This window comes from Loxodonta africana, chromosome 9 (assembly GCF_030014295.1).
Source record: "Loxodonta africana isolate mLoxAfr1 chromosome 9, mLoxAfr1.hap2, whole genome shotgun sequence".
NCBI lineage: Eukaryota > Metazoa > Chordata > Mammalia > Proboscidea > Elephantidae > Loxodonta > Loxodonta africana.
This window is the reverse complement of record NC_087350.1, coordinates 44,924,183-45,058,567: the sequence shown is the minus strand read 5'-3', so window position 1 is coordinate 45,058,567 and position 134,385 is coordinate 44,924,183. Positions and strand designations below refer to the sequence as shown.

Here is a 134,385-nt window from a genome sequence, read left to right as displayed (position 1 = left end):
AATTTGATATGATTCTTTCAATTTAAGTTCGGTCTGTTGTAATATCGCCCATCTCATTTCTTATTCGGGTTATTTGCTTCCTCTCCTGTTTTTCTTTTGTCAGTTTGGCCAATGGTTTATCAATTTTGTTAATTTTTTCAGAGAACAAGCTTTTGGCTTTGTTAACTCTTTCAATTGTTTTTCTGTTTTCTATTTCATTTAGCTCTGCTCTAATTTTTATTATTTGTTTTCTCTGGTGCCTGAGGGTTTCTTTTGTTGCTCTCTTTCTATTTGTTAAAGTTGTAGGGATAATTCTTTGATTTTGGCCCTTTCTTCTTTTTGTATGTGTGCATTTATTGAAATAAATTGACCTCTGAGCGCTGCTTTCACCGTGTCCCAAAGGTTCTGATAGGAAGAGTTTTCATTTTCATTGGATTCTATAGATTTCTGTATTCCATCCTTGATGTCTTCTATAACCCAGTCTTTTCTGAGCAGGGTATTGCTCAGTTTCCAAGCGTTCAATTTCTCTTCCCTGCTTTTTCTGTTATTGATTTCTACTTTTATGGCCTTATGGTCAGAGAAGATGCTTTGTAATATTTCGATGTTTTAGATTCTGCTAAGGCTTGTTTTATAACCTAATATGTGGTCTATTCTAGAGAATGTTCCATGTGCACTAGAAAAGAAAGTATATTTGGCTGCTGTCGGGTGGGGTGCTCTTTATATGTCTATAAGGTCAAGTCGGTTGACTGTGGCATTTAGATCTTCCGTGTCGTCATTGAGCTTCTTTCTGAATGTCCTGTCCTTCACTGAAAGTGGTGTGTTGAAGTCTCCTACTATAATTGTAGAGCTGTCTATCTCACTTTTCAATGCTGTTACAGTTTGTCTTATGTATCTTGCAGCCCTGTTATTGGGTGCATAAATATTTAATATGGTTCTATCCTCCTGGTATGTTGTCTCTTTAATAATTATATAGTGTCCTTCCTTATCCTTTGTGGTGGATTTAACTTTAAAGTCTATTTTGTCAAAAATTAATATTGCCACTCCTGCTCTTTTTTGGTTTTTGTTTGCTTGATATATTTTTTTCCATCCTTTGAGTTTTCATTTGTTTGTGTCTCTAAATCTAAGGTGTGTCTCTTGTAGGCAGCATATAGACGGATCATGTTTTTTTATTCATTCTGCCACTCTGTCTCTTTATCGGTGCATTTAGTCCATTTACCTTCAGTGCAATTATGGATATGTATGAGTTTGGTCCTGTCATTTTGATGCCTTTTTTTCTGTGTCATTGACAGTTTCTTTTTCCCACTTAATTTTTTGTGTGGTGTAGTTTATCTTTTTATATTTTCTTTTCCTCTTATTTGTTGTTGTTGATTTTGTTTCTACTGAGTCTCTATTTTTTTCTTGTATTTTATTTTGATGAGTAGGATAGTCTCCTTTGTGGCTACCTTAATATTTACCCCTATTTTTCTGAGTTTAAACCTAACTTTTACTTCTTTATATCGCCTTGTCTTCCTCTCCATATGAAAGATCTATGGCTACATTTCTTAGTCTCTCTTTATTATTTTAATGTCTTCTTTTACATAATATCATGAGTGTTTCCATGTTTTGAGTGTTTTTTAATCTTTTAATCTTGATTTATTTTTGTGATTTCCCTGTTTGGGTTAATATCTGATTGCTCTGTCCAGTGTTCTAGTCTTGGGTTGATACCTGATATTATTGATTTTCTAACCAAAGAACACCCTCTAGTATTTATTGTAGTTTGGGTTTGGTTTTTACAAATTCCCTAAACTTCTGTTTATCTGGAAATGTCCTAATTTTACCTTCATATTTGAGAGACAGTTTTGCTGAATATGTGATACTTGGCTGGCAATTTTTTTCCTTCAGTGCTTTATATAAGTCATCCTATTGCCTTCTTGCCTGCATGTTTTCTGCCGAGTAGCACAAGCTTATTCTTATTGACTGTCCTTTCTAGGTGACTTTTCGTTCATCCCTAGCTGCTCTTAAAATTCTCTCTTTATCTTTGGTTTTGGCAAGTTTGATTATAATATGTCTTGGTGACTTTCTTTTAACATCTACTTTATGTGGAGTTCGATGAGCATCTTGGATAGATATCTTCTCATCTTTCACAATACCAGGGAAGTTTTCTGCCAACAAATCTTCAATAATTCTCTGTGTATTTTCTGTTATGCCTCCCTGCTCTGGTACTGTAATCACTCATAGGTTATTCCTCTTGATAGAATCTCACATGATTCTTAAGGATTCTTTTTTTTTTTTTTTTAACTCTTTTATCTGATTTTTCTTCAAATATATTGGTCCCAAGTACTTTACCTTCAAGGTCACTAATTCTGCCTTCCACTTGCTGGATTCTGCTTCTCTGACTTTCTACTGAGTTTTCTACTTCTGTAATTTTTTGTTAATCTTCTGAATTTCTGATTGCTGTCTCTCTACGGATTCTTGCAGCTTATTAAATTTTTCCTTATGTTCTTGAATAACCTTTTTAATTTCTTCAACTGTTTTATCTGTGTGTGCCTTGGCTTGTTCTGTGTATTGCCTGATCTCCTTTCTGATGTCTTGAAGAGTTCTGTATATTAATCTTTTGTGTCTTGCATCCAGTAATTCCAGGGAGTTACCTTCATCCAGATCCTTTGATTCTCTGTGATGAGAGCTTGTTGAAGCGATCACGGTCTGTTTCTTTATGCGGTTTGGTATTGACTGTTGTCTCCAAGCCATCTATAAGTTATTATATTAGTTTATTTTATGTTTGCTTACAGTATCTTAGTTTCTTGCTTTGTTTTGTTTTGATTTGCCCAAATGGGTTGCTTGAGTGAGCTAGCTTAATCATTTTCACCTTTGGAGCTCTGACGTCCTGTCACCAGATGGTAGAGATGTTATCAGGTATAGGAGCTTATGAGTTCATTCATTTTTCTTATGTGGATTCAGCTCAGGTGTCCAGGTAGCTGGTCATCAAGTGTGTGATACAGTGTCTGTCAAACAGTCTTAGAGGGGCAGGGGTGTTTGGTGTAGGTACTGGTATCTGATTGCAGCAGGGGGTCACACTCTGAACAAGGCAGGGGTCTGAGAAAATCATGTCCCTGTTCCCTAAAGCATACAGGTAGGTGGGTTCTGCAGAGGTACCATGGGTACCCAATGCTTCTGGTTGTAAGGGCTGGGAGGTACCGGTTATCCCTGGACCCCTGTAGCGGGTGGCTGGGTGACCTGAATGGAGCCAGTAGTCCTTAGGCCCCTGATGTGGGTAGGTGAGGACCCTGTTTAATAGGCAAAGTGGTGTCCAATATCAAACACTCAACTCTCCACCTCACAGCTTAAACAGTTTCATTCTGCCAGCAAAGGTCTTTTCCCCTGAAATAGGCCCACACAGGTCCGTGCAGGGGGGAAAGGCATTCAAAGTCCATAGACCGTTTATGCCTGGACAGGAGCCACTTGGGTCCTGAGCTCCCCCAGTTAGTGGAGCTGGCAAATTGTCTTTTCCCCCTGATATGAGTTTATTCCTTCTCCAAGGCCGGGAGCATGGCTCAGGGTGCTCAAATGGGCCTATCTCAGGCCCAGGGAAATCAACAGCCACTGAAGCTGGCTTGGGGGCAGGGGAGCATGGGAAAATATATGCAAGTACTTAGCTTTTGCTGAGAGCCCCATTCTTCTCTGGTTCCAGAGGTGTGAGTAGGCTGTGCAGCTGGTTACGTCTCCCTGAGGAAACTGTGGCTGAAAGCTACTACCAGCCCATTGCAGCCACTCCCGGGAGTGGTGCCTGAGGGATCTCAGCAATTCAGGTCCGGCAACTCCTCTCTGCTATTGAACTGCCTCTCTCTCCCCCTGCCACTCAGTCCATTTTCTAACTTTGCCTTTGATGTTCAGGACTCCTAGCTTGTCATAAATATAATCGTTTCACTTGATTTTTCCGGTCTTTGTTGTAAGAGGGATCGCCGGAAGCAACTGGCTAGTCCGCCATCTTGGCTCCGCCTCCTAGATGGGTCATTTTTGTATGTCCTGTTTCACTCCTTATAGTGCTTTTGTTTTTCTTTACATCCTTGAGCAAGTGGAGTATATTTATAATGGTTGCTTTAATGTCCATTCCTGTTAATTCCATCACCTCTGCCACTTCAGGGTCTGTTTCTATTGATGGATTTTTCTCCTGGCTATAGGTTACATTTCCTGCTTCTTTGTATGTATATCATTTTTTAAATTGAATACCAGACATTGTAAATTTTACATTGTTGATTGCTGGATTTTCTTGTATTCCTTTAAAGAGTATTGAACTCTTTTTGAAAGGCAGTTCCATTATCTGTGAATTAGTTTGATCCATTCAAGTTTTGTTTTTAATCTCATTTAGGGCATGTCTAAAGAAGTGTTTATTCTAGGACTAATTTGGCTCTACTTCTAAGGTTTGGACCTTCTGGGGTTCCTACTTAATGCCTCTTATATTCAGTGAGGTCTCGCCAAGTCTAACTGGGGAAAACTTAAATAATTCCCAGTCCTGTGGAGCTTCACAGTAATTTTTTTTTTCTTGTCTCGTCTCACAGGATTTCATTCTACACTTGCGGAGATTGGCAACCAGCCAAAGACTCAAGTGTACACCTATGTAGATTGCTGGTGTTCTTTCTGTTAATAGCTGAATCCTTTCTGGTAGTTAGTCTCATAAATTCCAGCTGCCTTGGCCTCCCCAAATTTCATCTCTGTCTCCTCCGTTCAGGAAAATCACTAGATTCTTTAAGTTTCCCCTCCACGTTCTGCAGTTTGGGAATTACTTCCAGGCAAAAAGCCAGGTGATGGTAGGGCTCACCTTGTTTGTTTCCCTTTCTCAGGAATCACTGTCTTGTGTTGCTTGTTATTGAATATCTGAAAAGTGTTGTTCCCTGTGTTTCATTCAGTTTTCTATTATTTACAGGGAGAGGGTAAATCTGAACCTCCTTCATAGATAGAAGTACATCTATACAAGGGTTGCTTGGGCCCCAAGATGTTAGAATTCTTAGTTTTTCACATACACAGCATCTCTCCACATGGGCATGCAGGTACTGCCAAATTGGCTGGGTTGGCTATGGCTTCAACTAACAGGCCCCAGCTTTCCTAGAACCACCTCACCCTCCAGCTCTCAGTCCCTACTGCAGTGGTCAGCTCATTGGGACTGACTGCCTTCTCTCAAGGAAGATTCCATTGGTCCTCCATGCCCTGACTATGAGACTTCCATGTGGTTGCTCTCAGACAACCAGATGAGACTGGGTATGTCTGAAATCCAGGTCACTGGTAATATTGCAGATCTCTTTCTAGGAATGTTTTTAGCCTTCAAGTCCATCTTGAAATGCAAATTGATATTGGGGCATGGATGGGGCCACCATTTACTGGGGTGCAGAGTATCTTCGTACAGGAATATTGAGATTACAGAAACTTTGGAAAATAAAGGAAAAACATCATTTCTGAATCCAGTATCATAATCAAATATTATTAATATTGTGATGTATTTCCTGATAGTCACTTTTTCAGATGGACATTTATCTTCATGCGTGTAACATAATTTGTTTACATTGTGTACCTGCACGTTTGTTTAATTTTTACACTTACCATACCAGCATAATTAATTTTCCACATTATTGATAGATTTCACAACCAACTTTACTTTTTAATGACTTGTACAATATTCAGCTGGAGGATACAAAAGCGATCAAAGACACAGTTCTGGCTTTCAAGAACTTACACCCAAATTCAGTAGATAAGACTTATATACAGGAGGGGAAAAGTATACAATTCATGATAACAATTAGTAGCTCACACTGAATGACTTGTACAGTTTTGGAGGAGGGATGACACTGGGGTGGGTGAGGCGTGAGAAAAAGCTTTAGGGAGGAAATCAATCACTTTGAGCCTTAATCAAAGTGCTCCAAGGGAAGTGGAAAGGAGAGAGAACTGATATGTTTTGAGGGCCCACTATGTATGTGTCAGACACTGATGACTTGATTATCTGCATTTTACTGGTCAAGAAACAAAGGCTCAGAGAGATAAATTCACTTGCCCAAGGTCACACAGCAAGAGAGCTATTATTTGAATCCAGATCTGCTTGATTCATAAGTTCCAGTGGTAGGTGCGAGAGTCGACCAGGGAATATCCCTGAAGGGGAAAGGCTGGGGCCAGACCTTTGATACAGGTGAGGTGATGGGCAAAATGTACCAGGTGGCCTCCAGGTACTGTTAAAGTTTCATTTCTTAAGCTGGGTAGTGTGTATAGTAACATACAGGGGCTTGATTTACTATCATTGTTAGAGATTTTATACATTTTAAGCAATCTCGTACAATACTTCACAATGAAACAGTGTGAGAGAAGGATAAACAAAATGTGGCATGTCCATACGTTGGAACACTATTCATCAATAAAAAAGGACAAACTTCTGACCCACACTACAACATGGATGAACCCCAAAGACATTATGCTCAGTGAAAGAAGCCAGACAAAAAAAAACAAAAAACCCATATTGTATGAGTCCGTGTCTATGAAATGTCCAGAAAAGGCAAATCCTTAGAGACAAGAAGTAGATTAGTGGTTGTCTTGGATTGGGGATGGGAATGAGAAGCGACAGCAGAGAGAAGTGAGGTTTCTTTTTAGGGCGATGGAAATGTTCTACAATTAAATTGTGGTGATGGTTCCACCACCAAAAACCATTGAAGTATACGCTTAAAACTTGTACATTTTGCATGGTATGCAAATTATATCTCAATCAAATGGTTAAAAATATATATATATGATTTTTTTAGTTTTAACCCATAAAACTCATTGCCGTCAAATCAATTCCAACTCATAGTGACCCTATAGGACAAAGTAGAACTGCCCTGTAGGGTTTCCAAAGAGTGCCTGGTGGATTCAAACTGCTGACCTTTTGGCTAGCAGCTGTAGCTCTTAACTACTACACCACCAGGGTTTCCTTTTTAAATTTAATGTAGGAAAATAAAAAAAAGAATGGCCAGCGTTAAAGAAGAACAAGAGCTAGGAAAGTGACAGGCTGGAGCAAGTTTCTTCATCTGTGAAACAGCCTAGAACTTGGACCTACCATGCAGGATTGAGACAGGGATGTAAGGAAGTAATGCATATATCAAGTTCCTGGAATAGAGTTGGCACTCCATCCGTGCTGTTTCTGAAAACTGAACTAGCTGGACATGTGAAACTCCACCACAGGGATATAGTCACCAAAACCCAGACTGTGGGAGACTCTCCAGAAGTAACAACCTAGATTCTTAACAAATAAAGAACAAGGGGAAAAGAAATGGATGGGAATCTAAAGATTAAAGAGATTTAAGAGACTTCAGCCAGTCACCATGTGGGCTTCTCCTTTGGATCCCAATTCAAATAAACTGTAAAAAAAGAAGTGACATCTATAAGATACTAAAACTGTGAACACCGACCCCTGGAGAGTTGATGCTATTAAGGAACTAGAGTGAATTTTTTTTTACATGTGTTAATGATATTGGGGTTGTTTTGTTGTTGTTGTTTTTCCTTTTTTTAAAAGAAAAATCTTACCTTTAAGAGATTCATACTAAAATATTTGGAGATGACATCATATGGTATCTGTGTTTGTTGTGAAGCGATGTGGGAGGGGGAAAGAGGTGGAGGTGGGGTGGGTTGACTTTGCCCTGGGTGGATGTGTAAGTAGGTATTTATTATAATATTCTAATTATTTTGTGTATTTTCAAAATTCTCCATAATAAATAGGTTATTTTATAAGGAGGAATTGAAGTTCAGAGAGGTAAAGCAACTGGTCCAAGGTCACACAGGAATGCAGGTAGCTGAGCCTCAAACCCAGATTCTCTGTATCCATATCCCAGGTTCTGTCTGTGAATCCACACCGACACTTCTTTAGATGCGAGGCTAGTTGTATGCCCTTCCAGGGGCAAGACTCCACCCTCTATACCCTGTCTTTGTCCCTCTCCATATCTGGCTCCGTCCCCTGAGCCCTGACCTTGCTCTCACAAAGCCTGCCAGCCCCCAGGGCCCAAGTATGAGGTATTTCACCTTTCCATCCCCAGTGCTCTGAGTACCAAAATGGAGGGAGAACGAGCACACCCAGCAGGCCAGGGTGACTGAGGAGGAGGTTAAGACTCAAGAGGGCAAAGATGAAATTGAGATCATGTCACTTCCTGGCCCCAAATCTCCCACCACCTGCCCAAATACTGGCATCAAGCCAGCCTCCCATCCCACTTCTCCCGACTCCACACAGCCTGGCCAGACCTCACCTCTTGATGTTCCACACACACCACCTTCACACATTTGCCCACTCCCTTTGAAACGCCCCTCTCCATGCCTTCCATCTTGAAATCAAAACATATGGAACAGCAGTTCAGAGTCCAGGCCATGGGCAGGTTTCAAACCCTAGGAAGTTCGGCCCAAGCTGGTCCACCTGGGGGGCTGCTGTCAGCTTCATCTGGATCCCAGGCTTTGGCCTGTGGCATCTGTGAGGCCAGCTGCCAGCCGTGGGCTGCAGGCCAGGCACAGGCTGATCTGCACACCTCTCAGGCTGGGGAAAGGGCTCGCCTGGGGTCAGTGCAATCGATATCTCATCTGCAGCTCTCCTAGCGGAAGTGATGGCTATTGGGACATGGTAATGGGTGTTGTCTAGTGGAAGAGACTAATCTTCCCAGCTGTGGAGGGCTCTGCAGGTGGCCTGCACAGCAGGCTCAGCTCCGCTGGCTCACTCATCCTGCGGCTGTGGAGCTGCTGCCACCACTGGGGCTACCGAGGCACTTTTAAAGCCACAGCAGCCTCACTGCACACTGGTATCAGACTCAGTCTTCCCAGCAGCTCCCTGAAGCCCCAGAGATGACTTCAACCCAGTCCTTCTGAAAAGATAGGGAAACTGAGGCCCCTGATTTGCCCAAGGCTACACCATCAGTTTTTTTTTTTTTTTTTTACACCATCAGTTGGAGGAGGGCCAGAACTAAATTCTGGTCTCTATACTCTCTGTCCAATACTGTACAGAATGAGAATGCTGGCCAGGGCAAGCCCATGGCCACGGGCCAAACTTGGCCCTTAGATATGCCAGGGTTTCCTATTGGCTGACTCGATGCTTCTTGATCCTAGAATTTGAATGGCACCAATGGTGGCCACAGTCCCTATCCCTCCCTTATGTCTCACACTCCTCCAGCTTCACTCATTCTACCACCTCTCTGACCCTGGAGGCTTCTGGGTTGGTCACTCCTGATGGAAGTTTATCTCTGGTTCCCACCTCCAACAAGGGCTCCCCACAGATTGGTAAAACTGAGGTATCGGTATGGTGGAGTGAGGAAAAATACAATCAGCCTCCTCTTCTGGACAGTGGGCCCCTGCTCTACCTTCCTTATCCTGGCTTCCAGGCCATGGGGGCAGGACAGTCTGTGAGCCTCCTGAGAGCATGGGCTGTGTCTGTCTTGCCCATTGCTGTGGAGGACACTCAGTGCATATTTCAACGAATCTTAACTGACCAGCTGCTATATGTCAGCCTCCGTGCCAGGCCCAGGGGGCATATCATCCCAACTGACATAAAGCCCTTGATTGCAGTGGCTTCATATGCTGCTCCTCCACAGACCCCTTCGGGAACTTGGCGGTAAGTCGTGATGCTCTAGTGGCAGAATCCCAGTCATCTGTTACTCCAAGGGGCTTGATGTCATAGCAAGGGGCTGAACTGACCCTGCACTAACATGTGTGACCTTAGGCAAGCCCCTTAACTTTTGGGGGCCTCCATTTCCCCAAATGTATAATGAACGGCCGAAGCTCCATGATCCCCAGACTCCCTTCCTTTTCTAGCATCCTTTTTACAACTTGTGTGGCTATAAAAGCCCCTCAGCTTTCTCCTCCGTGAGACTGCAGAGGTCCCTACTGGTGAGACCTGGGGGGCTCTCATGGGGGCAGGCCATAGACTGTCAGACATGGTTCCAGCCCACTTGTCTGAGTTCTGGATGAGCTCAGGTGGACCAGTACGAAAGAACTCTGGGTTCATTTCCTACTTCTGAAATGGTGGAGCAGAGCTTGCCAGAATGGTCCAAGTACCTGGCATCAGCACTGCTGGGGGTGGGGTGTTTCTTGTTAAATAGGAAGATTTGTGGGGCTCCAGCCCCATTCTCTGAGGCTGGACCCAGAAATTCAAACAAGCTACCTAGGCGATTCTGATACTCACTGTGGGTTGCAAACCACAGTCCTGGAGAGAAAGTCAATTGCATTCTTTGAAGGGAAAGCCTGATAGATGGGCCCCATCCTTCTTCACTCCTCTCCCTGCCCCTACCTCCCCAGGATCTGGGCAGAGCCTGAATATCTCCGTGCTTAACCGGAAACATTGATGCTGGTGCAGACTCAGGCCTACAATGGCCTCCCCCATCTGTACACCCACATTCACCAGCCTCCCTGGCAACCGGAGCTGCTGGGGCCTTTCGACTCCCCCTTTGGAGCCATAGGTAACACCTGGGGAGCACAGTGGTTAGAGCCTCCAGTTAGAACTCAGTTGAACCTGGATTTGGAGCTGTAGTTTCGTGACCTCGGGCCAGTCACCTCACCTCTCTGAGTCTCAGTTTCCTCATCTGTAAAATGGGCCCATTAATAGTGCTTATCATATGGGCTTGTCCTGAGGAATAAATTATGCACCTCAAGAACTTAAAACATGGGTGGCACCTAGAAAGCATTCAACGAGTGAGATGTGTTATTACAAAATTATCACTCTTCCACCAGCTCCCAGATCACACCCATCCTCCCTCAGCCCTTCCCCCACACCCTGACCCTGGGGTGGGGTCAGGCACCAATTGTGACTAATCATGACATTAGCCCCCTCAACGGGGCTCACAGGGACCCAGCCGGCCACTCAGTTAAGACAGTAATGAAGCGGCTGTGAAACAGGAGGCCTTCCCATCTGGGGACCTGGGCTGACCCGACTTCTGCCTAGGGTTTATGAGATCGTTGTGTGGACTCCCCCTCCCCCACTGACTGGTTATCCCTGCCGCTGATCATTTATTTATGTCTGAGTTCCACATGCACAGGCCACGCTCACCCCTGCTCTTCCCCTGGGCCTCACCCTGCCCTGCCAGGCCCAGCTCATGAAGACAGATGTCCTGAGTGGTAGCTCCAATGAAAGCAGCCCCTGGCTCTTGGGTACCGCTGCTTGGAGCAGGGCTGCTTCTCCAGATTGTGTGGGGAGGGTGAGGAAAATAGGAGTAGACAGAAGACAGGAGCTTGGCCCCCTTTCTCTGGATGTGAGCTGGCCTGAGGATGACACTCTGGGCTGTGGGTAAGAGATTATGAAGCCCTAGAAAAGCTTTGAAGCAAAACAGGTGCAGCAGGTTCAAGCCCCAGTGGTGCCTTCTACTTGCTCTGTGACTTGGGGAAGGCTTGACTCCTCCTCCGGAAACTGGGATCACTTCATTCATTCCCCCATTATCTATTGCACATGCCCTATGCATTCAGCACTGCTCTAGGTGGTGAAAACAAAGAGGTGAATGAAACAGAGTCTCCCCACACACTAGACGGGGTAGAGTAGGCAGTTAAACAGGAGGTGAAATAGGGCTTTGGCTGGGGACATTGGATAGGCAGGTCTGCAAGAATGGGCAGGGGCTGCTATGTGAATAGCACAGGGAAGGGCATTCCAGGCAGAGGGAACAGTACATTCAAAGGCCTGAGGTTCAAGGTCCAAAAGAAGTTGAGAGTGGGCTCAGCAGAGAGAGAGCACAGACAGCAGAGAAAAAGAGGCTGGGGAGTTGGGCACTGGGTTTATTCTAAGAACATCATAAGCAATGGGGGACTCTTGTGGTTGAGAAGAGCTGGGTCAAGAGGAAGCCAGAGCACCCCCAGGACACAGGAGCCCTGCTCCCATGTGCCTGGGGACCCAGCTCCACACTCCATACGCTCAGGGAGGCTGACCACCCAGTCCTGGGCGCAGCTGGCCCCCTGCACCCTGGAGAGCCCTGCGGGAAAGTGTCTCACTGGGGAGTGGGCTCCCTGCTCGCTGGGAGCCCTTACAACAAGGCGGCTTTGTCTGGCAGTTTCCAGAGGACCCCAGCGCTCCTCTCCAGGCCTCCTGCGGTGGCCTGCACAGAGCTCTGAAAGGAGGCATTATCTGTGTCCCAGGCCAGTTTGCTGGGAAGCAGCAGCCAGAGCTGGCACACAGACCAGACAGCAACACGGCCCTGATTCCTCGGGCTGCAGGCACAGAGAGGGGCTAGGGACAAAAGGGTGCCCTGAGGGAGCACGGTGAACCCTCTGCCTCAGAGGAAGACAAGTGGACTACACAGGCATCCCCGACCCCTCCCTGCCCCCACAATCTGGTCACTCAGTTGCAGTGGTCAGTGACATGGTCCTTTGTGCAGCCCCTTCGCTGTGGGAAAAAGGAGGCAGGTAAGGTGGGGCTGGCTGTAACCAGATCTCTTGGGCCCTGCTCCTCTTCTCTGACCCAGGGAAGCAGTGGGAGGGTGGGAGTGGCTTGTCAAGGAGGACACTTTTCCAAATGGAAAGAGATTCTAGAAAAATCTATAACCTAAGCCACCATTGGACAGACACTGGGGAGAATAAGAACCAGAAAGAAGAAATGTCTCCTTGCTTAGTTATGTTGATAAGGGCAATAATGGCATTTGTGAAGTGCCGTGTGGGGATTACCTTCTTTAATGCTGACCCTTTCTGGCAGGTACAGTTAGCCCCATTTTACAAGTGTGTTTGCAGAGGCCCTAACAGGTTAAATTGCCTGCCCAAAACCATACAGCTGGTGAGAGGCAGAATCAGAATTTAAGCCCAAAACACCTGGGGCTCAAACCCAGGCCCTGAACACTGTGCCTTTCAGCTCAGCCAGGCCCGCCTGCCCGTCTGCCATCAATGGATATGTCCAGAGGTCCATGGCTTCGGGCACCCGGAGTGTAAGGGCAGGCCCTCTGAAACCCTCTATGTAGAATTTCCCAAGCACCAGTCAGCCAACTGCTACCTTTAAAAAAAACTAGTGCCCTTTAGGGACCAGCTAATATTTACTTACTGCTTTTTTTTTCTTTAAGGGACTCTGCCCTTATTTTGTTAAAAAGTGAGTTTAACAAGTATTAAAAAGGCATTAAAGACAAATCAAGGGCAGTGGTGTTTCAGGGGTAGAGTTCTCACTTTTCATGCTGGACATCTGGGTTCCATTTCCAGCCAGTACGCCTCATGCACACCCACCTGTCTGTCGGTGGAGGCTCATGTGTTGCTATGATGCCGAACAGGCTTCGGTGGAGCTTCCACACTAAGCCTGACTGGATAAAGAGGCCTGGCAATCTAGTTCTGAAAATCAGCCAATGAAAACCCAATGGATCACACAGTCTGATCATGTTGTGTATGGGCTCACCATAAGTCAGCGGCTGACTGGACCGCAGCTAAAAACACGACAAAAACAAATCTATCCTAACTCAAGTCTCACTGACACTATGAGAAGGGATGACGGAGAATTAAAAGGGCGACACGTTTATCACAACGGGGTTCAATGTTATTACAGGCAAAATCCTAAATCACCTTGTAGGCCACCAGGTGTATTCATACGCATTTGGGAAACACTGATCACTGTACAAATGGGGAGACCGAGACCCAGAGAGAAGAAGGTGCGAGCCCCAGATGCCAGCACCAGTCCTAGCAAAACTCTGGCTGGAACCTGGGACAGTCAACCTCTGGATGTCAACCTCTGGCCTCTTCCCAGACACCGTGCAAAGGACAGTGAATGCCGCCAGGAGGGCAGAGCCCCTCCCCCCTGACCTTGCCTCCACTTCCGAGAAAGAAGGCAAAGGCCAAGGAGAAAATGGCTGGATGACCCCCTATCCCCCACCCCTTGCACTGTGTCTGCACACTTGGCCCACCTGTGTTGGGTACTAGGGACCCCACAGGCCAGTGACATTACCTCCCACAGCCCCCTTTAGAGGGCAGCTGAGAGAAGCTCCTGAGGGCAGGAAAGCTGAGGCATGGGGCAGGCGGCGGGGTGGTGGTGGGGGAGTAAGGCCAGTTGGTGGAAGGGGAATTGAGATAGTAATGGCAGCTATTTTTATACTGACTGCTGGGCCCCAGGTGCTGTGCCATCACCTAGGTCATCTCAGCTAAGCATTTAACAGCTGTAAGAGGTACAGGCAGTGTATCCTCCAAAAATATACGTTGAAGTTTTAAACCCCAGAACTTGTGAATGTGACCTTGTTTGGAAATAGGGTCTTTGAAGGTATTAATCAGTTAACCTGAGGTCACACCTGAGTGGAACGGGGTCTAATTCACATCCTTGTAAAAGAGGAGAGACGAGACAGAGACTGGGAGACAAAGCAAAGGCAGTCACGTGAGGCTGCATCTACACACCAAGGACTGCCTGGGGCTACCAGAAGCAGAGAGAAACAAGAGAGGCTTCCCCTAGAGCTGACAAAGAGAGGCTGTCCCTGCTGACACCCTGAATTCAAACTTCTAGCCTCTAGAACTGTGGGACAATACATTTTTGTCATTTGTGGTACTTTGTTACAGCAGCACTGGGCAGCTAATACAGATGAGGAAACTGAAGCTCAGAGAGAAGTTCCTTACTTACACCTGTTGTTAGTTGTTGTTAGGCGCCGTCGAGTCGGTTCCAACTCATAGCGACCCTATGCACAACAGAACGAAACACTGCCCGCTCCTGCGCCATCCTTACAATTGTTGTTATGCTTGAGCTCAGTGTTACAGCCGCTGTCAATCCACCTCATTGAGGGTCTTCCTCTTTTCCGCTGAATCTGTACTCTGCCAAGCATGACGTCCTTCTCCAGGGACTGATCCCTCCTGACAACATGTCCAAAGTATGTAAGACGCAGTCTTGCCATCCTTGCTTCTAAGGAGCATTCTGGTTGTACTTCTTCTAGGACGGATTTGTTTGTTCTTTTGGCAGTCCATGGTATATTCAATATTCTTCGCCAACACCACAATTCAAAGGCGTCAATTCTTCGGTCTTCCTTATTCATTGTCCAGCTTTCACATGCATATGATGCGATTGAAAATACCATGGCTTGGGTCAGGCACACCTTAGTCTTCAGGGTGACATCTTTGCTCTTCAACACTTTGAAGAGGTCCTTTGCAGCAAATTTGCCCAATGCAACGCGTCTTTTGATTTCTTGACTGCTGCTTCCATAGCTGTTGATTGTGGATCCAAGTAAAATGAAATTCTTGACAACTTCAATCTTTTCTCCGTTTATCATGGTGTTGCTCATTGGTCCAGTTGTGAGGATTTTTGTTTTCTTTATGTTGACGTGTAATCCATACTGAAGGCTGTGGTCTTTGATCTTCATTGGTAAGTGCTTCAGGTCCTCTTCACTCCACATCTACACAGCAGCAAGTCAGGGGAAGAGGTGGGGTTTGAACCCTGGTCTATAAACTCCAGAGCCTGGGCAGTAAACACCTGGGAGGCCGAGGAGAGGCACTGGTGGGGGAGCCCCGTCATCTCTATCACACCAGCCTCCTCACTGCCCTACACAAGCCATTACTCACACTGAAACTGGTATGAGCTTTCTGGAACACAAATTGCATCATGTCACTCCCCCACCTCCACACCCCCAAGCTGATGTTTTCCTGTGGCTCCTCTTGAAAGTTCCACACCCTTCAGGAATGAAGTTGGCCCTTGTTTACCTCTGTAGCCTTGCCCCCACCTGTCTGGACCCCCTCATTCTTTGTCCCCCAGCCAGACCGACTCATTTACTGTTCCTCAAATGCTCTGCCACCAGCAAGCTGTCAGATGGGACAATGAACCCTGCCTACTCCATAGTCAGCTCCAGCTGGGCAATTCCCTTAGCTTTGCAGAATCTCCGTTTTCTCACCTGTAAGGACGGGGACTGTAGGGTGTTTTGCAAACTGTAAAGTGCTGTATCCCCATTGCATGAAGAGAACAAGGAGCAGACCAGACCTAGGCTGGCTAGGGCACGCTGGGCATCTAGCCACGTGGGCCATGGCCTCTCACTTCCCTGGCATACTTGCCTCCCCCACCCTGCCCCCACTGTCCCCAGGGGAGGCAGATCCAAACCCAGATTCACTAGGACATGTTAAGAACATGGTTTGAAGCCATCTCTGAGGTCACTGGGTCATGGCAGTTTCCCATCGATCTATTTGTCCCTCCCTTGGCTGAAGCCCTTTGCCCCCTGCAGCCCCCAGAGCCGTATCAAACTTCAACAGCTTCCCTCCAGCCTCCCTGCTCCCTGACCAGGCCCTGAGGAACCAAAACACAGAGCAGGGCTTTCAAACAGCCACCGGGCATTTTACCAGCTGGGCTGCCGAACCCCTGACCTCGGGAGGACGTGTAATGCATCTCCCTGGTTTAGCTGGATCAATGATGCTATGAAAAACAGCCTCACGTGGGCCAGTGAGGGCAGCAGAAATCCCACCCGGACAGCCACTAAGCTGGGTCTGTGTGTACACATAGGCTCGGGGCATGGCCAGCTTGTCCACCGTTCCACCGAAAGTTCTCAGGTGCAAGCCTGCTGGAGCCGGGATTACTGAGTCCAGCCATGTAGGTTTCAAGGTGGGAACTGAGGCTGGGGGAGCTCCTCAAGGTCACAGAGCACGTTCATGGAGATCCCTGGGTTCCCCATAGGGTGCTCTTCCAGCTCAGCACTTCTGCCTCCTCTTATGGGTAAAGATGACAGAGGCCAGTCCTTGTAGGCAGTGGTGGCATTTGGGTTGTCATTGGCACCTCAGAAGCCCAAGCTTGTCCCTCCCATAGCCTTAAGGAGGACCACAGAGAATCCAGTGTGCTTCCAAGGTGGGGCTCCCTGCCTTGACTCCACGTGTGGCAGAAAACGGACCTTTAGGTTGGTATTCTGGCTCAGACCTAATGTCCCACCGATGGCAGAGGCCAGAGGGTAGTGAGCTGCCCTGTGCTCAGACCCCCTTGCTCCCCACAAAGAACAGTGGCCTTTTTTTCAGGGGGAAGGTTAATAAGAGCTGGACAGTCCTGGCTCCAAATTTTCTTCAGTCCTCATGTGGCCACACACACACAACCTGAGCTAGCAGGAACAGCAGGTAGTACCTCAGGCTCCTGCTCCTATCTGGTCCCTGGACAGCAGTGTCACCTGGGAATTTGTTAGAAAGGCGAAGCCCCGCCCATTCCTCCCAGACCTACAGAATCAGAATCTGCATGCTAACAAGATCCCCAGCTGATTCACGTGCTAGTTAAGGTTTGAGAGTGCTGGTTTATAGGACCTCCTAGAGCTAAACGCCACTCCGTCTGTCAGTTTGTTGTACTGCTGTAGCTTGCGTGTTATGCCACTAGAAGCTATGTCACTATTATTTCAAATACCAGCAATGCCACAGGTTTCAGGGGAGCTTCCAGATTAAGATAGACTAGGAACATAGACCTGGCAATCTACTTCTGAAAATTAGCCAGTGAAAACTCTGTGGATCACAACAGATATTGTCCAGTATTGTGCTGGAAAATCATCTCCCTGGGTTGGAAGGCACTGAAATACACAGTGGCCACAACGATGACTTCAAGCACATGAATGATTGTGAAGATGGCACAGGACCAAACGAGGTTTCGTTCTGTTGTACACAGGGTTGCCATGAGTCGAAGCCAACTAGGCAATAACTACTGAAAACAGAATTAAATGAAGAGATGTGTGTGTGAATGTGTGCACAGGTACATCAAGATCTTTATCCTAAAGAAAGAACCTAGAAATGAACAAAGAAGAAAAGAAAGTAAGAGATGGAGAGAGAGAAGGAAAAACTGTATAGCCTGCCTATGTCCAAAAATTATTTGAGGTAACTTCAAAACAGGACATGGCAACTCATTTAAAGAAAAACAAAATAGAATCAGAAGAAAAAAGCAGAAGGTGTAGGGGTTTCAGGCACAAGAATGGAGCAGTTTTCCTACAGAGGCCATGTCCCTGGCTCTAAGCAGCCCAACAGTGAATTTGCTGGCAGCTGGAAGCTCGCAGCTTGCCTGGGACCACACTGCCCCGCCAGAGGTGTAACTAAGTATGGCAGGTAGGGTGTGTGCCCTGGGTGCCACTTGAGGAGGGGCGCTAATGTTCTACTGGCCGTTGCAATTTCCTTCACCAGCTGTGAGAGATCATTCAGCAATTTCAAACTAATTGCCATAAGCGCTGTTTTCTGTAACTAGGCCCCTGCCTGGAACTCGCCTCACATGGGGCTCTGAGCATTTGTAACCTGGGGTAACAACAGCCCTAGCCTGCAGTCTCTGCCTCGGAGTAACTGCTTCCTCATCTGTGGTCCTAGGCTTACTTACAAGCTCCCATGAGCCACTTAAGCCTGAGTTCAAATTCTGGTTCTGAATCTTTCTTGCAACATAATTTTGGACAAATCCCTTAGCTTTGCAGAATCTCTGTTTTCTCATCTGTAAATTAGGAACAGCAGTGGTTAAGAGCTTGGTTGCTAACCAAAAGGTCAGCAGTTCAAACCCACCAGCCACTCCTCGGAAACCCTATAGGGCAGTTCTATCCTGTCCTATAGGGTCGCTATGAGTTGGAATTGACAGCAATACACAGTTTTGGGTTTGGCCCTCCTGCCTGCCCAGCCCTGCTCTGGACTCCACAAATGGGAAAATGGCATGAATACTTGCTGTGATTTCCACGAAAGGCCACCCCCTTCACTAGTGTGTGCAAGAAACCAAAGAAAGCTTGGAAAGGAAGAGAGTTTCCTGTCACATAACATGAGGAACTTCAGATTGAGTTAGGACGCCCCAGGGCCTCCAGTTCTTTGAGTACCATGCCAGGCTGCTGGGTGAGCCCTGCCTCTCTCCTCTTTTGGCTCCTCTGCTCTCTCCACCCCTCCATTCCTGGTCATTTCCTAGAAGCCTTCTTGGTTGTGTGGCCTCTGCCAACTCAAGCCTCAAAGTCTCACATTCCTCTCTGAGCCACGGCCATTCCTTCCCTGGGAGAAATTCTGGGGTAGGCCTAATTTTTGCCAAACCTTCTACACTTGCACGAAGATTAAATGATCTTTATAACATCTAGCACAGTGCCTGGCACATAACATCACCCATCCATTGTTTCATTGCGTAAACATTTAATGAGCAACAAGAATATGCTGGACCCTGAGCTGAGCACTGAGGATGGAGCAATGAGCAAAATAAATGGGATCCCAGTCCCTCAGAGCATATGTTCCGGAGCTGCGCTGTCCAAATGGTAGCCACCAGCCACATGTGGCTGTTGAAATATGGAGAGTCCAAATTGAGATGAGCTGTAAGTGTGAAATACACATCAATATTAAAGACTTCATTAAAAAAAGAATAAAATATCTGATTTTAAAATACTAATTATATGTTGAAATGATAATACCATGCATATATTGAGCTAGGTAAGACATAGACAAAAAAAAGTTTCACCTGTTTCTTTTTACTTTTTAAATGTAGAGACTACAAAATTTTAAATTACATAAATTACATTAAATTTTCTAGTCTCCACATTTAAAAAAGTAAAAAGAAAGAGGTGAAATTTTTTATTTATATATTTTACTTAGCTTAATATGTCCAAGTTGTTGTCATTGGGTGCTGTCTAGTCAATTCTGACTCATAGTGACCCCATGTGGCAGAGTAGAACTGCCCTATAGGGCTTCCTAGGCTGTAACCTTTACAGAAGCAGGTCGCCGGGTCTTTCTCCTGCAAAGCTGCCAGGTAGGTTTGAACCCCCAGCATTTTGGTTAGCAGCTGAGCGCTTAAGTGTTTGCACCATCAGGGCTCCTTTAATATATCCATAGTATTACCATTTCAACATGTAACCAATATATATAACCTAAAATTTTCCATTTTAAACATCTTTAAGTGCACAATTCAGTGACATTAATTACGTTCACAATATTGAGCAACCATCACCACTATTTCCAACACTTTTTTTCACCCCAAACAGAAACTCAGTAACCATTAAGCTATAACTCCACATTCCCTCACCCCCTAGTCCCTGGTAACCACTAATCTACTTTTGTCTCTGTGCATTTCCTTATTCTAGATATTCCATATAAGTGGGATCCTACAATATTCATCCTTTTGTGTTTGACTTCTTTCAGCGACATGTTTTCAAGACTCATCCATGTCATAGCATGTATCAGAACTTCAGTTCTCTTTATAGCTGAGGTGTGAAGCTTCTTTTACTCGACATGTGTTTGCGAGATTTATCCATGATGTTGCTTGTGTCAATAATTTGTTTCTTTTCACTGCTGTGTAGTATTTCATTATGTGAATCCCCTACGATCTTTTTACTGATCCTCTGTTGATGGATATTTGGGTGGTTCCCAGTTTCTGGCTGTTAAAATAAAGCTAAGTTTTGCTAGTTTCTGCTGGCAAACATTGCTACTGGCCATGGTGGATACATGGCCAGTTGTGTGATGGGGACACAACCAGCCCTCTTAGTTTCCTAGTGCTGCTATAACACAAATACCATAGATAGGCAGCTTAAAAGAACAGGAATTTATTGTCTCACAGTTCTGGAGACTAAACAGTCCAAATCAAAGTCTTAGCCATGTTGTTTCCTTCTGTGAGCCTCCCTCCTGGTTTCTAGTGTGTGCCAGCAATCTTTGCCATTCCTGTGCTTAAAGATGATCTTCATATGTCATCTGTCTTCACCTGTGCGTGCCTGTCTCTGTGACTATACTGGTCTTTTTATAACTCAGAAGTGATTAAGTTTAGAATTCACCTTACAGTGGTATGACCTCATTGATTGGTCACATTACACTAGATTGCATTATGGAAAGTGATTACATTACCTTATATGTGAAGTAATTACATTACATTACATAACATTACGTTACATAACATTACATTACATTACAGTACATTACATTACAGTACATAACAAAAGGTAAGGGAGCCCTGGTGGTACAACGGTTATGCACTCGGCTGGTAACCAAAAGGTCAGTGGTTTGAACCCACTATTGTCTCCATGGGAGAAAAGACCCAGTGATCTGTTCCCATTAAAGATAATAGCCTAGAAAACCCTATGGGGAAGATCTACTCTGTTCTATAGGGTCACTGTGATTTGGATTTGACTCAATAGCACATAACAACAACAAAAAGAAGGAAGGTAATCTGCTCTGCCCAAGGCCAGCTGATTTAATCACATGTAACTACCCTGTTATAGCAACAAGATTGTGTTTGGCCAAACCACTTGGAACCACAGCTTAGCTCAGTTCGCACATAAAATTAACCATTATACCCTCCCCCTAGAAATAACCATAAAATGAAGAAAATATATGAAGCAACTGTTTTCAAGCAGAATACAATAGGTAGCAAGACTGAGGCCCCTGAAAGACAGGAAACTTGTGAGGTGAGACCCATGATCACCCAGCTCTCTTCCTGAGGCCGATTTCACGATCACAACTCAGAGGGCTGAAGTCCAAGCAGAGCACAGTGGTCCTGATGAGCTGAGGCGGCAGAGATCAGAATTAGGGGATGCCGAAGCAATTGGAATCTGTGGAGTGGGAAAATAAGAAGCTGGTGGGTTTCTAAGCAAATCCTAGGCCAAGTTCTAGGCTGCACATGCACAGGACAAGACTACTTGGGGCTTTCCAGAGAGCTGCTATGAGGTAAGGAATGGAAGAGAGATACTACAAGTCAAACGGTGCTGGGGAATGTTGGAATTCTGGCCCAGCCAGAGAGGACAGACCTCATTAACACCCTGGGCATTCAGCTGACACTCCAGAAGAGCCACCCCTTAGGAATAAGGACCATGGCCTAGAGTAAGGCCTAGATGCCCTAACAATGCCTAGAACTAAGCCCTGACAAGACACACGGTGAAGAAAAAAATTGGAATTTAAGTCTTGCCAAGTTAGAGGGGCTTGAGAAACACCTTGGGTTTTCCACAGATCTGCCCTAACAGAACATAAAACCAAGCATGCACAAGTTCAAGGTGATCGGCCAGTAATTAAACTGCTTGCTAAAACAAGAACCAATATTCTTCCTAGGAAGATAACAAAATACAGAGTCTCTACAATGTATCATTACAATGTCCAGTATACAACCAAAAACGACTAGAAATACAGAAGGAAAGCTGCTATGAACATTCTTGTACATGACTGTCAGTGGACATAAATACTTCTATGTGGAATTTCTTGGTCTCACATTTGTTTTACTAAAACATTCATTCATCTACCAGGAAGGTTAAGAGAAAGGAACCCCAATCCAGTCTGTTTCCCTGCACTTTAGACCATTTTAGTGCTATCTATGTGGGGAAATCAATGCTCGACACTTTGGACAACTTTGGGCTCTCTACCTTGTGGGTTTTCAACCAGGAGATGTTGAAGTAGGACTCAGAGGGGCTCTATCTCTCTAACATCTCTCATAGCTACTTCAATATGAGCTGAAGATGGTGACCTCAAATCAGGTTCAATCTTTTTGTTGTTATTGTTGCTCCAAATCTTTCTTGTGTCACCAGAGTCTGGCTACGGAAAGGGAAAAGAAAACCACATTTCATTCATTTGAACAAGGGCCAGCATAGGGCCTGGGTGGTGGAGACAATGGGGCCATGGGACAGTGAGAAGGCTTTGAGGAGCTGAAGGAAATTCTTGCTTTGAGTGAAAGAGCATCTTTCTCCCCAGTTAGCTGGTTTCTTAGCCCAGACCATGTCTCCCCTACACAGCCAGTTCCACCCAGGCAAGGACTATCCTTGGGGTATCCCCTCACCTGAGCCTCTGGTGCTGACAGTGTTTATGATCATGACTTCAAAAACAGTGACCCATCCTGATCTCACCCCTGTGCTCAGCTTCATGTGGCCTCCCTGGCTCTCGCTCTTCTCCCTACAGCTCCCCAGTAACTCCCTCCCAGCTCAGTGCCTTCTCACTACTCTTCTCAAGGCCCTTTTCCTTCCCTCTCTGCCCACCTGAGGCTGCCCATCCTGCAGGGCTCCATCTCCCCAGTACTCCTCGTTCCCCACTTCACCCTCCCTCCCTAGCAACCCCATCAGGGTCTCCTCCTCCAGGAAGCCTTCCCCATCCCTCCAATTATTCCAAGTGACCCTGTCACAGGCTCAAGTGGCACCCTCAGCTCCCTCCAGAGCATGTGTCACAATTTGCATTAACGCTATTTTGGGATTTTTCATTTGTTGCCTGTATCCCAGCTAGATTATGAACTTCTTGTTCACCTCAGTATTACCAGCCCCTAGCAGAACGCCTGGCCCATAATTGGTGCTCAAAAAAAATAAATAAAAATTTATCAAATAAATGGCTGTCTGGGTAGATAGGTGAATGGATGGACAAATAGATTAAATCAAATCTCCTCCTTTTAAAGAAGCAGACACTGAGGCCAGAGAAGAGAAGGCTGACGATGGCTGCACTGAACAGAGGCACAAGGAAAGCTGGTTTTATCTCCAGACCATCTTTTCCTGTCTACCCTTGTGTCACCATTGCCCTCTGTGACCCTCCTCCCTGCTCCCACGGACCCTGCCCCCCATCCCTCCCCAGCCCTTACCCCACAGGTAGCTACTTCCTTGCTGGCTACTTTTTACCAAACCCAGAGCAAAACCCTGGGTGTGAGGGTGGATAGGAGAGGAGCCCTTTGTCCAAGCCTCAGCCCAGGTGGTGGTGGGGGGAGTCTCCCTCCTCTCTGTATCTCTCTCTCTCTGACTTTTGTCCTTGGATAGACTGCGTGATCAGAAGAGGTTTCATTCTCTGGCAACTGGGAGGCCATTAGGAAGAAGCTGGCACATTACCCTCTCACAGCACAATAATGGCTTATTCAGTTATTCTGTTTCACCTGAAGACTACTCCCCAGCCAGAGCTTCGCCCTCAGAGAAGGGAGGGCCCCATCTGTCCGACAGTTTGCTCCAATGTCTGCGGCCATTATGCTCCGCGCCGAGCACTGTATGGTGTGTGTGTGTGTGTATGTGCAAGTGGGCCTGCCTACACTCTCTCCGTCTTGTCTCTTTATCATTCTCCCAGGGCTGAACAGAACTTAAAAGAGTGATGTCAGATGTGTGCAAAACAGACCGATAAAACCTAATGCACTCGTTCCCCTTTGTCTGTCTGACTCTTGCACCGAACATTTCCCACTCAGAAAGCCACTTAAAACACATCAGCAGTAACTCCACAAAACAGCCACTTGTTGACTAATTGTGCTAAGCAGCTGCTGGCAGGGCTGGGGGAGGGGACCTCTGGCTTAGCCCTTAGGGAGAAGCCTCTCTGTTCCCCTAGCCTGCAGCCTCATGTCCCTCCCTGGCCTTGGCAGCAAGAGGCTCAGCAAGAAGGCAGACAGCTCTGCCTGCTCACTTGCAGAGGGCGGGGAAGATCCAGGCCTGGGGTCAGGAGGCAGGATTCTATCCCAGCTCTGCATGATTCTATCCCAGCAACTCAGCTGCAGGCCCTGAGGAGTCACTGCCCATGTCTAGGCCCATTTCCCTGTCCACCCAATGAGCGGATGGGACCTCAGCCTCTAAGGGCTCTTCCAACTCCCAAAGACTGCATGATATAGTGTGCCAGGAGCTTCAGACAGACCTGGGTTCAAACCCTGGCTCTGCTACAGACTGGCCATGTGACCTGTAGCCAGGGACTCACCCTAAGCATCAGTTTTCTCAGCAGGAAGATAGGATAATAGAAGTGCCTGTGCTCATCAGGTACTGTGAGAACTCACTGAGGTGGTACCCATAAGGATCTTGGAACTGGCTGGACACTAAGCTGCTGCAGGAGCCCCACAGTCCCTCTCGCCCTCAGGAGTTCACAATGTGAAGGCAGAGGCAGACACTGAGCAATCAGACAAACCAACTCTATATTCACCACCACATCCAGAGCTGTCAGGGGTGAGGACGGGGCTGCTGGGCTCCTAACAGGCATCCCGACCCAGGGATCCAGGGCAGGTTCAGCTGAAACCTGAAGGATGAGAAGAACCTAGCCAGCACAGGGTATGCAGGAGGGGAAACAGGGTGCAGGGAAGGGGATAAAAGGTGGCAGGAAGAGCATATGCAAAGGCCTTGGGGTAGGGCTGAATTGGAGAAGCAGAAAGGAGTTCAGTATGGCTGGAGCCCACAGGGAACGGCTAGAGAAGTGGAAGGGTGCTGCCAGCCACACTAAGGAACTTAGCTTTATCCTTAGAGCAACGCAGGCCATGGAAGGGATGTGAGGAGTGAGGTGCCTTTGCCAGGTTCTCTTTTGAAAGATACCCTGGCTTCCAGGTGGAGGAGCTGGGTGGGGAGGAAGATGTCCAGAGCAGAAACAGGGAGCTCTCCTTCCACTTCTCCGACAGCCCATGCAGACGGCTGGCTTGGTGGCAGGCATGACCCATCCTTCCACACTGAGCCCATGTCCCCTGCTCTGGTTCCCCAAGACCCCTTGCTTGCTGGGCCCAGTGGGGAAGTTGCTGCCCAGTCTGGAGAAGCAGGGGTTAAGCACCGCAGCCCCGTGGAAATCAGAGGATTACAGGTTTGCCAGCAGCCTGTCCGTTCCGTCACACAGGTGCAATGCACCCTGCTATCTCTGGACTCAACTGTCACTGCCGCACACTGTATCAGGACTCCATTAGGGAGGCCTGGGCGGTGGCTCACAGCTGTGAGCAAGACCCCGGGCACGTCCTCACCCCCTCCAACTGACTGCACTAAGGACAGCTCTGCCCACTGGCCCAGGTGCAGCCTTCTCCTGCCCCTTCTTCAGAGGCGGAAGGGCCACAGGCACAGTCAGGCACACGTGGGTGCAGGGGTGGGAGCAGCCTGGGTGTGAGGCCTGTCTCTGTCACTTGCCTGCTTCCAGGCCTCGGATGCAAGGCTTAAGCCCTGTGAGCCTTGATCTCTCATCTGCACCCACCCCAGAAGGGCATGGAGAGGTTTCATCGAGACACTAAGCACACAGTAAGCACTCAACAAACTGGAGCTGCTGTTGTTATTCTCCTCTTCCCTAGTTCCTCTCATTCTGCCTGCAGCTGCCTCTGCCAGATTCCTGTTTGGTCTTGTCTTTGGAAGCTCAGAGTCAAAGTGAACCGATTGTCAAAATAGCTCACTCTTCCCCGGTTCCTGGTATAATTACTGCCCCCTCCATCGTGGCTTCTGATGCCTCTTCGATATTTTTTCTTCTGAAACTTTATTTTAACTGTTCTTTGTATGTGTGATTAAAAACCCCAAAAATCTTCCAAAGGAAAATAGCTTAATTGCTTTTCCTGATTTTCAAATTAACACATGTTCATTATACAGGAAAAAAAAAAAAAAAAAATCCCAGACAATACTGAAAGGTTGAAAGAAAAGAGAGAAAACAAGGTGCTTTTTCAGCAGCCTCAAGTACTCTGTGGCAAAGCAGGAGGAAGGAGGCCTACTCTTTCTAAAGCTGGGGCCCTCCCCCATCTGCCCCTCATCCCTGCCTCCTCCCTGGCTCCGACCTCCCCCAACCCCTGCCGTGTGTCTTTGCCTCCTCACCTAAATCCTACCGTTAAGGTTAAGCTCTAGCTGAAGTTCTTGCTCCCCACAAAGGCCCCCTAGGCCCTACAGCCCAGGGCACACTTCCCTTCCACTGAGCTCAGTTCTTTTCATCTCTACAAATAGTCATCATGCGTGTGCTTCAGACCCAGTTACACAATCTGGCCATTTGGACTCATCCTCTTCTGCCTGTGCCTAACTGATGTTGCATGATTTCACTGCCTGCATCCAGACTTCTCCTCCAGCTGGACTGTCAGCTCCTCAAGGGCAGATCCACAGCTTTTGTCTCTTTGTATCCCTACCCCCAGTAGCTATTGTTTCAGAGCAGGACTTCCTGGACACCTGCAGGAATGGTAGCTGGTGTGCTGGACACTGTGCCAAGAACTTTGCCTTCACGATCTCCTCTGATCCTCACATCAGCCGTAGGAGGTGGGCATTGTTGTTACTCCCCCCTCGCAGATGAGAAAACTGAAGTCAGGTGGGTTAGAAAGCTTGCCCAAGGAACCACAGTGATTGAGCTGAGAACTAGAGTGTTACTTTCCTAGGGCTGCCATAACAAAGTACCGCAAAGTAGGTGACGTTGAGCAACAGAAATGTATTGTCTCATAGTCCTGGAGGCTAAAAGCCCTGATTCAGGCAGGGCCATATTCTCTCCGAAGGCGCTAGGGAGCTAGGGAGAGATCGTTCCTTGTCTCCAGCTTTTGGTAGCCTCAATCATTCCTTGGCTTGCAATTGCAGCATAACTCCGTCTTTACACGCCCGTCTTCCTTCTGTCTCCCCCTCTCTCTGTGTCTCTCCTCTTTTATAAGGACATAATTTATACAGGATTAGGATCGACCCTACTCCAGTATGCCCTCATGCTAGCTTAACTGATGACATCTTCAAAGACCCTACTTTCAAACAAGGTCATATTCACAGATACCAGGGGTTAGGACTTTGGTATTTCTTTTGGGGGGACAAAATTCAAGTCATAACAAGCAAGATTCAAATCCCAGTCTCAGACCAAGGCCTCATTTCCTCACTCCTACACTGGACTGCCTTCTTGCACAACTCAATTATTGATCATACAAGGCAGGGTAATAAATGCTCTCAGCAAGGTATGTGCAGAAAAGAAAGGATGCTATCATCCTTGCTGGACCTGAGAAGGAAGGTGTCTTAGTCATCTAGTGCTTCCATAACAGAAATACCACAAGTGGATGGCTTTAACAAAGAGAAATTTATTTTCTCACAGTCTAGTATGTTGTAAGTCCAAATTCAGGGCATTGGCTCTAGGGGAAGGCTTTCTCTCTCTGTCGGCTCTGGAGGAAGGTCCTTGTCCTCAATCTTCCCCTGGTCAAGGAGCTTCTCAGGTGCAGGGACCCCATGTCCAAAGGACTCACTCTGCTCCTGGTGCTGCTTTCTTGGTGATATGAGGTCCCCAACTCTCTGCTTGCTTCCCTTTCCTTTTATCTCTTGAGAGATAAAAGGTGGTGCAGGCCCCACCCCAGGGAAACTCCCTTTACATTGGATCAGGGAGGTGACCCGAGTAAGGGTGGTGTTACAATCCCACCCTAATCCTCTTTAGCAGAAAATTACAATCACAAAATGGAGGACAACCACACAATACTGGGAATCATGGCCTAACCAAGTTGACACATATTTTTGGGGAGACACAATTCAATCCATGACAGAACGCTCCTTGGAGCAGGTGATGCTTGACTGAGTTTCAAAGGATGCACCGGAGTTAGCCAAGTAGAAAGCATTCGAAGAGGAAGCAACCACGTGTGGGACAGGACAGAGGTGTGAGCCAGTGAGGAGGACCATGGGCTATTCTTAGAGACAGGAATACAGAGTGCATGTGAAGGAAGCCTGGAGAGGAGGTGAGCTGGGATGTCGACAGGCTACATAGTGATACATCTTATATATTCTGTTCAGGCAACTGGGCTTGAGTTTTAGGCTGAAGGTTCAGACTGAGCTCCCTGGAACCCCAGAGATTCCTCAGATGCACCTCCACAACCTACAGGAAGATAAAGTGAGGCAGCCCCTGGTTCTGTCCCCACCCCTTGTTCTAGACAGGAGCTGTGCTTTCCTTGTTATGTTTTGATTTTCAGTGTAAGGTTTCATTCGAAGAGTTCCAAAGCAAGCATGTTTGAAACCTCTCCTGCAGGCCTTGGGGAGTTCTAAGCCAGGCACGACATGACCAGGCTTTTGCAATTCATTTGTTTTTAAGAAACCTTGGTGGAACCCCATCCTCCACCCTCACTGCCCCAGGCCTGGTTCCTGCCTCAGGCAGGAATTCTGTGTCCCGAGCTTGCGGTCATTATCCTTGGGCCCTAGTCCTGGCTCTACCTGTAACTCGCTGAGTGACACCACACAAGTCTTTGCATCTCTGGGTCCCAGGATTCTGGCCCCTGGGTCTTGATCTGATCTGTGTCTATGGCCACAGATTGGACATAACCTTACCCCAGCCAGATCTCTTAAGAGCAGACACCAGCTCCTGATGGGGCTGAGGCTGGCTTGGGCAAAGCCCCCCAAACACCAGATTGGAAAAACAGCCACGATAACCACAGCAGCCGCCGCAAGTACCCGTACCGGTAACAGGCACTTCCTCTGCCCCCACACTGTGCTGAGTGCTTCAAACACAGCGTCACTGAACCCTCACAACCACCCTGGGTGGGCATTGTCTCATCCTATTTTAGAGATGGGAGAACAAAGGCTCAGCAGTGAAGTCATCTGCCAAAGACATACAGCAACTAAACAGGGGATGCAGGATTCGAACACATGGTCTCTGGCTCCAGAGCTTGCATTCCCAGGGGTGCTTTCCAGCAGAAGGCAGGGGTGTTGAGCCTGTGGCAGCTGTGAACACCCTGCCAGAGACCCTCCAGGCTGTGGTGCTTTGAGGTAGGCTGAATTGTAGGCACCCACGTTGTCAGGTAGACCAGGAAGCTTTTCTAAGGGAGGGGAAAGGTCAAGTTATACTGGAAAGAAGGGGAAAGAGGTATGGGCTGGAATGTTGACTACACTGAGGCTAGGGTCTGGTCCTGTCTGGTTCCCACCTTCAGACACTCTCCTGACTCCACCGTGGGGGCCCTGAAATCACCAGACTGAGACCCCAGACTGGCCAAGCCCACCTACCCCACAGGAGGGCCTTGGCAACCCGGCATCTGGGCTCCAGATCGAGGCACCTCTGCTGTCCCAGCTCTGAAGTGATGGTATGTCTGCTGGGGTTTCCCAGCCCTTGACTATGGGCAGCCCTCCTACTTTCAGGATGGTGGGCACCGAACTGCCTTGGAAATCTGTGCTGGGACATGAGAAGTCTTCCCTTCTGGCCTCCTGCTCTGCCTCTGGGGGTCCACCTTCCTTCCCACCAGCAACACCAACAGGTGCCTCAGCCCCCTCCTCAGCTCTCACCACAAAGTGTGCCTCACACCCACATCTAGGGATTTGTGGCCTTTCCTGGAGAGGGTTGGGCTGGGGGAGTCCCAGGGAGGTCACCGTGCCTACCGTCCAGCCCCTCACGGGGTCCCACCACACCTTGAGAGGACTTCCCATTCTGCTCCCGCTGCTCTGAAGAACACTCCCTGCCTGCCTTCCGTCTTCCTCCCCAACTCCATCTCAGGCCTCTGGACTCCTGGTCCTGCTCTCCACCTGCCAGAACAGGCTGGGCCATGGCCAGCCACTGCTGACACTCATCACGTCTTGTCCAGCCCCATGGCCATTTTAAAAGGGAAATCAGGAAACAGAAGGGGCTGCTGGGCTATCTGCCAAGGTGGTCCCGGTAGATCTGACCCTGCGCGCAGTTAACCGAGGCTGCACTACTTTGCAGCACCGACGCTGGAATAGCCTGCGTGGGAACCAACACTGGCGCTAAGGAGCCAGAAGGGTGGTCCTCCGCTGAGGAGCAGCGCTGCTTCCGGGGGCTTATGTGGAAGGGAGAGGCTGCTGGCACACTTGGAGAATATTCTTTCAACACAGAGAGTTCATTGATCTTTTCTGGGTCCTTCTCATCTTCCTTTTTAAGGGGAAGAAATTCTTCAAATACCTTTTATGATGGAATGCTCATTTTGAGTAGTGTTCCCCAGATACGGCAAGTTTATATAACGGCATTACTGCTGTTAAAAACTACCCGTTTTCATTTATCTTGAAAAATATCTCCTGTGTTTTAGGTGACTACAGCTTGCTTTTTCAGCTCTGGCGGGAAGAAGGTGCCAGGAGAGTGGCTTCTACAATTTTCGTTAATTTGTTTATTTGGTGAATATTCGTCGAGTTCCTGCTGTGTCCCAGACCCTGAGCTATGTGCTCAGAGAATAATTTTGAAAGAGGCTGATGAAGGCCCTGTTGTTTTTAGGTGCCGACAAGTCAATTTCAACTCATAGTGACCCCATGTGACCAAGTAGAACTGCCCCATAGGGTTTTCTAGGCTGTACTCTTTATAGGAGCAGATCATCAAGTCTTTCTCCCACAGAGCCACTAAGTGGGTTCGAACTGCCAACCTTTCAGTTAGCAACCGAGCTTCTTTTTTTTTTTTCTAATTTTTATTGTGCTTTAAGTGAAAGCTTACAAATCAAGTCCGTCTGTCATATAAAAATTTATATACACCTTGCTATATACTCCTAGTAGCTCTCCCCCAAATGAGACAGCACACTCCTTTCCACTTCCTATTTTTGTGTCCATTTGGCCAGCTTCTGACCCCCTCTGCCCTCTCATCTCCCCTCCAAACAGGAGCTGCCCACATAATCTCATGAGTCTACTTGATCCAAGAAGTTCACTCCTCACCAGTATAATTTTCTATCCAATCCCTGTCTGAAGAGTTGGCTTTGGGAATGGTTCCTATCTTGGGCTAACAGAAGGTCTGGGGACCATGACCTCCGGGGTCCTTATAGTCTCAGTCAGACCATTAAGTCTGGTTTCTTCATGAGAATTTGAGGTCTGCATCCCACTGATCTCCGGCCCCTCTGGGGTTCTCTGTTGAGTTCCCTGTCAGGGCAGTCATCAGTTGTAGCCGGGCACCATCTAATTTTTCTGGTCTCAGGCTGATGTAGTCTCTGGTTTATGTGGCCCTTTCTGTCTCTTGGGCTCATAATTACCCTGTGTCTTTGGTGTTCTCCAATCTCCTTTGCTCCAGGTAGGTTGAGACCAGTTGATGCATCTCAGATGGCTGCTTGCTAGCGTTTAAGACCCTAGACGCCACTCTCCAAAGTGAGATGCAGAATATTTTCTTAATAGATTTTATTGTTCCAATTCACCTAGATGTCCCCTGAAACTGTGGTCCCCAAACCTCCGCCCCTGCTATGCTGACCTTCGAAGCATTCCGTTTATTCAGGAAACTTCTTTGCTTTTGGTTTAGTCCAGTTGTGCTGACCTCTCCTGTACTGTGTGTTGTCTTTCCCTTCACCTAAAATAGTTCTTATCTACTATTTAATTAGTGAAAACCCCTCTCCCTCCCTCCCCACTCTTGTGACCATCAAAGAATATTTTCTTCTCTGTTTAAACTATTTTTTGAGTTCTTATAATAGTGGTCTCATACAATATTTGTCGTTTTGCAACTGACTAGCTTCACTCAGCATAATGCCTTCCAGGTTCCTCCACGTTATGAAATGTTTCACGGATTCATCATTGTTCTTTATCAATGCGTAGTATTCCACTGTGTGAACATACCGTAATTTATTTATCCATTCATCTGTTGATGGGCACCTTGGTTGCTTCCAGCTTTTTGCTGTTGTAAACAGTGAGCAGCCGAGCTTTTAATGGTTGGACCACCAGGGCTCCTTGACAAAGGCTCTGGCCTCAGGGAACTCACAGGCCAGTGGGGAAACAGGTAATTAGTCAGTTAAGGATAGCATAACAGCCTCATCATGGCAAGTTCAGCATGGGTGTGGGGAGTGTGTAGGAAAAGTGGGGGGAGAGGAGATAGGAAGATGGGGGATGAGGGGAGTCAGGGGAGCACAGAGGTGGGGCTGCCTCACAGCCCCAGGGAGACAAGGAGAGGGTCCCTGAGGAGGTAAGGTCAGGCTTAGGCCTGGAGGAGGAGTATTTGCCATGCAAAGAGGAGTGCTTGCCACATTAGAGGAGGTGTGGGGTGAAAGTCCAGGGGCCTTGACCCAAAAACTAGTAACTCTGGAGGCTAGGGTCGAAAGGTGTACATTCCCATTCAACAGAATTGTCCAAGTACGGACTGTGTCCAAAGACAAAGATGCCTTAGTCCCTGCCTCCAAGGGCTCGAGACCTGGTCGGGGAGATAGATTTCAACACAACAGTTCCGAGAGACAGGCAGAGAGAGCAGCACAAAATGGTGCTTCCTGACAGAGAAGCCCAGGAAGGCTTCCTGAAGAAGGGAGCATCTGAACCAGGCCAAAAAGGAGTTTGGGGTTGGGGGGTGGGGGGTGGATTTAGACCCGTGAAGAGCAGGGAAAAGGCTTCTTGGGGACAGAAATGGCTTGAAGGAAGGAAGAGAAGCTGCAGGTCAGTGCTGAGGCTCTTGGAGGGGGGTGCTAGGGAGTGGGTGCAGACACCTTTTTCTCCTCAGTCTCAATGAGGAGCACCAGAATCAATGTCCCACAGGGCAGTAGCCCTGACCTCGGTCTCTCCCCCCTCTGTCTCCCTTTCTCTCTCCTGCTTTCTCTTTCCCTGTCCCTCTCGCTCCTTTCCCTTCTCTCTTCCTCTCTTGGCACTATGGAAGGCAAGGGAATAATAAAAATAGCTGATACGATAATAAGAATTCTACACCCAGACACAAGAGTTAAATACTTTACAGGCATTATTCCCCAGTTTACAGGTGAGTGCACTGAGACTCAGGGAGGGCTGATAGTTTACCTGGCAAGCTGAGGCTAGAATTGGCACCCAGGCCCTGTGACTCTGAAGTCTTTGAAGTCGCACCACAATGCCACGTGCCCTACCATGCCATGTTCCACAGTGATTTTGCTACCCTGCTTGGCTGCCTGCATACACTAAAGTACATGCAGGGGCAGGTCCAGAAGGGGACTGGCGGCATAGAAATTCAGTGGCCCCCGGAGACTTTCAGACTATCCACAACTGTTTATTAAGCACCTACTATGTATGAAGCCCTGCAATGCAACAATGAGCAAGGCACACACAGTCTGCCCACATAGACCTTACAGTAGTGGAGGTGGCAGGCCTCATAGGCAAGCTGATGGTCACTGGCAGCAACTGTGGTTAAAATACTAGAATACTTCTGTGTACATTTCCCTCACCTGGAACCTGCCACACACATTTGTCCACAATCCAGCAACCAAGGGGTTAAAGCCCTGCCCAGCCTGGAGGCCTCTGAGACCTTGCTGCAGGGCTGCAGCCAGCGTTCATTCTGATGGGGAGGTATCCATGCCAGGCTGCTGTCATAGTTTGTATGTTACCCTGTGTGCAGGGGACCTCACCTAATTCAGTAAGCTAGGAAATATCTTTGAGGAGGTGGCATTTTAGTGATATCGAGGCTGAGGAAGAGCTGGGTGGGTGAAGAGAGAATGAGAGAGCAAACCAGCAAAGATCCCGAGCTACACAGTCTCCAGGTGGGCAGAAAACTGGAGAGGAGACCGAGCAGGCCTGCAGGGCCTTGTAGCCAAGGGGAGAGATTTGGCTTATATCCCAAGACCGATGGGGAGCCATAAGGGAGTCCCTAGGTGGTACCATCAGTTAACATATTTGGCTGCTAACTAAAAGGTTGGAGGTACAAGTCCACCTAGAGGTACCTCGAAAGAAAGGCCTGGAGATCTACTTCCCAAAAATTAACCACAGAAAACCCTATGGAGCACATTTCTGCTCTGACACACATGGGTGGCTGAGAGTCAGAGTCAACTCAATGGCAACTTTTTTTTTTTTTTTTTTAAGCAATGGAGGGGGACGGTCTTGTAGGAGTGATGAAAGCTCAGATTGGAGCTAGGGCAGGGAGATGGATGAGAAGAGAGGCTGTGGCATCATCCAGAGCAGAGGTGGGTGAGGACGGCCCAGATCAGGGTAGTGGGGATGGAGAGACAGGTCAACCCCACAGACAAGTAAGAGGTAAAATGGATTGACAGGAACCTCTCTACCCCCATTCATCCCCACCCATTAGGGCCCTGGGGCCTGATGCTCAGCTGTCATTCCTTGGCGTCCTGGAGCCCCCACCCACCCAGGAGAACTTTCTGGATCCTGCTGCAGTTTCCGAGGTAGGGGTCCTTTGCCTGGCAGAGTGGGCACAAGCGAGAGCAGCAGCCTCCAGGCCTGACTCCCCGGAGCACCAATTCCAAAAATGACAAACCGATCCAATGAGCAGGTTGGAAAATGGGCACCTCCCTGCGACTATTGCAGGGTTTGGAAATCGCTAAGATGAGAGGAGAGCTGCAAGAAGAGGATGCCCGCTGGGCAGAGAAGAGCCCCAGAGAAGCTGCCACCGCTGGTGCAGAAAGGCTGAGGAGGGGAAGGAGAGGGACAGAAGGGCCAAGGAGGGAGAGAAGGTCCCAGGAGAGGAAATGAGTGAAGTCAAAGAACAACAAGGACAGGTTCAGTAGCCGGAAAGGACAAACATCGAAATGGACGTGCACAAAAAGACCAGTTGCGGGAGTGTAGCCTAGGAGTGTATGTGTACGTTTCGGGCTTTGAGGAGTAATTCAAAAGCCTCTGGCCCCCTCTGCCCAACTAAGCACCCCCTTTCTCTCTTACTCCCACCAACCTATACACATACACACACAAAAAAAAAAAAAAATGGAGAGAGAGAGTGAGAGAGAAAGAAGGAAAACAAAATATCTACAGTTGTCGAGACAAGAGGGGAAAAATAGAGGCAAACATCCGTAATTTTCTCTGTGGGGCTTTGCGGTAATTGAGCCATTTGGATAAAAATAAAGGCAGCAGGCCCCTTAGGTAAGAAGAGCTCTTGCAATCTAAGAAGCTTGAATTATGAGTCTTGTGTCACTTGAAATCCCCCGTTCTCCCCCTCCCACAGGCGACCCAAACCACTTTCCCTTTTCTTATTTTTTTTTTTAAGTACCCTGTCAGATGTCGTCTGTAGAGCAGAGAATTTCAGCTGTCACAACTAATTTCAATTTTTTCATGTGGTTTTCCCCCCTTGGTGTACCAAGGAGGGGCCTGGCTGGGCCCCACTCCCCTCCCTCTTCCATCCGCTCCCTCGTTTTATTTATCGTTATTGTTATTATTTTGAAACCAGATTTACATCGTAAATCTGTCTGGGGGGTGTTTAAGGACTGTGGTTTGCTCCTGGGGAAGGCTGGGCCTGGCCCTGCTGGTTCGCTTTCCTCCCGCATCACATCCCTGCCTGCATGCCCCCACCCCCACCTTGAGCCTCCAGGACTTGCATCACCCTCTTCTTGGGTCTGAGCAGCCAGCCCCCCTGACCACCCACCAGGGGAAATTCAGGTGTCAAATGCGAGATCAATTCTGGAGGTTCTATGAGCACCATGGAAACCACATGCATCTCCCCACCAGGAGGGGGTTCCAGGTGCGGGGCAGGGGGAGCGAGCAGCATTTATTTGCCCCACTCCCTACTCTCTCCATCTTCTTCTTTTCTTTCCCACATTTCTCCTCGTCTTTCATTCTTCCCTTCTCAGTTCATGCACTCATTGCATTGATAGAAGGCCGCTTCCTACATGCGGGCTTGCCAAGATGCTGGGCGCACCAAGATGAATAAGGTATGCTAAGAAGATGACTATCTAGTAGAGTCGGAGAAACAGAGTCAGTCCGATCGGTGCAAAATGGTATTTGTTGTGCTGGCCCAAGGCTGTGCAAGGACAGTGGGGCACAAAGGAAGGAGGCTGACTTCCGGCTGTGCTACTGAGAAGCCTTGGCCAAGGAGTGGTGCTTGAGCTGACTTTTGAAGGCAAATGGATACATGACTGCTGGACGACTTGGGGAAGGGGCTTCTGGGCAGAGGGAACAGCCTGTGTAAAGCCTGGACACGTGAACCAGCGTGTTCTGAGAAGCGTATGTACTTCAACAAGGTGGGTGCTCCGAGTCTGAAAGAGGTGAGGGGTGAGGCTGGTGTGCAGGGGAGTAGATTCTGAGAATTGGGAATCTTATCTGGAAGCGGGGCAGGGGGTGGGTGGCAGGGGGTGGGGCAGAGCATGGGACCATTTTAAGCAAGAAGGTGATATAGGATAAGCTTCCTTAAAGGCACACCGTAGTGATAGGTGAAAAACACTTAAGAGGGGCTAAGACATTTGACTCTTCCCATTCCTGTTCTTCCCCTTCCTCGTGCTTGAGCTGAGCTCTGGCGGGAAGGGACAAATTTACTTCTCCGTGGGTTCGGGGGCCCAGGATAGAAGCTACCCCTCGTGGACCTTAACCAGAGTTTGGTGAGTGAATAAACAGGCCAGCCAGCTCCTGGTTTCTCGCTCTTTTCCCTTTTTGGTCCCCTTGGTTAATGGCCCTCATGGAACACCCCAGGATACAGAACACAGGATCAGGAACCCTAGGAGAGCTAAGGGTGAGTCAAAGCAGTAAGAGATATCACACCCTTGCCCTTGAGAAGGCACTGTTTTAGCAAGGGAGGTAAGTGACAATATGTCAGTGTTAAGGACTGAACTACGCCCTCCCCCCCCCGAAATATGTATTGTGAATCCTAACTCCCATACCTATAGATGTAATCCCATTCAGTGATAGGGTTTTCTTTGTTACATTAATGAGGCCATATCAATGTTGGGTGTGTCTTAAACCTATTGAGATATACAAGGAGCAGATTAGGCATACAAGCAAGAAACCACAGATGGGGTAAGATAGATGCCACACCACGTGAAGATTGCCAAGGAACAAAGGAACAGAAGCTGAAAAGAGACAAGGATCTTCCCCTAGAACTGGTGGGGAGAAAAAGCCCTCCCATAAAGCCAGTGACCTGAATTCAGACTTCTAGCCTCCTAACTGTGAGAAAATAAATTCCTGCTCATTAAAGCCACCCACTTGTGGTATTTCTGTTAGAGTGAAAAAAAAAAAATTTTTTTTTTTTTGTTACAGTAGCACTAGATAAATAAGACAGTCGACAACTGGGACACCACTGCTGTGCCTCCCGTGTGTGAGAACAGAGGCTGCAGAAGAAGTCCCTGCCTTGGGGTTGGGGGTCACCAAAGGAGGACTTGTGGATAAGGTTGAGGACTGGGCCCCTACTTCTTCATCCTCTCTCCTTGCTCCTTGGTTCAATCCAAGTTCCCAGTGTGGACCATTTCATTTTCTCCTGCATTATCCTGCCTTCCTCCCCCTGCTGTCCCTGAGGGAGAGTAGCAAAAAGTCTGGAAAAGACCACAACTCTTTCCCAGGAGTGTGGGCTCCTAAGCAGTGACATTACCTGGGGTGGGAAGTTGCATGTGCACTGGAATTTCTGGTCATCTGGTTTCCTTCCATACATCCCCAAGGGCAGGGCCTGAGTCATGATGGGTCACTGTTGTGTTCCCAGTTCCTGGCATAAAGTCACACTGTTGAGAACGACCCACTCTTACTGAGCGCTCACCATCTGCCAGGCCCTGTCCCAAGTGTTCTACTTGGATTAACTCACTGTGTTCTCATAATGACCCTACGCAGTAGGTACTATTATTATCCCCCATTTTATGGAAGGAGAAGCTGTGGCAGAGAGCAGTTATATGACCCACCCAAAGCCATACTGCTGAAAGAAGCGAAACTGGAGCTTGAACCCAGGCACTCTGGACTACAGCCTTCACTCTCAGCACACAGTCTACCCCCACAAAGGCCCTGGTGGGTACTCAATACCGATTTGTTTAATTCAGTGTTCACTTCCAGAGAAGCAGCATAGCCCTGTGGTTAAGGGCATGCTCTCTAAAGTCAGACTGCAGCTGAATCCCAGCTCTACCCTATCCCAGTTACAAGTGGACCACTGAACCTCAGTTTCCTCTTCTGCAAAATTGAAATACTAATCGTTCTTACCACTGGCAAATACTGGCTGCTGGTCACCAAACTGTTTCCATTTTCCTCCCAGGTACACAAGTAGACTATATTTCCCAGCTTCCCCTGCAGGCAGGGAAGCCATATGACTGAATTCTAGCCAATGGAATGTAGGAGGAAGTGAGATTGCCACTTCCAGGCCTGCCCTTCAGATTTCCCAGCCTTCCCTGAAGGAAGATAAGGCCATGTGACTGAGTTCCAGCCAAAGGAATGTGGGAGGAAGTGGTGCTCCTACTTCTGGGACTTGATCCTAAAACTTCTTGCCCCATCCTTCACACTCTCTACCCTGGGTCCTTGAATGATTGCATGGAGCAGAGCCCCCACACCACTCTACACCCCACTTCACATTGGACAGTAATATAAGCAGGAAATGAGCTTTTACTGTGGGGTTCTCGCTAAGGCAGTGTGATGGTTAAGGTTGTGTGTCAACTTGGCTGAGCCATGATTCTTAGTGGTTTGGCAGTTATGATGTAGTTTGGCAGTTGCATGATGTTGTGATCACTTCCATGATGAAATTTCATATAATGTAATCAACTCCATGATGAGATCTGCTATGCATGGCCAATTAGTTGAAAGGGAGTTTCCTTGGCTGTTGGGCCTGCATCGAATACAAGTGGACATTCTGGCAAGGCTTGTGGGCTTTTGCTCACTCTGGATCCTGCAACTGGCTTCTGTTCATCTGACCTGGGACTTGAGCTAGCAGCTTACCTTCGGTCTTGCCTGCCGATCTTGGGATTTGTCGATCTTCTCAGCCTCTGATCAACAGCCCTGCTCTCTCTGACCTGCTGATCTTGGGTTCACCAGCCTGTGTAGCTACGTGAATCAGGAGAAGCCTCTATCCTGACCCACGGACATGGGACATTCCAGCCTCTACAACCACATAAGCCATTGCCCTTATATAAATCTCTCTCTCTCTCTCTCTATATATATGTTTTACTAGTTTTGCTTCTCTAGAGAACCCAGCCTAAGACATTTGGTACTGACAGTGGTTCTAGAGAAGCAAAACTGTAAGAATGAGTTTTCTAAATTGATTTTCAAGTCTGGTTAGTCTTAAAGAGTTTGATGACACCACTTCCAGTAGTAATGAGGACACTGATAATTCATGTTGTGAGGTGGCAATACAAATATGCAAAATACTACCACCAATGGATCAGGTATTAGTGAAAGGCAAGGCTCTGGGTGACTGCAGATGTAATACCTTTCAACAATTTTGTCATAATGAAAAGTATGAGGAAGTCAGTTGGTTGGTCCTACTTTCACTAGACACACTGGTGAAAGAAAGAAATGAGCTCAGGGCTTCAGAGTCAAAGCTCAAGTGCTGCATAAGTGACCTCAAAGTTTCCACTTACGCCTTGAAAGAAAGGCTTATTTCTGGTAGTAATAGAGCTGATATTGCTAAAAACCAAACCCAGAGTCTTATCATAAGAGTGGCTGAATTACAAACACCAACTCAGTTGTTAACCTTGAGAGGTATCTGAAGTAAAAGTGAGGGCATTGATTGGGAAGAAATGGGCCCCTGAAACTTGGGATGGGGACATATGAGCAGATAATCAGGAAGTTGGAGACACTGAGCCCCTATATTCAGTTGAATCACTCCTGCCAATAGAATCAGCCCTCTCATTCCCATCTGAAGAGATTACTCCATGTTTGTCTGCTAAACTGCCCTCTTCAGTAAAACCACTGGCCCCTCCACCCCTATCTAATGAGATTAACCCAGCTGTGTCTGAAGAGCCTTTGTCTGAGTCATTGCCTGGGACATCATCTGAGGCAAATGCTTTACAAGACAATGCTGAATGTTCTCAAAACACTTCCCCACCACCAATTTTGGCTTCTAGGCCTATAACTAGACTTAAGTCCCAGGGTGCCCCACAAGGTGAATTACAAAGTGTGACCCAGGAAGAGGTACGCTACACTTCAAAAGAACTGCTTGACTTTTCTAATTTGTGTAAACAGAAAGCTGGGGAATATGTGTGGAAATGGCTATTAAAGGTGTGGGATAATGGTGCAAGGAACACAAAGATAAATCAGTTTGAGTTTATTGATATGGGCCCGCTAAACACAGATTCTTTATTCAATGTTTCAGCTTGAGAAGTTAGGAAAAAATCTAATAGTTTATTTGGTTGAGCTGCTGAAGTATGGATTATGCAGTGGCCTACACTAAATCAAGTTGAAGTACCAGACCTGCCTTGATATACTGTAGAAAGAGGTATCCAAAGGCTTAGGGAAATTGGCATGCTAGGGTGGATTCATCAGGTTAGACCAACAGACTCACACACGGTGTGACCAGAGGACACACATTTTACCACAACTGTGAGGAATAAATTTATGAAGGGAGCCCTAGCATCCTTGAAGACTTCTGTGATTGCTGTTTTATGTAAGTCAGATGTGACAGTGGGAACTGCCCTAACTGAATTAAGACATTTAACTGTAATGGGGCTGATTGGACCCTGTAACAGTAGAGGCCAAGTGGTGGCACACAATTGACAAAGATAAGATAGGTGTGGTTACTGTAACAGACGATGGATTCAAAGCAATAATCAGAATAGTCTGACTCATATGGACTTCTGGCATTGGCTACTTAGTCATGGTGTCCCTAGGAGTGAAATAGATAGGAAAGTTACTAAATACTTAATTGATCTTTTCAAGCAGATGAATTCTAGGTCAAGTACAGCAATCTACCTTGAATCACCAGACTATAGAACCACGACCCCTCAATCAATTCCCGGACTTGAGGGAGTTTAAAGACCCGCAACCCCTTGAATGAAGGGGAGGCTGAGTCCCCTGAAGAAGGGTTCCAATACACTGCCAAAAACTTATACTGTTAATCTTTCTCCCAGTCATCCCCAAAGGGATCAACGACCTTTTACGAGAGTGATTGTTCATTGGGGAAAAGGAAATAACCAGAATTTTCAGGGATTACTGGACACCGGCTCTGAACTGACACTAATTCCAGGAGACCCAAAACATCACTGTGACACCAGTCAAAGTGCGGACATATGGAAGTCAGGTTTCTAATGGAGTCCATCTCACAGTTGGTTCAGTGGGTCCCAGAATTCGCCCCATAGTGATCTCCCCAGTTCCAAAATGCATAATTGGAATAGATATGCTCAGTAACTGGCAGAACCCTCACATTGGATCCCTGATAAATGGAGTAAGGGCTATTATGGTAGGAAAAGCCAAGTGGAAGCCATTAGAACTGCCTCTACCTAGAAAAATAGTAAACCAAAAGCAATACTGCATTCCTGAAGGGATTGCAGAGGTTACTGCCACCATCAAGGACTTGAAGGAAGCAGGGGTGGTGATCCCCACTACATTTGCCTTCAACTTGACTATTTGACCTGTGCAAAAAATGGATGGACCTTGGAGAATAACAGTGGATTATTGAAAACTTAACCAGCTGGTGGCTCTAATTGCAGCTGCTGTTCCAGATATGGTTTCATTGCTTGTGCAAATTAATACATCTCCTGGTACCTGGTATGCAGTTATTGATCTGGCTAATGCCTTTTTCTCCATACCTGTTTCAAAGGATCACCAGCTGGCAAGGCCAGCAATACACTTTCAGTTACCTACCTCAGAGCAACATAAGCTCTCCAGCCATATGTCATAATTTAGTCCACAGAGAACTTGATTGCCTTTCCCTTCCACAAGTCATCACCCTGGCCCATTACATTGATGACATTATGCTGATTGGACCTAGTAAGGAAGAAGTGTCAATGACTCTGGACTTACTGGTAAAACATTTTTGCGCTAGAAGGTGGGAAATTAATCCCACAAAAATTCAGGCACCTCCATCTCAGTGAAATTTCTAGGGGTCCAGTGGTGTGGTGCATGTCAAGATATTCCTTCTAAGGTGAAGGGTGAGTTATTGCATCTGGCCCCTCCCACAATTAAAAAGGAGGTGCAATGCCTAGCTGGCCTCTTTGGATTTTGTAGACAACGTATTCCTCATTTGGGTGTGCTACTCCAGCCTATTTATCAAGTGACTTGAAAATCTCCTACTTTTGAGTGGGATCCAGAAAAGAGAAGGCTGTACAACAGGTTCAGGTTACTGTGCAAGCCACTCTACCACTTGGGCCATATGATCCAGCTGATCCAATGGTGCTCGAAGTGTCAGCGACAGATAGAGATACTGTTTGGAGTCTTTGGCAGGCCCCTATTGGTGAATCACAGCAAAGACCCTTAGGGTTTTGGAGCAAAGCCCTGCCATCCTCTGCATATAACTACTCTCCTTTTAAGAAACAGCTTTTGGCTTGTTAGTGGGCCTTAGGAGAGACCGAACGCTTAACCATGGGAAATCAAGTCACCATGTGACCTGAGCTGCCCATCACATACTGGGTGTTATCTGACCCACAGAGTCATAAAGTTGGATGTGTACAGTAGCACTCCATCATTAAATGGAAGTGGTATATATGAGATTGGGCCCAAGGAGGGCCAGAAGGCACAAGTAAGTTGCATAAGGAAGCGGCCCAAATACCCATGGCCTCCCCTCCTGTCACATTCCTTCCATCTCCCAATCTGCACTTATGGCTTCATGGGGAGTTCCTTATGATCAGTAGGCTGAGAAAGGGAAAACTCATGCCAGGTTTACAGATGGTTCTGTGCGATATGCAGGCACCACTCGAAAGTGGACAGCAGCAGCATCACAGCCCCTTCTGGGACCTCCCTGAAGAACACTGGTGAGGGGAAATCCTTCCAATGGACAGAACTTTGAGTGGTGCACCTGGTTGTTCACTTTGCTTGGAAAGAGAAATGGCCAGATGTGCAACTGTGTACTGATTCATGGGCTGTAGCCAATGGTTTGGCTGGATGGTCATGGACTTGAAAGGAACATGATTGGAAAATTGAAGATAAGGAGGTATGGGGAAAAGGTATGTGGATAGACCTCTTTGAATGGGCCAAACAAGTGAAGATATTTGTGTCCCATGTGAATGCTCACCAAAGGGTGACCCCAGCAAAGGAGGATTTTAATAATCAAGTGGGTAGGGTGACATGTTCTGTGGAAACCAGTCATCCTCTTTCCCCAGCCACTCCCATAATTACTCAATGGGCTCATGAACCAAGTAGCCGTGGTGGCAGGGATGGAGGTTATGCATGGGCTCAGCAACATGGACTTCCACTCACCAAGGATGACTTGGCTACAGCCACTGCTGAGTGCCCAAATTGCCAGCAGCAGAGACCAACACTGAGTCCCCAATATGGCACCCTCCCTCGCTGTGATCAGCCAGCAGCCTGGTGGCAAGTTGATTACATTGGGCCACTTCCATCACAGAAAGGTGGCATTTTGTTCTTACTAGAATAGATATTTACTCTGGATATGAATTTGCCTTCCCCGCATGCAATGCTCCTGCCAAAACTACCACCCATAGACTTGCAGAATGCCTTATCCACTGTCATGGTATCCCACAGAGCATCACCTCAGATCTAAGGACTCACTTCACAGCAAATGAAGTGTGACAATGAGCCCATGCTCATGGAATTCATTGGTCTTGCCATTTTCCCAAACATCCTGAAACAGCTGGCTTGGTAGAACAATGGAATGGCCTTCTAAAGTCACAATTATGGCACCAGCTAGATGGCAATATCTCACAGGATTGGGGCAATCTTCTGCAGGAGGCTGTGTATGCTCTAAACCAGCAGCCAGTATATGGTGCTGTTACTCTCATAGCCAGGATTCATGGGTTCAGGAAGCAAGGGTGGAAATGGGAGTGGTACCACTCTCTATTACCCCTAGTGACCCACTCTGCAGGTCTAGAGGTCTTAGTTCCAAAGGGAGGAATGCTCCCATCTGGAGACACATCCTTGATTCCATTGAATTGGAAGTTAAGAATGCCACCTGGCCACTTTGGGCTTCTTATGCCTCTGGATCAACAGGCAAAAAAGGGAGTTACTGTATTGGCTGGTGTGATTGATCCTGATTACCAAGAGGAAATTAGATTGATGTTACATAATAAAGGCAAAGAATATGTCTGGAATGCAGGAGATCCCCTAGGGTATCTCTTAGTACTACCAGGCCCTGTGATTAAAGTCAATGAAAACAACAGCAACTCAATTCCGACATTACTACTAATGGCCCAGACCCTTCAGAAATGAAAGTTTGGGTCATCATACCAAGCAAAGAACCGTGACCAGCTGACGTGCTTGCTGATGGCAAAGGGGATACGGAATGGGTGCTGGAAGAAGGTAGGTCTATATACCAGTAACAACAATGTGATCGGTTGCAGAAATGAAAAATGTAATTTTTGTGAGTATTTCTGCTTTGCATGTGTCCTTCAAATATTTTTGATTTCTTCACTTATAAGATATAAAATATAAACAGGATTAATGTGTTTTTGGTTGTATGTGTGTTTGTTGTATCATATTAAGTGCAAGTATGACCTTATAATTGTCTTTATTCAGAGATTATGTGTGGTTTAAGGAGATGTGTACAGGTGCCAAGTTGACAAGGGATGGACTGTGATGGTTAAAGTTGTGTGTCAGCTTGGTTGGGGCATGACTCTCAGTGGTCTGGCAGTTATGATGTAGTTTAGCAGTCATATGATGTTGTGATCATGGCCATGACGAGATTTGATATTATGTGATCACCTCCGTGATGGGATCTGCTGTGAGTAGCCAGTCAGTTGAAAGGGAGCTTACTGGGGCTTGTGGCCTGCATCAAATATAAGTGGACATTCTGGCAAAACTCATGGTCTTTTGTTCACTCTGGATCCTGCAGCTGGCTCCTGTTCATCTAACCTCCAATTCTTGGGACTTGAGCCAACAGCTTACCTGCTGTCTCGCCTGCTGATCTAGGGATTTGTCAATTTTCTCAGCCCGTGACCAAGAGCCCTGCTCTCTGACCTGCCGATCTTGGGTTTACCAGCCTCTGCAGCTATGTGAATCAGAAGAAGCCTCTATCCTGACCCTCAGACTTGGGACATTCCAGGCTCTACAACTACGTGATCCATTTCCTTGATATAAATCTCTCTATATATATTTGTACATTTTACTGGATTCTCTGAGAACCCAGCTTAACACAGCCAGCTTCCTTACACTCATGAGGATTAAACAGCCAGTTTCCCTACACTCATAAGGATTAAAGAGTGAATATCTCCAAAATGCTCAGCAGAGTGCTTGTGCTTAGTAAGCCTGGTTAATGGTTTATTCTATAGCTCTCTCTTCTGCTAGAGTATAAGCTCCAAGGGCCTGACTCATACTGGATGGTCAGTAAATATATGTGAGGTGACTTTCTTGTGTGCCTGGGTCTGGCATTTGGGTCAGTGTTTCCATTCCAGATCACCAGCCTCTAAGAGCTGGACTTCCTGTTATTCCCCTATCAGGGGATGCCTCAGGCTGGTAGCTCCTGGCCTTTGTTGCCTTCCTCCCCACTATGGCTACAGACACGCCCGTGGTGTGAGAAAGATGTCCTGGCACCCACTGCAGGGACTCCCCCAGCCTGTGGCTATGACTCAGACCCCTGGTTCAGAGTGTTTACACCATGGTCTAAGGAACCCTCCTAGGGTTTGGCTTCAGAAGACCGGAGAACCCCTTAAGTAGCATGCCATACTCAATCCCTCCCCTTTCCATCCTACTCTACCTTGGCACCATTGGCAAATTGGAAGGTGGACCCAGGGTTTTTAGTGACGAGGATAATGGGAAGGACTTAGTTACCCAAGAGGTGGCCATAGTGTATGTATAGGGTAGGGAGGCGGGCAGTAAAGCAGCAAATGTAAAACTATGGGTAAGAACTGAAAGATAAAGATTTGAGTGGCAGAATTGGCTAAGGTCATGGTGAGACCTAAGCCTGGGGATTTTCCCAGAAGGCCTCTTGGTACAGAGTGAAGGGAGAAGGGGACCAGAGAGGAGAAGAGAAAGGAAAGAAGGAAAACTGTGTATAGGTGAATTCACTGGAATAATTAAACTGGTCTAATCTGAACAGTCATGATGATCTAACTTTTAGACCCTGAAAGGCCTCTTCTACAGTACATCCCATGCCCCACAGGCCAGGGGTGGTAGCAGCTTCCTGCTGTGGCTGGTCCTAGGGTGCATCACCATCCATTGTTGCCTCACTTAAACTCTAGGGCTCGGCAAACTACAGCCCGTGGGCCAAATCCTGCCTACTGCCTGTTTTTGTAAATAAACTTTTCTAGGAATATGGCCATGCCCATTTGTTGACATATTATCTATGGCTGCTTTGAGGCTACAACAGCAGAGCTGAGTAGCAAAGCCGGACTCTATGGACTGCAAACCAAAAATCAGGATTGGCTTCCTGTATGTACGGCCTGTGCAGCCACACAGGGTCTCATGCTCACAAGGGCTCCGCACTTGGTTTAATCCATTACTCTTGCCATCTTGAAATGCTCAATAGTTCTTTAACAAGGGTTCCCATGTTTTCATTTTGCACTGGGCCCCACAAATTATGTAGCCCAGCCTGGCTAAGATACTTCCCATCTGGAACTTCACAGAAAAGATTTGCTGATTCCTGGCTTAATCGATGTTGGTTATATAAGTATTATATAAATATTCCTAAGGTAAATACTTGTTTATAGTGAAAAGTTTCACTCTCCCCTACCTCGCCACACACACGCATGCACACACGTGTAATTTATTTTTGTTTCCCTCAAACTTGAGTACCAAAAGGGCAAGGCCACATTTTGTGTTCCCCTTCAAATCCCACAGCCTCCAGCATCCCGACTTTTAGGAAAGATGTTAAACTGAATGCTTCTCACCTTTTGGGGAAATCTGGAAATGCCAGGGTTTGAATCTACTTGGTGGATGAGATTCCCAAAAGCCAGGAGAATACAGTGGTCAAGAGAACACCAGGAGCTTGGGAGTTAACAGACCTGGGTTTGAATTCTGGCTGCACTAGTGATGTGACCTCAGGGAAATTACTTCACCTCAGTTCCTCATCTGTAAATTGAGGATCGTGACAGAACCTACCTCCTATGGTTGCAATGAAGACTGAGGAGATAATGGGTGTATAAAGTGCTTAATGCTAACAATAATAGCTATCATTTGCTGAGTGCTCACCATCTGTTTCATGTATCTATGACACTGAATTCTGGGAGTTAGCTACTACAATTATCCCCATTTTAAATTTGGGGGAACTGAGGCCCAGAGATGTTAGGTGGTTTGGCCAGGATCACACAGCTAGTAAGTGGCAAAGGCAGGATTTAAACCCATGCCAGCTGCTGAGTGGCAAATGCCACTATTACCAGACCTGCCAGTACTACCAGGCCCAGCCCTTGGACACTCAGTGGTGAGGGGTCTCTCTCCCCGAGGCTGGCCCTAGCTCAGTTGGTTGGTCATGTGTAGGCCCTGCCTAGGGTTGGCCCCAGAATGCCCTCATGGCAGAGATCAACAGCCCTGACCCATCTTCCCCATGCCCCCCCCAAAAAAAGGCTGGGCCCACAGCCACCTGGAGCTGCATGTCCCCAGAGCAGACTGTGTGACTTCAGGTAAGTCCCTTCTCTCAGGGACAAAACGAGGACTCCTGTCTCAATGATCCAGCTCTTAACTCTCTAAGATTCCTGAAGTTCCATCATCATCATTGCTACTACAGCATCCCATTTGACATGATTCTTCCATCCCATCTGCACTATAACTTCCCAGGTCCACTGGGAAGAAAATCTTCCCTGGCTCCCGTTGGGGAGCCCTCCTCTACAACCGCCTCTCTGGGTACTGGTAACAGCTTACATCCTGTCCCCTGCAGACCAGGAATGGTAGCAGCTTCCTGCTGTGGCTGGTCCCAGGGTGCGTTAACATCCCCTGTTGCCTCATTTAACCCTGCTGCACCTCTGTAAATAGTCCCTCCATTACCTTCTTCCCAGTGATCCCAGAGGAGTGTGCTATCTCCTTTGCTCTTGAAGGACACGTGCCCTTTCTACGGTGCTACGCTGCCACCTCTCTCAAAATTACTGTGGCCAATGGCACCAGCACCTCACAGAACTGTACCTGTCCTAACACCTGGGAGCTCCTTGGAGGAAGAACTTTGTGACTTGGGGCAGGCACCTTAAATGCTCTGTTAAAGATTGAATTGTGTTTCCCAAAAAGATATGCTGAGGTCCTCACCTCTGGTCCCTGTGAATGAGATCTTGTTTGGAAATAGGGTCTTTCAAGACGTTAACAGTTAACATGAGGTTATACTGGAGCTCTGGTAGCGCAATGGTTGAATACTCTGTGACTAACCGAAAGGTCAACAGTTCGAACCCATCAGCCACTCCACTGAAGAAAAGACTTGGCGATCTGCTCCCATAAAGATTTAAGCCTAGGAAACACTGTGGGGCAGTTCTACTCTGTCCTATAGGGTTGCTACGAGTCAGAACCAACTGGATGACACACAACTACAATACTGGAGTAGGGTGGCACCTAGTCCCATCTGAGTGGTATCTTATAAAAGAGGACAGACGTAGAGACAGGGTTAGACAGAGGAAGGAACGCCATGTGACGACGGAGGCAGATGCAAGCCAAGGAATGCCAAAGATTGCCAGGAGCCACTAGAAGCTAGAAGAGAGGCATGGAGTAGTTCCTGTCTCAGAATGCTCGTTAGGAATCACATAGCCAATACCCTGATTTAGACTTGTAGCTTTCAGGATTGTGCAACTATATAAATTTCTATTCTTATAATCCATCTACTTTGTGGGCTTTGTTACAGCAGTCCTGGAAAACATTCTCTGAGCCTCAGTGTCCTGCTTTGTAGCTCCTAAGGTCTGCCTGCTGGTTATGGTGCACAAAGTGGGGTCAGGGCTCTGCCCACCCTTCTCATCACAACAGAACTGGAAGGATGAGACCCAAGTGCCAAGGAGCTGTTTCTGGAAGATAGGCTAATGCCTCCATGGGCAGCGTCAGGCAGATCCAGGGGAGCCAAGCCCCACCAAGCCCTGTCCTCTGCGCTGGGGCTGGAAGTCAGTCAGTTGGGAAATTGCTTGTCCACAAACCAGCATCCACTCATGGAGTTGCGCTACCATAAGGGACATTGCCCTAAATGTGCATCCACATATGAGCCCAGGGAAAGCGATTTTGACGCTCACAAGCGGATGGCAGTAGCCTTTCGGTGCACAATGTTTTCAGCTTGTCTGCCTTCAAATCACTCCTAAATAATATGTTTTATTTGGTGTGACTGCTCACAGGGGCCCTGCTCTGCCAGGCACTGGCAGCCAAAGCATGGCATTTAAAATCACATCTGCTTTTCGTTTGTAATGAACAAAATGGGTTTCAGGCTCCCACAGCCAGCTTCCCAGAGCTGAGGAGCAGCTGTCTCCAGGAGAGCTTTGGCCACTAACACGCCCTCACTGAACAATCACCAGCATACTTGGAGGCTTCTGCCATCCAACCTGGCAGGAAGGGATGAGCAGAGCGTTCAGGTGGTTAGGAAGCAGCATCTCACAGGGCAGTCCTGGGTTCAAATCCAGGCTCCTCCACTTCCTGGCTATGTATCTCCCCAAAAGATATGTCAAAGCCCTAACCCCTGGTGCCTAGGAACCTGGCCTTGGTAGGAAATAGGGTCTTTGAGGATGTTATCAGTTAACACAAGGTCATACTGGAGTAGGGTCGGTCCTAATGTAATCTGAGTGGTGCCTATAAAAGAGGAGAAGAGACAGAGAGGGAAGACAACCACGTGAAGACGAATCTGCAAGCCAAGGAACTCCAAGAAATGCCTGAGGCTTACAGAAGCTGGAAGAGGCAAGGAAGGGTCTTCTCTGAGAGTAGACAGAGAGAACACGGCCCTGTTGACTCCTGCATTTGGATTCCTGGTCTCCAGAACTGTGAGACAATAAATTTCTGTTCTTATAAGCCACCCAGCTGTGGCTTAAAGCATGGCTTCATGGCCTTGAAAGGGTTAAAGTGTGCTAGATCATTTGACATCCTGTGATCTCGTGTAAGAGTCAGACTTGGGGTTCAGCAACCTGGACCACCTCCACCCAGGCCTTCTAAAAGAAATCCCCTCTGGCCCTTGGTGCTTCTTTGTGAATTAAAAAAAAAAAAAAAATTGTTGTTGTTAAGAATGTATACAGCAGGACATACACCAACATCCACCAATTCAACAATTTCTACCTGTACAATTCTGTGACATTGATTACATTCTTCAAGATGTGCAACCATCCTCACCCTTCTTTTCCAAATTGCTCCTCCTGCATTAACATAAACTCACTGCCCCCTAAATTTCCTATCTGATCTCTTGAATTGCTGTTGTCAATTTGAGATTCCATGTGATTGGTAGGAAAGCTACTGCAGAACTAGGCAGTCACGAAATCTGCCTTGTCTCTTTTGAAGGATGATGTTACCTCTCTGAGATTTAGCCAGGACCCATGTGACCACAGGGCACCTCCATCCGTTCTCAGAACCCTCAGTTGGCAGAGGTGGGCCTGGTTGGGATAGGAGTGCCCTCCTGTAGCATGCTACTTGCCACTTGACCAGCCAGTGGGAAGAGAGGGAACACAAGCTGCCTGTCCTCGCCTTGGTCTCTGTCACAAAGTGGAAATATTCACAGCTTGGCGGCTCAGTTCTTGGGACTCTACCTGGTTGAATCTGACCCCAGTTGGTTAGGACAATCCTAATTACAGGCACTTCTGAGCATCCTTTTAGCACTTTCCAGAGCGCTTTGCACACATTGTGCATAGATTCCTTAGAGCATCCCTGTGACATGCCCATTTACAGAGGAGGACACTGGCGTCAGGCAGAGATTTAAGGAACTTGCCCAAGGTGGCTCAGTTACTAAGTAGCAGAGCTGGGGTTGGGGCCAGATCCGACTCCAGAGCCTATGCCTCTAGCCACTGGGCAATACTACCTCTGCCTAGGCAGCGCATTGGCTAGAGGTTCCAAATGCTGGCTTAGGACTTTCGGGGTTCTTGACACCTCACGTTACAGAACTACCAGCTACCTGTTTTCTCTGCCCTGTCTCCTTTTCTCCTCCCTACACCATCCCTCCTCTTTCCTTCCTTCCCTTGCTCCCCCCACTTTCCTGACATTTTTAGATGGGTCATTTCTCCCTTGTGGTAGAAAAATTAGCATCATAATTCAAAGATGAGTCTGGGGAGTCTGACAAACATGGCCTCGAAATCTGCAACTTCCTGGCCTTGGGCAAGTCCCTTTAGCTCTCTGAGCCTCAAGCTCCTTATCTGCAAAATGGGAATAATTAATAATACCTAACTCATAAGGCCATACAGCTTAAATTAGATCATACAGACAAAGAATTTAGTCCAAGACTGCTCCTGGCTCAATAAATACTAGCTAACATCCTTTTCACCACCACAGATATTATTATTATTTGTACTAATGGGGGGGCAAATTATAGGTACTCAGCAAATATTAATTCCTAGCCTTCTTTTATCTGACCTGTCATATTTTTCACCCAGTTTTAGTATCTTCACTGTGGACTAAAGAACAAGGTCTTTTTTTAAATGAATAATGCACAAATACATCTCACTTGTTTTCAAAAAGGTTAATGTTATAGGTAAGTCTCCTTTGGCTTCCTGTCCTGCACCCTCCTCCATCTCCCCAACCCTTCCCCGCTTTCCAGGGGCTATCACTCATCTTTTTGCTGCATCTGCCTCCAAGCATTTTTCTATGCATTTGTTTGCATACATACTTACATTTTGAAATATACAATATGGCTCATGTGTGTGCATGTGTGTCTGTATATGTGCATCTGATTTGTTTTTACATAAAAGAATCAGATTGAACATATTCTACAGGTTTTTTTTTTTTTTTTAACTCAATAAAGTCTTTAAAATTTACCAATGTCAGTAAGAACGGAAGGAGGAGGAGGATCTCGGGTCTAGAAGCTTGGCAGACAACTTCAGGACTGAATGCCTGCAACTACTGAACTACTTGTTAATCCACTGGGACACCTGACTTGTCTGATCACCTTTACTCTCCCTCTGGCTTATCTATTTTATCTTTACAAACAAGCCACAATTGCAGCTCTGTCTGAATCACTGGCAAGCCTCAGGTTCTAGAATATGAAAACATCCTTCTCTGCCAGTCACCTGGACCAGGCTATTCATCAGCCCTGGTGAGTGGGAGGGTTGACTATCCATCACCTCTGAGGCATGTTTTTTCTTCTTCTTTTTCTTCTTTTAGAGATTATAAAAAGACAGTTTAGGAGCTGTGAGCCCAGGACCTGTCCCCAGTACTGGCCTGATGTCAAGGACTCTATTCCTGAGCCCCGAGTCCTTTGGAAGCTGCTATAATCAACAAGAAAAACCAGAAAAGCACATGTCACCATGACGCGTGGAGTGCCCACCTAAGCATTACAAAGGTAGCCTGTGATTCAGCTCCAGAATCAGATGCTGTCCTGTGCACTGGGTTGACAGCGGATAAGCTGCAGACCTGACCCATATGGGATTTATGACCCTTGGGACCCGCCCAGACACTGACTTTGTCCTAGAAATGAAATGCTCTTAACCAGGAGTAGCATTTTGTTGACAATGCAGCCAGGTTACTTCCTGCTGCCACATGAGGTGGAATTTTCTTTGGAAGCTTCATGTTTTTCCTGCTTTGTGACAGCTTTGTTCTAGTGAACTAGTCATTGTTTCTCTCCCTGGCCTCCAGGTCCAGAGCTGAGCCAAGGACAACAGCCAAACCGCTGAGCAAAAAACTGATGTTCCTAAGATGAACCTGGAACATAGGACCCTTATACGACTGGAAGAAGGGAGTCTGCCTGCCTTTCTCCCATTCCAGATACTTCTAGCCTCAACCCGATTCACTGCCACACAGATACACATGTGTGCACGCACACACAGAAAGACACAGGTGCACATGCACACGAAGACATAAACATACATGTGCATGCACTCACAGCCGGGCAGATCACGGCAGGGGCCCCAAGTACCACCCAGGGTGGAAGCCGAGGCTGTGGTTACAAGCATGAGCACTGTTTACAAATCCTAGCTTGGTCATATGCTGGCTACATGGTTCTGGGCAAGTTACCTAACCTCTTGAAACTTCAGCGTCATCATCTGTGAAATGGAGATAACAGTAAGCTAGTTCCTTGGGTCACTGTGAGAATTAAACGCCTCCTTGCCATGAGCAATCCTGTCTTGGGAACTAGACAGGGATTAGCCTGCAGGGTCTCCGGTGGATCAGAGCACGTGAATATTATATGATCAAGGTCCTTCTTACATCCAATTTTAACTCCGTGGTCTCATGTCTTCTCTAAATTTGGGGACCAAAAGGCATGAGATTTTAGAATCTCTGGAAATCCCATACTCTCTGGATAACAAGTAGAACATACGTTTCCACAATCAGTGTTCTAGAATCATTGGCATGTCCTTCTCCTTCATAACTAGCAACACGCACACCCCCAAAGACAGTTCAGTGGAATATTCGTTGCCACCCCCACCTCCACCCAGCCTATTTGTATCTTCTGACTCATTTCTTTCCAGTCATAGTCATCAACTGTAGATTTTCTTTATGGTTTTGTTATATTGTGTTCTTTGCAGCTCTGCGCTGGAGCTTCAAAGAACACATACTAGCTGTACTTTTCTTGATATAATGTCCTCCTTTTGAGAATGGATTATTGATGGCAAGGGTCTTTCAAGGATCCTGACCTCAATAATCTATCCACAGGAAGAACTTTGTTGGGTAGATGGATGAATGGATGGAAGTTTAGTACAGCAATCTCTAGTAGACATTTTTTACTCTCTATGCAGAAGAAAAGGAAGCAGTTTCAAAGCTGACCAAAGGATTTTGTGTTGGTCTGGCCAAGGAAGAAGATAGCTCTGTTCAATGCTTGGGCAGGGACAAGGAAGGATGGATACATCCAACAGGGGAACACATCTTCTTGAATGCTGTGCCAGTATGATCTAATTTGAATTCATCTTCTTTCCCCAAATCTCCTTTTTCATCCACATCCTCATACTGTTTTGTTGTCACCATTATAGTGGAAACAAGTTATTTATTCCATTCCATCCATTTTTCTTCTGGTAAGAGCTGTATTTTCCTTGGGCAATTTATCCCTTTACCCATTCTCAACCTCATATTTATGGCTCAATCCCCCACTCCAAGGAGGTATCATGCAATCTTTTTTTTTCCAATATATTATTATGAAAATTTTCAAACATAGAGCAAAGTGGAAAGAATTATTTAGTGAACAACCATTAACCCTCCATGTAGATACTACTATTAATATTTTACTGTACTTTCTTTACCAGATGTCTATTCATCTATCCACCCCTTTATCAAGTCATTAATCTATCTTATTTTTGGTGCATTTCAAAGCAAATTACAGACATCAGTATACTTTCTACTAAACATGTATCATTGCCTAGAGTTCAGTATTTGCTTTCATGTTTTTTCTTTTATTATAAAATTAACATACAATAAAACACACAATTCTTGGCATTTGCTGAGTTTTGTATCTGCGTAACTCAAATCCCTATTAAGAGAGACAGCATTATCATCACCCCCCAGAAAGTCCCTTCATGACCCTTTCTAGTCAGCCTTCACCGTCACCTCTCTAGAGGCAATAATTGTTCTGAATTTTTTTACGAGGGCTTTTTCCAGTTTTAGGCCACATATTATAAATAAAGCTGCTATGAAAATGATTGTATAATTTTTGGGGGCACATCTTTTCATTTCTCTTGGGTAAATATTTAGGAGTGGAATTGATGGGTTATAGGGTGGGTATATGTGGTACAATGAATTGCTAATATGGCCCTTCTAGCCATAGCCTTTGTAAGTCACACACAATGATTGAGTAGGACTATGCAAATAAGGTGTATGGAACCCTAACGAAGGAATTGGTCAGTTTTGTCATCCAATTAGGCTTAAAATGAGCTATCCCAGAGGTGGGAGGAGAGGATCTTACTACCACCAAGAGGAGCCAAGAGCAGAGCATGTCCTTTGGACCTACGATCCCTGGGCTGAGAAGCTACTGGAAGTAGGATACTGAGAGAGAGAGCTGTAACACTGAAGACAGTGAGAAGCGGTGGCAGAGAAACAGCAGCAGCACAGGCAGGACATGGTGCAGTGGGCTTCCCAGCCCATGGAGCAAGGAAGCTGAGTGCCTTCGGGCAGGAGGCTTGTTGGTGAAATAGCGTACCTCCAGCCATTCAGTGGAGCTAGGTTTGCCAACTCACAAAGCTAGAACTGAGCGCCTTAGGGCCTACACTTACTAGTGGAGTCGGATGCCTTTCAGCACTTACTGGCAAAGCTAAAAGAGCTTTGTAACACTTGCACAACAGGGCAGAGGCCAAGAGGCAGAAAGGCATGCCTGCGGGCACAGCTGAGAAGTCTGTCTTGGTGGAAGAACTGTATTCTGAGCATTCCTGAACCTGCGTTGTAACCTCCTACTTCCCTAATAAACCCTATAATTGTGAGTATCATCTGTGAGTTCTGTGCGGCCATTGCAATGAATTATCAAACTCAGCAGAGAAGCAGAGCACAGTGGGAGGGACAGTTGGCGTCATAATAGGAAAAAAGGGCTGGCCAGAGGAGGTATGTCTGAACTCTTCCTCATTGCAATCAGCCTTGAGCTGTTGATCTTGATTCTCCTTCCCCCTGGTGAAGTTAGAGGACGTTAGACATCTCTGCCATGCCATTCTTACAATATACTTTTAGTTTATGAAGAAACTACCGATTCTTTTTTCTAAATTGCTGTGCCATTTTACAATCCAATGAGCAATGTGTGAGAGTTCCATTTGCTCCATAACCTTGAAAACATTTTAGTGTTGTCATCTTTTCATATTGATGTCTCTGTTTCCCTATTTTCAGGGTTTTAGTTTTGACTTATTTTTGCAACTTCCCTATCTGGGTTGATATCTGGTTGTTCTGTCCTTACTTCTAGTCTTGGGTTGTTATTTGATGTTATTGATTTTCTAACTGTAGGACTTCCTTTAGTATTTCTCATAATTTTGGTTTGATTTTTACAAATCCCCTAAACTTCTGTTTATCTAGAAATGACCCAATTTCGCCATCGTATTTGAGAGACAATTTTGCTGGATATATAATTCCTGGCTGGCAATTTTTTCCTTCAGGGCTTTATATATGGCATCCCATTGCCTTCTTGCCTGCATGGTTTCTGCTGAGTAGTCAGAATTTAGTCTTATTGATTCTCCTTTGTAGATGACTTTTCGTCTATCCCTAGCTTCTCTTAAAATTCTCTCTTCATCTTTGGTTTTGGCAAGTTTGATTATAATATATCTTGGTGACTTTCTTTTGGGATCTACCTTGTGTGGGGTTCAATGAGCTTCATAAATAGATATCTTCTCGTCTTTCATGATATCAGGGGAGTTTTCTGCCAACAAATCTTCAACAATTCTCTTTGTATTCTCTGTTATCCCCCCGTCCTGGTGCTCCAGTCTCACTTGTAGGTTATTCCTCTTGATAGAGTCCCACATAATTCTTAGAGTTCCTTCATTTTTTCAAATTCTTTTACCTGATTTTTCCTCAAATAAGTTGTTGTCAAGTGCTTTATCTTCAATTTCACTAATTCTGGATTCTATTGCCTCAGTTCTCCTCCTATGACTTCCTATTGAGTTGTCTAATTCTGAAATTTTATTGTTAATCTTCTGGATTTCTGTGTACTGTCTCTCTAAAAATTCTTGCAGCCTGTTAAGTTTGTCATTAGGCTCTTGTATAACCTTCTTAAGATTCTCTATTGCTTTGTCTGTGTGTTCCTGATCTCTTTCGTGATCCCTTGAAGAGTTCTGCATATTAGTCTTCTGAATTCTACCTCTGGTAATTATAAGAAGTTCTCTTCCTCTGGAAGCCTTTTTTGTTGTTGTTGTTGTTTGTACTTTAGATGAAGGTTTACAGAACAAACTAGTTTTTCATCAAACAGTTAGTACACACATTGTTCTATAATAATATTGGTTAACAACCCTAAGACATGTCAACACTCTCCCTTCTCAACCCTGGGTTCCCTATTACCAGCTTCCCTGTTCTCTCCTGCCTTCCAGTCCCTGCCCTAGGGCTGGTGTGTCCTTTTAGTCTTGTTTTGTTCCATGGGCCTGTTCAATCTTTGGCTAAAGGGTGAATCTCAGAAGTGACCTCGTTACCAAGCTGAAAGGGTGTCCAGGGACCATACTCTCAGGGTTTCTCCCGTCTCTGTCAGGCCAGCAAGTCTGGTCGTTCTTTTTGAGTTAGAATTTTCTTCTACATTTTTCTCCTGCTCTGTCCGGGACCCTCTATTGTGAACCCTGTCAGAGCAGTCAGTGGTGCTGGGTGGGCACCATCTAGTTGTACTGGATTCAGTCTGGTGGAGGCCATGGTAGATGTGGCCGTTAGTCATTTGGACTAATCTTTCCCTTGTATCTTTAGTTTTCTTCATTCTTCCTTGCTACTGAAAGGGTAAGACCAGTGGAGTATCCTAGGTGGCTGCTCACAGGCTTTTAAGATCCCAGATGCTACTCACCAAGGTAGAATGTGGAACATACTCTTTATAAACTATGTTATGCCAATTGAGCTAGATATTCCCCAAGATCACGGTCCCCACAGCCCTCAGCCCAGCAATTCGGTCCCTTAGGGAGTTTGGATGTGTCTATTTTTTTTTTTTTATGGAGCTATGCAGAAGGTTTCTTGATTCTTTGTTTTGGTGGCTTGCTGAAGCCATCATGGTCTGCCCCTTTATGTGATTTGATATTGATTGTTGTCCTAAGCCATCAGTAAGTCATTATATTTATTTTGTTTGCTTACTGTGTCCTGCCTTCTTGTTTTGGTTTGTTTTGTTATGCCTAAATAGTTTGGTCATGAGAGCTAGTTTGATTATTGGCATCTTTGAAGCTCTCACGTCCTGTCTCCAGGTGGCTAGAGCTGTTAACTGGGTATGGGAGCCCAGGAGTCCATCTACTTTTCTTGTGTGATTCAGCTCAGGTGTCCAGGTTGTCGGTCACCGAGTGTGTGGTGCAGGCTGTCACCTACAGTCCTAGATGGGCAGGGGTCATTGGTATAGGCACAGGTATCTGGTTGCAGTAGGGGGTCACGCACTGGTCAAGGCAGAGAGTGGACTGTTGCCCCTGAGTGTCTGGGTGAAAGATGTGTCCCTGTTCCCTAGAGCACATAGGTATATGGGTTTTGCAGCTGGACCATGAGCACCCCATGCTGTTGGCTGTAAGGACTGGGAGTCACCACTTATTCTTGGACCCCTGTTGCAGGTGGCCCAGTGGAATGGGTGGAGCCACCAGTCCTCAGGCCCCTTATGCGGTTAGGTGAGGACCCTGCTTGACAGGTAGGGCGGTGTCGAACGTCACGAATCTGCCACTCTCCCTTATAGCAGATACAAATAATAATAGTCTTCAGGTATACCCCTGTTATACTGTGCTCATGAGGGCCTATGCTGTTGAAATGGGCCCACACGGGTCTATGCTGGGATGAAAGGCTTCCAAAGTTTGTGGACCCCTTATGCCTATGCCTAGGCAAAGGGGCTGTGCCAACTCTGAGTTTCCAGCTTAGGGGAGCTGGCAGATTATTTTTTCGTGTTTGTTAATTTGACCCCTCTCCAAAGCCAGGAGAATGGCTCAGGACGTGCAACGGGTCCTAATTCTGGCCCAGGGAACACCGCTGAAGCAGACTGGGACCTGAAGCAGAGCTGGGAGGGGGCAGGTAAATGGGAGAGAGTTACTTCGCAAAGGGGTTTTTGTTTTTTGATTTTCATGGTAGGTTAGACACTTGTACTTATCTTTTGCCAATTGAGCACTGTTTCTTGCTGGTTCTGTAGGTTTGAGCCAACTCTCCATGGCTCGGTCTCTCTTGATGCGGAAAACTCATTCTGAACACCACTGTTTGCCTCACCACTCACACCAGCCTATCCAGCCTGCAGGGTGCCGGTACCAGCCAGGTCAGGTCTGGCAACTCCTTGCTGCTACTGAACTGTCTCTCCCTCCCCTTGCCACTCACTCCAATTCCTCAACTTTGTCTTTGATGTTCAGGACTCCTAGATTGTCCTATATAATTGGTTCACTTTTTTTTTTTTTTTGTCTTTGTTTAAGAGGGACCACAGGAAGCATCTGACTACTCTGCCATCTTGGCCCCACCTCTACCTTGCCAATATTTGGCGTTGTCAGTCTTTTTAATTTTAGCTATTCTAATGGGTGGCTTTAATTTTGGTCATTCAGGTGGGTGTGTAGTGGTATCTCCTTGAAGTTTTAATTTGTATTTGCCTGATGACTAACAATATTGAGCTTTTTTAAAAATTCTAGTGATCACTTATCTATTTTGCTTTGTGAAACGTCCATACAAAAGTTCTTGCCCATTTTATTGGGTTGTTTGTCTTTTCATTATAGAGTTGTAGGATTTTTTACATATATATTGGATATCAGTCCTTTGTCAGATACATGTTTTGCAAATCTTTTCTCCTCATCCATAGCTTGCCTTTTCATTTTTTAAATGATGTCTTTTTGTAAGCACATAATTTGGGTCTCAGCTAATTATCAAATCTTATTGCTATGGCTATAGCGATTGTTTTAAGGAATGTGCACATGACCCAATTGAACTAATAAGTCTTTTTCTGGGAACATTGGAATGGAAATCGGCACTGTTTGTGGCTGGATATGAACTTGAGGAGATGTGATATCTGGAGCTGATGGCATTCATCTTGCCACACTGTAGAAAGACCAAATCTGAAAATGAATTCAAACCAGGGAAGCAGAGTTTACAGGCAGAGAGAGAAACCAGGTCTTAGAGACACTGTCTAAGCCCTGCATCAGGCTCCAGGCCAGTTGAACTGTCATCCACGTACAGCCCACATTTTCTTGTCTCTATACCTTTGCTCCTGGAATGCCTTCCTCCTCATCCAAATGGCTACACAGTCCATTTCAGATGCTATTTTCTCTAGTCTTTCCTGGTTTTCTATGTCCATTCCAAAATGACCTCCTCTTCTGGGTGTAGAATATTATTGGTATCTCCTAGCATATATTGTTTATAACCATGTATTATTATTATTCCAGTCATGCTGTACCATGGTAGCTTGCTATGATGCTGGAAGCTACGTCACCAGTATTTCAGGTATTTCAAATACCAGCAGGGTAACCCATAGTGGACAGGTTTCAACAGAGTTTCCAGACTAAGACAGACTAGGAAAAAAAGGGCTGATGATATACTTCCAAAAATTAGCCAATGAAAACATTGTGGATCACAACAGAACACTGTCCTATTCATTTGCTTTGGACATGTCATCAGGAGGGATCAATTGTTGGAGGAGGACATCATGTTTGGTGAAGCAGAGAGCCAATGAGGGTATGGGAGTCCCTCAGTGAAATGGATTGGCATGATAGCTGCCATGATAGACTCAAACATGCTGGCAATCATGAGGATGATGCAGGATTGGGCAACATTTTGTTCTTTGTACATAAGGTCGACATGAGTCAGAGTCAACTCCATGGCAGCTAAAAACAACATTTTCCAGAATATAGTTTTCCCCTTCAATAACACGAGGTAATACCAGAGTAGAGCAGATGCTATCCAGTCTGAGTGGTGTCCTATAAGAGACACAGACAGACAGGAAAGAATACCATGTGACATTGCAGCTGCAAGCCAAGGAATGCCTGGAGCTATCACACGCAAGTAAAATTTTCCTGAAGATCATTCAAAAGTGGCTGCAGCAGTACATCAACAGGGAACTGCCAGAAATTCAAGCCGGATTCAGAAGAGAATACAGAACCAGGATGTCATTACTGATGTCAGATGGATCCTGGCTGAAAGCAAAGAATACCAGAAAGATGTTTACCTGTGTTTCAATGACTATGCAAAGGCATTCCACTGTTTGGATCATAACAAACTATGGTTAATATCATGAAGAATGGGAATTACAGAACACTTAAGGAAACTGTATATAGATCAAGAGGCAGTCATTCAAACAGAACAAGGGAATACTGTGTGATTTAAAGTCAGGAAAAGTGTATGTCAGGGTTGCATCCTTTTACCATACTTATTCCATCTGTATACTGAGCAAATAATCCGAGAAGCTGGGCTATTTTAAAGAATGGGGCATCAGAACTGGAGGAAAGCTCATTAACGGTCTGTGACATGCAGATGACACAACGTTGCTTGCTGAAAGTGAAGAGGACTTGAAGCACTTACTGATGAAGATCAAAGACCAAAACCTTCAGTATGGATTACACCTCAACATGAAGAAAACAAAAATCCTCACAGCTGGACCAATATGCAACATCATGATAAACAGAGAAAAGATTGAAGTTGTGAAGGATTTCATTTTACTTGGATCCACAATCAACACCCATGGAAGCAGCAGTCAGGAAATCAAACGATGCATTGCACTGGGCAAATCGGTTGCAAAAGACCTCTTTAAAGCATTAAAAAGCAAAGATGTCACCTTGAAGACGAAGGTGCGCCTGACCCAAGCCATGGTATCTTCTGTCACCTCATATGCATGTGAAAGCTGGACAATGTATAAGGAAGACTAAGAAGAATTGACACCATTGAATTATGGTGTTGGTGAAGAATATTGAATGTACCACAGACTGCCAGAAGAACAAACAAATCTGTCTTGGAAGAAGTACAAACCAGAACTCTCCTTAGAAGCAAGGATGGCGAGACTATGTCTTACATACTTGGGACATGTTATGAGGAAGGACCAGTCCCTGGAGAAGGACATCATGCTTGGTAAAGTAAAAGGTCAGGAAAAAAGAGGAAGACCCACAGTAAGATGGATTGACACAGTGGCTGCAACAATGGGCTTAAGCATAAGAATGATTGTGAGGATTGCACGGGACCAGGCAATGTTTCATTCTGTTGTACATAAGGTTGCTTTGAGTCAGAACTGACTTGACAGCACTTAACAACAACAACCAGAAGCTAGGAGAGAGGCATGGAACAGAGTCTCCCTCAAAGCCTCAGAAGAAATCGACACAGCCAATGCCCTGACTGCAGCCTCTCAGCCTGCAGAACTGTAAGACAATAATTTTTTTTTTTTATATAAGCCACTCGATTTGTGGTACTTTGTTACGACAACCCTAAGGGACTGATACACTGGTCATTGGGTACAAAGCTGCTCATTTATTATTCTATATGTATTTTTGTATACCTGAAATATTTCATAATAAAAAATAATATAGCAGGAATTAAAATATGATGCGACATCACCAAAAGAGGTTATTCATTCATTAATTTATAGAAATCACTGTTCATTGAGCACATACTTTGTGCTTCATGTTGGAAACACAGTGGCAAACAAGATGGACACACAGTCCCGCTCCTCTCAGAAGCTTATGGCCTTGTGGAGGAGATTAATCAAATAATTACCAAATTATCTTGTGAGGTATTAATCAAGTAATCAGGTGAATGAAAGTATAATTTAAACTAAACTAAGTGCTCTAATCTCCAGTAGGAGACTGGAAGAGCTTTCTCTAGGGAATCTAACTTGCACAAGAAGAACAACTTAAAGATGCTGACTTCGCAGGAATGCCCAACAAACAGCTCACTGGGCCATTCTACAATGAAGCTCATGATCAACATTCCCACCCACAGTCCACTTTTAATCACCCACCCAAAAGCATGAGAAGACCACCAAGAAATCCCAGACATCTGAGGAAAGTAGCTGTAAGATAGAGACCATAAAAGCCTACATACATATATCATACATACATACAGACAATAAAATAAGTGAGAAAAGTGGCCTAAAGGCAACACAAACTATGAGAGGAGAATAAACTTTTAGGAAAAAAAAACCTATTTTTAATATCCTCAGAGAGATAAGGGAAGGTATTGTATCCATAACGCAAAAACAGAATGCTATTTTAAAAGAAGAAGAAAGAAATGAATGTTGGGAGAACAAGGAACCCTAGAAAATTAAAAACATGACAGAATGAATATAAAAACTCTACAGAAATATTTGAATATAAAATTGAGGGAATACCTCAGAAAGAAGAGCAAAAAGGCAAAAAGTTGGAAAATAGAAGGAAGGACAATTAGAGGACAAGTAGAGAATGCCTAATATCCAAATAATAGAAGTACTACTAGAAAGATGCATCAGGAAAATGATGGAGGAATCCTCAAATAATTCAAGTAACTCAAAAAACAGTTTCTCAGAATTGAAGTACATGAATTTTCAGATTTAAAGTTTCACTGAGTAGCCAGCAGAATGAATGGAAAAAAGATCTACTTCAGGACACATCACCATGTAATTTCCAAACACTGGAGACAAAGGGAAGATTCTAACAGTTGCCAGAGAAAAGGATGAAAAAGTAACATATATATCAGAATAACATCAGGCTATTCAACAGCAACAATGGTTAATAGAAGACAATGAAGGAATATCTTATAAATTATTATCCTAACTCAAAATTCTATACTCAGCCAAACTATTAATCAAATATAAAAAAAAAAAAATCAAATATAGGAGTAGAATAATGTGCTAAAGGAATTTTCCTCTTGTCAGCAAGGAGTGGAATGGCTCTAGATGCCAATGTTTTAATCTAGCAGAGCACCTGGAGAAAGCATTACCCAAGTAATAATGCTTCTAGGATTTGATAGGTTGGTATTCACCCATTGAATATACTTTGGTGTCAATTATGGGTCAGACACTTGGTGTTGGGGATACAGACATGCAACACAGTCTAATCACTACTACCCATTGCCATTGAGTAAAACTGCCCTGTAGGGTTTCTAAGGCTGTAATCTTTACGGAAGCAGACTACTACATCTTCTTTCCAAAGAGTGGCTGGTGAATTCAAACCACCAACCTTTCAGTTGGCAGCCAAGCGATTAACCACTGCTCCACCATGGTTCCTTTAATTTCTATTAGGAATCTGAATGTCACTTGACTTCACTGTGCCTTACTTTCTCCTCTTATAAAATGTATCTGATTTTCACCTACTTTGCCTCACAAAGTTGATAGAAAGGGTAAAAGGATATGAGATAGAGCAATTTTAGGTACTAAAAAAGAAGATAATGAGAGATGATGTCATAAAAACGGAGGAGTAAGAAGCCGCCGTCCCCAAAGAAGCATCAAAAAACAAGTAGAAACCATCAGGACTAACCTTGTCAGAACTCTGGTAAGCAGTCAGAGGCTTACAGCAACCAAGCAAACACCAAATTAAGAAAATGTTAGGAAAGTTTTGTGGTTTGTTGCTACTAGACTGTACCCCTTGCTTGCCCTGGCTCAGCAGCTGGCTTGAAAGGATAGCCCGCATTTCCAAGTTGGGACCCTAGTCCTGGGTTCCTAAGAGATCAGGCCACATCTTATGCACAAATTATCGTATTTGTACATTTGAACCTGTTGGGTAGCTATCTAAAGGACTGAAGCAAAGAGTGTGTCTCTGTTTCATGCATCGTGGAGGTAGTACAGGGTGGAAGAGTGGTGGGCATAGCCCAGATCACTTTAGAACAGACTGAAAAGCCAATAGCTGCCTGGGGCAAGAGAGGGAAATTGAGGCACACAATAGAAAGGATAAGGATAAAGTCAATAAGCAGGGAAGAGGATTTCTTTGGGAAGTTCGTGCATTCTGAAGTGCCCATGCATACTGAGGAATTTTAAAGTCACACGCATACTCAGAGCAAGATGTGTGCCCAGAAAATAGCTGAGAAAATCCTAAATTTTCACCTTGGGCTGATCACTAGGCTCAGTGTAAACCTGGCTAAGGGTTGAAGGAGTGCCCCAGCACACAGCCAATCTGCAAAGACTGCACGAGGTGTTTTTTATCCTATTTATTTTCTTTGGTTTGCTTGTTTTTCTTTCTTTCTTTTCTTTATAACTCCTGGCATTCAAGGCAACGTCTATCCAAACAATATCTGAACATAAGCTAAAGGAACAGAAGCTTCAGTGAACACACATATCAAATAATCCAGTCTATGCAAAAATAGCTTGGAAAGTCACTAAACCAATGGACTACACAGTTGCAATAAAAAGGATGAAAGAAGGAAAGAAACCAGAAAACTATTAAAAAGGGAGAAAATCTGATTTCCAGAGTTACTACATCAGTCAAATGAACTGTTTTCAACAAAAAATCACAGGGCTTACAAAGAAACAGCTAAGGCTGGCCCACTCATAAATCTGTTACCATTGAGTCAATTCTGATTCATAGCAATCTACTAGGATAAGGTAGAACTTCCCCATAGGTTTTTAAGCCTGTAAATCTTTACAGAAGCAGACTGCCACAGCTTTCTCCCATATAGTGGCTGGTGGGTTCAAACTGCCAACCTATGAACATATGAGAATATCAATAAAGAGTCAGAAATTATTAAAGAACCAAACAGAAATTCTGGAGCTGAAAAGTATAACGACTGAAATGGAAAGGACACTACAGGTATGCATTGGCAAATCTGAGCTGGCAGAATAAGGAATCAGTGAAATTGAAGACATGACAATTTAAGTGATCCAGCCTGGGGAACAGGAAAAAATAATAAATAAATAAAAATGAACAGAGCCTCAAAGACATGTGAACCACTGTCAAACGGAGCAATATATATGTTATAGGAGTCCCAGAAGAAGAGAGAGAAAGGCAGAAAGACTATTTGACAAAGTAATGGCTGAAAACTTCCCCAATTTGACAAAACATATTAATCTATACAATAAGCTCAATGAACTGCAAAGAGATATACATCAAGACACATTAAGATCAAACTGTCAAAGCCAAAGATAAGGAGAGAATCTTGGAAGCAGCAAGGCAGAAGAAAATTGTCACATACAAAGATGCTTAATAAGATTAAATGCTGATTTCTCCTCAGAGACCACAGAGTCCAGAAGGCAGTGGGATGACATATTCAAAGTGCTGAGAGAAAAAAAAAGGTCAACCAAAAATTCTGAATCCAGCAAAACTGAAAATTAAGACACTCCCAGATATCCAGAAGCTGGGGGAGTTCATTAGCACTAGACATGCCCTACATGAAATGCTAAAGGGAGTCCTTCAGGTTGAAATGAAAGACTACTAGAGAGTAACTCAAAGCTGTATGAAGAAATAAAGACCTCCAGTAAAGGTAATATCAAGGGTAAATATGAAGGCCAGTGTCTAGTTTCTAGTGCTTCTGTAACACAGATACCACAAGTGTGTGGCTTTAAAGAACAGAAATTTTATTTTCTCACATTTCTGGAGGCTGAAACTCCAAATCAGAGTATCAGCTGTATTGATTCCTTCCTTGTTGGTAGCCCAGGCATTCCTTAGTTCTTGGTGATCCTTACATGGCATCTGTCTTCCCCAATATGTGCTGTCTTGTGTTTGTGTCTATGCTGCTCTTTATTTAACTCAGAAGTGATTATGTTTAGGATCCATCCTACGCTGGGATGACCTCAATCAATTGATTGATTGCATTTACATTAATTTCACTATGGAAGTTGATTACATTACAAGAAAAGAAAACTACAGACCAATATCCCACATGAACATAAATGCAAAAAAGTCCAACAAAATATTAGCAAATTAAATCCAGCTATATATATATATATATATATATATATATATATATATATAAAGGATAACCATCATGACTAAATAGTGTTTTTTCCTGGGAAAGAATACTTGGTTCAACATTTGAAGACCAATCAATGTAATTTACCATATATACAGACTAAAGAATAAAAAACATATCATCATCTCAATAGATGCAGAAAAAGCAACTGGTAAACTTCCACATTTACTCATGATTAAAAAAAAAAAACTCTTAGCTAACTTGGAATAACTTGATAAACGATATCTACAAAAAACCTACAGCTACCATCATACATAATGGCAAAAGACAAAATGCCTTCCCCCTAAGAACAGGAACATTTCAAGGATAGCTGCTCTTATGACTTCTATCTAACATTGTACTGCAGGTCCTAGCTGGTGCAATAAGGTGAGAATAAGAAATAAAAGACATACATATTGGAAAGGAAGAAACAAAACTCTATTTCCAGTTGAAACGACTGTCTACATAGAAAATCCCAAGGTAGATATAAAAAGCTACTAGACCTAATAAGTGAGTTTAGCAAAGTTTAGGGATAAAGTTCAATACAAAAAAAAATCAGTCATATTTCTATATACTAGTAACGAAAAACTGATGATAAAAAAATTTTTTAAGTACCATTTATAATAGTGCCAAAAAAACATAAACTATTTAGGTATAAAGCTAACAAAATTTATATATGTCGAAAGCTACAAAACACTGGTGAAAGAAATCAAGAAAGGCCAACGTAAGTACAGAGATATAGCCTGTATGAATTGAAAAACCCACTATTGTTAATATGTTAATTTTCTTCAAACTAATCTATAGATTCAAAATAATTCCAATCAAAATCTCAATAGGTTTTTTTTTGGTAGCGATAGGCTAACTCTAAGATTTACATGGAAAGGCCCAAACCCCAAAACCCACTGCCATCGGGTTGATTCTGACTGGTAGTAACCCCATAGGGTTTCCTAGGCTGTAAATTTCTACCGATGCAGACTGCCACATTTTTCTCCCACAGAGCTCCTGGTGGTTTCCGACCACCTACCTTTCAGTTAGCAGTCTAGCACTTTAAGCACTGAACCATCAGGGCTCCTTTATGGGAAGACAAAGGAACTGAAATAGCCACAACAATTCTAAAAAATAAAAACAAAGTTAGAGGACTCACACTGTGTGACATTAAGATTTACTATAAAGTTAGAGTAATCAAGACAGTATGGTGTTGGTGAAAGGATAGGCACATATGTAAATGAAAGAGTATAGAGAATCCAGAAATAGACCTACAGCTACATGGTTAATTCATTTTTTGACAAAGGTGCAAAAGCAATTCAATTGAGGAGGAATGGTCTCTTCTATAAATGGTGCTTAGATAATTGGACATATGCATTAAAAAAATAATCTCAATCCATAGCTCACATCTTATGCAAAAATTAACTCAAAATGGACCACAGACCTAAATACAAAACCTAAATTTATAAAAATTCTGGAGGAAAACATAGGAGAAAATCTTTGTGACCATCAGCTTGGCAAAGTTTTCTTAGATACAACACAAAAAGTATGACCTATAAAAGAAAAAATTTATGATTGCACTTCATCAGAATTAAGAACTGCCACTCTTCAAAAGACAACGGAACCAAAAGACAAGCCACGGACTGAAAGAATATATTTGCAAATCACATATTTTATAAAAGACTTGTATCTAGAATATATAAAGAATCCTCAAATCTCAGTAAGAAAAAAACGCAATTGTAAAAACAGACAAAAGTTTTGAATAGACATCTCACCAAAGAAGATACATGAATGGCAAATAAAGCAGATGAAAATATACTCAACATCATTAATTATTACCAACCAAACCAAACTTTCTGCCACTGAGTCAATTCTAACTCATAGTGCCTCTATGGGACAGAGTAGAACTGCCCTACAGGGTTTCCAAAGCTGTAAATCTTTAAGAACCCAACTGCCACATCTCTCTCCCATGGAGCAGCTGGTGGGTTCGAACCACCAACCTTTGGGATAGCAGTCTAGTGCTTTAACCACCGCGCCACCAGGACTCCCAATAGTTATTACAGCAATGCAAATTAATACTACAATGAGATAGAAACCTATTAAAGCCCATTGTGTAAAAACAGCATGGCAGAGCTGTCTAACCTCCTCTAACTTCTCAAGGGAGGAGAATCAAGAACAACAGCTCAAGGCTGATTGCTATGAGGCAGAGGTAAGACATAACTTCTCTCCAAATGCTTTACCAATTCTGACACCACCCATCCCCCCCACAGCACTCTCTACTTCTCTGCTGGGTTTCATTGCAATGGCCACACAGAACTCACGGACCATACTCACAGTTATGGTTTATTAGGGAAGTAACAGGTTACAATTCAGGTTCAGGAACACTCAAGATACAGTTCTTTGATCAGGACAGTCTCTTCTCAGCTGTGCCACAGGCTCATCTCTCTCTGGTCCCTCAGCCTCTTGGCCCTCGGCCTGGCCTCTGCCCTGCTCTGGCATGTGTTACAAACCTCTTTTAGTTCTGCCGATAAGTGCCCACAGGCACCCCACTCTGCCAGTAAGCCTCATGCTCAACTTTCTCACTCAGTGCGCCAGGAAGCCCACTTTGCCATCTCCCGCCAGTCTCCTGCTGGTCTCCTGGTTCTGCTGCTTCTGCTGTCACTGTTTCTCTGCAGTTGCTTCTTTTTGTCACCAGTGTTACAGCTCTCCCTCTCTCTCCTGGTTCTGCTGCCTCTGTCTGTCTTCCGTGTTACTGCTCCTCCCTCTTTTCTCCATGTCTCCCTTTAAGCCTAGCGGGATGGCAAAACTGACTGATTCCCTCATTAGGGTTTCATACACCTTATTTGCATGGTCCCACCCCACAAGGGTGCCATGCACGTTATTTACATTATTAGCAAGCTATCCAATCCCCTTGGCGGGCCACAGGCACCTCGTATGCCTAGTTCCACCAAGTCATTTAGTGGGAGTTACAAAGACTATGGCTAGACAGTCCATATTAAGTAATTCACTGCACCTCACAGTGCCATCAAGTCATTCTGACTCATAGTGACCCTGTGGGACAGAGTACAATTGCCCTATAGGGTTTCCAAGGCTGAAATCTTTTTTTTTTTTAAGTGAAAGTTTACAAATCAAGTCAGCCTCTCATAGCACCTTGCTATATACTCCTAGTTGCTCTCCACCTGAGACAGCACATTCCTTCTCTCCACTCTCTATTTCTGTGTCCATTCAGCCAGCTTCTGTCCCCCTCTGCCTTCTCATCTTCCCTCCAGATAGGAGCTGCCCACATAGTCTCATGTGGTCTACTTGATCCAAGAAGCTCACTCCTCACCAGTATCATTTTCTATCCTATAGTCCAGTCAATCCCTGTCTGAGGAGTTGGCTTTGGGAATGGTTCCTGTCTTGGGCTAACAGAAGGTCTGGGGACTATGACCTCTGGAGTCCTTCTAGTCTCAGACCATTAAGTCTGGTCTTTTTACAAGAATTTGAGGTCCGCTTCCCATTGCTCTCCTGCTCCCTCAGGGGTTCTCTGTTGTGTTCCCTGTCAGGGCAGTCATCGGTTGTAGCCGGGCATCATCTAGTTCTTCTGGTCTCAGGCTGATGTAGTCTCTGGTTTATGTGGCCCTTTCTGTCTCTTGGGCTCATAATTACCTTGTGTCTTTGGTGTTCTTCATTCTCCTTTGCTCCAGGTAGGTTGAGACCAACTGATGCATCTTAGATGGCCACTTGCTAGCATTTAAGATCCCAGATGCCACTCTTCAAAGTGGGATGCAGAATGTTTTCTTAATAGATTTTATTATGAAAGGCTGAAATCTTTACAGAAGCAGACTGCCACATCTTTCTCCCACAGAACAGCTAGTGTTTTGCTGAACTGCCAACCTTTTGGTTAGCAGCCGAACACTTAACCACTGCACTGCCAGGGCTCCTACTTTTTGTTTTACAAATGTATTAGAATGGCTAAAATTAAAAAGACTGAACGACTCAAATACTGGCAAGTATACAGACCAACTAGAACTTTCATATGCTGCTGGTAGGAATGCAAAATGGTACAACCATGTAGGAAAATGGATTTGTAATTTCTTAAAAAGTTAAGTGTACACCTACTATATGATCCTGACATTCCACTCCTAGGTATTTAAAAAATTTTTTTTTACCCAAGATAAATAATAACATAATCCACAGAAAGACTTATACACAAATGTTCATAACCAGTAACCCACCACACTTACTGGGTATGAACATTTGTGTATAAGTCTTTGTTGTTCACAGCAACTTTATATTCAATGGCCAATAGCTGGAAAATATCCAAACGCCCATCAACAGGTAAATGGATAAACAAATTGTGGTATACCCCTGCAGTGGAATACTACTCAGCAGTAAAGAGGAATGAACTATTAATAACACCACAACAGATGAATCTCAAAATAATTATGCTGTGTGTAAGAATTCAGACAAAAAGAGTGCATACTATATGCTTCCATTTACATAAAATTCTAGAAAATGCATACTAATCTATAGTGGCAGATTGGTGATTGTCTGTGAATAGGGGAAAGGTAGGAAGCTGGGGATGGATAGATAGATAGATAGATAGACAGGTAAACAACATCAAGTTATAGACCTTAAATACATGCAGTTTTTCAAAAATGTCGCAATAAAGCTGTTTAAAAAAAACACTGGATGTTAGAGAACAATGAGTGGTGCCTTCAAAATCCTAAAGGAGAATTCTTTACAATCTAGAGTTCTACAACTAGCTAAACTGGTAATCAATTGTGAAGGCAGAATAAAGATCTTTTTGGACAAGCACAGTCCCAGAAAGTTTACTTGCCACATATTCTTTTATTTTTATATTGATAGATTTCATGCTGACATGCCCTTTAGTCTACACTTGAAATTCCAGTCAATCTTTGACAATGGAAAAGGACTTGCCTGGGGACCTGTGAAAATCTGCAAATGGAGAATAACCCACTCACAGTGTTACTGCTATGCCTCAGAGACAAAGAAAAACAGTACAGATTCTAGGATGGGAGGACAAGACTTCCCCAAATTACAAATGCAATGATCTTTAGGATCATTAATGAATACTGGATATCACTCATGTTATATTCTTAAGGGTCAGGATCTACTGTACAGGATTCCTCATATTTTTTTTTTTCCCCTTGATTTCCTCGCAAAGTTGTAGTATTATTCAAAAACACTTGCTGTTTCTCCCTGGAGGTGGGTTATATTTCTCTGCCACTTGGTCAGTGCTTGAATGGAAGTACCCATGTTTAGGCATAAGCTTTAAAGACTAGTTCACGCCCTCTTTTCCCTCTTCATTCCTGGCCTTTAGTGCTCCAGATAGAGGCTGCTCTATCAGCCTTGGTTGAAGAATGAAGACGATATACATACATGGGTAACTGGATCAATCCATTTTGTTGAAGGTCTTCCTCTTTTTCACTGACCCTTTACTTTGCCGAGTATGATGTCCTTCTCCAGGGCCTGATTCCTCCTGATAACATGCCCAAACTATGTGAGATGTAATCTCTCCATCCCTGCTTCTAAGGAACATTCTGGTTGTACTTCTTTCAAGACAGATATGTTCGTTCTTTTGACAGTCCATGGTATATTCAGTATTCTTCACCAACACCACAATTCATGTGTCAATTCTTTGGTCTTCCTTATTCATCATCTAGCTTTTGCATGCATATGAGGCAACTGAAAACACCATGGCCTGGGTCAGGAGCACCTTAGTCTACAAGATGACATCTTTGCTTTTTAACATTTTAAAGAGGTCTTTTGCAACCGATTTGCCCAGTGCAATGCATCGTTTGATTTCCTGACTGCTGCTACTGTGGGTGTTGATTGTGGATCCAAGTAAAATGAAATCCTTCACAACTTCAATCTTTTCTCTGTTTATCATGATGTTGCTTATTGGTCCGGTTGTGAGGATTTTTGTCTTCTTCACGTTGAGTTGTAATCCGCACTGAAGGCTGTGGTCTTTGATCTCCATCAGTAAGTGCTTCAAGTTCTCTTCACTTTCAGCAAGCAAGGTTGTGTCATCTGCATATTGAAGGCTATTAATGAGTCTTGCTCCAATCCTAATGCTGCATTCTTCTTCATATAACCCAGTTTCTCGGATTATTGGTCAGCATACAGATTGAGTAAGTACGGTGAAAGGATACAACACTGACGTACACGTTTCCTGACTTTAAACCATGCAGTATCCCCTTGTTCTTTTCAGACAGCTGCCTTTTGATCCATGTCCAGGTACCTCGTGAGCATAGTTAAGTGTTCTGGAACTCCCATTCTTCACAATGTTATCTATAATTTGTTATGATTTATAGACATAATTATAATTATGATCTACAAATATAACTTACAAACATAGCAAAGCTAAAATTCTCAGCCCACCCAGACTGGGCAACAAATAGATGTGTTGACATGGTTCTGCCCCACAGCAGTACTTCAACAATAACACACCCCACTATGTGCTTTCCTACATGGGGTAAAATATTTTGTCCAAAAGTGATAATCTTCAATTTTGCCACATTCTTTGATTTTGGCATAATCTTGGGATTATTCCAATTTGGCATTATACAATTCAAAAGAAGTGCTCTAAGCAACTACTACAGGTCAAACTCTAGGGATACAGAAAAAAATAAGAATCTGTGCTCTAAAGGAACCCATAGTCTAGTAGTGAAGTCATCAGCAAGAGTTTATTGATTACTGGCCAGTTATTTCTCATATTTCTTTCTAAAATCTGAAGGTCTCCTAGGTGCTGAGACAGAGGCTCATCAAGAGAAGGCACACTGGATTGTATTTATTTCCCTTTCTTATCACTCATCTTTCTTCACAACTTCAAAATGGCATAAAATACCTGAAAACGTGGCTGTCTTTAAAATCCAACCTCTTGGTATCAAAGGGCTTGAAAAATATTGAATTAATGGTAATCTGTTAATCCAAAAGTACCAAAACCAAAACCAAACCCTTTGCCTCCGAGTGGATTCTGACTCATGGCAACCCTGTGTGTTACAGAGTAGAACTGCTTCATAAGGTTTTCTCAGTTGTGATCTTTATGGAAACAGATCTCCAGGCCTTTCTTCCACAGTGCCACTGGGTGGATTTGAACCACCAACTTTTTGTTAGTAGCTGAGGACAAACCGTTTGCACCACCCAGGGACCCAATCCAAAGGTTAGGACTCTGATTTGAACCTGCAAGATGTGTGTAGAAGCCCATAATCTTGTTACTTTGGGGGGGCTTTTGTTTCTTAATTACAGAATAAGATCTACCTCAAAGGTTCAAATGTATTCCGGCACTAAGGCTCCTTCCCTTTCTTTGAAAACTCTATACCTAGTTAGTCACTACCATGGGGACAAATCATTACCTAAGCATTCCAAGAAGCCCTCTTGCAAAATGGTTTTGATTCAGCAGGCAAGGAAGCAATGATGGTCCTGTGGTATTTCCTGTTGCCCCAGAGTCTCAGAGTTGGTGAAGGAATACGTAACAGAACACCATGCTGGCTTTCCAGTAGTAGCGTCCTTCCTGAGCACTGTCACCAGGCAACCCCAGGGAAGTAGCATTGGCCCATCCTCGTGCAGGCTGAATACCATACAAGAACTCGGGCCGGGAACTCCCTACAAACGTGCAACACTGGCATTTTGTGGTGCTGTCCCTTCCCCTCCACAACTCATTCTGGGTCCCCATATTCCAAGCCAATGGCTATTGCGAGGAGTGGTTGCAGGGGTCAGGTTTTTAGCGAACCACGGCTGCTGGGTGCTGTCATGGGAAAGCCAAGGCACTCCTCTCTGAGATTCCAAACGGTCAACAGCTAGACACCTCGGGGACACCTCGGAACCTAAAGGAGCTGCCACAACATTATCGCTGGCCCTGGACAAAATCGCGTCTGGGAAACGCCCCTCGGGATCCGACCGCTACCTCACGCGTTGGGCCCGCCTCCCGCGCCCTTGGCCCCGCCCCCAGTATCCGTCCGGATTCCAGTCGCTCGCCCTGACCCCGCCTCGCAAACGCGGCTCTTCTCGCATCCAGGGTCCCGGCTTCCCTTCCGCCGGAAGTAGAGTGATTTTCCCTTTCCGGCTACGGGTCCCCAAGCGGAGCGGGAGGCCGGACGGGGGAGGCGAGCGGCGGCGGCGGCGGCGGCGGGGGCGGTAATGGCGGAGCTGGTGCAGGGGCAGAGCGCTCCGGTGGGGATGAAGGCCGAGGGCTTCGTGGACGCTCTGCACCGGGTCCGGCAGGTACGGGCTCTGCCGGCTGGTGGGAGCACGAGAGGCCGAGGCGGGGCCGAGTGGGGAGAAGGGGGTCGGGCCTGGGGGCGGGAGGTAGCTTGGGCCGACGCCTCAGCTGGGCCAGGCCGTTCCGTGGGGTTCTTGCAGCCGGGAGGAGTCGGGGGACGAGGCGCCACGGGGAGGCCCAGGCCCAGCCTGTCGGGCGAGTATCCCAGGTGCCTGCAGCCGCTGAGAAAGGATTTGCCTGGGGTGCCTGGCCCCCGTCGCGCCCCCGCGCCGGAACCGGACTCATAGGGCAGTCAGCGTGGGATTCTGAAGTTCATGAGGGGAGGGGGCTGGAGAGCTGACGGTGAGGATCCGGGTGTAGACAGAAGGCAGCCGTTCCAGGCCCAGTAGCTTCTTAAAACTTGAAAAAACATCCTTCTTGGACTCTGTGTATTTCGAAGGTGGGGTGGAAGAAACTTGAGGGTATTTTATTTTTATGGGTACTTTTTGGAGGGGAGGAGTGCTAAATGGGTGTGAGTGGTCTCCAAGAGATAGGTTTCTATGGCCATAGTTTTACCTCTATGTGGGCACTGTAAGTGGTACGGATTCATTCCAAGAGAGAAACTTTATCATCTGACAACTTTGTACAATTTGTCAGAGTTAAACGGGTTTTTAAGAGGTTGCAGGCTTCCCTGGAGAATGAATATGGGACCTGCCAAAATACTCTGGCTTCTGGCATGGTGCTTAGAACAGACTTTGTCCTTGTGTTATGTGTAAAACTTACTGACAAGTTAGCGCTAACACTTAAACTTCGTCTGCTGAGTGTCTTACATTCATCACTTTTCTTATTTAATTGTAGGTGCACTAACCGATACTTTGAAAGTTAAACTGTAACTCGTTACCACTAGGTTCCCGACAGAAAGCCGCAGGACTCATTGTGTCAGGAGAAGGTCTCCACTTGGGCACTTGAAGATAGGTCTCTACATCTCTTTCCAGTTTTCCAGGGGAGGGAACCCTGTTTTTCAGACACTGACTTTTTATTTTAATACTGATGCTCGTGTAGACATTATATCAGATCCCAGAACTTTACAAACCGGTAGTTCCACCTAAAATTTATCTGAGGCTTTGTTACTTGCTGCCTAGGCACCAGCCAGTACGTTAGCGAGTATCCATCTTCCTTAGATGTCAGAGTCGCCCAGTGGCTATAGTGGATGAACATGCCATCCAGCTCACCTTCCACCACTCTTCTTGCCAGTGCACTACAGTCCTCCCTACGATGCAGGTCCTGAACCTTGTTTGCTACTGGTTACTAATATGGAATGTCTTTCCCTCTGTGCTGATAAGTGACAATCATCTTGTTGGCCTTCTGTGTCAAGGAAGAATCCTAGTTACTATCTCAAAAGAGCTCAGATCCTCAGTTTGCAAAAAGCCTGTAGTTGAACATAAAATGAATTTTGAACCATTGTGAAGACTTTCCGCTTCTCTTGAGCCAGAGGTTGAATTTGTGTTGGACAGCCTGCTCAAGAGAGAGGGAGACCCCGTTGTTAAATGCTGACCTAATGTGAATTGTTGAAGCAGTGGTGTTTACTACTAGCAGTGGAAAACTTCCTTGGAAGTGTTCCCAGCTCTGAAATGCATCGTTGACTGGAGCAGTAATAAGGCTAATGGAGACAGTACTGTAAATGTATTACTTCTGAATGTTAACAGCTGGAGGTCAATACTATCTCCAAGGATTTGGTGGTCTTTAAAAACTAAACAAAAAATAGATTTGTGGGTAATTTCAGGTTTATAGATTTGCATTGGCTAAAAATGAAATGTTAGAAATCTGTAATGTGTGCTTATAGTAGAGTTTACGTAATAAGATCTTATATAATTTGGGTATCTGAATGGTGGTAGTTCTACTCCACTGTGTGCACACGTAATAGAGATACAGTTTTTCCCCAGGTAAAAGTGGGGATAAAAGGCAGTATGTGCTATTATTTAAATGATTGCAAAACTTTGTGCTGTCAGAGCTGTCAAACGTGTAAAGCTCTTAGGTATGATCATCACATGCTGGGGACTTAATCTGCAAGACCTTCATAAGTTTGTGGTAGAGCTGTAAGATATTTAATACTCAGTTTACCTAGTGAGCATGATAGAGCCTGAGCTAACCATGGTGGGATTTGAACCTCCAGTTTCTGTTAAGCCTGATGTGTAGAGCCTACCACCTAATCCACTAAGCTTCCCTTCTGGCATCTTAAGGCCTCATATAGCCTATGGATTCTTTCTGACAAAGTGAACCACTTGTTATTTTTAGTTCGCTAGAGCTCGATAGTCTTAGACTGGAAAAGAATCTCTGAAGATGTCATAGAAAATTAAAAATTTACCCCAACAGTGTGAAGTCCGATGGCACAGATGGGTAATTTATATACATTCTGTAGGAAAGTCAGAAGTATGGAAATGTGATCTGATTTGATCCCATGGATGAAGATCTAAAACTGCTGGCAATTAAAAAACATCTTGTCTGTTTCTCCCAAGTCATTGGCTGGTTAGCAGAAAGTGTATCTTCCACTAATTGCTTAGAGAGGGCAGGGTCCTAATGAGGGCAGAATGTAGGCTCAAGTGCAGAGTAGATCATTTTGTTCCCTGGCCACATCCTGCACCTCTGTCCCTGACCGTCTGCCTAAGTTACAAGGATGAGGAGATGATAGATGCAAATCTATTTTGTTTAGTTTTTCTAAATATAAAAATGTTCCCAGAAAATCCACTGCCAGTAGTTTAATAGCATCCATCATTGAGTGCAATCGCATGTTAAGAGGATGGTGTAACTCTGTAGTAGTATATTGTAGATTTCCAGCAGCCTTCCATGAGCTGGGCCAGCTGTCTGCTGCTCATCACCTAAACAGAAGAAGTTCTCTTGCCAAACTGCTAATGCTTTTTATGACTTTAAGCTCCTGTTTTGATCCAGACCCAGTCAGTGCCTCTGCATTGCAGAACTCCAGAATATTTTCTTCATGTAGAATACAATAAAAATGGTGCTTCATGGAGTTGGGCATCATGGCAGCCCTGGACCCAATTAATTGTAATCAAGGTTACTGTCTGTTGCGTGGTCACTGGAAAGCAACCTTTTGACAGATTTCTGGACCTGCACCTTACTCTTTACTGACATCTTTTTGGAACTGTTGGTTCGTATGGTGCCACAGAAGTTCCACAGTCCTCCAGAAGATGCCTCCCAGAGGCACACTTTGAACCAGAGTAGTAGATGGTTTGGGGTGTGTGCTGTATACTTTGGGTAGATTTGGGACTTCCGTGCTTTAAGATGCTGGCTTTTTTACATAAGCACTGAATTTTCTTTAAGAGAACATTGTACATCCACCAGTAAAAGAAAAAGTTTCCATTCATTCGGTATTGGATACTCCTTGAGAGGTGCCTTTGCTCATTTAATATATGCAGTATCTGACTCATGGCAAAGGCAGGTGTGCTGAATGCTCAACAGATTTAAGTCGTGCTGTGAGTCGGAATCGACTCGAGGGCAGTGGGTTTAGTGGGTATGCTGAGGACTGTGTTGTGCCTGCCCAGTGGTTGGATATCTCAAGTCAGCATTTCATGAGGGATTAACTCCTGCATGCACAGTCATTTTAGCTTTCCCAAACACTGAAGAAAACCAGTGTCTGCAGAAAATCCATGGGCTGCTCCTGTATCATTGCTTTGATGGGACCCAGTAGAGTACTCTGCAAAGAGTGAGTCCTCAGTAAAGGGTTTTGGTTGTGTCGCAGAGCCCATTTGGGTCACTGCCCACGTTAATGGAAGTTCTGAACTTAATGTTTGTTATCGAAAAGTAAAAGGTAAATGAACTGTATGCCTCCAAGGCTTTTCTCATTTTCAGCTGTGATGTCTATTTTAAAATATGAAAGCCATGTATACTATCAAACTTTGTTTTCTTCTGAGGTCACAGTTATCTTTAAGATATAAGGCTAGAGAATGGTGCACAGTGGGCCTGCAAGCATGCTTTGCTTGACCCACACAGTAACGACACTTAGAGATGAGAGTGATTTCACGTAAAAATTAAGGTCTCTAGCTTCCCTAAGAAAGATCTGGCCACACTACTCTCACATGCTGCGTGGCAGCAGCTGCCCACTGCACAAGGCTTTGACCCTCCAGTTTGCCTTCATTCTTGCCACCTTGCTGTTGTTTTACACTGCCCATTGGGGTGCCTAGTGGACAGCTTTTTTCCTGATCGTTTTCCAAATTGTGAGCCGGTCACCTGTGGTTTTCATTTGAAGTTTCTAATGGAAAGCACTCTGGATGGAGAATTAGGAGATCTGAGTCTCTTGCAAGTAGCTGCGTGACCTTGGGCTGGGCCGCCCTTTCATGACATTTGATCTACAGGCTGTTAATATACCTTCTATGGAAAAGGGTTCATGAACAAATAAATTTGGGAAAATGCAGAGTTAAATAAAGGTGAATTGGCTTCTTTACTACAGGACTTCTCGGAACCTTTAATGTGCTTATGTGCATTGGCTACTATGAGAGTATAGGGTATGCATTGTAAATAACCTGGAGTTATGGGACTTCATATCCTCTGTTTCATGGAACCAAATCACATCTTATGGGTCAAAGTTCAAGAAATGTTGAGCTAGGTCATCTCACCAGTCCCTTCAAGCCTTAACATTCAGGGCTTCCATCTAGTTGAATCTGGAAAAAATGTTGATCATGTTATGTTGGTTCTTTTGCTTTCTAATGGTTACATTGGATATCTCGCCTACCCATTGTTGAGTTGATTCCGGCTCACAGTGACCTGGAACGTTGGCCGTTTAAACCCACCAGCCACCCTGTGGGAGAAAGATGTGGCAGTCTCCTTCCATAAAGCTTTACAGCCTTGAAAACCCTATGGGGCAGTTCTACTCTGTCCTACAGGACTGCTATGAGTTGTATGAGATTAACCTCCCCCATTGTCCTCCCCCCACCCGCCCCCCAGCTTTTCTTTGCAATCCTTTTACTCTATTGCTTACCTTGGAATCATCCCTCTTGAAAATATTCTGCATTCAGAGTTTGGTGTAAAGACACTTGGGAAAGAATAGCCAATACAGGCCGTTCCTGGGTTACAAACAAACATCCAACTTACTGACAACTCGTACTTAAGAATAGACTGCCATAAAGCCTATTATATTAAAAATTTGAGTTAAATATATACCATGGCTCATAATAATGAATTCATGCATGTGATGTTCATGAAAACATTGCACAGTTTGCAAGTGTTTCATAAGTATTATATATGCATAGAAAGGTAAAATATTTACCAAGACAAACATACACTAACTGATGCTGAATAAGAACCATATGTACCTGTTCCAACTTACCTATGAATTTGACTTAAAGACGGATTTATGAACAGCTCTCCTTCGTAACCCAGGGGCTGCCTGTACATCCTTTGGACACACGAGCTACAGCTTTATTACAGTGCCCACCCAGATGATAACAAATCACTTGCAAGACTGAGTAGTGTTAATGGAAGTAGTGATGTGATCCACATTACCGATCATTGTTTGAGTCCATGGTTTCTTGCTAGGACTGGGTCTGTGCAAAGATAAATAAGACAAATTTGCAGCTGGTTTTGTCTTATCATGAACTTAGATCCTCACAACAACCAGGTGAGATAGGACAGGGACATTTCATATTTGAAAATTATGAGCCAAAGGGAAATAAAGCAGTTTTCTCAGAGGCACACAAATAGTTAATGTATGCGGTAGTTCTCATACCCGTGTCTTCTGTGTTCTAAGAAGAACCTGGTTTCTAAGCAGAGGGACTTCAGTAGTTTTGAGGTCGCTGCAATAAAATCCAAACAAAGCATTTAAGAGATACTAGTAGAAATCAGACAGAACATAGAGGAGAAAACTTAAGGGACATGTTGACTTGCCCACAGTGAGTGTCAGAGCCAAGATTCAAATGCAAAACTAATGGATTTGCCTTTTGAGGGGGGCAGGGGGGTTCCAGCCAGAACTGTATTTCAGCTTGGAGTCATAACTGGTCATCTTGGCTTTTTGCCTATGGATGGACTTCTTTATACCCACTTCATATTCAGCACACAGTTAATGAGCGTCTTCTGTGTGCCATGTATGTTCCTTTGCTATGCGTTAGGGAAGTTGTTCCTTTTGGGACTCTGGAAAGCACTGGACCTTTCCCAAGACGTATTTAAATAGTTATGTACGTGATTTCAGGAAATTCATGAATTCTCTAGAAGATAAACCCTAAAGCTCCCAGTTAAGGAATGTTTGTCCTAGGGGGTACCAAAATGATTGAGAAAAACCCACTCTTTAAAGAGCTGTCTATAGTAGAGAGACAGTATAACCAATAACTTCTTCAATAAGGTGAGTGCTATTTAGAGGTAGTTTATAAAGTGTTTTGCAAACACAAATATGAGAGTATTTAATTCTTTCCAAGCATGAGTGGAATGAGGTTGTCAGGAAAAACTACTTAGAAAGGTTGTCATCTTATTTGATTGCCATACAGAATTCCTTGTTTTCGTTAATGCCTGTAAATAGGGCAGGATAAGCCAGGGCCTCATCTCTGGTGACAACAATAGCTACCATTCACAGAAGCCATGTGCTGGGCAAGCACTCTTGTATATGTTCTCATTTGATGGTCACAAAATCCCCAGGGGGTGCTAGAGTGAAGTGGTTAAGAGGGTAGGCTTGGAATTCAGACTGCACAAATCCTGGTTCTGCCACTTGCTATCTTGATGACTTTGGACAAGTTATTTAACTTCTCTAAGCCTCAGTTTCCTCATCTGTAAGATGGGAATTGTTGATGATAGTAGTAACTTTTGTAACAGCGGCTAATAGGAGAAGTTAGGAGATTATCCTTAGCATGGCGGGTGGATGGGTAGTGATTGAAGGGGACATGAAACAGGCTTCCGGGGAGCCGTTTCTTGATTAGGTGTTATTGACATAGAGATGTTTAGCATGTGAAAATTCAGCAAGCTACAAACTTACAGTTCATGTACTTTTCTGTATTATCATTACTGTTATTATATTTCAATAAAAGGTTTAAAAAAAAATAGCAAGCATTTTTGTTCCTTACTGTGTGCCCAACATTGTTCTGGGTATTTTACATTTGTTATCTCCTTATCCCCACGGGTACAGTTCCAGGCAGACTGGCTCCAGATCCCACAGAAATAATGAAAATAGTAGCTCCCTCATGAGGTCACTATGTAGCTTAGATAAGGGCGCTGTCAAGCGCTATAAGTGCATTTTGAATCTTATATGCTGCTGTCTTCGGTGTAACAGATGAAGTAGTAGGATACAGAATTAGGACTTGTCTCCCCCACTCTCACATTCACTATGATCCCAGAAACTGTCTTCTGGGAGTTACTCTTAGCCCTGCCACATGCTGTTTTCTCTTGGTGTGGGGAGCAGAGACTTTCAGCTCAGCCCATGTATTTATTCTCCAGGGCCCAGGCAGTGCCGCTCTGGGTGACGGTGGAACAGAGGTTCCAGGGAAGCAAGTTAGATTCCTGCTTCCTAGCTGCTGGTGCGAGCTGTCTTCTCTGCTTGCTAGATCCCTGAGGATTGACAATAGCTATATGTAGTAGCCTGGACATAGTATATGGATGACTTCCAGCAGTCAGGTGGTTTTTCCTATTTCTGTTTATTATAGAGTTCTAGTAAGTATGAAGTTGTGGAAGTATTCACAGCTTAATACTTAAATTTATAAAGTGAACTCCTCTGATTATGAAACCTGTTTTTCAGAGATATTAGTCCTGAAAATGAGCACTGAGAATAATTAATTGCCATTATCTCTAACTTTAGTGATTTGCATACCACCTTTATGCCACATCAGTGAACGCTATCATATGTTATTTACTTAATATTAAATAAAAAGATTTATTTAAAACATTTTAAAAATAAAACTATCACAAATGGGAAACTTCCATGCATAGAATGTAACTGTAAGAACAAATATATATGTTCCTACATGTACCTCCCCAAATCACCTTGTGTAGTACTCTGGAAAAATACTGCTTCAGTCTGCCTCCACGTTTCACAGGTGTGGACACCAAAGAGTGAGGCCCTTGAAGGATTTGCCCAACAGCACACACCTGAAGAGCTGGTTGGAAAACCAGGACTCTTGACTGACTCCTGATCTAGTGCTCCCCTCCCCCATGTTTCCACTAACTACTGGCAGTGAAGGCATAGACATAAGTGTCTGACGTTGATTTATTTTTCATCTATCGCTGTGCTTAAAATAGCACAGGTAGTGTGATAACCCATTCTCTCCTCACCCTGTCCCCCAAAATGGAACTCCTGTGGCAAAAAATCACTAACAGGGCCTCCTCAAGGTTGTGCATTCAAATGAGGACTGAAGTTTTTGTTGGAAAATTCTGGCTTCAGTGACTTTCTTTTCTTCTGGCCTACACCATTATTAACTGAAGACCCTGCCTTCTCTTACATCAGTTACTATTCAGAATTACCAGTTATGACATGAGGAATTGTTTGAGCTCTATGCACTAGAAATCATTAGGTTTTAAGTCCTCAGGAAATACATTTAAAAAAAAAAAAAGAAATGTGGAAGAAATGGAGGCATTCTATGCAGTGGTTAAGAGCATAGACTCTGGAGTCCTGCAGCTCTGGGTTTAGATATTATTACTGCCACTTACAAGATGTTCAGGCAGGTCACTCAGGCTCTCCAGAGCCCTAGTTTTCTTTGTCTTAAAATGGAAATAATACCTACCTCCTAGGCAGTCATCTTGAAGGATAAATGAGAATATTTTGAAAGTGCACAGGGTTGCCTTGAGTCAGGGGCTGACTTGATGTCAGCTAATAACAAAAAGCACATCATCAGCACTCAGTAAAACTTATCTCATTAAACATTTTAAATCATTTCTTAGAACAAGGTTGTATTTATATGAATAATGGAATATATTGTTTCTTTACACTATGTGGAAATTATAAGTTACAACATAACAAATATAAAATACAATGTAATAGATACTGTAACGGTGTAACTTACAGAATTCAAATGTGGTCTACCTGACTTCGGAGCTTCACCTCTTAACCATTATTCTGTACTGCTTCTCTTAGTGGAAATTTCCCAAATTGTAGATGACTGAAGCAAGCATGAATTAGGAACAGACCTGACCACTTCAGTCACATTTTAGAAGAACATGTGTTGATTTAATCAAAGTTAGCAACAGGAGTCTTTTGTAACACTTCTGGTGTATCGGCTTTGGGAAAGAAGATAATATCCTAGCAACAAAAGACACATACTATATAAATTTTAAGGAAGGCCAAGGACTCAGGAATAACATTTTAACAACTTTGGAAGGAAGGAAAAAGACCAGGAAGCCAAGAGACACCCTCAAAAGGGAGTAGGGAGAATGCCTCATGTGTAGAGCATAGGTTTGGGGTCCTGTCTTTGCATGTGGTTCGATGTGCACACTCTTGAGGGACTCACTGATAACCAGAAGCCCCTGCACTCCTTTTTTTTGTCTGGTTTGGGGTCATCTTTACTATCTGCTGTTAACATTTTCAGCAGTCTTTCAAAACAACTAGACCAATAATCTTGAAAGCCCCCAAGCAGCCTTTTACTGCAGTAGATGAAAGGGTCTCCTTGGGACACCAGCCATTGCAGCCTTCCCACCCTTTAAATCCACCTGCTTTATCAGCTGACGTAGCATTTAGATCTTAAATTAGTCAACTTTCACAAGCTCATCCAAAACAGATATGGAGAGCAAGATTGCAAATCTGTGGTTGAATGCTGTTTGGCAAGATTTATACAGCATTTTGTTTTAAAGCAAGTGACCGCTTGCCCTGAGACTTGGCCATAGGAGATGGGCTTTATATCACCAGTGTATTTTTGTATTCTAATTATCTAGTTTGTAAAAAAAAATTTTTTCAACAAACCCCTTTCCAGGCTACCATTATCTCGGGCACAGACTGATGTCAGCAAACTTTTGTTTTAAAGAGCCAGATAGTAAATGTTATATGTAAAGTTTGTGGGCCATATCATCTCTGTCACAACTCCTCACTTTTACGGTTGTAGTGCCAAGGTAGCCACAGACAATACAAACAAATGGGCGTGGCTTAAAAAACAGGTGGTTCTCTTGCCAGTTTGCCAACCTCTGGCCTGGACTATAGCAGTATTTCTTAAATGTCCTCTTCATCCTTTTCCCCTTACAGTCTGTTTTTCTTATAGCAGGCAAAGGGTTTTTTTTTTTTTTTTTTTAATTTATTGTGTTGAAATACATATAGAATTTGCCATTGTAGCCATTTTTAAAGTGTACATCTAGTGACACTAATTGCATTCACAATGTTGTGCAACCATTACCACTATCTATTTCCAGTACTTTTTCGTCATTCCAGACAGAAACTCTATCCATTAAGCAATAACTCCATTCCAGGGGGATCTTTAAAAATGTAAACTGGCATGTCACTCCTCTGATTTAAGACTTTCTAGTAACTTCCTATCATCCTTCCTATAAAATTCAAGCCCTTTGCTATGACCTATAAGGCCCTATGTGAACTGGCTCTTATCTACCTCTTGATACACACCTGGTTTCTTCCACTCTAGTAATGTTGACTTCCTTTCTTCCAACCTCATGTCCACCAAGCTTGCCTCTTAGGCCTTTGTCCAAGCTGTTCCTTCTGCCTGGAACACTTACTGTGATTTTTATATGGCCAGCTCCTTCTCTTCATTTAGGTCTCAGATCAGATGCCATCTCCTGAGAGAGGCCTTCCGTGATCATCCTATTTAAAGTAGCACTGCGTTGGGTGAATGTGCTGCAAAAGACCTCTTTAAAGTGTTGAAAAGCAAAGATGTCACCTTGAAGACAAAGGTGTGCCTGACCCAAGCCATAGTATTTTCAGTCGCATCATATGCATGCAAAAGCTGGACAATGAATAAGGAAGACCGAAGAAGATTTGATGCTTTTGATTTGTGTTGTCAAAGAATATTGAATATACCATGGACTTCTGTCTTAGAAGAAGTACAACCAGAATGCTCCTTAGAAGCAAGGACGGCAAGACTGCATCTTACATACTTTGGACATGTTGTTAGGAGGGATCAGTCCCTGGAGAAAGACATCATGTTTGGTAGAGGGTCAGTGAAAAAGAGGAAGACCCTCAACAAGATGGATTGACACAGTGGCCACAACAATGGACTCAAGCATGACAACAATTGTGAGCATGACACAGAACCAGGCAGTGTTTCATTCTGTGGTACATAGGGTCACTATGAGTCAGAACCGACTCAACAGCACCTACCAACCAACAACAGCCTTCTAAGCACAATCTCTCTGTCATTATCTTGTCATCTAATGCTCATCATCCACTGAGTTGATCATGTTGATTGATTAACTTGTTTACTGTGTGACTTCCCACCAGATAGTGAACTCCAGCAGTGTAGGGGCCATCTTGTTCTTGCTCACCGCAGTAGCCCTATTTCCTAGAGAAGTGCTTATCACGTAGTTGGCGCTCACCATTTGTTGAGTGAATCACTTGTTTTACAACCGTGATACTTTTGTAGTGCTTTCTGGTATACAAAGATCTTCATCCAGGGTATCCTGTTAAACTTTCCAAAATTATGAAGCAAGTGGTGCTCTACCCTGGGGATCTTATGCAAAGAGAAAAGAGATTTGCCCAACATCATAAAACTAATAAATGGAAAGGACAACACTTGGCCCCAGGATGTCTGACATTTAAATCCTGAAAGTTTAATTTTCAGTATCAAAACTATTTGTTTAAGGTAATTTATCTTTATGCTGGTCCCAGAAGGCCTCAGACTTCTGGGCACGTTTGGTAGCTTGGGAGAACTACCACTAAAGACTTTGCTGTGTCAGACAGCTGTGCCAGCTGCCTCTTAACCCACCCTACTTGTTAAACGTTACTAAGGAACTGACATCAAGAGGAGCTGCTGTAAATACTCTTTTGGCTAAATGAAAGAGTTAATTTATTATAAACATCACATTTCCTATGAGAACAAAGTAGATAAATAAGTTCTACTTTTTACGTTCACATACATAGATAGCATTTGTTCCTGGGAAAATCTTTAATGGCTGTGTTCTGTTCTTTGATAATAAATATTAAAGTTGAAATACCTTTCAGATCATCTCAATTCTGAAATAGTCTAGGCAGATGGCATCCCCATGTTGGTTGGGCACTTCCAATGAAGAGCAGCTTAGTGTTTTATATCCCTATAGATTGTATCATTGGTTTATAGATGTTAAAGCTAATAGGATAGACATATTCCTAAAGAATGGTCGTATCTGAGCAAAACAGTGCCTCTTAAATATTCTTGGGGAATTTGTTTCTTAGGAGAACCCTGTGATAAAAGCCTTTTGAACAAAGTTCTTCACATTGTTGGCCTGCTTTTTTTTTTTTGTCTTAAAATGTGGCATACCTATACCTTAAATGATAACTTTAAAATACAAATTTGCTTGTAGAAAACACATTTTTTGAATTGTTTTATTCCTTAAGACTCATGAAGACCAAAAGAAAAATTAATAGTGGAAAGCATTTGTCCTATCAGAACATTGCCTTACATTAATCTAGGTCAGGGGAGAAATAGGAGAACAGTCTCTCTCCCTCAATGAGAGCCATGATTTGTTACTGATTTCTTTAAAATCTGATTCTCTCTGTAGATTGCTGCTAAAATTGATTCAATTCCTCACTTGAATAATTCCACACCTCTGGTGGACCCCTCAGTGTATGGATATGGAGTACAAAAACGGCCCTTGGATGATGGAGGTAAGTTGCTGTAAAGTGTCTTTGCCTTCTGGGTAATAGCACACCTGCCAGTTAAGTTTGAATCTGTGTCAGCCATTTCCTGAATGGCTCTCTCAAACGTCACACTCTGGTTGAGAGGAAATATTTAGGATGATTTTTCTCAGCAGTTCTCTGGCATTCGAGTTCTTACTTGCCTTGATAATACAGGAATCTTTTCAGCTGGACTCTGAGGTAAAGGCTTGGCCTTGGAGCATCAGCTTTGAAGTAATTTAAGATTCAAGAATTTGGTTTGATTTAGCCCTTTGTTCTTCCAGTGTGCGTGTGGGAATTGAGCTCCAAAGAAAAGCTAGGATTTGATGTGTGCCTCTGAGGAACCTGTGGCTACATCTTGACTCTAAAGAAAGGAGAGGGGAGATGGTGTCCTTTCTGCAGTCTGCCTGCCAGGTTTTTCACCATTCCCATTTATGACAGGCTCTTTCTAGAAGTATCTGTTTCTCTTTCATTCATTCATTGATTATTTTGTTGGTTGGTTTTTATACTTTACCCTATCCCCAGAAGAATTCGAGACCACTTACGAGTGCCCGTTACCAGCCTCTTTTGGCAGTTATCAGATGTGTTTCTGTGGAGAGCTAAGAATTTCCTTTGTCATGTTTTGTCTCCTGCAGAGTATAACTATAAAAGGGATTCTGAAACACGTTGAACTGCACATGTGTCTGCGTGTACTAGTCAGGTGGCTGAGTCAGTGTCATCTCCGTCATTCTTGCTGTTGGTCTGCAGGCACATCCAAGCGTGTACATACATTTGTGGTGTATTAAGTTGAAAAAAAATCGAAGTGCAGAGCAATACATATTGTGTCATCTCCTTTTCCAAGAAGAGTACATGTTTTTATGCGCATAGAAAAATAATTTGGTGTGACTGTGATTTCTCTGGTCCCTTTGGGAATTCTAAAAGAGGAGATCTCTGTTGTTTTTAGATGTGGGCCTTTTCGAAATAATTGTGTAGACTTGCACTGTGAGGATTTTAAGGGGACAGAACTCATTTTGGGAATAAAAGTTCTTTTATTTAAAAAACTGATCATACAGAAAATCCACCCCAGGGCTGTCGGAGCTAAGGTGACAATTTAAACTGCTTCTCCAAAATGGTACCCTTTGATCTTTTTATATTTGACTAGTGTTAGTGTTTTCTTAGACCAAATGTCACTGATTACATTACCTGCATTCTTGCCTTCATGAAAGCTATACTACAAAGTAACCTTTTTACCTTTTCAGGGAAGTAATGCTTTGGGTCCTCTTAGGAGACATCAATGTAAAAATAAAAATACATTGTTTGGCTCTGAGCACATATCATATTAATGGACAATATCTCTCTCTGGCCCACTGTTACCAGAAATGTAGATCAATACATTTCACAACTCCCAGCCTTATTTCTAGCCACAGCGCCCTTTGCTTAAGGAACACCTAGAATATTTGCAGATGAAACCCTCTGGCCTTTTGCAGATTTTTCTTCCATAAGTTTTTGCACACACATTTGAGGGAAATTAGTAAAAAACTGAACTTATTGATAAAGAGATCTGGGGAGTAGGCAGATATTAGCTGACTCAGTCAGGATCACCCAGTTAAGTCACCAGTAATTCAGAATGTCACCTGAAACACTGGAGACCCCAGTTCATTATTATGTTGTGTATTTTTACCTCTTTTTTGATAATCATAGTTTTTTACATGATTGAATTGTGTCTCCCATAAAAAAGTTGTGTCCCCTGCAGTTTAACTGGGCCATGAGTCCCAGTAATGTATAATTGTCCACCATTTTGTCATCTGACATGATTTTCCTATGTGTTGTAAATCCTGCCCCTATGATGTTAATGAGGGGGATGGTCAGCAGCTGTGTTGATAAGGCAGGACTCAATCTACAGGGATAGAATTGTGTCTTGAGCTGGTTTCTTTTGGGATATAAAAGAAAAGAGCAGAGAGACGAGGGACCTCATACCACCAAGAAAGCAATGCTGGAAGCAGAGTGTGCCCTTTGGATCTGGGGTCCCTGCACAGAGAAGCTCCTAGTCCAGGGGAAGATTGATGAGAACGACCTTTCTACAGAGCCATCAGAGAGAGAAAACCTTCCCCTGGAGCCAATGCCCTGAATTTGGACTTTTAGCTTACTTTACTGTGAGGAAATAAATTTTTCTTTGTTAAAGCATTCCACTTGTGGTATTTCTGTTACAGAAGCAGTAGATAACTAAGACAGGGACTAAGTCCTTGTAAACAGAAAATACATGTTTCCTCTTTTTCTTTCTTCTAAATATTAAGTGTGCTTGTAGAAAAAAAAGGAGACTTGGTAGCGCAGTGACTAAACACTCAGCTGCTAACTAAGAGGTCACTGGTTCAAACCCACCAGCTGCTCCTCAGGGGAAAGATGTGGCAGTCTGCTTCTGTAAAGTTTACAGCCTTGGAAACCCTATGGGGCAGTTCTTCTCTGTCCTATAAGGTCACTAGGACTCAGAATCAACTTGACATCAATGAGTTTGGTTTTTTGGTTTCATAGTAGGAAAGAACTGAGAATGAATCTTTCTGTATCAGGACAGATCTCTGGTCATCTGTGGGTGCTTGGGTCTTATATAACAACAGACTATTTGAAGAACAAGAAATTGTCTTCAGGTTTCTAACATTATGCAATACAGTTTGATTAAAATTAGCTCTCTCTTCTGTGAAGCACCATTTAAATAACAGATTTATACTCACTGTTTTTTTCCAGAATGGTTTCCACATGTAGAATTTGCAATTTACTGTTGAGCTTAGGGAGAGGCCTGTAAGTTTGGGGCCTCCCACAACCTTGTTTTGTCACTTGCCTTCTGATGGGGATAGGGTAACAGGGCCAGATCTGTTCTCTTGAATAAATATGTGAATAAACGGATCCTGTCAAGGGAAGCAATGTTCATGTTTACCTGACAGCTTTCTAAGGGTCACAGTCTTGCTGTTTGTGCAATAAAAGTTTAGAAAAGTAGATATAGAATAACAAGCAGGAGTTCTGGCACTTTTTTCTTAACTGTGAAGACTTCCAAAGCTTTGCAGTCATGTTGTTGTTAGATACCATCAAGTCGATTCAAACTCACAGTGACCCCGTGTGACAGAGTGGAACTGCCCCATAGGATTTTCTTGGCTGTAATCTTTACGGAAGCAGATCGTCGCTGGGTGAATTTGAACTGCCAACCTTCCAGTTAGCAGCTGACTGCTTAACTATTGTGCCACCAGGGCTCCTTTTTTGCGGTCACAGATGAGGTGTTTTTGTTGGTTTGGTTTAGGTTTTTGACAGCAGCTCACTGGATCGCTTCTTTAGCAATATGAGCTTTCTAACTTTCCTGTGAAGCAGGGTTCTTTAACCTTTAGGAGGTTAAAGTTAGTCCCTTAGAACTTTCCAGAAGCATTATTCACATCTGTTTAAAAATACTTCAACTCTTAAGCCAACCAGAAAGAACCATAACACGGGCTTATTCAGGACATTGAGATTTGCAACCATCGTATGTATTGAAGGATTAAAAAATGTGCTAAGCGGCAAAACAAGGGAAAGATTTGTTCCTGCTGTAGAAAGGATTTTGGTCAGTTGTGTTCCAAGGAGTGGTGATTTAAGCTGTCAGATTGCTGGTTCCTGAGCCTGATTTGAAACCCAGCAAGAGGGATTTAGAGCTCAGCTTTCAAAGCCCAAAGGAGCCCTGGTGGCGCAGTGGTTAAGCACACAGCTGCTAACTGAAAGATCGGTGATTCGAACCCACCAGCCGTTCTGGGGGAGAAGATTTGGCAGTCGGCTTCCATGAAGATTTACAGCCTTGGAAACCCTGTGGGGCAGTTCTGCTCTGTCCTGTAGGGTTGCTATGGGTCAAGATGGATTCGACAGCAATGGAGTTTTTTGTTTTTTTCTCAAAGCCCGCCTCAGTGCCCTTATCTGGGAAGAGCAGTCATTCTACTGCCCTCCACCACCCCACCCCGCTTCAGATCAGGTAATTGTAACTATTAACATCTTTAGTCTCAGCATCCACACTTTCCAACAGTCTTTGAGGTGTACGCTTGGCAGCCTGTCAATTCAGGAATCTCTCCTACTGGTCTTGGCCTTGGCACCTTTTCCATCTGGTACTTTCTTCGTGCTACAGCAGGAGCTTCTTCCCCAGAGCCAGTCTGCCCTATTCCATTCCTGGCCTCTAAGACCTTGGCATTTTCCTGTTAACCAGGGAGGGCTGAACTTCCTAACCTGCTTGTCACTTGTCACCTACCTGCCCTTCTGGTCTCGTTCCTCCTCTCCCCCATGTTCTGTACTCTCTGCAACAGCCAGTCATCTGTTGTTTCTCTTCACTCTTCCAGAGCATATCCCTGTCCCAGCTGTTTACCTGGCCGACTCCTACTCAGGTGGCAGACGTGTTAAAACTTCCTCCTGGAACTCTGTCCTCATCCTCATCTTTGGACTTTCTGTAGTTTGCCTCCCTTGCTACAAAGCCGCTTTTTCTTCTCTCTTCTCTCGCTCCCTGCCCACCCCCCGCCATTTCCCCCCTTTCCCACACACCACCTCACCAGTGAACAATAAATCACATTCTCCTCTGCACTTCTGAAGCAGTTCATTTGTCTTCTCAGGGCATGTGTGATCTTCATTCTTCGGTAGTTACCCAGGGTACTTCGTGTACCTCTCCTGCTAGATTCACCATGCTACAATCATAGGGACGATTTCTTTATTTCCCTACATATAGTGAATGAATAATCTCTTGATGTTTAAGCTCTCCTTCTTGGTATTCTACAGCTGGCTTGTATAAAATGTGACAAATAAGCTTCGAATTTAAGAGAATCTTATTAGCTAAGTTATTTAGAAATGTGAACTTAAATTTAATTGGGGGTTGGCAAGCTTTCTCTCAAAGGACTAGATATTAAGTGTTTTAGGCTTGTCTGCCATAGGGCCTCTATCCCACCTACTTAGCTCTGGTTTGGGACCTCAAAAGCAGCCATAGACGGTAATATATAAATGAATGGGCATGGCTGTGTTCCTGTATTGTTTTATTTACGAAAATGGGCTGCTGGCCCTCAGGCCTAGTTTACCAACCCCTGATTTAATCATTCTCTTCTTACAATTAGCTGTAACACATTCTTAATCTTCAGGTAGGGATGTGTACAGAGGGTACCCCCCACATACCCCCAATTTCCTTAAACAAATCTCCCTATTCTCAGGTTCTAATTGCCCCAACTGCTTGGGGAAAAAAAAAAAGTGATTTCCAATGTTTTACCTAGAGCTGGGTGACAGATCAGTGAGTCACTTCTCATCTTCCTGTCTGCATTTCTAGTGAATAAGGAAAGCATCCTCTGTGGTCTTTTGCCCTTCGCCCTGAAGACATTTAGGTAGTCATGCCCCTTGACCTTTTTTTTTTTTCAACTGTCACATATAAGTTTATATACACCTTACTCCGTACTCCCACTTGCTCTCACCATAATGAGTCAGCCCTTCCAGTCTCTTGTGACAATTTTGCCAGCTTCCAACTCTCTCTATCCTTCCATCCCCGCTTTAGACAGGAGATGCCAACACAGTCTCAGGTGTCCACCTGATACAAATAGCTCACTCTTCATCAGCATCTCTCTGCTACCCACTGTCCAGTCCCTTTCATGTCTGATGAGTTGTCTTCAGGAATGGTTCCTGTCCTTGGCCAACAGAAGGTTTGGGGACCATGACCGCCAGGATTCCTCTAGTCTCAGTCAGACCATTAAGTATGGTCTTTTTGTGAGAATTTGGGGTCTGCATCCCACTGGTCTCCTGCTCCCTCAGGGGTTCTCTGTTGTGCTCCCTATCAGGGCAGTCATCGGTTGTGGCCGGGCACCAACTAGTTCTTCTGGTCTCAGAATGATGTAGGTCTCTGGTTCATGTGGCCCTTTCTTTCTCTTGGGCTCTTAGTTATCGTGTGACCTTGGTGTTCTTCATTCTTCTTTGAGCCAGGTGGGTTGAGACCAATTGATGCATCTTAGATGGCCACTTGTTAGCATTTAAGACCCCAGATGCCACATTTCAAAGTGGGATGCAGAATGTTTTCATAATAGAATTATTTTGCCAATTAGAAGTCCCCTTAAACCCTGGTCCCCAAACCCCCGCCCTTGCTCCGCTGACCTTTGAAGCATTCAGTTTATCCCAGAAACTTCTTTGCTTTTGGTCCAGTCCAGTTGAGCTGACCTTCCATGTATTGAGTGTTGTCCTTCCCTTCACCTAAAGCAGTTCTTATCTACTAACTAATCAGTAGAAAACCCTCTCCCACCCTCCCTCCCTCCCCACCTCGTAACCACAAAAGTATGTGTTCTTCTTAGTTTATACTATTTCTCAAGATCTTATAATAGTGGTCTTATACAATATTTGTCCTTTTGCCTCTGACTCATTTCGCTCAGCATAATGCCTTCCAGGTTCCTCCATGTTATGAAATGTTTCACAGATTCGTCACTGTTCTTTATCGATGCGTAGTATTCCGTTGTGTGAATATACCACAATTTATTTAACCATTCATCCGTTGATGGACACCTTGGTTGCTTCCAGCTTTTTGCTATTGTAAACAGAGCTGCAATAAACATGGGTGTGCATATATCTGTTTGTGTGAAGGCTCTTATTTCTCTAGGGTATATTCCGAGGAGTGGGATTTCTGGTTGTATGGTAGTTCTATTTCTAACTGTTTAAGATAACGCCAGATAGATTTCCAAAGTGGTTGTACCATTTTACATTCCCACCCCCTTGACCTTTTTATAATTGGACCAAACAGGCCTCACTCATTCTTGAGGGCTCTCTCTGCTCTCTATATAGGGAATGGCACTGGGACTAGAAGGCTGATAAATACAGCACTGTTCAGCCATTGGGTTGAAGAAAGGCAGCACAGGGGACTTTGAAGGTATGCCTGCATTGTCTTTTCTCCCAAAGACAACTTTTGATTGTTATATAGCACCATACATTTTAGTTTTGTTTTATCTTGAGTATATCCTTGTAGGGTGAAGAAAGAAGTCTTCTTAGGTATACTGTCCAATGAATTACTTGCAAGGAAGACCACAATAGAATGTTTATATGGTCCCTTCCAAGTGTTGTTTCAGCACATGTGACACAGAGCAAAGAGGAGGAGGAAAACGGGAGGGGAGTGAGGAGGACAGTTAAAAAAAAAACCTCCTGGCAAGGGGCAAAGAAGGGGTGAGAGGTGCCAGTGGTAGACAGTGATGAGGATCGAAATTCTTGCTGCCTGTAAGTACCAGTCTCCATTTTGGAAAGAGAAAAGTGACGCTCAGAGTTGTTAAATGCTTTCCTGAATGAAGGATGCTGCAGGGATGAAAAGCCAAGACCAAAACCCAGCTCCTGAGGGTTGGTGGGGTAGGGGGACAGTTTGCCTTTTACGAAGTAGGTAAAATGAATCAGGGACGTCAAGCAGTGATCTTCAAGCCCGGGTACGTGAAGACTTCACGGGGGTTAGGTCAGCATGAATAGGCTTAAAGGAATCAATTTTCAGCACTTCAGCTTCCGAACGTCCTCTTCCCTAAATCTGGTCTTCCTGAGAAGTGGGCCTGTGCTAGACATTTTGCCCCTCTCTTCTCTGTGCTCCTTTTTACATTTTCCTGCTTTCGTTTGTGGTGATACATCACCTGGAATGGTAGAATCCTCAAACAGAAGAGCTGGTCAAGAATTCTGGGTGGAAAATCGCAAGATAGCAAAGCATAGAGAGCTTTGCTAAGAAATATTGAGAGGATCAGGGTCTAATTTTATCTAGATAACAACTGATGGCAAAAGCTTCATGCCTCTCTCCCTCCGTCCTTCTATTCATCCACTTGGGAATTAGAATTCAGAAGTGAGGTGGTAGTCATGGGAATGCATACTAACACGTACACGTGAGTTGAAAAAAGGAAGTATGATTTTTTTCTTGGCGAAATATAATCTGATTGGTTTGACAGTTGCCTTAGCAAAGTAGGTTGAATAGTGAACATTTTCCATAAAAACGAATGAGCAAAATCTGCTACATCAGTGTTTCAGTGAAAAATAATTGAAGCTCATGTGCAGTATCTGTCACATTCTTTGCAAGTTTTAAACCTGTGGGGCTGGAGGCGGGAATTAGATGTCAAGTTAAAAGGGGATTCATAGTTTTTCAAAATTCTTTCCAGGAACATATGAACTAAAGGGGCTGTCTACTGTGGCTGGGCACCTGAATTCCCTAAGCAACTTTTAAAAACACATCTTGATGGTACAGCCACTGTAGAAAACAATTCGGCAGCGTCCTATAAAACTAAACATGCATTTACCGTACAGCCCAAAATTGCACTCCTGGGCATTTACCCCCAAAGAAATGGAAACTTGGTTTCACACAAAAACTTGTCCATGAATTGTCATAGTAACTTTATTCATAATAGCCTCAAACTGGAAATTGCCTTTATGTCCTTCAACAGGTGGTTAAATGGTGGTACATCCAAACAATGGAATCCTGTTGTTGTTAGATGCCGTCGAGTTGGTTCCGACTCATAGTGACCCTGTATACAGCAGAACAAAACACTGCCCAATCTTGCACCATGTTCACAATCGTTGTTATGCTTGAGCCCATTGTTGGCAGCCACTGTGTCAGTCCATCTCATGGAGGGTCATCTTCTTTTCTGCTGACCTTGTACTTTAGCAGGCATGATGTCATTCTCCAGGGACTGATCCCTCCTGACAACATGTCCAAAGTATGTAAGACACAGTCTTGCTGTCCTTGCTTCTAAGGAGCATTCTGGTTTGTACTTCCTCCAAGACAGACTTGTTTGTTATTTTGGCAGTCCATGGTATATTCAGTATTCTTTGCCAGCTCCACGATTCAAAGGCATCAATTCTTCAGTCTTCTTTATTCATTGTCCAGCTTTCCCATTCATATGATGCAATTGAAAATACCATGGTTTGGGTCAGGTACACCGTAGTCTTCAAGGTGACATCCTTGCTTTTCAACACTTTAAAGAGGCCCTTTGCAGCAGATTTGCCCAATGCAATGTATCTTTTGGTAGTTTTTTTTTTTTTTTTAATTTTTATTGTGCTTTAAGTGAAAGTTTACAAATCAAGTCAGTCTCTCACACAAAAACCCATATACACCTTGTTACACACTCCCAGTTACTCTCCCCCTAATGATACAACCCGCTCCCTCCCTCCACTCTCTCTTTTTGTATCCATTTCACCAGCTTCTAACCCCCTCTACCCTCTCATCTCCCCTCCAGGCAGGAGATGCCAACCTAGTGTCAAGTGTCCACCTGATCCAAGAAGCTCACTCCTCACCAGCATCCCTCTCCAACCCATTGTCCAGTCCAATCCATGTCTGAAGAGTTGGCTTTGGGAATGGTTCCTGTCCTGGGGCAACAGAAGGTCTGGGGGCCATGACCACTGGCGTCCTTCTAGTCTCAGTCAGACCATTAAGTCTGGTCTTTTTATGAGAATTTGGGGCCTGCATCCGACTGCTCTCCTGCTCCCTCAGGGGTTCTGTGTTGTGTTCCCTGTCAGGGCAGTCATCAGTTATAGCTGGGCACCATCTAGTTCTTCTGGTCTCAGGATGATGTAGTCTCTGGTTCATGTGGCCCTTTCTGTCTCTTGGGCTCGTAATCGCCTTGTGTCCTTGGTGTTCTTCATTCTCCTTTGATCCAGGTGGGTTGAGACCAATTGATGCATCGTAGATGGCTGCTTGTGTTATTTTAGATGGCTGCTTGCTAGCATTTAAGACCCCAAATGCTTCTCTTCAAAGTGAGATGCAGAATGTTTTCTTAAGAGATTTTATTATGCCAATTGACTGAGATGTCCCCTGAAACCACGGTCCCCAGACCCCTGCCCCTACTTCACTGGCCTTTGAAGCATTCAGTTTATTCAGGAAACCTCTTTGCTTTTGGTTTAGTCCAGTTGTGCTGACCTCCCTTGTGTGTTGTATTTCCCTTCACCTAAAGTAGTTCTTATCTACTATCTAATTAGCGAATGCCCCTCTCCCATCCTCCTTCCCTCCCCCGTCTCATAACCACAAAAGCATGTTTTCTTCTCAGTTGTAACTATTTCTCAAGTTCTTGTAATAGTGGTCTTATACATAATTTGTCCTTTTGCAACTGACTAATTTCACTGCCTTTTGATTTCTTGACTGCTGCTTCCATGGGTGTTGATTGTGAATCCAAGGAAAATGAAATCCTTGACAACTTCAATCTTTCCTCTGTTTATCATGATGTTGCTTATTGGTACAGTTGTGAGGATTTTTGTTTTCTTTATGTTGAGGTTTAATCCATACTGAAGGCTGTGGTCTTTGATCTTCATCAACAAGTGCTTCATGTCCTTTTCACTTTTTCAGCAAGCACAGTTGTGTCATCTGCATATCTCAGGTTGTTAATGAGTCTTCCTCCAATCCTAATGCCCTGTTCTTCTTCATAGAGTCCAGCTTCTCAGATTGTTTGCTCAACATACAGATTGAGTAGGTATGGTGAAAGGATACAACTCTGACACACACCTTTCCTGACTTGAAACCATGCAGCATCCCCTTGTTCTGTCTAAATAACTGTGTCTTGATCTATGTACAGTTTTCTCATGAGCACAATTAAGTGTTCTGGAGTTCCCATTCTTCGCAGTGTTATCCATAATTTGTTATGATCCACATAGTCAAATGCTTTTGCATAGTCAGTAAAACACAGGTAAACATTCTGCTGGTATTCTCTGCCTTCAGCCAGGATCCATCTGACATCAGCAGTGATATCCCTGGTTCCACATCCTCTTCTGAATCCAGCGTGAATTTCTGCCAGTTCCCTGTCGATATACTGCTGCAGCTGCTTTTGAATGATCTTCAACAAAATTTTGCTTGTGTGTGATGTTAATGATATTGTTCTATAATTTCCACATTCGGTTGGATCACCTTTCTTGGGAATAGGCATCACTATGGACCTCTTCCAGTCAGTTGGCCGGGTAGGTGTCTTCCAGATTTCTTGGCATAGATGAGTGAGCACTTTCAGCGCTGCATCTATTTGTTGAAACATCTCAATTGATATTCCATGAATTCCTGGAGCCTTGTTTTTCACCAGTGCCTTCAGTGCAGCTTGGACTTCTTCCTTCATTACCATCAGCTCCTGATCATATGCTGCCTCTTGAAATGGTTGAACATCGACCAATTCTTTTTTGGTATAATGACTCTGTATATTCCTTCCATCTTCTTTTGATGCTTCCTGCATTATTTAATATTTTCCCCATAGAATCCTTCACTATTGCAACTTGAGGCTTGAATTTTTTCTTCAGTTATTTCAGCTTGAGAAATGCTGAGCGTTTTCCTCCCTTATGGTTTTCTATCTCCAGCTCATTGCACAGGTCATTATAGTACTTTACTTTGTCTTCTTGAGCCACCCTTTGAAATCTTCTGTTTAGCTCTTTTACTTGATCATTCTTCCTTTTGCTTTAGCTGTTCGATGTTCAAGAGCAAGTTTCAGAGTCTCCTTTGACATCTTTGAATCTTCTATTTAGCTCTTTTACTTGATCATTCTTCCTTTTGCTTTAGCTGTTCGATGTTCAAGAGCAAGTTTCAGAGTCTCCTTTGACATCTTTGAATCTTCTATTTAGCTCTTTTACTTGATCATTCTTCCTTTTGCTTTAGCTGTTCGACGTTCAAGAGCAAGTTTCAGAGTCTGCTTTGACATCCATCTTGGTCTTTTCTTTCTTTCCCGTCTGTAATGACCTCTTACTTTCTTCACGTATGATGTCATTTCACAACTCATCTGGTCATTGGTCATTAGTGTTCAATGCGTCAAATCTATTTTTGAGACGGTCTCTAAATTCAGGTGGGATATACTCAAGGTTGTACTTTGGCTCTCATGGACTTGTTCTGATTTTCTTCAGTTTCAATTTGAACTTGCATATGAGTAATTGATAGTCTGTTCCACAGTCGGCCCCTGGCCTTGTTCTGACTGATGATATTGAGCTTTTCTATCATCTCTTTCCACAGATGTAGTTGACTTGATTCCTGTGTATCCCATCTGGTGAGGTCCATGTGTATAGTCATCGTTTATGTTGGTGAAAAAAGGCATTTGCAACGAAGAAGTCATTGGTCTTGCAAAATTCTATCATGTGATCTCTGGCATGGTTTCTATCGCCAATGCCATATTTTCCAACTACCAAGCCTTCTTTGTTTCCAGCTTTCACATTCCAGTCACCAGTAATTATCAATGCATCCTGATTGCATGTTCAGTCAATTTCAGATTGCAGAAGCTGGTAGAAATCTTCAATTTCTTCATCTTGGTTGGTGTGTAAATTTGAATAATAGTCGTATTTACTGATCTTCGTTGTAGACTTGTGGGTATTATCCTATTACTGACAGCGTTGTACTTCAGGATAGATCTTGAAATGTTCTCTTTGGTGATGAATGCAACATCATTCCTCTTCAAGTTGTCATTCCTGGCATAGTAGACCATATGATTGTTTGATTCAGAATGGCCATTACCAGTCCATTTCAACTCACTAATGCTTAGGATATTGATGTTTATGTGTTCCATTTCATTTTTGACAATGTCCTGTTTTCCTAGATTCGTACTTCATACATTCCACGTCTCGATTATTAATGGATGTTTGCGGCTGTTTCTTCTCATTTTGAGTCATGCCACATCAGCAAACAAAGGTCCCGAAAGCTTGACTCCATCCACGTCATTAAGGTCAATTCTACTTTGAGGAGGCAGCTCTTCCCCAATCGTCTTTTGAGTGCCTTCCAACCCGCGGGGCGCATCTTCCGGCGCTTGTACCAGGCAGTGTTCTGCTGCTATTCATAAGGTTTTCAGTGGCTAATTCTTTTCAGAAGTAGACTGCTGGGTCCTTTTTCCTAGTCTGTCTTAGTCTGGAAGCTCAGCTGAAACCTGTCCACCATGGGTGACCTTACCGGTACCTGAATACCAGTGGCAAAGCTTCCAGCATCACAGCAACATGCAAGCCCCCACAATATGACAAACTGACAGTTTTTTGTTTTTGTTTTTTTCACTCAACATGATTCCCTGGAGATTCATCCAGTGTTGAGTGTATCCATAGTTTGCTTCTTTTATTGCTGAGTAGTAAGAAACAAACTATGGATACACTCAACTTTGGTTGAATCTCCAGAGAAATATACCAAGTGAAAAAAACTCAATCCCCAAAGGTTACATTCTGTATAATTCCATTTATATAACATTTTTAAAATGGAGACCAGATTAGTGGTTGCCAGGAATTAGGGATGGGAGGTATGGAAATCTCTGTTTAGAATAAGAAAGGATCATAGCTAGAAGGGACCCTGGAGCTTAACTTCCTTACCACATAGATGAGGAAACTAAAGTCTGAGAAATAAGTGACTTGACCAAGGACAAATAAGTGACAGAAGGAAGACTCAAACCCATATTTCTGTCTCATATATCAGAAAAGTGTAGTACTTGAAAATGTAAACTCCAAAGTCAAATAGATCAGGGTCTGAATCCCAGCTCTGTCAGTTGTTAGCTGTGTGACTTTGGGCAGATTGTTTAACCTCTCTGAGCCTCTGTTTTCCTCACGTTTAAAATGGAAATAATAATACTTATTTCATATATTCTCATAAAAAATTATTTTCAAGCTTTTAAAAATACCTCTCACAGTGTGAGAAATACTCTCATTTCCATCAGACTTAGTACACATGTATTAAACACATAAATATATAACTGAAATAAAAAATTTATGAAACACATGCCGTTCCTATATGTGGTACATCCTATTTTTTATCTCATTTTTTAGTAAAGCTGGTCATGACCTCCTAAACTGATTTCATGACCACTAGATTAAATGAAAATAATGCATGTAAAGTTCTTACTGCTATAATATCGTAAAGTATTTTTACTCTTAATGTTACTCCAGGAGTACTCCTTGCATCAGGCCTTGGATAGGCGTTTGAACTGGGGAGTGGGTTTCTTCACACATCAGCATCCGTGGGGACTAGGTTAGGTTGCTCCTGATGGGGGGTTTAGCTTAATGTTTTCCCTGCTAGATGCCAGGCTCCTTGAGGGCAAAGACTGCCTTGCTCACCATTTTATCCCCAGATCCTGGCACAGTTCCCAGCATGTGGAAGGCACCGATTTGTGGGATGAATGACCCAAAGAATTAATATTGCAGAATTAAACAATGATAGTGTTGAAACTCCCAAAATAAAGGGCAGGGAAGCATGAATGAGTACAGAGCTTACGTGGGCACCGTGTCTGTGCACTGTTCTGAGGGCTCAGGTGTAATTGCACCTTTCTCATCAGTAAAAGGGACTGGGAACAACAGCACTGTCCCTCGGGCTTTCAGGACTGAGTTAATGTAGTTAAGGCCCCTATTGTTAGCGAGTGTTATTCTTTTCCATTCAAAAGCACATTAGACTGCAAGTGAGAATGACATTATTGAGATCAACTTGAATTCGCTCTCACTTTTAAAAAAAAATTATTTGCAAAATTGGTGACAGATTATTTACCCAGGGCCTTTAAAGCTGAACTCCACATACTAGTGTTTAGTGGCCCTGGGGCGAGAGTTTCGGCCTTCGAACACAGGAAGCCTTTGTATTGTTTCTGGGAGAAAAACTTCTTAAAAATGCTTTGAAAACTGTAGAAATCCCTACAGATAACTGAGCATTACTCCCCTTAGCCAGGGTTTGGAAAGGCATTGGTCAGAGTCAAAAGAGACGGAATCCAAGGAAGAGGCTTGAGGGAGAAATGTTTTCAAAATCTGAGGAGGAAGGTTTAATTTATCTATTTCTGGTTGCCAGCCTTTATAACAAACTGCGGGCATTTTCCATACTGACCAGTTCGCTTACCTGCCCCTGGTCTACTCTTCTGTGTGCAGTGCTCTGCGCACCGTTGGTGTGCTGTTGTGGGAAGCAGTTGGTGCTTTTGTAGCTTGGACTTTTGCGGGGGAGCAGTTTTACCATTAAAATAGATGATGTTATAAAGTTGGGTGTATTTCCTGGTAATATTTTCTTGGCATTTCTTTTGGGGGAGAAAAATGAAGACTTCTTTGTCTCCTCACTAGCGGGAAAAAATGTGTGGCTGCCTTATTTTTTAAAAGATCATTATTGAATTTGGCAGAGTATAACTTTTCAGAAAGAATTTCTTATATTGTGGGATGAACATTTTCTATGGGAAGCTCATTTTTCCCTAACCCAGGCAGCTTGCTATTCTATAGTGTGCAAGACAATGAAATGAAAACTCTGGGTGTGTGGGTGCACGCACATGTGCCAGAATCCAGCTAAGGTGAGCTTTGGAAGCAAGATGAAGCGTTGTCAGCCAGCATGCACCATCCACAGGAAATAGGGCTGATTTTATTCAGTATTTTTCCTTTTTGGTAGTAAAATGGTTGTAGTTACCATTAAATTGACCATGATAGGTGTTCCCGTATGCCTCCCTAGTTTGACCCCTCTCCACCATGAAGACTAGGGAAAGGTCCCCTGTTCCCAGAGTTGGACATTTTCAGTTTGCTGTATGAGTGCCCAGTGCCCACTTACCTAACTGCTGGTTCTCATTTTTAGGCACCAAATGGGAATGTTTCCGAAAGGAATGAAACTTTGAATCATGCATTTCAGCCTTGGGCTACATCCTCTCGCATGGAGGAGGGAGATGATTTGTCCTTCTTAAGAGTCCGCCAACTCAGAGCTGAATCTGGATTTGAATTTGATTTCATTCTTTGGTGGTGTGGCTCTCAGCAGTCCATCTATTTGTGGGATGATGGTGTATGCACTTTTATTTTCGATCCTTGTAAGCACCTCCTTTGTCAGCGGAGCAGTTGGCTGTCAGAAATGATACCATGTGTGCAGCACCTGTGACATGTACTTTGCGAACAAAAGGAATTTCCATTTTTGTGATGAACACAAAATTTTGAGTGGTTTTTGAACAGGAGCCTTGTGAATGTTGTCGTGAATCTCGTGAAGTTCTTTGTGGTAGCATTGTCTTTATTCTGTTTCTCTGGCTTTTCTGACTGAAGCAGAAATATTTGACGATCATCAGCCTTTTGACATCTCTTACAAACACACAGTGGACCAGGAGCTGAGGTCCAACTACATTGCCCTATTTGGGGAATAGGTGCCTTTCCTTTGTGTTCTCATCATTACAAGACATTTTCTCTGTTTCCCGTGTATTCTTTATCCACTAAGAGAGGGATTTGGACAGTAACCAGGAAAGCTAAGTTTGTCCCTTACATGGGAAAAAAACATCCTACCAAATGAGAAGACACTCTGCCATTGACATCCTCTTTTGAGTAAGTTTTTTCATACCCTCTGCCTTAGGTGATAGACATTTCCTCTCACTTCCTTTGGGGGCTGAGTGTATAATGAGGATTCCTTTCCTCAGCTGGTAATTGTCCAGCTTTCGTGTGGAATGGAACACTTGAAGACTACCTATCCCAAGCAAGAACATTTGTTATGTTCAAACTGGATATGCAAAAAGAAAATTTTAAGAGTCAGTAAAAAAAAATTCTCTTATCCCTGAGATAAGCAGATTAATAAGTGTGTAGTGTCAATATTTTGGCTGCAGACCATTATCTTCCTATTGATCCAGAAGAAATATGGTATTGACTCAGTAGCTTCGTTTACTTTTTGCTAACACTATTCCTCTATGCTTTTTCTTTTCCTTTTAAAATGTCATGATCTGATTTCTCTTCCCTTGTCCTTTCCTGACCAACTACTGTCCAGTCAAAGGATGACAAAGTTAAGTTTAAACAGAAAGACTAGCATTGGAATCTTACATTTCAGATGTCAAGTCATTTCTCTCTTTGTCTTGAAGTTGATGTAATTTGTCCTTTCCTGCTAACCTCAAATCTGTCCTTATAATAAATTTCCCCAAAGATAAATTTGTGAATACTCTTTTCAGTATATTGTAAGCTTCATTCCTTCGCCTTGTAATGTGTCTGGTTTTATACCCTTCCTTGTCTGCTGACTATATTTCTTGGGCTGCATTTTCCAAAAGAGAAACACCACGGAATCCTTTTTGCTGATGGCTGGCGAAGGAGACACTCATCAATAGCTGAAAGAGGAGAAACTGAAACAAAAAGCATAGCTAAAGTGGTTTTGAGGAAATGTGATTACAGAGTTGGTTTTAGTAATAAGAGGCTGTTTGGCACTGTTGTCTCTGTGAAACGGGCTTGAAAGGTAGTTGCTCACTCTTAGTGCTCACTGCATAAGGCCTGCTCTGGTGGGTGGGGTCAGTGAAGAGGCCCAGGGAGGGAGGAGGCCAGATCCTCTCCTTGAGATACTTATTCTCCTGCAGGGGGCGAGGGGTGGATGGAGGGATGTTCCCTCCCCCGTGGCTAGCAGGGACATATGTTGTCTGTTCTTAGTGACTACAGCTGCCATGGGGCAGTCCTTAACAATGCTTCCGAGGAGGTTAAATCTTCTAATTTGTTTTAAAAAAGAGAAAGAAGGAATCCTCTCTGTCTTCACATTGAGTTTGGATGGAGAGCAGGAGGGAGGTAGGAAGTTAGAGGGATTTAGGCAAGCAGGATTTTCTCCCAGGCCTCTCAGCATGTGGACACACAGATCAATTTCTTATCCTGCGTTCAGCTGGACACTGGGTTAGAGACTGTGTTGATCAAGACGTCCCCTCCTGTTTCATATCATGTAACGCATTCATTTCAGCCACTGAGCCTAAATTACTGTTTGCTTTCTTTTCTTTTTTTTCCCCCTGAAATGGTAAGAACTCGTGTAAGGATGAAGTTAGTTTGTCCGTGCTAATGCTTTGATTTTTCTTTTCTCTTTGCCACAGTAGGTAACCAGTTAGGGGCCTTGGTACATCAAAGGTAAGCAGTGGGTTATGTTTTATTATTTATTGATCATTTCTAATTGTTTATTGATCCACCATCTGTACTAGAGTGTTAGAAAGTCAGAGGTTGAGAGTGTGAAAAACGGTGGGCTATATTTCTTTAAGACCCAAGTTTTTTGCTATCCCTTTCCAAGGCAGTATGAGCGCAAGGAATAAACTAATGGAAGGTCTTAAAAATCAGCCATTATCACATGTAAACTTAAAAGACTTTCGGAATGTTGGAGTTGCTCTTTCTACGGACATACATGTAATTTAAAAGGAGAAAATTTGAACCCCTTGGTTTTATGATTTTCCCAGTATTTTATGAATCCTTAGCTCTTCATTTGAAAAAAACGAAGAAGTCTTGGAGAAGTGTCTGAGTTGTTGGGCTTTTCCAAGATGTTTTTGGTACTTAAGGAGTGTGGGTAGATGGCTAGTGCATGGGTCTTGGAGGCCAGAAGCCAGGATCCACCCCCTACTGTAGCAATAGGGACGTGCCAGAGAACCTTGGGAAAGTTCTCAATTGATTCTTCCCTGTCTCAATTTCCGTTCCCAGCCTTCTGTTAAACATTTCGGATTTGGGAAGCTATAAAGACCTCTGAGCTTTAAAAAGTCTATAACGTAGGAAATTTGTGATAACAATGTTGTCCTTCAAAAAGGATAAGATATACAGGAAGCTCTTTATGCCAGAGCTTCTGTTCTGTAATGGATGAAATCTCGTGCTATGTATCTTTTATTGTAACATATTATCCTTAACTCTCACTACCAGTGATACAATTAATGTCTCTTGTGTTCTACATAAATGTTGGTGGAAAAGGGGTCAAGAAATCACCAGGCATTAATTAACCAAGAGGTTTATCCTGTTTTTTTTGTTGTTGTTGTTTGTTTTCTTTGTGTTGTTTTTGGGAGTTTTTTGTTGTTTTTTTTTTTTTTTTTTAATGAATTAATTTAAACTTGAGGTTATTGTTAGTATCAAAAAATGCTAACTTCCCTCTAAGGCCATAATTAGTTGGGATTTTACTTTCCGAAATGTTTGTACTTTGTGTATTAGACAAGTTTCAGACTTGCATTTATAATAGAGCCTTGTCTTCTCATGAAGCCCAAAGCAATTCATCTTGGTATTTCTTCCTCAAAGAGAGTCTGCTAAAGTTGTTTCCGAGGCCCGAGTTTTGTGTCCTTTTCTATTGCTGTAGCGTTGAACCCGTTCTAGTAAATGCCTCAGTAACATTTTCTGAGAGTAGGCGGCTTGTGCTACACATGATGTGAGCAGCAACCTTGTGGCTGCTCAGGAGCACGAACATACAGGAACGCTGCTATCCTGCACAGCAGTGTAAGGAGACACATTCCAACAGCGACCCAGTGTCTGTTTCAGGATATATCAGGCAAGCCAAGGTTTGGCATTAACGTCCACAGTGTTACTAATTAGGACATCTGAAATTACCTGATTCTAGAGTGAATGTGTGTATCTCAAGAGGGAGAGAAAATTCCTGCACATATGTAAACCTGAGGATGTAAACTGCACAAGGAGAACAGTCTCTGTTTGCTCCCATCAAAATGAGACAGTGGCAAGTGCTATTTATGTTATTGCATTTCTTCTAAGTGCTGCACTTGCCTTAAAAATACGTTCCATGACGGGTAAAAATCCAGCTGTGTGAGAGAAGTTTAAAAATGCCTGCCTTTTTTTTTTTTTTTTAACTACTTGCATTTAGCATCCTTCTAAGGTAAATGTTTAGATTTAATTGCTTTCTGTGGTGTTGGGCAAATTGGATATTGTCCACAATACACTGTATGGGAAATTTGAAGGTTTGTTTGAAAGAGCCAGTACAGTGGTTGTTAAAATAAATAAATAAATAAAGGCACATAATGGATGGGATAGCATTTAACAGAAGTACCTTGCAGAGTAAGTGAGGTAATTATTCTATCCTGGTCAACACTGATTAGGCCACCGTTGGATACTGGTTCCATTTGGGGCATCTCACCTTAACAGACAGATAAATTAGAGGGAGGCCAGAAAGCAATAAAAAGACCAGAAAACAAGGAATATTGAAGAAAAGTTGAATCTCTCTTCATCTGGAGAGGCTACTGTAATAGAACTCTAAACATCTCCAAAAGCCCCCAAGGATCTTTTAAGTGCCCTGGGATTAATGACTCATTGATTAGAAAGGACCTAACAAGGAATAAATTAAGCAGCGTTGAGATTAGCTATATGAAAAAAAAGGTACTCATTAGAGTTGATGGTTTAATGAAACACTAGAGGAGATAGGAAGGCTCGATTTTTCCAAGGTCTGATTGACCAAGGGATTCATTATATGACACTTTTTTCTGGGTGCCTTTGGATTTGTTAGCCAAGTTGGTATTATTTAAGTCTTTATCTTCCAGTATTGCCAAATGGAAAGTTTAGGAAGCTAAAATGGGTGCAAATCTCTTTATTTATTTATTCCCAAAATGTTCTGTGTTTTTAGGGCAGTAATAACAGAAGAATTCAAAGTGCCTGATAAAATGGTTGGATTTAGTAAGTATCCACATGATCCATTTTTCCCTAATCCCGGTCTGTTGTTTTGTGTAAAGTTGTTTCACTGTAAGTGCCGCCTGTGGTGGAGTGCTCTTCAGTCCGCGCTCCCGAGGGCCCGAAGCACTGCTGTAGTGCCTGCAGGCTGAGGCAGAGACCAGAGCTCTGGGGCACAGATCCCCCGGCCCCTCCCCGTTTAGCCAGAGTACCTTATATCTGTCTGCTGTGTTTCACATAAAGTTTCTGTTGCTTTAACGCCTAAAGAGTTGAGATGGGCTCACCGAGGCCAATTTGATTTGTAATGCCGTGAGCCAAGTGTAAATGTTTGCTGAATTCATTCATTCATTCATTCATGCATGGTCGAATATGGAATGAAGGGTGCATTTTCTGACCTTTTTCGATTTGTTTCAGTTATCGGCAGGGGAGGTGAGCAGATTTCACGGATTCAAGCAGAATCTGGTTGCAAAATTCAGATTGCTTCAGGTAAGGGCTTTTCTCATACATCTCAGTTTAGTAGAAATCTGGATTTTGCAAAATTTTCACATTCAGAATCTTTGCTTGTTGGTTAAAAGTTTAGGGGCTTGGGTAAGTATATGCAACTGCTGGTTTCCTTGCACTTCTGGGGCTGGATTCCCAGGTGAGAAACAGAAAACCCAGAGCAGAAGCAGGCCCAGAGACAAGGCCTCCCATCTGGCTTCACAGGTAGATCCTCCCACAGTTCTGTGGCCAGCCGTGGCCCCTTCCCAAGCCCCTGCTACTCTAGGACCTCTGTTTTCTGCACCAGAATGTTACACAGACGTAGTAGGGTCTGCAGGAGTCCTGTGGCTTTGGGGTAACTGCTGGGGACTGCACACTGGCTTCCCCTGGATTAGATCATCCCTTCTCTTTGTAGACAGGGGCCAGCTGGAGGGGCGCCGGCGGAATTAGAATGAGTTAAACACATTTTAGGCCCTTTCTCACTTGGGCTCATTTTTACCATGCAGATACGGATTGAAGAACAATTTTCATTTTATTTGAAGTTTTATCATCTAATTTGAGTTTAACCTCTTTCCATAGTGGTGGAGGAGGGTGTTTGGAGGACATTTGACTAAAGGAATGTTTGTTATTTAAAAAGATAAGTATTACAGTGTCTTGAAGGCAAGTAATTGCTATTAGCTATTTCCCTTTTTGTTTTTTTTTTTTTTTTGAGGAAGAATTATAAGAAGCCTTTTTTGTTTGTTTTTGGAACAAAGTAAAGCATAATGTGTGGTGTTGGAACATGAGATTTTTCTCTCTTGTAAAATGGTCCACTTAGCTGTCACTGATCTCTTGGGATATTTATGCAGTAACTGGTAATAATCCTGACGTGCGTATCATTAAATTCTTTACTAGTGTGCTTCAGCTATTTGGAAACAAATGAACATTAAACTGTTCTACATATGGAGAAATTAAAGAGTATCATGGTAAAGTGACTCACAGTTATCACCACACAAGTCGGTCAGAAATGATACTGAGACTGGAAATTAGGACCAACTCATAGACCTCTGCTGTCCTCCCAGCTTCCGCTGCTGGACATGTTTCTACTTTGAGAATCTGTTGTAGAGCTACCAGCTTATGAGTCTCTCTACAAATGGAAGCAGACTGTCTTTTTCTGGGAGACTGGGCTTCTGTGGGACTGGTTTAGAAACCAGCGACAGAGAGACAGTCTGTACACAGAGGCAAAGGTACACAGTTGCCTGATGCCCACCAACACACCTCATCTTCTTGATTCTTCTTATAGAGAGTTCTGGGATTCCAGAGAGGCCCTGTGTACTTACCGGAACCCCAGAAAGTATTGAGTAAGTTTATTTTATTTACTTTTTCTTTTACTCTTCTTCCTCCTTCCCCAAGTGGGGAGAAATGGAAGGGCAAAGCTGTTAAACACTGTTGATCTGTGCTGCAGTCCTGACCACAAAAGCAGGTGCTTACATATAAGAAGATCTGGGAGGTTGCCTCGCCAGGGGAGTTTTTCTGTTACCTTAAACATACAGGATACCATTTTTTTTTTTTTTTTTCCAAGTCCTACAAAATTTCTCATAGCTGCTGTCACATCTCCTTCATAAACTAGGTTCTCAAGAGTGTACATTCACCCCATCTGAATGCTCTAATCAACTTACCTTCTTTCTTGTTAACACCTCCTTTACCTGAGCAGGTCTGAATTAGTAAGCCTATCACTTTGTAAACCATTAAGTTTGCTAGTACCAGGTCTTTTGCCTGGGCTGATTCCTCTGCCGTTCTGATATTTGTGAACCAAATGAATTTGATTCTGCATGGCTGCCGCTCCACTCCAGAGGGCCAAACGGACTGGCCAGAAAGGTGTCTTGACTTTTGGGGTCTTTGCAACAGCCTTTAAGACTGGCATTGCTTTCCTACCATGGTACACACACACTCAGAGACTTGTACCAGATGCAGGCCTCATAAATCCAAGAACCTCCTGGGGAAAAGAGATATACTAACTTAGAACCTGCTTGCTTTCCTTTTCCAATCTATTGAGTAGTGTTGCATTTAGGGACGGGGTGCTAAGATTATGTCTGGCTCAATAGGTAAAAAAATAGGGCTGTTTTATTGTTTCATTTCCCAGGGAGCCTAGATGAGTTTAAATTCTCTTGTTCTCCTGTAACATTGCAACCAGTGAACCAGAATAAATATCACTGGCAGGTGTGCATTATAGGTCAAGCTGGATGGTTTTGCTGGAGTCAAGACATTTTTCTTCCAACACAGGTTAATCTAGTACACAAGCAAAATATTAAAAAGCTGCTGTAACTAAGAAGATACCTGAGGCTGATTCTGTACACAAAGGGCTGAAGACTACAAAAGGCAACATCTATTTCCTACCTTCTCTTTCTTACTCTTCTGACCATTCCTACTTCGTGTTCTACCCAAGGAGTTGAGGCAATAGGATTATAACATCAAGAGTAACAGTTCCGTTTTCCTCAGTGAGCAGTACAGTCAGCCTGTTTAGTGGCTGAATTCTTCTCTATTAGAGGAAAAACCAAAAATGGATTGTGTATGGTAATTTGAAAAATAAATAATATAAATAACGGCCAGGGAAGATTCTGGTGCAGAAAAGGAAATTGGGCCAACAAATGACATTGGTAGACTGGATTGTACTATTTAAGCGTTGCAGTCTCTGTCCCCATCCCTCCCCCCCCCAAAAAACACAAAAGCCATTTTGAAATAGTATTCCTCATGAAATACAGGGCCATGAATTTGCTGACACGAAAGGCACAAAGCAGACATATATGAATATACAGCTGCCTCAGAAGCACTGCCTCCTCCTTTTCCCACCCCTTTAAACGGAACTGGTGATTCGTAGCCGTAGCTTAAAAGTCATAGAGCAGTTTGGTTGGTTTTGGACAAGAAATTTAGTGTTTAAGAGTTCAGATGATGGCTACTACTAACCCTTGCTTTCTTCCCATCTCTCTCATTGTTCTCTCTCGTGCCCTTACCTAACCAATGTGTTTTGAGTATATACTCTGTGAGAAGAGTTGTGCTGGATTGGGGGAACAGAGGGATACACAAAGGTATAAAAGGTGGGCTCCACCCCAGAGAAGCTAACATTCTAATAGAAGATGACACATGTTTGTGGAATGAATACAAGACTTACGCGTGGGTGAGGGCAAGCTGTTGAGAGTGGGCTGTGTCTGGCAACAGCCTGCTTCTCAGGCCCATGTTGGAATGTTGGTATTGTGGTGTGCTTTGCTTTTAAATTCCAGCCTAGTAGTGTGGCGGATGGCAAAGAGACCTCCCAGGTTGTGGTGGCAGGAGCTGGAGCCGGATGGAGGGCTGCCTTGACTCCGTGTTTATCCCTGGTACAGTTTCCCTTTCTTGAGTTCCTAGAGGATGCCTTTAATGTTGGTTTTCTTGTGGTTCTTTTCCCTCCCAAAGACAAGCCAAGCGGCTCCTGGGGCAGATTGTGGACCGCTGTCGGAATGGACCTGGCTTTCATAATGACATAGACGGAAACAGCACAATCCAGGAGATTCTCATCCCAGCATCTAAAGTGGGTCTGGTCATCGGCAAAGGAGGGGAAACAATAAAGCAGCTGCAGGTATGTGAGCCCTTAACAAAGCACAGCAGCTGCCTATAAAAAGGTCTTCCCCTTCTTGATTTGGGAGGTTTTGCCCAAGCACTGACCTTCCCTAGCTGGGCTGGCAGAGCACACCGTGGTGCAGAGATGTCCCTCAAAGACTCTGCCAAAGGGGTCCCACATCAGCTGTGAGAGTCAGCACTCAACAGATATTTTCTGAACATTTCCTGTAATTGGGCATGATGCCAAGTATGAAGTCAAGTACTGGGGCAAGTTTGCCCTGGGGGGCACACCTGTGAACCCTCAGCAACCATAATAGCGGTGAAGCCCTGTTAAGATTGCTTTGATTGTAATGTGAGTTGTTGTTAGGTGCTGTCGAGTCAGTTCCAACCCACAGCAACTGTATGTACAACAGAATGAAACACTGCCTGGTCTTGTACCATCTTCACAATCGTTTTTATACTTGAGCCCATTGTTGCAGCCACCATATCAATCCATCTCTTTGAGGGTCTTCCTCTTTTTCACTGACCTTCTACTTTACCAAGCTTGATGCCCTTCACTACCAACTGATGCCTCCTGTTAATATGTCCAAAGTATGTGAGACGTAGTCTCGCCATCCTCACTTGTAAGGAGCATTCCGGCTGTACTTCTTCCAAGAAAGATATGTTCGTTCTTCTGGCAGTCCATGTCCATGGTATACTCAATATTCTTCACCAACAGCGTAATTCAAAGGCATCAGTTCTTTGGTCTTCCTTATTCACAGTTCAGTTTTCATATGCTTGTGAGGCAATTGAAGATACCATGGCTTGGGTCAGGCTCACCTTAGTCCTGAAAGTGACATCTTTGAAAAGGTGTCTTTTTTTTTTTTTTTTTTTTTTAACACTTTAAAAAGGTCTTTTGTAGCAGATTGGCCTAGGGTAATATGTTATTTGATTTCTTGACTGCTGCTTCTGTGGACGTTAATTGTGGATCCAAGTAAAATGAAATCCTTAAAAACTTCATTCTTTTCTCTGTTTACCATGATGTTGCGTCTTGGTCTAGTTGTAAGAGTTTTTGTTTTCTTTATGTTGAGATGTAATCCATACTGAAGGCTGCGGTCTTTGATCTTCATCAGTAAGTGGTTCAAGTCCTCTTCATTTTCACCAAGCAAGGCTGTGTCATCTGCGTATTGCAGGTTGTTAATGAGCCTTCCTCCAGTCCTCATGCTCTGTTCTTCATATAGTCCAGCTTCTCAAATATTATTTGCTCAGCATACAGATCGAATAAGTATGGTCAAAGAATACAATCCTGACATACACCTTTCCTGATTTTGAACCATGTGCTACGCCTTGTTTGAACGACTGCCTTTGGTCTATGTACACGTTCCTCATGAGCAAAATCAAGTGTTCTGGAATTCCCATTCCTCGAAATGTTATCCGTAATTTGTTATGATCCACAGAGTTAAATGCCTTGCATAGTCAATAAAACACAGGTCAGCATCTTTCTGCTTACAGCCAGGATCCATCTGACATCAGCTGTGATACCCCTCGTTACGTATCCTCTTCTGAACGCAGCTTGAATTCCTGGCAGTTCCCTGGCAGTGTAGTGCTGCAGCTGCTTTTGAATGATCTTCAGCAAAATTTTACTTGTGTTTGATATAAATGATACTGTTCAATAATTTCGGCATTCTGTTGATCACTTTTTTTTGGATTGGGCACAAATATGAATCTCTTCCAGCCAGTCAGCCAGGTAGCTGTGTTCTAAATTTCTTGGCATAGACGAGTGAGCACCTCCAGCACTGCACCTGTTTGTTGAAACACCTTAACTGGTATTCTGTCAATTCCTGGAGCCTTGTTTCTTGACAGTGTCTTCCATGCAGCTTGGACTTCTTCAGTACCATAAGTGCTTGATCATATGCTACCTCCTGAAATGGTTGAACATCAACCAGTTTTTTTTCGTACAGTGGCTCTGTTATTCCCTCCAGTTTTTGATGCTTCCTACGTAGTTCAATATTTTCTCCATAGGATCCTTCAGTATTGCAACTTGAGGCTTGAATTTTTTCCACATTTCTTTCAGCTTGAGAAATGCCGAGCATGTTTTTGCCTTTTGGTTTTCTAACTCCAGGTCTTTGCACATTGCATTATAATACTTTGTGTTCTCGAGCCGCCCTTTGAAATCATCTGTTCAGGTCTTTTACGTGATCATTTCTTCCATTCGTTTTAGCTACTCTAAGTTCAACAGCAAGTTTCTGAGTCTCTCCTGACACTCAATTGTGTCTTTTCTTTCTTTCCCATCCTTTTAATGACCTTTTGCTTTTCTTCATAGATGATGTCCTTGATGTTATCCCACAACTCATCTGGTCTTTGGTCATTAGTGTTCAATGCATCAAATCTATTCTTGAGATGGCCTCTAAATTCAGGTGGGATGTACTCAGTAATAGTCACACTCAGTGAGAGAAACTAAAAATATGCTTAACGTGCATTCAGTTTAGTTTTGCTGCCAAATTAGTTGTGAACAAACTTGGTCTCAGAGCATTTGGGATTTTGAAGCTGCAGGTAAGGGGTTGTGGCTTGCCTTGCATGCTTTCCCATAACCTCGTCCTTGGATTATGAAAGGCACTATAGTGTCATATCTAAGCACTTAGGATTTGGTATTCCAGAATCCAAATTTTGGTTCACCATTCATTAGCTCTGTAACCTTCGGAGCTTTCTGTCAGAGCCCTCCCTATTCATCTGTGAAAAAGCAAGATGGCAGCCCCTCCCTCTTGTAATTGTGTGTGCATTCTAATCAGATAATTTAAGTAGAGCTCTGAGCTCAGTGCCTAACATTTAATAAAAATATTTAGATGTTTTGGGCACCAAAAAAAGAGGAGAAAGAATAGTTTTGGAAAGGAAGTTCTCTAGCATGACCCATATGTCCACATTCAAGAATTCAGGCTCCGTTGTCCAGGTCAGAGTGGCAGTGTTTTGTGGTAGATGGGACTTGGAATTTATTGTGGACATTACCTGACCCAGTCCAGCTTCTCATGCCTTCCTGCCTTCTCTTATTCGTGACAGTAAGGACTGTGCTGGTGTGTATTCCCCCACAGGAGCGGACAGGTGTGAAAATGGTCATGATCCAGGATGGTCCGTTGCCAACGGGAGCAGACAAGCCTCTTCGAATCACTGGAGACCCGTTTAAAGTACAGGTAGGAAAGAAAATTTGGATTCATGCTGATCCTGGATGTGGGGGTATAACTTGATGGTAACCTCTAGAGTTTTTATCTCCCTCAAGTGATTATAAAAGTAGATGTTCTTTTATTTAAGATAAGTTGTTTCCCAAACCAGGTTTGGTGATGAGAACAATCTAGAGCTGTGCTGCCCAGTACTGGAGCCAGTAGCCACATGGGGGTATTTAAGTTAATTAAAATTAAATTAAAGTGCAGTTCCTTGTTTACACTGGCCATATTTCAAGTGCTCAGTAGCCACATGAGGATAGTGACTGCTGTACTGGACAGCGCACGTACAGAACGTTTCTGACATCACAACAGGTTTTGTTGGCTAGCGCTGATCATGTGTAGTTTTACGTTTGTTGACCTGTGGTCAGCTCAGAGGGCAGCTCTTTTTAGCTTCTGTGTGCTTGTTCTCTTTCTAGCCCAGTGGTCCGTTTTTGTAGGATTTTCACCTGGGGATAGAGGGGAGCAAAAGTGCCAGAGCCGTACAAGGTGTGTGTGTGCGCTTGTAGCATGTGTCTTATGTCCTGAATTCCTTGCCAGAGAAGACAGCCCCAGTTGCTGAAATCAGTAAGGGGCTTAGTTTTAAATCACTTGGAGTAGTTCCACAACTCTGGTTCTTGTTGTTAGCAGGAATGTGAATAGGCTCTGGATGTAGGATTGTACCTGTTCCCAAGAAGGTACGAATGCACTTTGTTTCCCGCTGGCTATGCCTGCCTTTCCATCACTGCATTTACAGCAGCTCCCAGTAGTGCACCTTGATGAGCCAGATAGCTGTTCCTCTTTAGGAACGTTGGGTTTTGATCCAGTGAAGATTACTAGTCACTGGCAAAATATTTCCCAATTCTTAACTGTCATTAGCTAAACTCAAATTGAGAGGATTGGTAGTTTCTTTTTTATCAAGGTACATATATAAAGTAACGGTTTAAAATAGGATTGACATCTTTCCTTGGACTCCAGTCAGTGAGGTAACCCTTCATTTCCTTCCTGCAAACCAGGCTCATACCCAAGGGTCTTCCCCTGGCAAAGAATCCAACCTCTTTTGATATAAGCAGGTAGCCTTAGAATCAGATTGCATGTAGTCGTTCCTCACATTGCTCATACACCCTGGCTTGTGGACTCTAGTGCTGCTGTCCCCTAGCATTCTCAGTCAGAAATTGTAGATGACACCCGCCAGAGTGCTGTGCTAATAATAATCATGCTCTGTCAAGCACGGATGTGTTGGCCCAACTATGGCCTAAAAGAGGATGGACCCTGATCTGTGTGAACAATTGGGCAATAAGAACATTTCTTTTGAGGTTTGGTATATGCATCCCTCGCCACAAGCCTATCCCTGTCTCATAAGTTACAGCAAATGAGCTCTCCAACAGCTGAATTTTTAAGCCCAAGTTGGGAAGTTCTTGAAATGTTACCTGGTATCATGTCTTTTTTCAGGGTTTCTGTTCGTTTCTTTTCATAATGCCTTTTGTTTGTGTTTATGCAGCAAGCAAGAGAAATGGTACTAGAGATCATCCGAGAAAAAGACCAAGCTGACTTTCGGGGTGTTCGCAGCGATTTCAGCTCTCGAATGGGAGGAGGCAGTATAGAGGTATGATGTAATGACAAGGTTATAGGGAAACAAGATTAGATTTAAAGATGTAAGTCTCACTTCTATGAACTGTTTCACCCTGAGCAAGCTATTTAACTTTTGTCTATCTTCAAAATCGTAAGACTACACCCATTTCCCAAGGTGACTGAGGATGGATTGGGACAGTGTCTGCCCTTGCTCTCTGCAGTGCCCAGGACAGAGCTGACCCATAGCAAGGGGAGCCAGGGCATGGGGGCAATTCTTGCTGGTCTTAAGGTTTTGCTTTAAAGTTTATCCTGCTGCCCAGTTAACAGATCAAAGTCCAGGTTTTCCTGGTGACCTGTATTGCGACTGGATCAAATTTGGAAGTCTGTTTAATTGATGAGGTGAAATGGAATAAAAATCTACCCTATAAAAAAGACAGATTGGTAAAAGCTCTATTGAGGTTTTGTTTCTCTGTGTCTAGGTGTCTGTGCCTAGGTTTGCTGTTGGAATTGTAATAGGAAGAAATGGAGAAATGATCAAAAAAATCCAGAATGACGCTGGCGTGAGGATTCAGTTTAAACCAGGTTGGTTTTAATGATTTTAAGTAATCCTTAGTTTTATGGAGGATTATAAAAATCTGACCAAGGGGTGGGAAAACCAGATGAAAGGAAATGGGGAACCCAGGATGGAAGCAGGGTGAGTGCTGACACAGTGTGGGGATTGCAACCAATGGCATGGAACACTTGGTGTACAATTTGTTGAATGAGAAACTAATTTGCTCTGTAAAATTTCACCTAAAACACAATAAAAAAGAAATACCTGACCAAATATGGGTTTTGGTATTAGCCCATTTATGTGTTCCTCTCTCTCAACATTCTTTTACCAAATTACTGATCTAAATTTCTTCATTTCTTTCTTTGTATATGCTTGGTTACCTTTCCCATGCCAGATGTTCTAGCCCAGGGGTTTCCAAGCTTTTTTCCTCTACTTGGACTAGTAAAATTGAAGGGAGAGAAGGGGTAACATAGCATTTCCAGCTTTTATTTTTGCCAAGAAGAACTTTTTTAAAAAACACCATCTATTATTGTTTCATAATTAATAATATTTATAAATTTTATGAAATTAAAGATATTTTAAAACCAGGAAAAAGACAAAATCTTAGAATAAATGACAGTTCTTTAAATTGTGTAAATTTATCTTTATAAGCAAAATTTTCTACATGGTCCTTATTTTCCTAATTTCTGGGAACACAAGAAAGCATGATAGAGTGATTCTGGGGAACCATTGCCATAGCTCAACTCTATTTTACTTTGCCCTCTTCTTTTTTTTTTAAGTTTTTATTTTGTTTCTTTAATGATTTCTTTTTTTAAGTAGCTGTAATTGCATAAGAAATGATTATTGACATGGAACATGGGAAAAGATATGGTCACACATTTCCCTGTCAACAAAACCACTCCAGTATATTCCCCGAACTGGTGTTATTACCCCTTTTGATACTAATAAGAGTATTGATTGCAAGTCACATTGACCTTTGTTCGCGTTTGAAGTTGGCCTTTCCTAAATCCCGACTCTCACCTCGTTCCACAGATGATGGGATTAGTCCAGAAAGAGCCGCACAGGTCATGGGGCCTCCAGATCGATGTCAGCATGCGGCACACTTCATCAACGAGCTCATTCTGACGGCCCAGGTGGGTCCAGCTCTCTGGAGTCTAAATGTCTCACCTGTATGTAGACAGGGAAGGTGACACTCAGGACCCTGGAGAGCGAGGGGGCTGCACCACAGAGCAGCTACTGCCTCTAAAGTCATGTTACTAGAAGCCAGCACTCTTGTCAGTTGTCTCCCTCCAGGTTTATAACCAACATCTTCTCCACATCTGCCTCTTTCCTACTTTCATCTTTTTTGCTACTTTATTGCCGTTGTGTCTTTATTACTCCCGGAATCTAAATTCTTTATACAGTAAATTTCGGACTATCTAAACTATTTGGGAAAATACCATGCAGATTGCCAAGTTTCAAACAATCAAGTATGCTTAATATAAAATTATGCTAAATAAAATCTAATCTTTGCTTTGAAGAGCACTTCAGGAGCCTCCAAAGCCGTAAACCTGTCTGCAAGCATTTGATTCATCTTTGGCACATGAGTGAACTTGTGTGAACTTTGTGATAGTGTTAGCATCTCCTGTTTTGAACACGAGAAATTCTACCTGCCTCCGTTAAAAATTGCTCTGGTGAACCGCTATAGCTGATGGTCCCTTGGGTATATAGAACTGAAGAAAGGTCAAGAATGCCTGGAGTTGAAGGAAGAAGCAATAGATTGGAAATTGGGAGTCTCGGATTATAGTCACAGCTTTACCATTAGGCATGTGACCTTGGGCAGGCCTTTGAACCTCTCTGAGCCTGGTTTTCTGATTTGCAAACTGAGGGTTTTCACCAGGGCAGTGCTCCCCACATGATCCCCTAAGAAATCATTTGGCAGTACTTGCTAAAATTAAAGGTTTTTAGGCCACCACCCTAGAACTACTGGATCAGGATATCCAGGGGTTAAGTTTTAACTAGAGTCCCAGCAAAGTTTTATGATTAGACAAGCTTAGGAAACAGTCAGTAAATGATCTGTAATATATTTTTAGTAAGATTTTAAGAACCTAGAACTACAGAGAATATGACATGTGTGGGAGAGAGTTTTTGTCCTGGAGAATCTGAGACATACCCAGAAGGTTCGCTGTGTGTCTGTCTCTGCATGTGTATTTTAGCATAAATCTCTAAACCTTGTTTACTTGTCAGTTGTCTGTCATAAAAGCAGAGTGCAGGGAAAAAGTTCTCCAATTCTCTTAGCTCTCTGCTGGTTTAGATTCTGGGTAAATGTTCAGTTTATTCTTAATCAGCATTAGCAGATTTTGTCAAAGACTCTTTCACTGTATTGAACTTGCATTCAACTCCTCTCTTCCCTGAAGGAGCTCTCAGCTCGACTAGATTTATCCTCAACATTTAAAAAATTTTTAACTATTACAGCACCAATGGAAACCCTGGTGGCATAGTGGTTAAGAGCTACAGCTGCTAACCAAAAGGTCAACAGTTCGAATCCAACAGGCGCTCCTTAGAAACGGTGTGGGGCAGTTCTACTCTGTCCTGTAGGGTTGCTATGAGCCAGAATCGACTCGACAGCAATGGGTTTTTCTTGGGTTACGGCACCAAAGTGGACAAAAAGGACAAAGGCTAGGCTGAGATTTGTACCCTCTGAGTGAAAGGAATCTTCCTCCATTGGGTGTTAGATTCAGGCTCACTCTCTGTTGCTTGAACAGTGTGAGGATGGTTCATAGAAGCCTTCCGTAGCCCAGACTGTGGGCAAAAGGGCCTGGCTTGTTCCCTCGCTCCTTCCCGTCTGAAGTAGCTTTGAATGGTCACTCTTGAACATATTTCTGCTTTTTCTTAGAAGTGGGACAGCCAGTTTTTCTTTAAAATCCTTTCATCCTTTTTGCTGGTTGGATTGCAAGGTATCCTGACCCATACAGCAGTGTCTCAATTGTTTGTTCTAGCAGCCTGGTCAGGGGAGGGCCAGAAGTCACACATGCCACTCATGAGTCACATTCAAATGCCTATGGCTCCTTAGCATCTAGTATCTGGCTTCTCATAGTCCCAGCATGTAAGAGTCACAGGAAAGAGCAGCCTCAGTCTTGAGGGAAAAACCGACACTTCGTGCCTGTAGATTAGGGCCCGGTAATTAAAACTCAAGGGAAAAGGTAGTTGGGCTTCAGACTTTCAAATTTATATCTGACTGCCTAGTTTAGTTGGATGTATTTGTGCTGTTTATGTAACCATGCGTGTGTCTCTGCACATGTTCTCCTCCAGTGCACCTGTGATTTGTGTTAATTCTAGTTTTAAAGAACACTTCAGAATTTGAAATGTGGAAAGGTGCTCTGGTTCCCTGTATTCTAATATGTGGCATTGATTACATCCTGTCATTTAACCTCCTCCCTGAAGACGGTGAAAAGTGGTGGTGGTGGTCATGGCAGAAAGTGTCACAAGAGTCTTGCTTCCTTCCCAGGAAAGAGATGGCTTCGGTGGCCTTTCGGTAGCCAGAGGAAGAGGCCGAGGCCGAGGTGACTGGAGCGTGGGAACCCCTGGTGGCGTGCAGGAGATAACATACACGGTGCCTGCAGATAAGTGTGGCCTCGTCATAGGTAAAGGTAAGAGGCAGATGGTGGAATTTTGCATTCCCTTTCCAGCTGTTTCACCTGAGGGAAATAGGTGACGGAAGCCTCCAGCGGATGAATTTAAGTCTGTGTTGCAGTTGACTGAGCTTGCCATATCTATGGTACGGCTGCCTTCTGCATGGGTCTTCTCTGAGGTCCAGATCCAGCCTGTCGTGAATGGGGACAAAAGGAGTGTTTCATTTTTTAGTATAAACAAACTCTAAGTGAAACCCCACTTAAGTTGTTGAAAAGTTGCCCTGCACGTGGTAGAGAGCCTTTGAGTACTTGCTGATTGACTGATTAGTAGTTAATTCACCTCCGGGTAACTAGGAGAAATACTTCAGATAGTTTTCTCAAGTGAAGATTGCTTTCTGATGAGCAATTTGCTTCTTCCCCTTACTGGGTTTGAGTATTTGGTCTTTATTGACACAACTTGTGAAAAGGGCTTTTAATCCTTTCAACACGTTTACCATGAGTAGCAGACTCTGGAAAGGGAAATAAAAATGGATTTGTTAGTTTTTTCTAAGCATTTTAGAGAACATTAGGTAAAAGCCCTCATTAATGACTAGTGTAACGCCTTCCAGTCCGTCAATGAGAAACAAGAGAGAGAAGCAGGCGACTTTCTAGACTGTCCTTACTGGTTCATCTAGGCTGGCCTTGGGACCAAGAAAAGCAGCTGAAAGCAGAGTGGTGGCCCATGGGGGCCCTTCCCAAGGCAGTGGGGCTCGGCTTTTCTGTGAGGTATGAATAGGCCTCCCTGTGAAGGCTTGCTGCTGGCAGGGAGCTGCCGTTAGCTTTGGGTTTTGTTCTGTATGTGCCTTCATTATGTATTTAACAACATATGGAGGACATAAATACAGTCTTCTCCCCAGAGTGCCTCACATTTCTTTGATTACCAAACATCGCTTAGCTGTTTGAGGTATACTTAGTATTCCACAGAACATGATTCGGGAACATCTTGACTAACAGAAAGAAGCCTGATGCTGCCGAGCCTGTCCTAGAGAGCTGGGCAGGGTGGGCCTTCTTCCTGACCTTCCATTCACCACCCAGAATCTGCCCTTGTCTCGGCTTGTGTACAGTGTGTGTTTTAAGCTGTTTCAGAACTTTTATCTCCTATCTCTGTGTAGTCTTTTAGACTATTAACCTCTCAGGGGTGGCAGAAGCAATTTTTCTTTTCTGGCAGGGTATTCATGTTGATAAGTGTTGAATGGATATAGTGAGCTGCTCAGAATGCCATAAGTCAGACCATCAGCCTGACTGCCAGGAGTTTAAATCCAGTTGCTGCTCATTGGTTGAGAATCAGATCTAGGTTTCCTTGCCTTTTGAAAACCTTTTTGTCAATGAGGTTTTTTATTTGAGTGTGTATCTCCTTTAGACACTGGCAAAGCCTTGCTTTCTTCGCTGTGACAGTTTCTTATAGTCAGTGAAATCTTCATGCTGACAAAATAGCCCCTCCGTTTGCCCTCTGCAGAATCATCCTGAGTGGTTGCTTAGAGGAAAGCGACAGCAGAGTGAGGCGGGAAGTCATCGCCGTGGTGGCACGCTGATAGCAGGCTCCAGAAGCCCAGGAGAAGCTTCTTTGGGGTTGAGGGGTATCTTTCTATGCCCTCCCCATGTGTGAGGTAGTTCTTCCTCTTGGGAAAGGAGCCTGGTGAGCTGGAGAGGAGCCTGTGCAGAATCAGGCCCTGCTCCCCCCAGGCTCCAGGCTCTTGCTCCGGGCCTTGGACAGACACTGCAGCCTCGCAGGCCCCTGCTGGATTTCCATGATAAACACAGCAATCCTGACAGATAGTGTGGCCAGCCCTGCACTTGTCAGCCAGGCCTTTTAGTAGGTTTGATTAATTGCTTTACAATTTCACGTCCAGCCACGGGGCCACTGGTGGGTCGCTTCTGCCCCCCATCAGGTGGAAGAATGGAGCAGGCTACTGAATAAGTCTATAGACAGCCACCATGTGCCAAGCTGGTGACCTCATTTTGAAGGAAGATGAACTTAAATTAACTCCTTCCGGCCCCATGCAGTTTTGTGGTGCCTGCCTCCCCTCATTAGCATGCTCCCAAGGCCTGGGGAAAAAGGGGCTCTGGGGCTGCTGGTGCAAGTGCCTAATGGGGAGGGCCTGGGGGGCTTGACTGTCTGGGTCTGTGGTTCTCAGGCGCACACACCGCCCTTTTGTGCTTTGGCCTCCAGATCTGTGCCTTGGAACCAAGTGGCCTCTGGGCAGATTTGTTTGGTTGGGTGTGGGTAGAAACAGTCTGTGTTTATTCTTTGCTAGCCACTGCTCCCCAAAAAGCCTCCTGCACAGGAGCAAAGCTGCACATTTTTTACAGTACAAAGAGGAAAATCCTACAACCTCTGAGTGAGGTCCGCATTTACATTGCCAAAATGGGGCTTGTGCCTTATCTGGAGGCAAAATGACGTTGCAGGAGACTTCACGTTGGTAGGTTCAAGGGGTAGGGGTGCTTTTCTTGAACTCTGGAAATAGTTTTAAAAAAAAGCTGAGCACACGTTTTGTTTTGGGTGTTTTGGTTGTTGTTTGTATTGTTTTTACTTTTAAAACCCTCCTAAGCTATGCCAACCCACTACTACCCAAGCCAATGTTAAATAAAGCTTTGTCTGAACACTCTCAACCAGTCTTCTGGTTTCCATCCTAAAATGTAATGGCTGCTCAAACTGCCTTCAGAAAGGGTCTCTGAACTGGGCATCCTTTTTTCTTGTTCAGACCTGTAGAATCCTGTTGTCCTTGCAGGTTGAAGGACTAGGATAAGAATGTGCATGGTGTGTGCACCCTGGATGTCGCCTCTTTACCTACTCACCTGACAGGTTGTTCATACTCAAGACGTTGTTCTCTTGCCCCTCCAGTGTGGGGTGGGGTGGGAGGGGGAAGTGGACTGTTTGAAGGATTGTGGATGAACAATGAAAAGGCGAATGTCATTTTAAGTTTGTGTTGACTTTGGGTGGACGGGGTGGCATGGCGAGCCATTGGTGTTTGACTTTGATCCTTCGGGGCTTCCTGCTACTCTATATCAGATTTTCCACAGATTGTCTTCTTCCGGTTTTGCAAAATTCTGTGCTGTAAGTTTTCCTTGTATTCCGCCTTCTTCCCCCTTCCCCTGCCCAGTTGAGTGGAGCTGGTCTGTAAGTTCTAAAGAAGAATCAAACCATTGTTACTTTGGTGGCGCTTTTGTTAGGCAGATTTCATTAAGAGACTGGGACTCTCACAGGTTTTTCAAAGAGCCCAACTAAATTTTCATTAGCCTTGCTCCACCCAGGCCTCTGTGGCCCCCCACCCCCCAACCCTGGCTGCCTCTAGTTGCCTCTGTCTAGAACCGTCCCCCACAGAGGAGGCAGGGACTTGAGAAGTGGCAGGATGGGCTATTAAAGGCATTGTTAAGGCCTGTGGCTGTCTGTTTGACCTGTGGAGGGAGGGAGGGAGAGAAAGCAGAGGTGCGGTGGCCCACACCGTGGCTGAAGGCCTCCATTGTGTCCTGCAGAGGCCACCAGAATGCCATTCTTGTGTTGACAGGATGGAGGGCTTTGCCTGGGCCGAGGCCCGTGGCGGGGTGGGAGCAACTGCAAGCTGACCTCCATGGAGTGAACACCACTGTGTGCAAATCCATGTGCCATGTGCTGGAGGTGGCCTCCTTTCTGAAGGGGCTTGGGCGTCAAACCAACTCGGTGCTTCTGGAAAGGAAGTTGGAATGGAACTATGCAGGTGCCTCATGGTATTCGTGGCCCCGTGGGCTTTGTTCTCACAGCTTAGCTTGTTTTACAAGGTGCCATGGTTTGTGTTAGAATCATTTTAAGGTAAATAGAAAGTACTTCTCTGCTCTCAAGGTTAGTGCTGGTGTGCAGAAAATACCATTTAATCTTCTGAAGCAAAATACTGCCAAAGGAGGAGAGTTTCGCACGTTTAAGTTTGCCACAATTGTCACTTATTCTTTTGTCATGTGTTTTCCTGCCTACAGGGGGTGAGAATATCAAAAGTATAAATCAACAGTCAGGAGCACACGTGGAGCTTCAGCGGAACCCCCCTCCAAATACCGACCCCAACCTGCGAATATTCACCATCAGGGGAGTTCCTCAACAGATCGAGGTGGCCAGACATCTCATAGATGAGAAAGTTGGTGTACGTACAAGGTCCTTTCCCCACCTCTGGCTTAACAATAGCTGGATTTTCTTTTGGATGCCCAAGGTACCTGTTTTTCCCAAGAACTTTGTTCTTCCTGTGCGTTTCAGTCTTCACATCACAACTTTGCAGAGGGGAAAGGTCGGAGGCCCAGGGAATACCTGGGCCAGGCCCAGAAGCAATGAAGGAAGCTTCCTGGCAGGAGGAGGCCACAGAGCTCAGTCCCCAGAGCCGGGTCCCATCAAGGCTTAGATGAGCAGCTGGGGCAGCAGCCTCACCCCAGCACTGCCCTGGACTTCCTGCTGGCATTGCCTGGCAGCCAGGCCTGCAGGCGGCTTTCATTGACTCTGGCTTTAGTTTCAGGCACCTCAAAGCAGATAAAGAAAGGGAGTGTTGATGGAGGACAGATTGGCCACTGCTCACCTCAAAGGGGACGTAGAATGACAGAAAGCCTTGGGCCAGCCTAAATTGACGGGAGAGTCAAGCAGGTTGGTCCCTACCCCCAGGTTGACACGCCAGGGCAACTGTGGTGGTGCCAGTATTGGCCGTGTTTTGTTATTGGTCACTCAAGGGGAAGATAAAATCCCCTGTGGGGAAGCAAGGCTAGTGTGAGTGCCATAGGCCATCTTGATTTCACTGGGCTCTATCTCCCCAAAAGCTGTGGTTTGCCTTGGGGTGGGCCTGATCAGAGGGCAGAGGGCACAGGTGCAGCCAGCAGGAAGTGAGAATTCCCTCTGTGTTCATGACAGGGTGCCAGCCTTGGAGCACCTGGAGCCTTTGGACAGAGCCCCTTCAGCCAGCCACCTGCTGCACCTCATCAAAAGTAAGTCTTTTGCATCGGTCTTGACTGGAAGAATTCATCACTTCTCCAGTAGGTTCTACTTTCCCCCTTTCCGGCTACTTCTAGGGAATGCCAACCAGAAGCCTGAAACTCTCGTTGTGGGGGGGACTCAGTTATAATGGTCCCTTGGCCCAGTCTGGCCAATGATGGTGAGAGCCTTTCCAGAGAGCAGAGGTTTTCTAGTCACCACCAGCATCCCCGAGGGGAGCTCGCCACTTGCAAGCTAGGGGTGGATTTTTTCAAAAGTCTTACTTATGTTTGGGATTTCAGCCTGTTGTTTTTAACTTCTTACAGCACCTTTCCTCCAAGGAGTTCAGGGTGCTTCCCAAACATTGCTGCTAAAGTGAACGGAAACCCCCATAGCACCCCTCTGAGGTAAGTCACCTGCTGTTATTCCAGCCATGCTGTTCTCATTTGGTAGACAGACAAGATTAGGGTCATCACCTGGCCACTGCTGTTGCCAGCAGACAAGGAGATCATCATGGTTGGCTGGGGTATGGGGAGAGAGTAAGCAGTAAGGAGAGCGATGGCAGGGCTGGCGAGAGGTGGATCCACGTGAGAAAGAGGAGGGGTTGTGACCTAGACTGGAATGACTGACTCTTGTGTCATCCACAGTGGTCCACCGGCCTTCCTGACCCAGGGGTGGGGCAGCACCTACCAGGCATGGCAGCAGCCCACACAGCAGGTCCCAAGTAAGTGACTTAGGTGGAGGTGGCAACTTGCACACCCCTACAGAAAAGCTGAGGCTTGCGGAAGTCTTGAGTGATGGACCTGAAATGCCCTTGTTCGGGCTATTGTCTGGTAGGTCCAGGATGCCCCTCCCCAGAACTGTAGAGAAGCACCTACATTGTGTCACTGAGAGCCACGAGGAGGCCCTGCACTGGGGAAGTTTGTGGTCAGGCGTCGAGGAAGGCTAGAAAGATTATGGCTTTTTCCAGGCCACCTTCTCAGAGCTTTCTTTCCCTTCTACGACTCTTTTCTTCTCCAAGCAGTGGGCGTCTGCCATTTTTGTTCCTCACAAATGGGTTCATAAGACCCGTGGGCCAGCCTGAGCTTCCTTGTGATCCGAGCTAGGCCTGTCTCACCGCCCAGAGCTCTATCCTTCACATTCTCCTCTCCCCAGCACCCTCCTGCTTGTCAGGCACCCTTACTCTTCCCCTCTTCTTATCTCCAGTGACCATCTCCCTCTCTTCTCTTTAACACCTTCTCAGAAGGGGTCTCATTCTGTCTCCTGGACTGTTCAAAAAGCCAACAATTAGAGAATTAGCTCGGCTGAGCGATGCCTTGCCAGAAATACTGAGTATAAAAGAGGAAGTCCTTGTGTGAGTGCAAACCCACCCCCACATTGGCTTCAGGAGTCATTCCAAGCCTTCAAAAAAAATCAGAACAAACACTAATCTCAGTAAAACTCAGGTTGTTTTGACCCATCTGAAGTTCCCAAGCTGTTCGTGTCTGGAAAGCATTCTTGAACGCGTATGCAAGTTACTGTGTTTACAGCATGCAGAAACCCTGGTGGCATAGTGTGTAGGTGCTACGGCTGCCAACCAAAATGTCGGCAGTTCAGATCCACCAGGTGCTCCTTGGAAACTCTGTGAGGCAGTTTTACTGTGCCCAGTAGGGTCGCTATGAGTTGGAATCACCTCAGTGGCAACGGGAGAGGCTATAGGACTAAGCATTTTGATTTCAGTAGCCAGGGTCTGAGCCCAGTTTCTAGGGTTTTACCACTTTATCCTTGAGTGGAGTGCTGCCTATGCGCGGAACCCTGGGCCTCCCCAGTAAACTCCACAGCAGGACAGACGTGCCACAGGCAGTCTGCAGGCGATGCTTACAGCCTTAGGCACGCCTCTTTCCTTCTCTGGGGATCTAGATTTCTCATCTGTGGAATGAAGGGTTTGGGTTTGATTCCTAAAGTATCTTTAAGTTCTGAAATCATATAGTCGTAGTTTTCTCTTTTTTCCTGAACACGTTATTGTGAAACTTCCAAACATCCAGAATATTTGAGAGAATTTTACCCCGAACACCTACATACCACTTAGATTCGACCATTAACATTTTACTGTACTTGCTTTATCCCATAGCCCAGATGTGTTCTGTTTCCTCCATTGTTTTCTTCACTTTGCTCCCATGTCTCCTTAGCTCACACGGGATGCCCTCTCACAGCGCTGTTCTCGTATGAGGGAGCACCCCGAGAAGCAAGGTGACCAGGGTCAAGGTCACATTTGCCCCAGTTGTGCCAGGGCAAAGGAAGACACATGAGAAGCCCTAGGCTATCAGGGGTCTGTGCCTTTGTGTTGAGGCCTGAGAGAGAGGACGTGCCCTTCTCATTAAGGGGGAACTGACCTCTGGGAGCCTGGTTTTGTAGGGACCCCTGGGTGAAAAAGGGCATAAGGCAGAAGCTGTTGCCTGGCTCCAGTCCCAGGCAGGCCAGGAGTTGGCAAAGGTGTGCAAGGATGAGTGAAAAAAAGCTCAGTCAAGTTCAGCTGCCACTGTTTTCCAGCCTTCGTTTTGTGTTGTTGGGCTTTGTTTGCTTGCTTGCTTGCTTATTTGTGTGATTTGGGAATTGCAAATTGATTTTAGTCAGTAAAATCTTGTTTGGAAGAAAAATCCTGCTTGCCCACACCCTCCATGTCTGATGGAAATGTTTTTGCTGCCCAGATTCCTCACTCCTAGCCTTCCCCGGAAACCAGGTCATTCTGTTTTTAGCATCCTATTCCTTCCCTGCCGCAGTGGGAGGAGGAGGGTGTGTTCTCCCCTTTTTTATGCGCCCCCCCCCCCTTGCTCCTTTCCCCAGCCCCACATGCATTTAAATGTAATGATTGGCCTCTTGTCCGTGTTCGCCTTGATCTTCAGTAAATTAACTAGTGGGAAAAACACTTGGCTGGGAGATGTTTCCGTCCGCCTGCTGCCGACTGTCATTCGGATAGAAGACAAGACGCTGAAAGGGGCCTTTTGTGAGCCTTAGCAGGTGGATACTCAAACCAGCCCTGCCCTCTGCTGAAAGAAAGGTCCTGACTTGTACCTCTGGTCAAATCTTTTCACCCTCTTTTATGCCTCTGGGCAGCATGCTGCTCCTCGGTGCCCCCACACCGAGTGCACCCCCACCTTTACTGCTCCAAGCCCGCACAGTGTAGAGGATGCTCTAAATTATGCATGGAGAAAAGGGCTAGAAGGACCCCCACACGTCCCCTTTCCCCCTCCTTCCACCCCAGAAGGGCTTGGAGCCGGGTCACAGGTGCTGGCCATGACTTTTCATCCCCTCTGCTGTGCATACGGAAACCCTGGTGGTGTAGTGGTTAAGTGCTATGGCTGCTAACCAAAGGGTCGGCGGTTCAAGTCCGCCAGGCGCTCCTTGGAATCTCTATGGGGCAGTTCTACTCTGTCTCATAGGGTCACTCGGAATCGACTCAACGGCACTGGGTTTGGTTTTTGGTTTACTGTGTGTGCGTTGTCTTCCTATCATACTCATTACAGTCTCCAGACAGTTTCCTTACCTGTGTCCTACAATTCAGCTTGTCCAGAGGTAAAGCCCTCAGTCTTTGAACAGAAAGGCCAGGGTGAGAGTGTGCTCAGAGCACTTTGAGTTCTTTGTTCCATCTGAAGGCCACATCCAGGGAGCCTCAGAACAACAGCCACTCTGGCCTCAGGGTTCTCCCAGATGAGGCTCCCTCTGAAGGAGGCCAGGCTATTCCACTGATGGCCCTGGGAGGGGCAGCCAGTCTGCCCAGCCCCAGCCTTATGGGGAACTTCTGTTTCCCATCAGCCAAGCCAGCATTTTAGTTGCACCCTTCCCCCTATAGTCCATGGCCTGGGCGGAGACCCTCTTGCATGTTAAGATGTTGCCTTCTCCCGAGGCCAGCCTGCTGCTGCCTTCTTCCCAGGTCGCAGGGCCCCCGGGCAAGTTGGAGTGAGTGCAGAGAGTAGGGGCTGGAGTCAGCCGGACTGGGGGCTGAGGCTGTGAGAAAGCCAGGAAGGCCTGACTGCTTTTGTGTTCTTCGCACAGGCCAGCAGAGCCAGCCGCAGAGCAGCCAGCCTGACTACAGCAAGGCCTGGGAAGACTATTACAAAAAACAGAGTGAGTGGATGGGCCTCCTTAACAAGCAGGTTTCCAGTAACAGAGTCCCCTCTTTCCTGTAGACTTTACGTGTCGATGCTTAGATGTCATTTTTTTTTCCCCCCAGCATTTTCCCCATGTGACTTGATCTCAGTACCTAACTTTGTCTCCCTCTCCTCCCTGTCTGTCTGTCTGTCTGTCTGTCAGGGGAGACGTAGTGTAGTTGCTGACCACAGGGCTGTGTCTCTGCCCTGGCAAAGCTTGCCATCCTCTCCTTCTCCTCTCTGCTGTCCCCAAGGCTGGATTCTAAAGGGCCTAAAGGGACATGGCACCCAGACGCACGAATCAGATCTCTATCCGGGCTGTTCCTTTTTCAGAACCACACGATTCCTGTGTGGCCCGTAGACCTGGTTCCAAGCCCATTGGGCACTGCTGCAGCAGGATTCAGGTCACCTGGGGGTCTTGTTCTCTGACTTTGTCTTGCTGCTGCCTGTCTCTTGGTGGCCATTTCAGAGCAGGTGAAGAGAAAAGAGATGATGAAGGGAGCCTACAATTGGAATAGGTACTGGGCTGTGGTTTTTTTTTTTTTCTTCTTAAGTAAGCCCCCTTTTTCTTTTTTTTCGCCGTACCAGAAACTAACAAATTTTGAAAAAAGAGAGGCAGGGAAACTACAAAAAAAAAACCCTGATGAATCATTTGAAATTAGTACTAAACCCCCCCCAGAACCAGAGTATTTGGTATTCTTAGAAGAGATGTTCATATGTTTTGATTCTGAAGGATGTTACTTGCTGGTTGGAAGCACTCAGGTCAAAAGGTTGTCAAAGAAACACTCACCCTGGCAGGTGGTATGCTGCAAGATGTCATCATGATGGGGGGTGGGGGCGTTACAGGGCAGATTCCAGTCTTCCCCAGGCCTCCCAACCCCAGATTCCCAGACCCACATAGGCCTCTGTTTATTTCAAGCTCTCCCAGGGCAGAATTGCACATGTGCACGCACACACACAAACAAGCCACGAACTCCCCTTTCTCTGTCGTCCAGCTCTGGGAGCTGAGGAGGGCAGGTAGGCAGGTGCAGAAAATGTGATTCTACAGAGAGATGACTAATGCACAGGTTTCCTAAGGACGTAGCAGGGATCCGGTGACAGATGCGTTACAGCACTTTTGCTGTGCCAGGTAGCCCAGCGTTACACCAGCACTCCTCAGCATCAACCTCCCCACCACCTTCTAGCTGTGCAGAGGGAGCAGCGGGCATTGTTCCAGGGGTCCAAAACCCTTTGGGAAGGGACCCACCAAACTCACAGTGTCCTTCTCCTCCCCTACAATTGCATCCCTGCTTCTGCTAACCCGTGTTTTTTCCTTTGTCAATCAGGTCACGCTGCCAGCGCTGCTCCTCAGGCCAGCTCCCCACCGGACTACACAATGGCTTGGGCGGAATATTACAGACAGCAAGTTGCTTTCTACGGGCAGACACTAGGGCAAGCTCAGGCCCACAGCCAGGTCTGTAGCCAATCACCAGCGCTACTGGTACTTCCCAGACCAGCCCCTAGCCTCCTTCCCTCAAACCTTCACTGTTTTCTGACCCCGGGGAAGAGCACTGGGCTGCAGAGGGAAAGCCTGGGCCCCAGGGCTGCTTAACATGGCCACTGTCTGCTCAGAGCTGCTATAGCCTCTCTTCCCCCTCGTAGCTCCAGAGAGGAACAGTTTGGCCACGTAGGGTGGGGAATTGGTTTGGCAGCCTCTTCAAGGAAGTGCCTGATCTTCCCTCAAATCAAGGACCCAAACCTTAGTGCTAGATTGTACTCTTTCTCTCTCTGGGCCTCAGTTTTTCCAGCTGTGAAGTGAGAGCACCAGGCATAATTGACTCTGGGTAAGTCTGGCATTGTGTGGTATTTGTAGGGACTGTGGAGGGTGTCCCCCAGCCATCCATTCTCGAGATGCTGGTGTGGCCAGCTGTGCCCTTGCCCTGGGTCAGCAGTGAGAGGCAAGGGGAGGGTGAGCCCACGCGTTCTGAGGATTGGGCAGGGGACAGGGCACCACGTCCTCACTGTCCCACGCCTTCTGAGGATTGGGCAGGGGACAGGGCACCACGTCTTCACTGTCCCACGCCCAAACCCAGAGGACTTCCACCACCACCACTGTCCACACAGAGGCCAGGACGGAGTTCATAGTAAATTAGGGAAGCAGAAGGCCCCTGAAGGGCATGTTTCAGGTACATTCTTCAGGGTGACCTGATGCTGGTCAGGTTCCCATGCCAGTCCCCTCAGGCCCTGGACCAAAAGCTGGTTGGGCATCTCACCGCCAAATTGACTGTCTGTGCTTGAGACCCATGGGAACAGGTGTCAGGGCTAGTGAGTGACTGAGGAGAGGTATCACTCACTCGTACCCCTCTTCTTGTCCAGTATCCCCAGGGAAAGAGAAGCCCTAGGACCTCATGCTCAAGAGAGGTTTTGTCTGGTCCAGATCCCGTGACATGAGCCCCCGGGGAAAGTGCTTAGACATTGGCTCGTCTGTGTGTGTTGGCGTCTGTTGTGGAGCCAGAGGGGAGAGAGGGTGACCTGTCACCTCCCACCGACGGAAGCCGCAGACACAAGGACTTGAGAATTTGCCATCACAGACTAACTTTCTTCTTTCCTCTTCTTTCCACAGGAGCAGTAGAACAATGTCCTTGCGGCTGTTTTTTCCCCTTGAAATCATTGTGAAAGAAAACCTATTTGTAACAGAGGTTTTTAGATTTGCAAACCTTTTGATGAAGAACCTTTGTTTTGTTCTGTGAAACACTATATTTAGATTAACAGAATTTTTCTAAAAATCGGGAAAAATTAGTTACTAAAAATCGCTGGTAATTTTTGTTTCATTATTTTGTTGTTATTTCAAATGTGTGAGCTCTGGGATTCTTTTTGGAGCAATACCTGCACAAAGTCAGGCACCAGAGTGTACCTCAGAGCAGTGACATTTCAACATGGTGTTTTTTTGTTTTGTTTTGTTTTATTTTTTTGCGTGTCTTTTTATTTACAGTTTTTTTCTGTTGCAACAGAAAGTGGCTTGGAAGTCTTAGGTGGTATGTAACAAATCCTTTTTAAAAAATTTTAAACAGTATTTAATTAAATGTGTAAATTCGTTTAATGTTTTACTTCTAATTTCTTGTATCTTGGCTGTCTGGTTTTATTGCATTTTTTAAAAAACTGAACTATTACGTATTGTAATTAATTATGTGAATTCTGAATTGAGACAGATAATTGTATTGCTGTCCAACAGGAACTGGGAGGGGCATTTTATAGGGTTTGTATAATTTCTAGAGTTCTAAAGGGGTAATATAAAAATGTGTTCATGTTTTTAGCATACATTTTTCTCATGTCTCCATCACCCGTTGCAGTTGTGTATCTAAGACCTCCAAGCTTGTTTTAAAAACAAAACAAAAAACCTTTCTCTATTCTCTCAGAAATATAAATACTGTTATTTTTAATATTAAAAAGAAATTCGATATAACTTTTAACAAACACTGTGGAACATTAAACCGTATAAAAATGTAGTAACTATTTTTTAATTCCAAGGTGTTTTTTGCTTTTTTCTTTTAAATATTTTCTTAATATTTGTCAGATTAACTAGATGAATAAATAAATCTAGTATTAACCACAGTATGAATTAAATAATTTTGATTTAATAAAAGGGATAATATGATTTTCAATGTTTACTGTAGTGTATCTTGTACAGATAACATGTATTTTTAAAGGAAAAAAAACGGAATTGAAGCTATTTTTTCTTGCGTTTTTAATTGACCTGAGGGACATTCCGTTTGAAATGTACTGAAGTTACAGTTGCTGGTTTTTTCTCCTTATCTTCCTTATAATGCTTGAAATGTCTAACTATTAAAAAAGACAATTTGAAAATGTTATGCATGATGTTTAAAAAAAAAGTGTTCTTTTTATTTGACTGACAATTCATTTTACACTCTATATAATAAAATGTCCACAAGACATCTTGTGGGTGAAGTATTTTTAGTCTGTTTGCTTTCCCTTTGCTTGTTCCTTCCTCTGCCCCTACCCGTTGCCACCTGAAATGGAAAGAGAGAGAGGATTCTTGCAGCTCTTAGCCGATCGTCTTGCCCTGCATTAGCCCGACTTAGATGGTACACAGCCTAGACTTTTAGCTACTTCGTTAAGCTAAGTTTATGTAATGGCTTTGTATAATAACGATAGTCAGACTTGAGAACCTTGGTTACGGTCAGACCTTTACCTGACACATCTAAGCATCTCTCGAAGTGGCGTGACACCGAGAAGTCAGTAATGAGTTTCCTCGCACGGAGGCGCTGTCATCCCAAGTGGAGCTGGAAGATTCACTTAAGGGGGTCATATCAATAGATGGTACTCAGCTCTGCAGCTGCGTGAGCACACATGCCTGTAACTGAGTCAGCACAGCGCCCCTCTTCCCACCACGGTCCCTACCGCCCCCTTTCCGGCACACATACTTGCTCTGGAAATTATGACCTAAACGTGGTCATCTTCTGGTCTAGGTCTTGTGCATTTGGCTGCTGCTTCCTTCCAAAGTTGCCTGGTTCATGTTTCTCTGGCTGCAGCTGCCTGTGACCCTGCTGCCTCCCAGCCCCCAGTGTTCAGGCAATGGCTGGATGGTGGTGGTGGTGACATTTCTTCTCTCACCACCAGACTGCCGGAAGAGTTAGAGAGTAGCAGCCAGTGTGACAGTTTGGTTTTGTTCTCATTAAGGGAAAAAAAAAAGAGGCGTCCTTACCTATAGGTTTAAGTCATGGAGGATCCTGTATTTTCAGGTCACAT

The 134,385-nt window shown here is 44.5% G+C and overlaps 1 protein-coding gene across 4 annotated transcripts; it reads left to right on the top strand.

Moving 5' to 3' along the window:
- Positions 1-74,542: 74,542 nt before the first annotated feature.
- Positions 74,543-133,587, top strand: FUBP3 (far upstream element binding protein 3). Of its 4 annotated transcripts, none has more exons than XM_064291325.1 (19): positions 74,543-74,666; positions 87,259-87,364; positions 105,058-105,088; positions 107,553-107,602; positions 108,011-108,082; positions 109,359-109,416; positions 111,506-111,668; positions 114,715-114,813; positions 116,321-116,425; positions 116,871-116,973; positions 117,977-118,077; positions 120,432-120,573; positions 124,543-124,703; positions 125,453-125,526; positions 125,839-125,919; positions 126,160-126,236; positions 129,545-129,616; positions 130,965-131,092; positions 132,242-133,587. In XM_064291325.1, exons 1-19 carry the CDS (start codon positions 74,583-74,585, stop codon positions 132,248-132,250), a joined length of 1,716 nt encoding a protein of 571 aa, XP_064147395.1. In that variant the 5' UTR covers positions 74,543-74,582; the 3' UTR covers positions 132,251-133,587. The 4 variants fall into 4 exon arrangements, with proteins under 4 accessions (XP_064147395.1, XP_010585861.2, XP_064147396.1 ...); XM_010587559.3 differs by having other exon boundaries at positions 105,055-105,088; XM_064291326.1 differs by lacking the exon at positions 129,545-129,616 and having other exon boundaries at positions 105,055-105,088.
- The last annotated feature ends 798 nt before the right edge of the window (positions 133,588-134,385 follow it).

Coding starts and splice junctions, on each gene's coding strand:
- FUBP3 (XM_010587559.3), top strand. CDS start 74,583: ATGGCGGAGCTGGTGCAGGGGCAGAGCGCTCCGGTGGGGATGAAGGCC. Junction 105,089..107,552: donor GGGGCCTTGGTACATCAAAG/GTAAGCAGTGGG, acceptor CTGTGTTTTTAG/GGCAGTAATAACAGAAGAAT. Junction 116,974..117,976: donor GAGGATTCAGTTTAAACCAG/GTTGGTTTTAAT, acceptor CTCGTTCCACAG/ATGATGGGATTAGTCCAGAA.